This window comes from Musca autumnalis, unplaced genomic scaffold, assembly GCF_047663935.1.
Source record: "Musca autumnalis isolate F117 unplaced genomic scaffold, ASM4766393v1 scaffold_4, whole genome shotgun sequence".
Classification (NCBI taxonomy): domain Eukaryota; kingdom Metazoa; phylum Arthropoda; class Insecta; order Diptera; family Muscidae; genus Musca; species Musca autumnalis.
In genome coordinates, this window is record NW_027411977.1 from 216,514,885 (window position 1) to 216,659,063 (window position 144,179).

The window sequence follows — 144,179 nt, forward strand, 5'->3', positions numbered from 1 at the left end:
TACATTAGGCTCTAGAAATTCATTACATCATAACATTTATTCAAACGACTCGTATGAGAGTCGTTTTACTAACGACCATCAACAGCAGCACCTCAACCACCTCCACAACCATCATCATCAACACCAACGCCACAGTAACAACAACAGCATGTCGGCCTCATCAACATTCCTTTTGGATGATGGCAGTGAAATGGAAATGGATGATGATGGAATTGTTAGTGGACCACAACAACTGCAGCAACAGAAAACCTATTTAGTGCCCCTGGATATACCCACACCACCGCCCCAACCACACATGCCGCACATACGAACAACCGGAACAACAAAACACCCAGCATCACTGTGTCAGTGTGACACAATTGGCAGCAGCAACAATACCGGAGTTCTATGCCATCATCAGCAACATTTTCAGCAGGTAATACAACACGGCGGAGGACTACATTCATCTGCAAGCCTGGAATCACCATTGATGGCCAATGGTTTAAGCCAACATCATCAGCAACAGCACAATGACCATCATGCACACACAAGTGGTCTTCTTAATTATAAATTACATGATCCGCAACAGCTGCATCAATTTGCAACTCCTTCTCCACATCATCATCCTCAGCATCGTCATCACAACCACAACTCAATGGAAAGTAATTTTGGCCAAAAAATCGCTTTACAAAAAAGTCTAACTAAATTGCAGCTGCATCAAAAGCAGCAACAACTACAAAATTTGGTTTATCCTCAGCTATCGCCTTATCACATTGCCTCAAGTGGTGAAGGCAATTCATTTCATCATCATTCGATGGATAATAATTCGCAATTTGGAAAGAAGAAGGTAAGAGGTGGGAGGATGGATGATGATAAGGAGGTAGAGGTGACATATTTTTCTTTTTTCTATAGGAAAAAATTCGCACAACCCCAGGTTGTGATTTTTTTCTATAGAAAAAAATTCGCACAACCAAGGGTTGTGATTTTTTCTTATGGAAAAAAATTCGCACAACCAAGGGTTGTGATTTTTTTCTATAGAAAAAAAATCGCACAACCAAGGGTTGTGATTTTTTTCTATAGAAAAACCAAGGTTGGGCGATTTTTTTTTCTATAGAAAAAAATCCCAACCAAGGTTGGGCGATTTTTTTTCTATAGAAAAAAAATCCCAACCAAGGTTGGGCGAATTTTTTTCTATTGCAAAAAAATCCCAACCAAGGTAGGGCGAATTTTTTTCTTAATAAAAAAATCACAACTGAGGTTGTGTGAATTTTTTTCTATAGAAAAAAATCACAACTGAGGTTGTTTGAATTTTTTTCTATAGAAAAAAATCACAACTGAGGTTGTGTGAATTTTTTTCTATAGAAAAAAATTACTACTGAGGTTGTGCGAATTTTTTTCTATAGAAAAAAATCACAACTGAGGTTGTGCGAATTTTTTTCTATAGAAAAAAATCACAACTGAGGTTTTGCGAATTTTTTTCTGTAGAAAAAAATCCCAACCAAGGTTGGGCGATTTTTTTTCTATAGAAAAAAATCCCAACCAAGGTTGGGCGATTTTTTTTTCTATAGAAAAAAATCCCAACCAAGGTTGGGCGATTTTTTTTTTTCTATAGAAAAAAATCCCAACCAAGGTTGGGCGATTTTTTTTTCTATAGAAAAAAATCCCAACCAAGGTTGGGCGATTTTTTTTCTATAGAAAAAAATCCCAACCAAGGTTGGGCGAATTTTTTTCTATAGCAAAAAAATCCCAACCAAAGTAGGGCGAATTTTTTTCTTAATAAAAAAATCACAACTGAGGTTGTGTGAATTTTTTTCTATAGAAAAAAATCACAACTGAGGTTGTGCGAATTTTTTTCTATAGAAAAAAATCACAACTGAGGTTGTGCGAATTTTTTTCTATAGAAAAAAATCACAACTGAGGTTGTGCGAATTTTTTTCTATAGAAAAAAATCACAACTGAGGTTGTGCGAATTTTTTTCTATAGAAAAAAATCACAACTGAGGTTGTGCGAATTTTTTTCTATAGAAAAAAATCACAACTGAGGTTGTGCGAATTTTTTTCTATAGAAAAAAATCACAACTGAGGTTGTGTGAATTTTTTTCTATAGAAAAAAATCACAACTGAGGTTGTGCGAATTTTTTTCTATAGAAAAAAATCACAACTGAGGTTGTGCGAATTTTTTTCTATAGAAAAAAATCACAACTGAGGTTGTGCGAATTTTTTTCTATAGAAAAAAATCACAACTGAGGTTGTGCGAATTTTTTTCTATAGAAAAAAATCACAACTGAGGTTGTGCGAATTTTTTTCTATAGAAAAAAATCACAACTGAGGTTGTGCGAATTTTTTTCTATAGAAAAAAATCACAACTGAGGTTGTGCGAATTTTTTTCTATAGAAAAAAATCACAACTGAGGTTGTGCGAATTTTTTTCTATAGAAAAAAATCACAACTGAGGTTGTGCGAATTTTTTTCTATAGAAAAAAATCACAACTGAGGTTGTGCGAATTTTTTTCTATAGAAAAAAATCACAACTGAGGTTGTGCGAATTTTTTTCTATAGAAAAAAATCACAACTGAGGTTGTGCGAATTTTTTTCTATAGAAAAAAATCACAACTGAGGTTGTGCGAATTTTTTTCTATAGAAAAAAATCACAACTGAGGTTGTGCGAATTTTTTTCTATAGAAAAAAATCACAACTGAGGTTGTGCGAATTTTTTTCTATAGAAAAAAATCACAACTGAGGTTGTGCGAATTTTTTTCTATAGAAAAAAATCACAACTGAGGTTGTGCGAATTTTTTTCTATAGAAAAAAATCACAACTGAGGTTGTGCGAATTTTTTTCTATAGAAAAAAATCACAACTGAGGTTGTGCGAATTTTTTTCTATAGAAAAAAATCACAACTGAGGTTGTGCGAATTTTTTTCTATAGAAAAAAATCACAACTGAGTTTGTGCGAATTTTTTTCTATAGAAAAAAATCACAACTGAGGTTGTGCGAATTTTTTTCTATAGAAAAAATCACAACTGAGGTTGTGCGAATTTTTTTCTATAGAAAAAAATCACAACTGAGGTTGTGCGAATTTTTTTCTATAGAAAAAAAATCACAACTGAGGTTGTGCGAATTTTTTTCTATAGAAAAAAAATCACAACTGAGGTTGTGCGAATTTTTTTCTATAGAAAAAAATCACAACTGAGGTTGTGCGAATTTTTTTCTATAGAAAAAAATCACAACTGAGGTTGTGCGAATTTTTTTCTATAGAAAAAAATCACAACTGAGGTTGTACAACCGTGGGTTGTACGAATTTTTTTCTATAGAAAAAAATTACAACTGAGGTTGTGCGAATTTTTTTCTATAGAAAAAAAATCATAACTGAGGTTGTGTGATTTTTTTTTTTATAGAAAAAAATCACAACTGAGGTTGTGTGAATTTTTTTCTATAGAAAAAAATCACAACTGAGGTTGTGCGAATTTTTTTCTATAGAAAAAAATCACAACCGAGGTTGTGTGAATTTTTTTCTATAGGAAAAAAATCACAACTGAGGTTGTGTGAATTTTTTTCTATTGGAAAAAATCACAACTGAGGTTGTGTGAATTTTTTTCTATAGAAAAAATCGCAACCGGGGTTGTGCGAATTTTTTTCTATAGAAAAAATCGCAACTGAGGTTGTGTGAATTTTTTTCTATAGAAAAAAAAATCACATCTGAGGTTGTGTGAATTTCTTTCTATAGAAAAAAATCACAACTGAGGTTGTGTGAATTTTTTTCTATAGAAAAAAAATCACAACTGAGGTTGTGTGAATTTTTTTCTATAGAAAAAAAATCACAACTGAGGTTGTGTGCATTTTTTTCTATAGAAAAAAATCACAACTGAGGTTGTGTGAATTTTTTTCTATAGAAAAAAATCACAACTGAGGTTGTGTGAATTTTTTTCTATAGAAAAAAATCACAACTGAGGTTGTGTGAATTTTTTTCTATAGAAAAAAATCACAACTGAGGTTGTGTGAATTTTTTTCTATAGAAAAAAATCACAACTGAGGTTGTGCGAATTTTTTTCTATAGAAAAAAATCACAACTGAGGTTGTGCGAATTTTTTTCTATAGAAAAAAATCACAACTGAGGTTGTGTGAATTTTTTTCTATAGAAAAAAATCACAACTGAGGTTGTGCGCATTTTTTTCTATAGAAAAAAATCACAACTGAGGTTGTGCGAATTTTTTTCTATAGAAAAAAATCACAACTGAGGTTGTGCGAATTTTTTTCTATAGAAAAAAATCACAACTGAGGTTGTGCGAATTTTTTTCTATAGAAAAAAATCACAACTGAGGTTGTGCGAATTTTTTTCTATAGAAAAAAATCACAACTGAGGTTGTGCGAATTTTTTTCTATAGAAAAAAATCACAACTGAGGTTGTGCGAATTTTTTTCTATAGAAAAAAATCACAACTGAGGTTGTGCGAATTTTTTTCTATAGAAAAAAATCACAACTGAGGTTGTGCGAATTTTTTTCTATAGAAAAAAATCACAACTGAGGTTGTGCGAATTTTTTTCTATAGAAAAAAATCACAACTGAGGTTGTGCGAATTTTTTTCTATAGAAAAAAATCACAACTGAGGTTGTGCGAATTTTTTTCTATAGAAAAAAATCACAACTGAGGTTGTGCGAATTTTTTTCTATAGAAAAAAATCACAACTGAGGTTGTGCGAATTTTTTTCTATAGAAAAAAATCACAACTGAGGTTGTGCGAATTTTTTTCTATAGAAAAAAATCACAACTGAGGTTGTGCGAATTTTTTTCTATAGAAAAAAATCACAACTGAGGTTGTGCGAATTTTTTTCTATAGAAAAAAATCACAACTGAGGTTGTGCGAATTTTTTTCTATAGAAAAAAATCACAACTGAGGTTGTGCGAATTTTTTTCTATAGAAAAAAATCACAACTGAGGTTGTGCGAATTTTTTTCTATAGAAAAAAATCACAACTGATGTTGTGCGAATTTTTTTCTATAGAAAAAAATCACAACTGAGGTTGTGCGAATTTTTTTCTATAGAAAAAAATCACAACTGAGGTTGTGCGAATTTTTTTCTATAGAAAAAATCACAACTGAGGTTGTGCGAATTTTTTTCTATAGAAAAAAATCACAACTGAGGTTGTGCGAATTTTTTTCTATAGAAAAAATCACAACTGAGGTTGTGCGAATTTTTTTCTATAGAAAAAAATCACAACTGAGGTTGTGTGAATTTTTTCTATAGAAAAAAATTGGCCCAACCTTGGTTGGCCCAAATTCGCCCAACCTTGGTTTGGATTTTTTTGTATAGAAAAATAAATCGCTCAACCTTGGTTGGGACTTTTTTGCTATAGAAAAAAAATTCGCCCAACCTTGGTTGGGATTTTTTTCCTTTAAAAGACCCCTTGGTCTTCCATAGAAGGAGTTCTACTTATTTTGATTTCGGGATATGGTTGCGTATGATTGATATCGTCACTTATACGCCCTCTCTCTCTCTCTCTCTCAATAATTATTTAATTTATTATGGGATTATAAAAGACTTCCTTCTTTTGTTCTATTATCATTTGTGAGGTGTCCTAAGGAAAACTTTTAATTTGTTTAACTTATTATAAAATGCAGTTGCCTATAACAACAACAACACCAATACCACATAATTGTATTACCTTAATCCCCATAATACCTTTAATGAAAGCGATAATTTTTCATATTTACTAATTAGGCCTGAGGGTGTCAAATGTCATGAATTTTAGGTAGGTGGGTTTGACAATATTAATTTGAATAATTAAATTTGCACATTACATTAGAGATTAAGTGATGATTGGCCAAAACAACATGCAGCTACGGTGGAACCTGTAGCAAATGGATATGTGGTCCGAACAAACATTTTCCCACGCAGCACATGTAGTGATCACCCACGAAATATTGCTTACAAAGGTGATGAATGAAATTTGGTTTTTAGAAATTGCCCTCTTATTGTGGACGTCGCCATGCGGAAGAGCCAACAAACAACCGGTTTCTCTTGTGGGAACCTTTGCTGACCTACCGCAATAATATTGTTTTTCAAAAATGTTTTAAATATTTACTTAAAAATTACTTAACTCCATAAACTGGGTGTTACCACACCTTTCTTTTCTTCCACCCATAACTATATTTAACAAATAAAAGTTACTTCCACCAACGTGCAATTATGTACAACTTAAGTAAATACTGGCCATAAACCCAAAAAGAAAAAAATTAAAACAAAAAGACTCGCAATAAAAAATGTCTTTATTTCTTCAACAGTTGCCTTAAAACGCTTCATTGCATACTAAAAAACAAAGCAAATATTATTTCATTTCTACGAACTGTTTTTTTTTTTTTCTTCTTTCTTCAAGCAAACAATTGTTGCGCAGGCGCAACATAACCACTTATAAAACAAAGAAACAGACAACAATAACAACAACAGGCGACGCATTTGTAGTCACTCTTTTTGGTTGCGGTATCAGCCGCACAAAATCGCCCAAGTCAATTGCAGCAATAAACCAACATTCCCGATTTACGTGCCGGGTATGAATAATGACCACCGGCGCACACAGACACACACGAGTAAGACGAGTAACTACTTGACTTGTCAACTTAAAAATTGTTAAAGAAGACAATGATGATGTTGGCGATGATAATGAAGTTGGTTGGATGACGACTATGTCAACACCAACAAATAAACATCATAATGAGGATGAACATGTTAATGATTGTGGTGTTGATGTTATTGTTGTTGTTGTTGACGATTACGTTGGCAAACCGCAATTGTTGTAAGATTTGTTTTTTTGCCGAAAGTTGAAACCATCACTAGTTTTTTTTTGTTCAATTTGCCCAGTTTTCATTGAAACAAAGTTGTCCATAGTAACTTTTTTTAAGAGAAAAGTTGTCGATTACAACTATTCTCGAGAGAAAAGTTATCGATAACAACTTTTCTAAGGAGAAAAACAATTGATAACAACTTTTCAAAAGAAAAATGTTATCGATGACAGTTTTTCTTTTACGAAAAATTATCGATAATTTTTTTATAATGAATGTTATTGATAACAACTTTTTTATAACAAAATGTTATCGATAAAAATTGTTCTATAACGAAAAGTTGTCGTTAACAATTTTTCTATGAAGAAAAGTTGCCGATAAAATTTTTTCTATGGAAAAAAGTTGTCGATAACAACTTTTTTATAACAAAATGTTATCGATAAAAGTTGTTCTATAACGAAAAGTTATCGTTAACAATTTTTCTATGAAGAAAAGTTGTCGATAAAAATTTTTCTATGAAAAAAAGTTGTCGTTAATAACTTTTTTATAACAAAATGTTATCGATAAAAGTTGTTCTATAACGAAAAGATGTCGTTAACAATTTTTCTATGAAGAAAAGTTGTCGATAAAAATTTTTCTATGAAAAAAAGTTGTCGATAACAACTTTTTTATAACAAAATGTTATCGATAAAAGTTGTTCTATAATGGAAAGTTGTCGTTAACAATTTTTCTATGAACAAAAGTTGTCGATAAAAATTTTTCTATGAAAAAAAGTTGTCGATAACAACTTTTTTTATAACAAAATGTTATCGATAAAAGTTGTTTTATAACGAAAAGTTGTCGTTTACCGGTTTTTTATGAAGAAAAGTTGTCGATAAAAATTTTTCTATGAAAAAACTTGTCGATAACAACTTTTTTATAACAAAATGTAGTCGATAAAAGTTGTTCTATAACGAAAAGTTGTCGCTAACAATTTTTCTATGAAGAAAAGTTGTCTATAAAAATTTTTCTATGAAGAAAAGTTGTCGACAAAAATTTTTCTATGAAAAAAAGTTGTCGATAACAACTTTTTTATAACAAAATGTTATCAATAAAAGTTGTTCTATAACAAAAAGTTGTCGCTAACAACTATTCTATGAAAAAAATTGTTGATAAAAATTGTTCTATGCAAAAAAGTTGTCGATAACAACTTTTTTAACAAAATGTTATCGATAAAAGTTGGTCTATAAGGAAAAGCTACCGTTAACAATTTTTCTATGAAGAAAAGTTGTCGATACAATTTTTTTTATGAAAAAAGTTGTCGATAACAACTTTTTTATAAAAAAATGTTATCGATAAAAGTTGTTTCTATAAAGTTGTTATCGACAACTTTTGTTTATGGAAAAATTGTTATCGATAACTTTTCTCCACAAAAATTTTTATCGATAACTCCTTACAGCAGTCATTATCGGCAGCCTTTCAGTTTTTGTCGACAAATTTTCTTTATCGAGAAATCGTTTGCGAAAATTTTTGATGTAGAAAAATGTTTATCGACAGTTTTTCTCTGTAAAAAAGTAGTCGACAACTACATAACCTCTCTTGAAAAAAGAGGGTGCTTCTAGAGAACCTTTCTGAAAGGAAGGGTGCTTCTAGAGAACCTTTCTGAAAGGAAGGGTGCTTCTAGAGAACCTTTCTGAAAGAAAGGGTGCTTCTAGAGAACCTTTCTGAAAGAAAGTGTGCTTCTAAAGAACCTTTCTGAAAGAAAGGGTGCTTTTAGAGAACCTTTCTGAAAGAAAGGGTGCTTCTAGAGAACCTTTCTGAAAGAAAGGGTGCTTCTAGAGAACCTTTCTGAAAGAAAGGGTGCTTCTAGAGAACCTTTCTGAAAGAATGGCTGCTTCTAAAGAACCTTTCTGAAAGAAAGGTTGCTTCTAAAGAACCTTTCTGAAAGAAAGGGTGCTTCTAAAGAACCTTTCTGAAAGAAAGGGTGCTTCTAAAGAACCTTTCTGAAAGAAAGGGTGCTTCCAGAGAACCTTTCTGAAAGAAAGGGTGCTTCCAGAGAACCTTTCTGAAAGAAAGGGTGCTTCCAGAGAACCTTTCTGAAAGAAAGGGTGCTTCCAGAGAACCTTTCTGAAAGAAAGGGTGCTTCCAGAGAACCTTTCTGAAAGAAAGGGTGCTTCTAGAGAACATTTCTGAAAGAAAAACTTTTCTTTCTATATCAAGAAAACTTTCCATTAAGAGAGTTTGTCGATAACAACTTTTTGTAGTGAAAGGGCGCTTCTAGAGAACCCTTTTGAAAGAAAGTGTGCTTCTTGAGATTTTTCTGAAAGAAAGGGTGCTTCTAGAGAACCTTTCTGAAAGAAAGGGTGCTTCTAGAGAACCTTTCTGAAATAAAGGGTGCTTCTAAAGAACCTTTCTAAAAGAAAGGGTGCTTCTAGAGAACCTTTCTAAAAGAAAGGGTGATTCTAGAGAACCTTTCTGAAAGAAAGGGTGCTTCTAGAGAACCTTTCTAAAAGAAAGGGTGCTTCTAGAGAACCTTTCTGAAAGAAAGGGTGCTTCTAGAGAACCTTTCTAAAAGAAAGGGTGCTTCTAGAGAACCTTTCTGAAAGAAAGGGTGCTTCTAGAGAACCTTTCTGAAAGAAAGGGTGCTTCTAGAGAACCTTTCTAAAAGAAAGGGTGCTTCTAGAGAACCTTTCTGAAAGAAAGGGTGCTTCCAGAGAACCTTTCTGAAAGAAAGGGTGCTTCTAGAGAACCTTTCTAAAAGAAAGGGTGCTTCTAGAGAATCTTTCTGAAAGAAAGGGTGCTTCTAGAGAACCTTTCTGAAAGAAAGGGTGCGTCTAGGGAACCTTTCTGAAAGAAAGGGTGCTTCTATGGGAACTTCCTGAAAGAAAGGGTGATTCTAGGGGACCTTCCTGAAAGGCAACCACTTCTGTATTAAGAGAAGTTATCGATAACAAAATTTTCTATAACGAACCTTGTCGATAACAGCCTTTATATAACGAAAAGTTGTCGATAACAACCTTTCTCAAATGAAAAGTTATCGATAACAACATTTCTGGTATGATCAGTTGTCGATAACAAGTTTTCTAGAAATAAAAATGTGGTCAATAACAAATTTTCTATAAAAAAAAATCGAGAACAATTTTTCTATCAAAAAAGTTGTCGATGACTACTGTTCTGTAACAATAAGTGACGATAACAATTTTTTTCTATAAAGATTAGTTTTTAAATTTTTGTTTGCAAACAGTTTTCGATAACAGTTTTTCTATAACAAAATAGTTGTCGATAACAATAGTTCCATACATCGATAACTCATTTGTATTACTAATCGACCACAAATTACTCTTCTTATTGTTTCGTTTGTGTTTTTGTTTATCATAATCGCATTACATTTTCCAACTCTATTGACAAATTCAAATCCATTTGTTATTCTTTTCCTGGCCGGAAACTATGGAAACCATCTGTACAAAACACCATCAAAGAAACAACAACAACAACAACAACAAAAACAACTGCACATGTTTTAAGCCTCATAAATCATTTGCTGTAAATACAACAGCTTATGGAATTTTCCGCAATTTTGACCATATTAAAATCCACTTCTATTCATTGAAACATAAAGCCAAACCAATAACAACAACAACAGCAACGGCAACTCAATAAAGACAAAATACCAATAGCGAGTGCAACGACAACAACAACAACAATGAGGAAAAACAAACCAAAGCCCCAAAACAAACCACAGATGAATTTCTATAATCTCAATTAAACCCTCACTTCACCCAATTCAGCTTTTATGGTCAAAGACAGGCCAAACCGAGCGACCGACCAAATGGCCAACTGATAGCAGCACAGCAGCATAACTCCCGTCACTTTGACCATATCAGGATGAGGCTTACTGTTTGTTTGCGGAGTGCCTTCAAGCTCTTTGTTGTTGTTTTTGTTGCTGTTGCACAAAATAATTACATAAAATTCACAACTTTATCATATCCTCTGGTCTGTTGTCTCTCTGCTATGTTGGGTCAATAAGAGCAGCAGCAACAACAACTGCAACCAAAAATGGCATAAAACCGATTTTTAAGCCCTGTTAAAATGTTTGCTGATATTGGTCAGTTAGTTCGGATCTGGTTTTGTTTTCCCATTCATTTCCATGTGGTCAGGTTGATGAGTGTGTGTGTGTGTGTGCGTGGTTAGGTTGTTGCAATAGTTCCAGCTCACCGCCACCACCACCATCATGAATGCCATATAGGGTTAGGTTTGGTTTGTTAAGTGGTAAAAATTTCATTGCATTTGGCTTTCCGTGCTATGATGTAATTAAAGTGGGAGGTAGGCCCATATTTGGTACACAACTTTTTCCAGCAATGACAAAGTTTTTTGTGACCAAAAATTTCGAAATGTTCATCGATTATGGTTAACGGTAATGCGATCCGATAGCTAAGCAATTAGTCACACTTTCCAATAATGGCTTCGTTTCAAAAAAGAAAGGAGAATTGCGAAAAGGGTTCTACAGAAATGTTTTGTAGCGATCATTTTTCTCCAAGAAAAGTTGTTATCGATTACGTCATAGAAGACAAAAAAAGTTGAATTGATAACTTTTCCCTATAGAAAATTTGTTATCCACAATTTTTTTGTTATCGGTTTAAAAAAGTCGTTATCAACATATTATCGTTATATAAAAATTGTTAAGTGGGGTACACACGATCAGTTTTGACTGTCAGTTTTGCTCAAATAATCGGTTGCTTTCTAGTGTGGCCGTTCATTTTTTTCATTCCTCATGCCACCACAAAATATTTTGTGGTTGCCGGACTGTTTTACATTTATCGATATTTTCGAAAAATCGACAGTCAACACTGATCATGTGTACCCCGCTTTATAGAAAGTCTTCTTTATGGAATCGAAACATATATAAATTGAAAAAATTTCGTTATAGAAAAGCAGATTTGGACAACGTTTTGTTATAGTAAAGTGTTATCGAGAGCTTTTCTTTATAGAAAATTTGATATCGATAACTTTTCTTGACATAAAAATTATAATCGACAACTTTTCTTTCCAGAAAAGTAGATATCGACAACTGTTCTTTGTAGAAATGTTGTTATCGAAAAAATTCTTAACTGTAAGCCAAAGAAAATCTGTTATCGAAAATTTTTCGTTACAGAAAAGTTATTATCGACCTAACTTTTCTATGGAAAAGTTGTTATCGACCAACTTTTTCGATAGAAAAGCTGTTATCGACCAACTTTTCGATGGACTTTTTCCATAGAAATTTTGTCGTCGATCAACTTTTTCCATAGAAAAGGTGTCATCGGCCAACATTTTGAAGAGAAATGTTGTTATCGATCAATTTTTGGCATAAAAAAGTTGTTATCGACCAACTTTTTACACAGAAATGTTATGATCGGCCAACATTTTGAAGAGAAATGTTGATATCGACCAACTTTTTCGATAGCAAAGTTGTTATCGATCAACTTTTTCGATAGAAAAGTTGTTATCGACTAACTTTTTCCATAGAAAAATTGTGATCGGCCAACATTTTTGAGAGAAATTTTGTTATCGATAAATTTTTGGCATAAAAAAGTTGTCATCGACCAACTTTTTCGATAGAAAAGTTGTTATCGACCAACTTTTTCGATAGAAAAGTTGTTATTGACCAACTTTTTCCATAGAAAAGTTGTGATCGGCCACATTTTGAAGAGAAATGTTGTTATCATTCAATTTTTGGCATAAAAAAGTTGTTATCTACCAACTTATTCTATAGAAATGTTGTTATCGGCCAACATTTGCATAGAAATATTGGTTTCGACCAACATTTGCATAGAAATGTGTTTATCGACCAATTTTTCCATAGAAAAGTTGTTATCGACCAACTTTTTCGATAGAAAAGTTGTTATCGACTAACTTTTTCGATAGAAAAATTGTGATCGGCCAACATTTTGAAGAAAAATTTTGTTATCGACCAAATTTTTCGGTAGAAAAGTTGTTATCGACCAACTTTTTCGATAGAAAAGTTGATATCGACCAATTTTTTCGATAAAAAAATTGTTATCAACCAACTTGTTCCATAGAAAAGTTGTGATCGGCCAACATTTTAGTGAGAAATGTTGTTATCGATCAATTTTTGGCATAAAAAATTTGTTATCGACCAACTTTTTCGACAGAAAAGTTGTTATCGACCAACTTTTTGCATAGCAATGTTGTTATCGACCAACTTTTTTCCACAGAAAAGTTGTGATCAGCCAACATTTTGAAGAGAAATGTTGTTATCGACCAACTTTTTCGATAGAAAAGTTGTTATCGACCAACATATTGAAGAGCAATGTTGTTATCGACCAACTTTTTCGATAGAACAGTTGTTATCGACCAACATTTGAAGAGAAATATTGTTATCGATAAATTTTTGTCATAAAAAAGTTGTTATCGAACAACTTTTTCCATAGAAAAGTTGATATCGACCAACTTTTTCAATAGAAATGTTGTTGTCGGCCAACTTTTTTCTATAGAAAAGTTGTTATCGACCAACTTTTTCCATAGGAAAGTTGTTATCGACCAACATTTTGAAGAGAAATGTTGTTATCGACGAACTTTTTCCATAGAAAAGTTGTTATCGGCCAACTTTTTGCATAGAAAAGTTGTTATCGACCAACTTTTTTCAAAGAAAAGTTGTTATCGACCAAAATTTTCTATAAAAAGTTGTTATCCACCAACCTTTTCTATAGAAAACTTGTTATCGAGCAACCTTTTCTGCAAAAAAGTTGTTATCGACGAACCTTTTTTATAGAAAAGTTGTTATCGACCAACTTTTTCATAGAAATGTTGTTATCGACCAAGTTTTGCAATAAAAAATGTATTATCGACCAAATTTTTCTATAGAAAAGTTGTTATCGGCCAACTTTTTCGATAGAAAAGTTGTTATCGACCAAAGTTTTCTATAGAAAAGTGTTTATCGACCAACCTTTTCTTTATAAAAGTTGTTATCGACCAACCTCATCGATATAAAAGTTGTTATCGACGAACGCTCTATAGAAAATGTGTTATCCGTAGCTCTTTCTTATACAAATTATTATCGAAAATTATTCCATAGAAAAAGTCCGTATCTAAAATATTTCTTTATAGAAATGTTGTTATCAATACTATTGTTCTAAGGAGAGCTTTTATCCTTTTAACACTTTTCGTTTGAGGGACCTTGTTATCGACATCTTTTCTTTTTAGTACAAAAAATGCAAAAAATGCTATCGAAGAATTTTTCCTCTGAAATTTTGTGCTCGATACACTTTCTTTATAGGAAAGTTCTTATCGACGATATTTTGGCATTCAATTTTGGATTTGGCATTCAATTTTGGGTCAAGAAATGTGACCCAAATTACTCACTACAGGCATCGGAAGATTATTCTTAATTACAAAAAATATTCTAACATCATAATAATATAAATTTTCCCTTTCCCTCTTCCCCCCTCTCTCTCTTTCTCTTCTCCACAGAGCCTTGTTTCATCGCCACAAAAATTACGAAAAATTCGTATAATCGTTGTGTGCGGTATTATTGTTGCGGCTCTCTTGGCTACTGGTATCTATTTTATTGTAACGGCTGGAGATGACAGCAATTCGGATGGCAATGGCGGTGGTTCTGGTTCGGGCGGTTCAAATGCCATACATTTGGAAGATATTTTACAGGGTAAGCTGTTATCGCGTTCCTTTAATGGCAGTTGGTCGACGGGACAGAATGTCATCTACAAAGAGAATCATGTAAGTTGTTGTCATCATGCTGTGACATTTGTATAAGATTTCAATCAAAATGCTACCATAAAGAATTTTCAAAATTTACAGGCAATTGTGGAGTTGAATGTCAAGACGAAAACGAAAACCACACTGATGATGGATGAAGCTGTAAGTAGAGAAATAAATATTTTGAAGAATTTGGATGTGGAAAACAAAATTGAAGGGGTAAAGGCATGTGAAAATGTGGAAGCATAAAATTTTTAATTTGTTAATTTGAAAATTTTGTGATGTGAATGAGAATTATATCAGTCATTCAAGTATAGAACACTACATTAAAGTAAACAATTTGGCTTGCATGCGAAATCAGCTGCATTTGTAATAGTTTTGTTCCACATAATCACATCTCTACTCGGTAATTTCCCACATTTTTTAACATCTCATTTTTCTCCTCCCTTTCATCTCTCTTTTTTTCGAAAAACAAAAATCTCTTTAGCAACAATATGTTCTCTTTGAGAAATCTGCCGATGGTACACTCCTGCTTTTGGCCAAGAACTATAAAAAGAATTTCCGCCACAGTTATGAAGCCGAATATGATATCTACAACATTAGCTCGGGACAAATTCAACCTTTGCTCATACAAAATCAAGTCCACCCGCTGATTATGGTCCAATGGGGTCCTGTGGGCAATGCCCTTGTCATTAATTTCCAACGCAACTTGTACTATAAACCAACTGCCTTCGCCCAAGAAATTGCCCTTACCGATGATACAAATTTAGCAATTTTGAATGGTATTCCCGATTGGGTATACGAAGAAGAAGTGTTCTCCTCCAACTCTGCAGTGTGGTTTAGTCCCGACGGCAGTCAATTGGCTTTCATACAATTCGATGATAGTCCAACGCCTGTCATTAACTTCCCCATTTATGGTGAAGCTGGTGATTTACGTTTTCAATATCCCTACAATCGTTTGGTGGCCTATCCTAAGGCGGGTTCACCAAATCCTCGGGTGAAATTGTTTACATCGGATTTAGCAAGAGCTGCTGCTGGTAATACAGACCACTTGACTGAAATACCAAGGCCTAGTGCGCTGAATACAGAAAGTGATTATATTATCACAGTAGTTGATTGGCTAAATAGCACGAATGTGCTGTCGGTGTGGATGAATCGTATCCAGAATTCGGCTCATGTGCAGATTTTCAATGGGCTGAGGAGACAAGAGGTAAGTGATGTTATTTGTTACAGAGTATAGATTTATTTGCAAAAAAGTTGTCGAACCAGACTTTTATATGGAAAAAAGTTATCGATAAAACTTATCCATGGAAAAAAGTTATCGATAACGATTTTTCTAAGGAGAAATATTCTCGATAACAAATTTTCTTTGGAAAAAAAAAATTGTCGATAACAACTTTTCTTTGGAGGAAAGTTGTCGATAACAACGTTTCTATGGGGAAATTTTGTTGACGACAACTTTTCTATGGAGAAAAGTTGTCGACAACAACTTTTCTATAGGGATAAGTTGTCGATAACAATTTTTCTATGGAGAAAAGTTGTCGATAACAACAGTTCTATGGAGAAAAGTTGTCGATAACAACTTTTCTATGGAGAAAAATGTCGATAACAACGTTTATATGAGGAAAATTTGTCGACAACAACTTCTCTATGGAGAAAATTTGTCGATAACAACTTTTCTATGGAGAAAAGTTGTCGATAACAACAGTTCTATGGAGAAAAGTTGTCGATAACAACAGTTCTATGGAGAAAAGTTGTCGATAACAACTTTTCTATGGACAAAAGTTGTCGATAACAACATTTCTATGAAGAAAATTTTCGATAACAACTTTTCGATAATAATTTTGCTATGTGGAGAGATTATCGATTACAGCTTTTAGTTTGAAAAAAATGATCGATAACAACTTTTCTATGGAAAAAGTTACCGATAACAACTTTTCTATTGTATAAGTTTTCGATACCTAATTTTTTCGATGGAGATAATTTTATATAAAAAATTGTTATAGACCAATTTTTTCTATAGTAAAGTAGTTATCGAAAAGTTATCGATGTTATCGAAAAACTTTTTGTATAAAAAAGGTGTTATCAAACAAATTTTTCTATAGAAAAGATGTTATCGAACATTGTCTATCTATAAAAAGTTGTTATCGAAAAAAACTTTTTCTATAGAAAATTGTTTATCGAACAAATTTTTCTGTAGAAAAGTTGTTATCGAACAAATTTTTCTGCAGAAAAGTTGTTATCGAACAAATTTTTCTATAGTAAAGTTGTTATCGAAAAACTTTTTCCATAGTAAAGTTGTTATCGACCAACCTTTTCTATAGAAAAGTTGTTATCTACCAACCTTTTCTATAGAAAAGTTGTTATCTACCAACCTTTTCTATAGAAAAGTTGTTATCGACCAACCTTTTCTATAGAAAAGTTGTTATCGACCAACCTTTTCTATAGAAAAGTTGTTATCGACCAACCTTTTCTATAGAAAAGTTGTTAACGACCAACCTTTTCTATAGGAAAGTTGTTATCGACCTACCTTTTCTTTAGAAAAGTTGTTATCGACCACTTTTTTCTATAGAAAAGTTGTTATCGACCAACCGTTTCGATAGAAAAGTTGTTATCGACCAACCGTTTCTATAGAAAAGTTGTTATCGACCAACTTTTTCTATAGAAAAATTGTTATCGACTCTATAGAAAAGTTGTTATCGACCAACCGTTTCTATAGACAAGTTGTTATCGACCAACTTTTTCTATAGAAATGTTGTTATCGACCAACTTTTTCTACAGAAAAGTTGTTATCGAATAACTTTTTTTATAGAAAAGTTGTAATCGAACAACTTTTTCTATAGAAAATTAGTTATCGACCAACTTTTTTTATAGAAAATGTGTTATCGACCAACTTTTTCTATAGAAAAGTTGTTATCGACCAACCTTTTCTATAGAGAAGTTGTTATTGACCAACTTTTTCTATAGAAAAGTTGTTATCGACCAACTTTTTCTATAGAAAAGTTGTTATCGACCAACTTTTTCTATAGAAAAGTTGTTATCGACCAACTTTTTCTATAGAAAAGTTGTTATCGACCAACTTTTTCTATAGAAAAGTTGTTATCGACCAACTTTTTCTATAGAAAAGTTGTTATCGACCAACTTTTTCTATAGAAAAGTTGTTATCGACCAACTTTTTCTATAGAAAAGTTGTTATCGACCAACTTTTTCTATAGAAAAGTTGTTATCGACCAACCTTTTTGATAGAAAAGTTGTTATGGACCAACCTTTTCTATAGAAAAGTTTTTATCGACCAACCTTTTCTATAGAAAAGTTGTTATCGACCAACCTTTTCTATAGAAAAGTTGTTATCGACCAACTTTTTCTATAGAAAAGTTTTTATCGACCAACCTTTTCTATAGAAAAGTTGTTATCGACCAACCTTTTCTATAGAAAAGTTGTTATCGACCAACCTTTTCTATAGAAAAGTTGTTATCGACCAACCTTTTCTATAGAAAAGTTGTTATCGACCAACCTTTTCTATAGAAAAATTGTTATCGACCAACCTTTTCTATAGAAAAGTTGTTATCGACCAACCTTTTCTAAAGAAAAGTTGTTATCGACCAACCTTTTCTATAGAAAAGTTGTTATCGACCAACTTTTTCTATATAAAAGTTTTTATCGACCAACCTTTTCTATAGAAAAGTTGTTATCGACCAACCTTTTCTATAGAAAAGTTGTTATCGACCAACCTTTTCTATAGAAAAGTTGTTATCGACCAACCTTTTCTATAGAAAAGTTGTTATCGACCAACCTTTTCTATAGAAAAGTTGTTATCGACCAACCTTTTCTATAGAAAAGTTGTTATCGACCAACCTTTTCTTTAGAAAAGTTGTTATCGACCAACCTTTTCTTTAGAAAAGTTGTTATCGACCAACTTTTTCTATAGAAAAGTTGATATCGACCAAAACTTTCTATAGAAAATTTGTTATCGACCAACTTTTTCTATAGAAAAGTTGTTACAGACCAACTTTTTCTATAGAAAAGTTGTCATCGACCAACTTTTTCTATAGAAAAGTTGTCATCGACCAACTTTTTCTATAGAAAAGTTGTCATCGACCAACTTTTTCTATAGAAAAGTTGTCATCGACCAACTTTTTCTATAGAAAAGTTGTCATCGACCAACTTTTTCTATAGAAAAGTTGTCATCGACCAACTTTTTCTATAGAAAAGTTGTCATCGACCAACCTTTTCTATAGAAAAGTTGTTATCGACCAACCTTTTCTAAAGAAAAGTTGTTATCGACCAACAGTTTTAATAAAAAAGTTGTTACCGACCAACATTTTCTATAGAAAAATTGTTATCGACCAACCTTTCCTATAAAAAAGTTGTTATCGACAAACCTTTTCTATAGAAAAGTTGTTATCGATCAACTTTTTCTATAGAAAAGTTGTTATCGCGATCAAGTTTTTTTTTATATAAAAATTAATATCGACCAACTTTTTTGATAGAAATTTTGTGACAAACTTTTTGTATAGAAATTTGTTATCGACCAACCTTTTCTATAGAAAATTTATTATCGGCCATGTTTTCTATGAAAAAATGGTAATAGCCCAACTTTTGCTACATGGAAATGTTGTTATCGGTAACTTTTCTATATAGACAATTTGTTACCGAAAACTTCTATTAGAAAACTTGTTATGAAAAACTTTTCGTCATAGAAAAGTTGCTATTGCAACTTTTCGTTTTGAAAAGTGGTTATCGATAACTTGAAAATGTGTTATCGATAACTTTCATTAAGAATTCCAATATTAAGTTTAACATTTTCCTTTCTCTTCATTTCCATCCCCTCTAGATCTTCAGTTTGGAATCGAAAACCGGTTGGGTTGACTTCTTCTCGGCACCCTTCAAGAATCGTGATGGCTCCCGCATTGCTTTGATTTTGCCCCAGACTCAAGATGATGGTGGTGATTATCGCCATTTGTGTTTGCTTTCCACCTCGTCGAGCAACAGTAAACCGGAAGCCATTACCAAGGGTAAATATGTCGTGACCTCCATATTGCATTGGGACAGTGGTAGTGATGTGATATTTTATACCGCCAATACGGAACAAAATCCCGAATATTTACATGTCTATGCTATAAGGGCAGCAACGGGACAAACTGCCAAATGTTTAACCTGTAAATTACATACATCGAATGGTGGGTTGAGAGGAATTTCAAGAATTTCAAGATATTTATAATGGGATATCTTCTTCTTTCTTTTTTAGGTGTGGAACAAACCTATTATAGTGCCGATTTTAATAGCGCTAATCAAGTGGTAATTACCTCAATGGGACCAAGTATACCAATTACCTCTGTCTATGAGTGGAGTTATTCAGGAAGTAAGTTTTTGTTGTTTTTGTGGGTTATTTTATTTAATTTCTCTCTTTCTGTCGCTCTCTCTCTCTCTTAGATCAAGTTTCCCTTAACAAGTTAATGGATTGGGAGCACAATGATAATTTACGCCACAAGTTGGAGGGTGTGGCCATGCCCACAATTGAAATTGAAACGGTGCAAATGTCTAACGGTTTCTCCGCCAAGGTTCTAATGCAGCTACCTCCCAATCTAGATCGTAGTGGTAAAACCAAATACCCCATGTTAGTCGATGTCTATGGTGGTCCCGATTCGTATTCGGTAAGCTTAGCTATCCTTTGTTAACTCCTTGTGATCATCGAAAATTAAATTTTATCTCCCATAGGTTGTGAACAAATGGATCCTGGATTGGGGCACCTATCTCTCCTCAAATCAATCTGTGATTTATGTTAAAATTGATGGACGCGGTTCGGGTCTGAGAGGTGAAAAGTTGCTGCACTCTGTTTACCTTAAATTGGGTACTGTGGAAATTGCCGATCAAATTGAAGTGGCCCAGTAAGCTGTCAACGTGTGTTTCCCATTTTTACAACCACTAATCATCCCCTTTTTCGCTCCCTCTCTTTCAGATATTTACAACAAAAACATCCCTTCATTGATGCTGAACACTCTGGCATTTGGGGTTGGAGTTATGGTGGTTACGCTGCCGCCATGGCCTTAGCCAATGATAAAAATAATGTCTTCCGTTGTGCTGCCTCTATTGCACCCGTTACCGATTGGGCCTATTATGGTATTGCAGGAGATATAAGAAATTTCAAGGCCCCAAATTCTTAATGGTATTTTCATTCTTTCAGATTCCATTTATACCGAACGTTACATGAGCCTGCCCACCCTCAATGAAGTCGGTTATGCCAGCTCTCGCCTCAGCACCAAAGCCGTCAACTTGAAGGGCAAGAAATTCCTCTTGGTCCATGGTACTTTGGATGATAATGTCCATTATCAACAGGCCATGATTCTCGCTAAGAATTTGGAACGACACGATATTCTGTTCAAGCAAATTGTAAGTAATCCGGGGGGGAAGGTATGCAGGGGACCAAGAAGTAAATTAGGAACACCAATGTGGCCCTAAAACATAATTAGGGCCTTCAAAAATTTTTTATCGAGCTACTTTTTCTACAGAAAAGTTGTTACCAAAAAACCACTTTTCCTATAGATAAGTTGTTATCAAACAACTTTTCCTATATAAAAGTTGTTATCGAATAACTTTTCGTATAGAAAAGTTGTTATCGAATAACTTTTCGTATAGAAAAGTTGTTATCGAACAACTTTTCCTATAGAAAAGTTGTTATCGAACAACTTTTCCTATAGAAAAGTTGTTATCGAACAACTTTTCCTATAGAAAAGTTGTTATCGAACAACTTTTCCTATAGAAAAGTTGTTATCGAAAAACCTTTTCTATAGAAAAGTAGATATCGAGCAATCTTTTCTATAGAAAAGTTGTTATCAAACAAACTTTTCTATAAAAAAAAGTTGTTATCGACCAACTTTTCCTGTAGAAAAATTGTTATCGAATAACTTTTCCCATAGAAAAGTTGTTATCGAAAAACTTTTCGTATAGAAAAGTTGTTATCGAAAAACTTTTCCTATAGAAAAGTTGTTATCGAACAACTTTTTCTATAGAAAAGTTGTTATCGAACAACTTTTACTACAGAAAAGTTGTTATCGAACAACATTTTCTACAGAAAAGTTGTTATCGAACAATTTTTACTACAGAAAAGTTGTTATCGAACAACTTTTTGTAAAGAAAAGTTGTTATCGATAAAACTTTTCTATAGAAACGTTGTTACCAAGCATCCTTTTCTAGGCAAAAGTTGTTATCGAAAAACCTTTTCTATAGAAAAGTAGATATCGAGCAATCTTTTCTATAGAAAAGTTGTCATCAAACAACCTTTTCTATAAAAAAGTTGTTATCGACCAATTTTTCCTGTAGAAAAATTGTTATCGAATAACTTTTCCCATAGAAAAGTTGTTATCGAAAAACTTCTTCGATAGAAAAGTTGTTATCGAACAACTTGTCCTATAGAAAGGTTGTTATCGAACAACTTTTACTACAGAAAAGTTGTTATCGAACAACATTTACTACAAAAAAGTTGTTATCGAACAACTTTTACTACAGATAAGTTGTTATCGAACAACTTTTACTACAGATAAGTTGTTATCGAACAACTTTTACTACAGAAAAGTTGTTATCGAACAACTTTTACTACAGAAAAGTTGTTATCGAACATCCTTTTCTATAGAAAAGTTGTTATCAAACAAACTTTTCTATAAAAAAGTTGTTATCGACCAACTTATTTTATAAAAAAGTTGTTATCGATTAAACTTTTCTACAGAAAGTTGTTATGGACTAGACTTTTCTATAGAAAACGCTGATATCGACCAATATTTTATATAGAAAAGTTGGTATCGAGCAACCTTTTCTAGAGAAAAGTTGTTATCGATAACTTTTTTAAAGCAAAGTTGTTATCGGTGAATCTTTTATATAGAAAAAATTTTATCGAACAACTTTTTCAATAAAAAAGTTGTTACGAACAGTTTTTCTATAGAAAAGTTGTTATCGAACAGTTTTCCTATAGAAAAGTTGTTATCGAACAACCTTTGGTAGGGGTTATCGTAAAACCTTTTCTATAGAAATGTTGTTATCAAACAACTTTTTCTATAGTAAAATTGTTATCGAAATTTTTTTCTCTAAAAAAAATTTTATCGACAATTTGTCTCTATAGAAAAGTTATTGTCGACAACTTTTCTCTATAAAAAAGTTGTTATCGACAATTTTTCTCTATAGAAAAGTTATTGTCGACAACTTTTCTCTATAAAAAAGTTGTTATCGACAACTTTTCTCTATAGAAAAGTTATTATCGCCAACTTTCTCTATTGAAACGTTGTTATCGACAACTTTTCTCTATAGAAAAGTTGTTATCGACAACTTTTCTCTACAGAAAATTTGTTATCGACCAACATTTTCAACAGAAAATTGTTATCGACCAACATTTTCTATCGAAAGCTTGTTGTAGACTAGCCATTTCTATCGAAAACTTGTTATCGATCAACGTTCTGATAATATTTGGTTATAGGAATGTTGTTATCGACATATTTATCTTATAGAAAATTAGTTATCGATTAATTGTCCTTATAGAAAAGTTGTAATCGCTCTCTTTTGTTAGAAAGTTTGTCATCGATATTTTTGGTTATACAAAACTTGTTATCGATAATATTTCGTTATAGAAAAGTTGTAATAGATTACTTTTCGTTAGAGAAATGTCGTTATATGAAAGTTATTATCGATAAATTTTCGTTATTGGAATGTTGTCATCGAAGACTTTTCGTTACAGAAAAGTTATTATCGATATATTTTCCTTATAGAAAAATTGTTATCAATAACTTTTCGTCATAGAAAATTTATTATCGAAATATTTTCCTTATAAAAAAGGTGTTATCGATAACTTTTCGTAATAGAAAAGTTATTATCGAAATATTTTCCTTAAGGAAAAGTTGTTATCGATATCTTTCCGTTATACAAAAATTATTATCGACATATGTTCCTTTTAGAAAAGTTGTTATCGATAACTTGTCGCCATAGAAAAGTTATAATCCACATTTTTTCCTTACGGAAATGTTGTTATCGATAACGTTTCGTCATAGAAAAGTTATTATCCAAATATTTCTTTATAGAAAAGTTGTTATCGATAACTTTTCTATAGAAATGCTGATATCGAAAACTCTTTTCCATAGAAAAGGTGTTATCGACAACTTTTTTCTGTAGACAAATTGTTATCGACCAACATTTTCAACAGAAAATTGTTATCGACCAATATTTTCTATTGAAAACTAGTTGTAGACTAGCCATTTCTATCGAAAACTTGTTATCGATCAACGTTCTGATAACTTTTGGTTATAGGAATGTTGTTATCAACATATTTATCTTATAGAAAATTAGTTATCCATAAATTGTCTTTATAGAAAAGTTGTTATCGCTCTCGTTTGTTATACAAAGTTTGTCATCGATATTTTTGGTTATACAAAACTTGTTATCGATAATATTTCGATATAGAAAAGTTGTTAATAATAACTTTTCGTTATAGAAAAGTTGTAATCGATTACTTTTCGTTATAGTAAAGTTGTTATCGATAAATTTTCGTTATATGAAAGTTGTTATCGATAAATTTTCTTTATTGGAATGTTATCATCGAAGACTTTTCTTTACAGAAAAGTTATTATCGATATATTTTCCTTATGGAAAAGTTGTTATCGATAACTTTTCGTCATAGAAAATTTATTATCGAAATATTTTCCTAATAGAAAAGTTGTTATCGATAACTTGTCGTCATAGAAAAGTTATAATCCATATTTTATTCTTATGGAAAAGTTGTTATCGATAACTCTTTGTCACACAAATGTTATTATCCAAATATTTTCCTTAAGGAAAAGTTGTTATCGATATCATTTCGTTATAGAAAAATTATTATCGACATATGTTCCTAATAGAAAAGTCGTTATCGATAACTTGTCATCACAGAAAAGTTATAATCCACATTTTTTCCTTATGGGAAAATCTATTATAGAAATATTTTCCTTATGGAAAAGTTGTTATCGAAAAACTTTTCTTAATAGAAAAATTATAACCACATTTTTCCTTATGGAAAAGTTCTTATCGATATCTTTTCGTTATAGAAAAATTATAATCCACATTTTTTCCTTATGGAAAAGTTGTTATCGATAACTTTTCGTCATAGAAAAGTTATTATCGAAAAGTTAGTTATCGATATCATTTCGTTGTAGAAAAAGTATTATCGACATATGCTCCTTATAGAAAAGTTGTTATCGATAACATGTCATCATAGAAAAGTTATAATCCACATTTTTTCCTTATGGAGAAGTTGTTATCGAAAGCTTTTCGTCATAGAAAAGTTATTATCGAAATATTTTCCTTATGGAAAAGTTGTTATCGATAACTTTTCTTAATGGAAAAATTATAATCCACATTTTTACCTTATGGGAAAGTTGTTGTCGATAACTTTTCGTCATAGAAAAATTATAATCCACATTTTTTCCTTATGGGAAAGTTGTTATCGAAAACTTTTCATCAGAAATGTTATTATTGAATTATTTTCGTTATAGAAAAGCTGATATCGATAACTTTTCGTCAGAGAGACGTTGTTATCGAAATATTTTCGTTATAGAAAAGTTGTTATCGATAACTTTTTGTTATAGAAAAGTTGTTATAGATTAGTTTTCTTAATAGTAAAATTGTAATCCACATTTTTTCCTTATGGAAAAGTTGTTATTGATAACTTTTCGTCATAGAAAAGATTTAATCCCCATTTTTTTCCTTATGGAAAAGTTGTTATCGATAACTTTTCATCAGAAATGTTATTATCGAATTATTTTCGTTATAGAAAAGTTGATATCGATAACATTTCGTCAGAGAAACGTTGTTATCGAAATATTTTCGTTATAGAAAAGTTATTATCGATAACTTTTTGTTATAGAAAATTTGTTATCGATAACTTTTTGTTATAGGAAAATTGTTATCGGTAATTTTTAGTTGTAGAAAAATTGTCTTCCATCATTTTTCGTTATAGGAAAGTTGTCATCGTTAACTCTCCTTGTAAATTTAATTTTTCCTTACAGAAAAGTTATCGAAACTTGAAGTTATTGAAAATTTTATTAACCCATAATTGCTTGTTTTCTTTCCTTATTGACTTTTATTAATTTGATTTCTCTCTCTCTTTTTCTTTCTCTTTGACTCTCTCTTTTCAGAGTTATCCCGATGAAGATCATGCTTTAGCCGGTGTTAGACCTCATTTATATCATTCATTGGATCGTTTCTTTGGCGAATGTTTTGCCCAAAAACGTATGGTCTATAGAAAATAGACGTCCTCCCTCCCTCCTTCTTCCACTCTGGATACAAAGTGATCCAAAAAAGAAACCGATAATTTGCCATTTCTTATTTAAAAAACCAAACAAAAAAATCTATCAAAAAGAGGAGTTAACATTAAATGAATCGAAATTTAACAAACAACAGAAGAAAAAAAAACACAGCTAACAACAACAAAAACATATTGTACTTATACATACAATATATTTAAAAAAGTATATAATTTATTTATTATATAGCATTTAAAAGAAAATTAAACAAAAAAAAACTAAATTTAAAGTGAAAATAATTCCACGCGGTGTGGTAGGGTTTTCTAGGAGAGCCAATGCATTTACTTTGAAATTTTTTTCCTGAATTTCTTGTTTGGCAATGTCTTTGTGATATGATTGAGGTTCAATTCGGTTGTTAGCATCAAATTGCCAATAAGTAAAACGGAGAGACATAGAAAACATAGAAAACCTTAAAGGAAAAGCCAGGTACTTTTACCTTGTCCAAATTTTTTGAAAATATTTTCAATTTTTTGGAATTTTTTTCAACATTTTCAATCATTTCATCTCCCCCTATAGTCTGTATTGTGAATGTAATTTGTGTGGGCCTATATTTTCTCAATTCCTTTCAATTCTCTATTTTCTTAAGATTTCTCGCTATCTTCTTTGTCTCCATAGTTGGTCACAACATGATTCAGTCATCATATCAATTCCCCCCAATAGACTTTTTTTCGAATGCCTCTATTCTATTCAATATTTCCCCCAATTCTTCGCAATTTAGAGATCTTTCTTTTCTTAAAATTTCTTCAGATTTCCTATTTGTCCATATTCATCCATGGCACGTTTCAGTCATCACTTTTTTATAAACGTCTTTTTCTCTCTCTCTAATTTTATTAAAATTTTGAGCCTAACGTTTCTTTTACAGGTTTTGTTCTTAACGGCAATGTAAAAAAGCCTGTACTTTATTAAAATTATTTTTTTTTAATATTAATTAAAATTTAATTATTTTTTCCTGTTAAATTTGTTATTGTTATTTTTGCAAATTTTTTGTTAATATTTTTTCGGTTTTTTGTTTTAAAAAATCGCCTAAAAACTAATTTTCTTTATTTTAATTGAAATCACTGCGAAATGTTAGCCCACCATTTAGTTTAGCCTAAAAGTATGCTGTGGTTTTTAACAACGTAAGGCATTTGATGGATGATGTTTCATTCTTTTATTCTTTTTATTTCCTCTTTTCTCTGATTTTATTAAAAAAAATTTAGCCTAACGTTTCTTTTCCAGGTCTATTATGGGTAGGAGATTCTTCTAGACTCTCTCTGTCTCGCTCTCTGAGATCTCAACGAGGGGAAAAAAGTTTTACTTTACTAATAGCCAAATATTTTTGCAATTTAAAGTTTTTACGTCCAATTTTTGTATATCTTCTCTCTCCCTTTGCTCTTTTCTCTCCTGGACCACCAGTTTAGTAACCCAAGAGAAATAAAATAAAATCAAGCAATCCCAATTTAAAAGAAGAAATAAAACGCGCATAAAACCAAGCATTTGTAGTTTGTAGAAAAATTAGTATTTTTTTTTATAAAATAAAAACCGAAACTTGTTAAAAATAATATGCCAACAACAACAACAGAACCACAATGCTTATGTCAAACAATAAAAAATATAGATGAAAACAAACTCCTCAAAAATAGTTGGGTGCCTATATGAAAAATTCAAAAAAATAGTTCTAAATTTATAAGAAAGAAAAAATCCCCATAAAAACGGTCTACAACAATAAGAAAATAACAATAATTAGCAATAACAAAAAAAAAACAAGCGAAATCAAAATATGGAACAAAAGAAAAAATAAAGTCAAAATTTTATAAAGGAAACCAAGACACTGTGGTTACATCTTGGGAAACAAAGTCCCCTATATATGGAACTTAAACAAATAGGAGACTTTGAAGGCAGGTACTCCGGCTGTAAAATATCCTTGGAGTTACATCCAGAGGTCTTCTATAGTTACACCTTTAAAATATTACCATGTATTAGAGTATCTCAAAATTTTCGCCCCTGTGTACCACAGTGCAGATAAACAAAAATAAATCAAAACATATGCTCTGTTCCAAAACCTGCAAGAAGCTACTAATTTGTACAATTTTTTCTTTATGTTATCGAAAAGGTAGAAAAAATTAGTAGATTCTTGCAGGTTCTGGAACAGACCAACAATTTTCTTTATTTTATTTCTCCCCCACCCCTCCTTTTTGGTAAACTTTAATAGAAATAATACAAATTAGTAACAGATCCCCATTTCAAATTCCTTTTAGAATATTACAAAATGAAACATACACACACATTTATTTACATATAAACGATATACATAAAATAAATATTTTTAGTAGGCAAAAACAAAGAAAAAAACAAACAGCATTGAAAACTTAATATTATAGTAAATTAAATAAAGAAATTTAAAATCCTAGTAAATATATAATAAAAACGAACACGAGAACCCCTTAAACAAATAATTGTTAAAATCCCAAAATTAAAAAAAATGGCCCAGAAGTGTTTCTGAAAACAAAACCAAGCAAATATTTGTAGAAACAAAAAAAAATATTGAAAAAATTATTAGACTGTTTCACAATGTCCAGAAGGAAATGAAAATGCAAACAACCAAACTTAATTTTATGCTAATATTAATTAAAATTTAATTACTTAATTATTGTTTCCTGTTCAATTTTTTATTGTTATTGTTTTTGCAACTTTTTGCTATATTGTTTTTTTTTTTGTTCCAATAATAATAATAATAATAATAATAATAATTAATAATAATAATAAAAATAATAATAATAATAATAATAAAATAATAATAATTAATAATAATAATAATAATAATAATAATAATAATAATAATTAATAATAATTAATAATAATAATAAAAATAATAATAATAAAATAATAATTAATAATAATAATAATAATAATAATAATAATAATAATTAATAATAATAATAATATAATAATTAATAATAATAATAATAATAATAATAATAATAATAATAATAATAATAATAATAATAATAATAATAATAATAATAATAATAATAATAATAATAATAATAAAATAATAATTAATAACTAATAATAATAATAAAATAATAATTAATAATAATAATAATAATAATAATAAAAATAATAATTAATAATAATAATAATAATAATAATAATAATAATAATAATAATAATAATAATAATAATAATAATAATAATAATAATAATAATAATAATAATAATAATTAATAATAATAATAATAATAATAATTAATAATAATAATAATTAATAATAATAATTATAATAATAATAATAATAATAATAAAATAATAATAATATTAATTAATAGTAATGATGATAATAATAATAATAATAATTCTAATAATAATTCGCTTAAAAACATTTTTTTTCTTTATATTAACAAAATGATAGCCCCATTTCTTTAGTTTAACCTAAAAGTATGCTTTGTTTTTGGTTGTTGTTTTCATTGTTTTCCATTTCTTCTTTACGGCAATGTGAAATAGTCGGTATTTCTTTTCATTTTAAATATTTGTTAAAATTATTTTTTGTTAATATTAGTTGAAACTTAATTATTTAATTATTGTTCCCTGTTAAATTAGTTATTGTTATCTTTTGCCAAATTTTTGTTAATTTTTCTTATTTATTTTGTTCTAAAAATTCGCCAAAAACACAATTTCTTTATTTTAATTGTAATCACTGCGAAATGCTGACCCCCATTAAGTTTAGCCTAAAAGTATGCTGTGTTTTTTTACAACGTAAGGCATATGATCGTTGATTCCTTCTGCAATTATTTCTTTATTATAATAAATATATATTTAATTATGAAATATTAATTAATTATAATAAATAATATTTTATAATTAATAATAATTTATAAATATTAATTATTATAATTATAATATTAATTATAATTAACATTTTTTATTTTCTTTTTGCCTTTAAAATTTTGTAAATAATATTTATCAATTCTATATATGTTTTTGCATTATTTATATCATTGTAAATTACAACAACAACAATTGTGTATTTGTTTAGACAATTTACAAAACAAAACAAAAAAATTAACTAAAACATTGTTATGCCGTTCTTTTCCTATTTAAATTTTAAGTAAAATTAAATTGTAAAAAATAATAAATTGAAAATAATTAAAGAATTTATTAAATAAAAAAACGTAATAAATAACCAAAATGTTTACTTACTTACTTAGCTGGCCCATTACAGAACATTTGTTCCCGAACTAAGAAAAGATCTCCAATTATCTTTGTTTTTCGCTTCGCTTTCTGGAATACATTTCTTCATCCACTTGTATGCTCCATCGAAGCTTAGGCCTGCCGATTCTGCGTGCACCGCCATGTGGCATGTATTCATACGCCTTTTTAGCTCATTCTTCTGATATGGCCTAGCCAACGAAATCGTTGCATCTCGATACGTTTAACTATATTCATGTCTTTGTATAGCTGATATAGCTCGTGGTTCATACGACGTCGATATTCACCGTCAACGCAAATCGACCCGTAGATCTTTCGAAGAATTTTCCTCTCAAACACACCAAGCACTGCAATGTCTGCTTGTGCAAGTACCCATGCTTCGGAGCCATACATTAGCACGGGTAGTATCTGCGTTTTGTATAGTGTTATTTTTGTTTGACGAGATGTGGCTTTGTTTTTAAATTGCTTACTTAAACCATAGTAGCATCTGTTGGCCAATACAATTCTTCTTCTTATTTCACAACTGACGTTGTTTGTTGTGTTTATGGCAGTGCCGAGGTAGACGAAGTCTTTAACTACCTCAAAATTATAGGTACCAACTTCCACAGTTGGTCCGAGCTCTATGGACGCTTTGCGCGTCGACACCATCAATTTGGTATTTTCGCCTTTTTTCCGCCAGACCCACTTTCGCAGATTCTGCTTCGACCTTCCTAAAGGTATCAGTTACTTCCTTTACTGATCGTCCCATTATGTCTATGTCATCAGCATAAGCAAGTAACATGTGGCTATTGGTGCCATTTCTTTTGACATTTGCATCTCGTATTACCTTTTCCAGCAAAATGTTGAATAGGTCACACGAAAGGCTGTCTCCTTGTCTGAAACCTCTTTTGGTACAAAATTCTTCGGAGAGGTTATTTCCAATTTTAACTGAGGACCTAGTATCAATTAAAGTCATCTTACAAAGCCGGATGAGCTTTGCGGGGATACCAAATTCAGACATTGCATGGAATACCTTTGATCGGAGGGGACTGTCGAATGCTGCTTTATAATCGACAAAAAGGTGGTAGGTGTCGATCTGCATCTCTTGGGTCTTCTCCAGGATTTGCCGCAGGGTAAATATCTGGTCAATGGTGGACTTGCCAGGTCTAAAGCCACATTGGTATGGTCCAATTTAGTCGTTCGCATAATATCCCTGACGCTATCTTATAGGCAATAGGGAGAAGACTTATGCCCCTATAGTTGGAGCATACAGCCTTATCTCCTTTCTTGTGGACGGGACACAGGATGCTCAGGTTCCAATCGTCGGGTAAGCGTTCTTTCTGCCAGATGGTGCTAACTAGCCGATGCATACACCTTATCAGCGCGTCGCCTCCGGTTTTAAACAGCTCGGCTGGTAAACCATCGGCTCCTGCTGCTTTATTATTCTCCAGCCGGTTGATTGCTGTTTTTACCTCATCTTGGCCGGGCGGTATACATTCTATACCATCTTCTGGGATTGGATCTGTGGTATCATCGTCTTCGCTACTATTGGATACCAGCAGATTGGAGAAATGTTTCTTCCATATCCTGAGCACGCTATCTGTATCTGTTACCAGATTACCTTGCTAGTCTCTACAGGTGGATGTGGCTGTTGCAAAGCCATCTGTTTGATGTTTCACTCTTTGGTAGAATTTTCGGACTTCATTCTGGCTCCTGTACATCTCGATTTTTTCACACTCCCGCTTTTCCATTTCTCTTTTTTTTCTTGCGGAATAGACGTTTCTCTCCTTTCTTCCCGATATCTCTCTCGTGCGCTACGCGTTGCTACTGATTGCAAAGTAGCTCTATATGCCGCATTTTTCTCTTCGGTAGCAGCACGACACTCCTGGTCATACCATGTATACCTTTGTGGAGGTCTCTGGTATCCAAGTATGGATTTTGCGGCTGTTTGCATGGAGTGGGCAATATGTTGCCATTGTGCTGTTATGTTATCGGGACAAGTAGTGCTCTCATTAAGCAATTGGGCTAGTTGAGTGGAATATGCTGTGGCTATCTGTTGTGTTTGCAGCCTATCGATGTCCAACTTCCGCGTTGTGTCTGTTCGTCCTTTATTTGCAACGTTTAGGCGGGTGCGTACCTTTGCTGCAACAAGGTAGTGGTCCGAATCAATGTTTGCGCCTCGGAACGATCGTACATCCAACACGCTCGATGAATGTCTTCCATCTATCACAACATGATCAATTTGATTACTTGTTCTTTGATCTGGGGACAGCCAGGTGCCCTTATGAATATCGAGATGATTAAATCTGGTACTGCTAACTACCATGTTTTTGCAGCTGCAAAGTCTATCAGCCTCATAACATTGTCAGATGTTTCACTGTGGAGACTGAAATTCCCGACTGTTGCGCCAAAGATATTCTCCTTTCCAATTTTGGCATTAAAATCGCCTAGAATAATTTTAATGTCATGGGCATGGCAACGGTCATATGTTTCTTCTAAGCGCTCGTAAAATATATCTTTGGTCTGTTCGTCTTTTTCTTCAGTGGGAGCATGACCGCAAATAAAGCCGATGTTGAAGAATTTAGCTTTTATTCGAATTGCAGCAAGTCTTTCATTCACTGGGGTGAAGCTGGATACCAGATGTTTTAGTCTCCGACTAACTAAAAAACTCATGCTTTACGTCATGGCAGCTATAATACAAGCTTTGTTCCTTTACTTTTTTAATGGTAAGGATGGTAAAAGAGAAAAGTGTCAAAATTGCTCTCTCATAAACATTTTTACCAGAAAAGTAAAGGAACGGAAAAATGGTAGATCTGGCAGCAATGTAAAAAAGAAACATAAAAAAATCAATTTTCGTCTTTTATTTCACAGTTTTTAATTTAGTTTTGTCAGAGTTCGACTTTTTCTTCTGGTTTTCGTCCATTTTCTTTTTCATTGTGAAATAATCGTCAAACAAAAGTCGAAAATCAGTTCTGCCATTTTTAACTCTCTCTCTCTCTCTCCACTCTCACTCTCTTAAAAATTGCTTCCAGTTTTGCCACTTTTCGGGGTTAAGGAACGCTTTACAGGTTAAAAATGGTAACAAATGATAAAAATGGCAACCTCAGGTAAGTAAAGGAACACATCTACAGTGCGTCACCTTTAGGTGTTGTTGTGAAGGTGAGAACACAGTCAGCTCTTAGCTTAATTTTTAGCTTATTTCTTCAATAGTCCGCTTATTTCTTGGTATCACACATCAAAGCTATAAACATAATTATTTCAATATATCAAATAAAATTCAATTTTTAATATGAACTGTTCGTAAATAATTATTACCGATCATAAAAATTACAGTTAAATTATATTTTTCAGATTGAACACGTGTTTATATCAAATTGAATGTCGAAACGAAATGTCAAAAATGAAGCCAGGCGAAGAATCCAAAAGTTCAACAATTTTCAACTTTGTGACCTGAAGCCTCGCTTCGTTGTGGCCTTTCCTATTGAAAACAGTAGAATTTCACTTTTGCGCTTTGAAGTGAGGCCGAAAAAATAAACAACAAAAATCCACTGTGTTCTCAGCTTGACGCCTTTCCCAATCCATCGTATTTCCTGTATGGCAGTAATATCGGCCTTGTACTTTTCAAGTACGTCTGCCAATGCGAAGACTGCACCTTCTCTACCTTCTCTATAAAGAGTGCGAAGATTCCAGGTGCAGATTCCCAGATCATGGTCCTTAAACGTCGTCAACTTTAGAGGGGTTCGTTTCTCTTTTCTTTCGTTTTTTTCATAGTAGGCTGTTTTTTTCTAGGGGAGGGAAATAAAAGACTATAATCACAACAAACATATACCGTACAACTTAGAGGTAGTTTACACTATCTATCAATGTCATATGACACGAAATTTTATTACATTTTTGCTGGTGTGGACGCACAAAGTAAATGGCGTAAGGAAAATCCCCAATATTGCACATATTAGCGACTATATAATGATGGAAAATTGCATGTCATATGACATTTACATATAGTGTAAACTACCCCTTACATTGGGTTATGTTCGATTATCCTCGATTTAAGGATACAGACTAGGAGACCCTTGGGGGAGTTGTAATAAGGACAGCAAGGCTTAACTTCGGTCAAAAATTCACAACATGAACAACACTTAAGCAAAAGTGTTCTCAGTTAGGTACCCAAAGAAGTTTCTCGACATAATTTTTCTTCTCGCGAAGTTCATGCCATAAAGCTCAAACTATAAATACCAGATAACTTAACGTTGAGTTGCCATGAAAAATAATTGAAACATGTACTATTTTTTTTCTATATTTCAAATAATTGTTTATTTTATTGTTAATATTATTATACACATTGTATGTTTGTTTTGTTTATTATTATTATTGAATATATACATAAATACTTCTTTATATAATACATGTTCTTTTATTATTTTTTATTATTAAATTTATATAAATTATATTTTTAAAATATTTTGAAAAGTCTTATTTAATGGGGGAAACGTTTTAAAAGTCATGTTATTCTGTTATGGTTTTTTATTATTCTAGTTACTAATACTTATATATTAATTAATACAGTATGAATTTCAAAAATACAAATAAATTATTTATAATAATTTTTATTTATTTTTTTTTCAATAGAATCCTTTGAAAACTATTAAAAAATCCCAATGAAAATTGCAGACAACGTTTTAAGAATAGTTAACATTTATAAAATATTGAATTATTTGCACAAAAAAGTGTTTGAGATTTCAATGGAAACTTAAAAAACGCATGATCTCCGTAAGAGAGAAAAATTGTTATCACACAAAAGTTTTTCAAAAAGTTCGGGAACGCAAAAATGAAAAAAAAAACGTCATAAAAGCTGGAACAAATGTCAAAGTCGGCATACCAGCCAATCTGACGCCGGCATCCATGTTACTATTTTTTACTCGCTCAAATTTGTCGAGTAATAAGTTTTTAAAGAGCGCGTCATTCGGCGCCATTTTTTTTTAAAGAGAAGTGAACATTTTACACCTTTTTTGTGTATGGGAACGGGTTTTCGGGTAAAATGTGTAAAAGTCGTAAAAATTGTAAAAACTTTTTAGTTCTGGAACAAAGCTATAATTATACTAAACAGAACTACGAGTAGTGGGATTCTCTAACGCATTTTTGGCTACCGACAAAAGTCGGTAAAATTAAAACACAAAATTATGAATGAAAAGTGTGAATAAAAGTTGGCAACACTGTTGCTATCGGTAGGACTTATCTACAACTTAATTTTGGTTGCTAACTTACCGACGAATTTCGTTAATTACCAAAATTATAAGCATTGCAATTTTACCGATTTTTGTCGGTAACCAAAAAATGCGTTAGAGAATCCCACTACAGGCCTGAAACATTCTCTACATCGCCTGACAATATAACCCGAGGAGAATCAACAATGCAGGAATGTACTGGCGCCGGTTTCTGTAGCGTTAGTCCACCCATAATGAAACTCTGGTGTGTGAGAACCTGTGGCCCTGTTGCCGCACTACGGTGGCCTAAACTGACTAACGTTCAAATTCTCCTCTATTCTTCCTTTTCAGTTCTATCCATTTCCTTCTTCCTCCCCCTACTATCTTCCTGTTTCCCTTTTCTTCTTCCCTGTTTTCAAAATGGTCACCGGTTGAAATACCTGTCTGCAGCTGTACAATATAAAAATATTTTAATTTAGAAAATCAAACAAAGTGGAAATAAATTCGCATATAACCTTGCCGCCTTCTTATCAGACAAGATCTCACTATCCTTTATAACATTGTTAAAGACTTCCCGTGACTGCACCTTTTCTTTCATACCTTCTTCATATCCAACTATGACTGAAAGTGAGAGTTCACCGAGAATTTTCATACGGTATGTATAACCTCCCCATATCTTCATCTCAGCCAGGATAAATGCTGATCGAAATCCTAATAGATGAGTTTGTCAAGCCATCGACGTATTACCACATCGACACACATAATAGGTCTGTCTGGTTACTTTCCCAGCAAGAACTTTCTCGGAGAGTAAGGAGTTTTTATTCTCTTTTGCAAGAAAAATGTAAAAAGTAAACAGACACCTTTGGTCTGTACCATAGCACAATTACCCAGGTAGTGGTATTGTAAAATTTTGAATATGTTATGTCAAAAATTTCTTTATCTTGTTGAGGAAATTACAACAAAAATATTTTTTTATAAAGGGATTTGACACTTCATATTCGAACAGCTGGTGTGATACCACTACCTGGGTAATTGTGCCATGGTACAGACCAGACTGTACGATAACTTTCCCAGCAACAATTACTCAGCAAGTTCCAGCAACTTCTCTCAGTGAATTTTGCTCTCTCATTTGACTTATAGTGCGGTTACACTACAGTTTTTTGCCGGGTTAAACCACTTTGAGAGGATTTATTTGACGTTTGCGCTATGGAATTGACATTTTAAATCTAAACCCACTGGGTTAATCCGGTTAAGTGTAACCGGGATAATATTTAAAGCAAAAATTCCATCCACGAAGCTTTAAAATTTAAAAAAGTGAAATTCTGAAATTTTCTTGTTCAAAAATGTTAGCATTTCATGCTGTTTACATTTAACAGCTGATTAAAAGTCAGCTGGCAGTACTTACAACTTTTAAGGGACAAATTTTCCCAGCAAAAATTTGCAAGTTCTCAGTCACTAAACTCTCCAAAAAATATCTCCCAACTCGCTACCTTTTGCTGAATAATTATGTTATCGAACAGCATTCAGTTTGAATTTGTACAAATTTTTTGGTTATCGTACAGACCTCTTCCCTGCAAAAACTTGCAAGCAATCAGCTGATTTGCCCAAAACAGAAAAAATTAGTCGGCCATTAAAGGAACCAAACAAGCAACAATTTTGTATTTTATTAAAAATAAAAAGAAAATGACCCGAAAAAATAAATTTTCAATTTTGCAACTTGTCTCCAAAAAAAAAAAAAAATAGCTATTGGCTTATTTTCACAATAAAATTGTTTTCAATTTGTACAAACCAGTGTTCGAAAATAAACACTATGGTATCGTACCGTACCGTTCTGTGCCGTACCAAGGTGGATAGGTACACTACGATAGTGTACCACTCCGGAACACAAACACAAAAAATATTTTAGTGATACTGTACCGGAACACAACGATAATCGTAGTGTACCGCATGACGGAGCACTAAAAATCGTAGTGCTCCGACTGCGGAGGACTAAAAATCGTAGTGTTCCGACTGCGGTACCCAACGTTTTTAGTGTACCAAAATGTGGTACACTACGTTTATCGTTGTGCTCCGGAACAGTATCACTAAAATATTTTTTAGTGTTTATGTTCCGGAACACTAACGCTAAAAATATTTTAGTGATACTGTACTCGGAGCGGTACACTATGTTAGTGTACTGTTTATTTTCGAACTCTGGTACAAAAACATAAATCACCGAATATTTAAAAACAGCTGATTTGTTGTTTACAGGAAGAAGAAGAGTTGCAAGTGCTTGCTAGAAGAAATTTGTCCGGCAAGAATTTGCAAACTCTCATTAAAAGAACTGTCAAAATGTCTTTTCTCGAATTGCTCTCTTTTGCTGGAATTTTGTGATAACAGACGACTTCCAGCAACAGTAGGAGCAAATTTGTTAAAAATTTTAGGGTAACCAGACAAACCTAATAACAGATGAAAATCTGTTCGATCCATGGTGGAATAAGAAGGTGTTACATCAAATCATACCAAACGTCAAAATTGTTCACAATAACGCATTGCTGTGAATTGCTTGTTTACCCTTTGTATGTGATTTTATTCACTATAATGCATTTTGACAACTAGTGTGATAATCAGCTGTTTTTCCCGTTGTACCTGTATTATTGTACCATGGTTCGAGCATAACCTTACTTTTGAAAAAAAAATAAATTTTTATTACATAAATAAATTTGACGACCCACAAAGCGATAAGGCGAAGGCAAGTGGTCAATAAAATTAATAAAATAGAAATTAGAAAAGCAAAGCAATAGATGAAGGAGGATTGCTAATCTGATCTTAGTTCCGCTTATGGGACAAGTATTCTGTACCCACTCAAATAATTTTTACCAGAAGAGATAATATTTAGTTTATTCCAGTCTATACAGTCGGACACTCAGCCCAAACTAGTTAGCCCTGACTATTTAGTTGGCTGTCAAATACATTATTGTGACATAAAATACAAAGGAAATCACATCACTATAATGAACAATCTATTATAGCTCTGTTCCTTTACGTGCCTGAGGTTACCATTTCTTACCATTTTTAACCTGCAAAGTGTTCCTTTACTTTAAAAAGCATACAATTTATATAAGACCAGTTCACCACTTTTACCATTTTTTGCCTCTGTTACCATTTTTAAAAGTAAAGGAACAGACCATTTGTTTGTTGTCAAATGTTGTTAAAGTATAGTACACATTGACAAGCAAAACTGACAGTCATCGAGGTCTATTTCGTGAATAACAAAGCCTATCTGAAAATTGTCTTTTGTAATCACTAAATAATACCGTATATATTGTATTTCAAACGTTTTTAGCTAAATAAAAGTTGTTATTTGCCGGAAAATTGTCCTAAAAGTACGTTGACTGTCAGTTTTGAATGATAGTGTGTACTTCCCTTAACAGAAATCTGAATGGCCGACCTTCTGTAGGCCTTGGTTTATTCTATTTTTGTATTCAGTGAGCTGTTTCTGCAAATATCTTCATTTCATTGCACTTTAACCTCACTTATGCTTGGTTTACATTTACGAAATCCACTCGATTTCAACTGTCAATTCCTTTGCGTATACGTCAAATGAAAACTCATTTGAAATCAATTGGATTTCATATGACGTTTAAGCAATGGAATTGACAGTTGAAACCGAGTGGATTTCGTAAATGTAAACTAACTATTAATTTCATCATAACCTCCATCATCTGTAGCACAAAACTTTACACTAACCCCATTATAAGTCTTCTTTTGTTATAGTTTGAATTTACCGAACAGATTTATAGCGTTCCGGTTAACTTAAAAGCTCTGTTCCAGAACTAAAAAGTTTTTACAATTTTTACCACTTTTACACATTTTGCGTTCCCGTACACAAAATTTATATGAAAATCGTTTACGACCACTTTGTAAAGTACGGGAACAGGCCAAAAGTTGAAAGTGATGATTGAATTTCAAAGAGAAGCTTCTTGGCATTAATTTTCAATGTAAAAATTATATTTTTAATGTCTCCAAATTAGTTTATTTTGCGTTTTCAAATCCATGAGATAGTAAAAGAACACTTGTAATAATGGCCCTAAGTCGTAAAAATGTAATTTATTGGAAAGTTTGTAGGCATTCCTTTAATTACAATTCAAATAGGACATTTTCTTAATATAATGAAAATAGGATAACTAAATACTCCTCTATTCTTAAGTTGTTATGCCACGTTTACCTTTGAGGATATGTTATAGATTTGAACCACGGTGCGTGCACCTGGACCAACTTTAAATGGAAGAAGTTTACACGTGGACATTTTTTGCTGATTCTGAAACAACAATGTTCATAGATGAGAAAAATTAAAAAAAGAAACAAAAAATCGCGGTCAAAGTTCGAATTTTTAAATTTTTTTTTCACGATTTTGCTTGGAAACCGCAAGTCCTATCGAAATAGGATTAGAGAAAACATTGCAGCTGCAATCTCTACAAGATTGACCTTTATGATATTTTCGTAGAAGTTCAAATTGGGACAATGCATTGTAAAACACGTATAGGAGGACCAAATCTTGTGACATTTTAAAGTTGTCTTAATGTTTCGTTATAACCACACTTTTGAGGTTATGTTATAGTTTTGATGAATTAATTTAAAGTGTAACTTTAATAACATTACATGAGTGTACATTGCCTTAATTGGTGAAAATTTAGTAGTTGGATTTGCATATTAGACCACTAATTGTTTGCTTTTTCCGTCATAACCTCACTTTTGACAACAATAAATTCTATGGAAATTGGTGTAAAAAACATAATCTATATAAAATATTGTTACGAATGTAACTGATAGGTTTAAGTTAATTTAGTTTAATTTCCGTTAATTTAAAAATTTGAATTGTAACGTAAAGTTTGTATTACGCAGTTACTTTATTTAAGCAACAACAACTACCATGTAGAACTCTCTTCATCATTCTAGTCGTTACATTACCTTTTGTTAATGTTCTTTTGTTTGTTTTGCCATAATAATGTAATTATCGTTTAGTTCCTACTTCTTGTATTTCGTGTAGTTGTTTGTTGTTGTTACGTCATTACTGTGCTTGTCTACTTGTATGTATGTGAGTATGGTTGTTCGCTTAGTGCGAATGTGAGTCTGTGTGTTCGCTGTACAGATTCGAGAGGTTGCCATATGTTCTAGATATTTCTAGACCAAGGAGATTTTGGGTATAAATAGAGTTACGAATGGCAACATTGAGTAGTAGTTGTGTTTTAAGCGTTGAACTGAACAGATCGGTTAAAGAAGTGCTGCGTGCTAACTAGAGACAAGCTGCGTGCTTAGTAATTAAAGTCGGTTACGAAGAAGTGTAATAAAGTAAATAAAGCATTGTAGAAACGTAATCTAAAACGAACCCTGTTTTATTTGGTACAAATCGTACTGGGGAATAAAACAACGTCTACACGGAGATTAGTTAAATCTAATTCCGTAACAATATGTTTCTGATTATGTTCTAAGTCGCTTTTGACAAATAACCTCATTACATGGCATTATAACCTCATCTTTTTTGGGACATTTAACCTCAAAATGTGTACCGAAAGTCTGCCTTAGGTATAAAATGAATAGGAAGAACAAATCTTACGATATTTTTAAGTTTTCGTAATTACTTTTAAGGTTATGTTATAGTTTTGATTTTATTTTTAAAAATATTTATTATAATTATAAATTATAATAAAGAAAATTATAAAAGCACTAGCAATAAAAGCTATCGGCTATCGTATAGGAGGACCAAATCTTCTGATATTTCAAAGCTTTCTTAATTTTTGGTTATAACCACACTTTTGAGGTTATGTTATAGATTTGATAAATTAATTTAAAGAGTAACTTTAATAACATTACATGAACGTACATTGTTTTAGAAAGGCAATTTCTGAATATTGTGTATTTGTTTTTGCACACCATTCCACTAGTTGTCTTGATTTTTTGTCATAACCTCACTTTTGAGGAATTTACTACTTTCATGGAAATTGACCTAAAACATTATCTGTAAATATATAAATATTTGTGTTTCAAAAATCATTTTTATAAAATTTAATGCATCATTTTAATGCATTATAACTCACTTTTTTTGCAGTATAACCCCAACTTATTTAGGGAAAAAGTTTTCATGGGATTTCCAACACATTTTAAAGACATGTTTTGGTTTTTAAATCAAATAGAAGAATCAATTAATCTGAAATGTTTAAGTTTTCTTCACTTTTTCGTCATAAACTTACTTTTGAGGTTCAGGGCAATAATGATGCGGAATTTATTCCATTTCCCCAATTTCACAATTTTTTATTTCCAAATTTATGTCCAAAAAGGGAATATTTTTGTAGATACGGCGAAAATATTCCATAATTAAATAATTCTAGCAGTTTTTAACATGTTCAAATATTGATTTTTAAAATAACTTCACTTTTTAAAATTATTTTCCGTGCGGAAAATTCCGAGGGAATTATTCATGATTGCCTTGGTTATGTAATGAATATTAAAATTTCATTTGAAAAATTTAAATATTTTATTTTGAGCCGTGTAATATGTGCTTAGTTGATTTTTCTGGAAAAAGAATCTTTATTCATGATGTTTTATGAGTCAACACAACTCACTTTTTTGGAGGTTATGTTATTGCTTTTGATAAAATAACCTCAAAACGTATCTTCTGGGGACGAGGAATTACTAAGTTATGGAGAAAATACGTTTCAAAGGGACTATTTTGTGTGTGGTAATACATATATTTGTTTCATAAAACGAATCATTATAGAGAATTATTTATTTATTATTCGTTATAGAGAAGTTCTACTGTAAAGGCCAAAAGTCAATCAGATCTTCACTTTCCGAAATCAAATTATGGAGGAAAACGTTGGCGAACCATTGCATACAGTTTCTGCTATTCCTTTAGAATTTGACATTTGGAAACCACAGAAAATTTTCGAAGAACTGATTCTGTTTTGGCCATTTCTTCTATCTATTGGTTTTAACCTCACTTTTTTCACATTTCTCACAAAACATTGAAATACCATTAAAATTCCATATACAATTTTCTCTTAGTTCTCTGAATATTTTATTACAATTTCATTATACAAAGTTTGTCAATTCATCTCTAAAAGTTTCAAAATAATAATCTTAATATTCTTATATATAGTAAGTATATACAGTGAGTGTCAAAAATATTCGGTTTTCAATTTTACCAATAATAACACCTCAGTATTTTAGAATCCCATACCCAATATTCATAAAACCAAATACTTAAAAAAATGTTGGTCCTGTGGCAATTAAAAAATGTATGTAACATGGTTCCATGGCAACCCTATAAGCGAGAATAACAAAGAAAATGTTGTTAACCCTGTTTTCTATGCGTCACAAATATTCGGTTTTTGTAACTTTTGTTAAATTTTTGGCAATAAACCGGTCAATATCGAACTTTTTCTGCAATATCAGTATAAATTTCAATAATTGCGAACAGAGTCTTTGTTCCTGTGTGCAAAAATATCATATTTCATAGCAAATTATCAAAATTTAGGGCTAAGGAAAAACGCTATCCTAGAAAACAGAAAACTGTTTATATTTTATTATAAAAACGGCAGAAATAAAGGGAGTTTTTGCTTATTTTTGAATATTTAGTCGAATATAGCTTAAATAATTTGCAAAAGTCACGAAAACACAGAAATAATCGATTTTGTGAAACACATAAGCCAGCCAAACCAAGGTCTGGGAGGGAAAGTAGAGGAATCTCCTGAAAAATTACGGCTAAACCGCCCTTAATTTTTTTGAAATTAGTCACCGAGCCCTAAATGACTTTCAGAAGATAGAAAATATGTACTTACTTTCCAAAAAAATCGTAAGGATAAGGCCGTTCATGGCCTTGTAACAGATCACACACCATCGGCTTACTTACATAACCAATAATCTTGTAAAAATTTCGCCTTGATGTGCCTTCAAAACTTCATGTACATCAGAAACTTGGTGAAAAGGAGTTAGTTTTGAATGTCTAAGCAGGAAAATCAGTACACCACCAAGTTTCCGGCCTTTCTGTGTACTCCAACAAAAAAAGTACGAAGGAGCTTCTAGGAGGCATATGTTTATCAATGACTTATGATGTGTTACAAGGCCATGAAAGGCTTTATCCTTACGATTTTTTGGAAAGTAAGTGCATATTTTCTATCTTTTGAAAGTCATTTAGGGCTCGTTGACTAATTGCAAGAAAATTAAGGGTGGTTTAGCCGTAATTTTTCAGGAGATTCCTCTACCTTCCCTCCCAGTCCTTGGTTTGGCTGGCTTATGTGCTTCACGACATCGATTATTTCTGTATTTTTGTAACTTTTGCACATTATTTCAACTATATTCGACTAATTATTCAAAAATAAGCAAAAATTCCCTTTATTTCTGCCGTTTTTATAATAAAATACAAACAGTTTTCTCTTTTCTAGGATAGCGTTTTTCCTTAGCCCTAAATTTTGATAATTTGCTATGAAATATGATATTTTTGCACACAGGAACAAAGACTCTGTTCGCAGTTATTGAAATTTATACTAATATTGCAGAAAAAGTTCGATATTGACCGGTTTTTTGCCAAAATATTTAACAAAAGTTACAAAAACCGAATATTTTTGACGCATACAAAACAGGGTTAACAACGTTTTCTTTGTTATTCTCGCTTATAGGGTTGCCATGGATCCATGTTAGATACATTTTTTAATTGTCATAGGACCAACATTTTTTTAAGTATTTGGTTTTTTGAATATTGAGTATGGGCTGCTAATATACTGAGTTATTATTATTAGTGAAATTTAAAACCGAATATTTTTGACACTCACTGTATATGTATGTATTATTTAAATCGTGTTTCTTATATGTACTTGTAAACTATGACTTATATTCTAAATTACATAATAAATTGTATTTCTTTTTGAAAAAGAAATAAAAATGAAAAAAAAAATGATTGCAACTTGTTTTCTTTCGGGTAAAAAAATAAAATCTTCTTCATCTTAACCTCAAAATTTGTTCTCTCTTTCTTGCTATAGCTTAATAATTTACATGTAAAAAACGAAACGAATTCGTCGGCATAGATCTCAGATCCAATTGCCTCCTTTCTATTGCAAATACACCTCTTCCACTTCACCCTCATCATCGAGACATTCCCCGCCTTGGGTTTGCAATTGTACGGTGTGTAACTGTTGGATATGATGGGTTTCCACAACCTCTTCAACATCTTCGGCATCCTCAACAGACATTGCGGCCTCTACAACTTGATCTACATTACTGGTACTATATTCCAGCAGGTCTTCATCGTCCATATCGGCTGATGTGGCCTGAGTTTGGGTTTGTATGCTCATTAGATGGGGATGATGCTGATGATGTTCGGTTGTTTGATATTGTTGATGATGCTCGCCTCCACCGCCATGATGTATGATGACCTGATGTTGTTGTTGTGACTGTTGTTGATATTGTTGGGGATGATGTTCCTCTATCTCTTCGACTTCTTGTAGTTCATGATGTTGCAACTCATCGGCGCTGTGGTGAGTGGTTGTGGTAAAAACCAAGGGGGGAGGTGATACAGGTGTTGCTGTGGTTGTTGTCCGTGTGGCGGTGTGATGTGTTGTGGCAATATGTTGTTGTTGTTGCTGATTATGTTGTTGCTGTTGATGTTGTCGTATAATATGATCTGCGGCATTTTGCTGTTGTTGCTGAGATTTATTAGATCTCTTTAGGGTGACGGTGACCTCAGAGCCTAGGCCAGCCAATGAAACGGGTGTAGATGCTGTGGATGTGCGAACGGTGGTGGTGTTGGCGTTGGGATTATTGTTACTACCATGAGCAGCATGCTGAGACCGGGTTTGTATGACACGCCGTGTGGTGGTTGTGGTGTTCGAGGGGCCACCACTTGTTGAAGTTTGAATAATACCAGCAGTGCCATGATGCTGTTGTGGCTGATGATGATTGTTGCCACTACTCGTAGTTGTGACATGGGTAGTGGTGGTGTTATTATTACCCCCCGAATTGGGGGATATGTAATTTATGAGCAAAACCCTTTCTCCTGCTGCATTGGTGGTGGCATGACCCCTCAACATGCGCCTGGTGGCCCTTGTCAAAGGTTGTGTTGTGGTAATTTGTACATTACCCTGGGCTCCACTGACCATTTGGGCCAGCTCAGCGGCACTTACATTCAATACCTCTCCACCACTAATGACCGTTGCATTGCCACCACCTCCGCCTCCTCCTCCACCACCGCCATTTGTTGTTTGTTGTCCCGTTTCGTGTGCTGATGTCGTTGCGGCAACAACAGCTGATGTTGTTGCTGTGGATGCCGCTGCCTGGTTTGTGCCTGCCGTTACGACCTCGACTCCGTTATCCGTTGTTGCGGCAGCAGCATGTTGATTTGCCGCTGCTGTACCACCGTCGGAGCCGCAGATCATATCGTTGGATCATCATTACGTATTATTACTGCCTTTTAAAATGAAAACCTTCTTTACCAAAATGTTCTTATTGTTGCCCTGATTAGTTTGAGGAAAAATTGTTTGTTGGGTATTTTGAGATTAGTCAATTTGTTGGTGGTGATGAATGGAGATGATGTTGTGATAATGGCAGTGATATTTTGTTGGTCATCCAATAGTTGTTGTTTGGTTAGAATATTGGAAACAAACACATTTGGTTATTTTGGCATTTTAAGATGTTTGTGATGATGATGTTGATTGATGATGTAAAGAGAGTAAAAAATAGAAGAAAAGAGAACAATCGATTAGTATTTATGATTTTCTGGGGAGGTTATTAAAACATTTTATGCAGTTTTTTTAGTGTGATGAGGGTTGCAAAAATTGCTCCGATGAGGTATTAACAAGTTACTGAACCCAAGAAGAAATTTTTATGTTATGAAGGAATATAACCTCACTTTGAATAACAAATTGATTATACAAACAGCTGGCAGAAAAATCTGAAATTTTTACCACCGGAAGAACTTCTCGTCGTATTTACAAAAATATAAAGTTCTTCGGGGGGAAGTAAATACTTCCCGAGAAATGGGCCTTTGAAGTTCCGGAAATTTCCATGTTTATAACTTCGTCATTTTTGAACGGGTAATGACAATATGGGTGCCATTGTAAAGCTTGCGGAATACACTATCATATGCAATACAATGTGTCTCCAAATAGCCGGCTCTCGGTCGGGGATTTCAGACTTTCTCCTATGGACAGGTGCAAGTCTCGGGCACGGGAAACAAATTTTCTTTTAAATTGTTTTCTTTTTCAAGTAGCCGGTTTTCGTTCGGTTTTTAAGACCTTCTCCTATGGACGGGAGCAAATCTCGGGCACGGGAACAAATTTTTCTTTTAAATTGTAATTTTTTTTCCAAGTAAACAAGGAAATTTTCCAAACTTCAGAGGTCTATATCTCGGGAAGTATGGACTTCCCCCCGAAAAGCTTTATATGTTTGTAATTAGGACGAAAAGATCTACCTGTGGTAAAAATTACAGATTTTTCTGCCAGCTGTTCGTATAATCAATTTATGCCAAATTATCAAAAGAAGACAAAAAAAACAAAAACATGATAATGAGACACTCGAGTCACATAGAAGTAAGAATGAAATTCGAAAATGTTACCAGAGTACAACAACAAAGTGCAGGTTATGGTACCGATAAGATCTCTTGCAAATATCATCTGAAGGGAATATGGTAGCTAATACAGATTGTTTGGTAAGAATCTGATGTCAGTCCGACTACAAGAGCAAGTGTAAACTAAAGAACAAAATTTTACTTCATGAAGAAACCTAACCTCACTTTGAACCAAAATTACTACAAAATTATTTTGCTTTGGCCAATGCTAACCCTAAACCAAGAATAGTGAGGAAAAGGAAGAAAGTTAAGAAGCAGGATTCAAACGCAAGCAATGTGTTATCTATATTCTGTGATTGTGCGACAGAGTCCAACAACGACAAGCGTGACTGTATGACTGTAACAAGAAGATTAGATGGCAAGTAAAAAGAAGCACAATCTGAAACGTCTATCCGTGAGGATTTTGTTGCTGAGCAAAAATGACTGGTGCAGCCATTTCGACTAAGCATCAAACCTATTCTTCTATGTGTCATGCTGCTACAATAACAACAACCAAAAAAGTGGAAGGAGGTATAAAAATCTGCGAAGCGAAATTGTTTTAAAAAAAATACGCACATAATAACCGGAGCCTCCTATAGAATAACAAACCAACGCAAGGGATTTTTTAAGGAAAGAGATGCAACGTTGGGACTTTCCAACGCAGGGGTCTGCTATAGAATAGAATACCATCATAACCATCTTAGTTTTCCTAGGGGTCTTGAATAGCATAGAAGACCATCTTAACCATCTTAGTTTTCCTAGGGGTCTTGAATAGAAGTCCAAAGTAGGGGTATTTTATATAACTGGAGGTCACCGTATATGTCTTCTATAGCATCGAAGACCACCGTAGGGGTTTTATATAGCATCAAAAACCTCCGCATGAGTCCTCCATAACAACACAGACCACCGTAGGGATCTTTTATAGCACCGAAGACCAACGGAGGGGTTTTTAGAGCATCAAAGACCACCACAGGGCTATTCTATAGCATCGATGACTACCGTAGGGGTCTTCTATCGAATTCAAGATCACAGTAGGGATCTTCTATTGAATTGAAGACCTGTGTAGGGTCTTCTATAGCATCGAAGGCTATCGTATCGTGTATTCTATAGCATGGAAGACCACCGTTGGGATCTTTTATAGCATCGAAGACCAACGGAATGGTTTTTTAAAGCATCAAAGACCACCACAGGGCTCTTCTATAGCATCGATGACCACGGTAGGGGTCTTCTATGGAATTCAAGATCACAGCAGAGGTCTTCTATTGAATTGAAGACTTGTGTATGGTCTTCTATAGCATCGAAGGCTATCGTGGGGTCTTCTATAGCATGGAATACCACCGTTGGGGTCCTCTATAGCATCCAACACCACTTTAGAGGTTTCTATAGCAACGAAGACCACCGTAGCACCGTAGTCTTCTATAGCATCAAAGGCCAATGTTGGCGTCCTCTATAACATCGAAGGCTACCGTGCGCTTCTTCAATCCCACGTCAGCAGGTTCTTTGAACCGGATTGACCCAAAATTAAAAGCGTTTCGGTCAGCGCCTGCCAACATCAAACCTATGTTGCTAAAATAACAAGCGTACGATTCTTCTATACCATCGAAGGGGTAGGTGGGAATCTTCCAAAGAATCGAAGATCATCGTACGGGTCTTCTATAGCATCGAATATCACCATATGGTATTCTATCGAATTGAAGATCACCGTAGGGGTCTTTTATCGAATTGAAGATCATAGTAAGGTTCTTTTATTGACTTGAAGACCACCGTAGAGGTCTTCTGTAGCATCGAAGGCTACCGTAGGGGTCTTCTATAGCATCGATGACCACCGTAGGGGTATTTTATAGCATCGAAGACTACCGTTGTTGTCTTCTATCGCATCGAGGACCATCGCAGGGGTCTTCTATTGCATCGAGGACCACCGTATGGGTCGTCTATAGTTTCGAAGACTACAGTAGGGCCCTAATATAGCTTCGAAGACCAACGTTGGGGTGTTCTACAGCATCGAAGACCACTAAAGTCTTCAATGCCACGGCAGCGGGTTCTTCGTACCGGATTGACACTAAACCAAACGCGGCCAGCGGCTGACAACCCAGCAAACCAATGCTGCTGCAACAACAACCGTAGGATTCTTCTAAAGTATCGAAGACCATCGTAGGGACTTTCGAAGACCATATTAAGGGTCTTCTATAGCATTGAAGACCACCGTGGTTGCCTTTCATAGCATCGAAGACCATCGTAGGGACTTTCGAAGACCATATAAAGTTTCTTCTATAGCATTGAAGACCACCGTGGGTGCCTTTCATAGCATCGAAGCATACCGTAGTGGTCTTCTATAGGATGGAAGACATCGTTAGGGGGTTTCTATGGAATAGAAAACCTCGTTACGGGGCTTCTATGGAATAGAAAGCTTTGTTATGGGGCTTCTATGGAATACAAGACCTTGTTCAGCGGCTTCCATACAATGAAATATTTCGTTAGGAGACTACTATGGAATGGAAGACTTCGTTAGGAGGCTTCTATGGAATAGAAGACCTCGTTAGGGGGCTTCTATGAAATAGAAGACTTTGTTAGAAGACCCCGTTACGAGGCTTCCATGGAATAGACGACCTCGTTAGGGCGCTTCTATGGAATAGAAAACCTTGTTAGCGACTTCCATACAATGAAATATTTCGTTAGGGGACTTCTATGGAATGGAAGACTTCGTTAGGGGACTTTTATGGAACGGAAGACTTCGTTAGGGGGCTTCTATGGAATACAATACCTCGTTAGGGGGCTTGTATGGAATAAAGAATTCGTTAAGAGACTTCTGAGGAATGGAGGACTTTGTTATGGGTTTTCTATGGAATAGAAGACCTCGTTAGGCGGCTTCAGTGGAATAGTAGACTTCGAAAGGGGGCTTCTATGGAATAGAAGACCTCGTCAGTGGCTATGGAATAGAAGACCTTGTAAGGCGGCTTCCATACAATCAAATATTTCGTTAGGGGACTTCTATGGAATAGAAGACCTCGTTAGGGGGCTTCTATGGAATAGAAGACCTCGTTAGGGGGCTTCTATGGAATAGAAGACCTCGTTAGGGAGCTTCTATGGAATAGAAGACCTCGTTAGGGGGCTTCTATGGAATAGTAGAATTCGTTAGGGGGCTTCTGTGGAATAGAAGACCTCGTTTGGGGGCTTCTATGGAATAGAAGACCTCGTTAGGGGGCTCCTATGGAATAGTAGACCTCGTAAGGAGGCATGTATGGAATAGAAAACCTCGTTAGAGGGCTTCTATGGAATAAAAGGCCTTGTTATGGGGCTTCTATGGAATAGAAGACCTTGGTAGAGGGTCTTCTATGGAATAGAAGACCTTGGTAGAGGGGCTTCTATGGAATAGAAGACCTCATTAGGGGGTTTTATGGAATAGAAGTCCTCATTAAGGGGTTTCTATGGAATAGAAGACCTCATTAAGGGGTTTCTATGGAATAGAAGACCTCATTAAGAGGTTTCTATGGAATAGAAGACCTCATTAGGAGGTTTCTATGGAATAGAAGACCTCATTAGGAGGTTTCTATGGAATAGAAGACCACGTTAGGGGACTTCTATGGAATGGAAGACCTCGTTAGGGGGCTTCTATGGAATAGAAAACCTCGTTAGGGGGCTTCTATGGAACAGAAGACCTCGGTAGGGGGCTTCAAAAGAATAGAAGACCTCATTAGGGGGCTTCTATGGAATAGAAGACCTCGGTAGAGGGGCTTCTATGGAATAAAATACCTCGGTATTTAGCTTGGAGGCAATGGAATAGAAGACCTCATTAAGGGGTTTCTATGGAATAGAAGACCTCGTTAGGGGGCTTTTATGGAATAGAAGACCTCGCTAGGGGGCTTCTATGGAATAGAAGACCTCGCTAGGGGGCTTCTATGGAATAGAAGGCCTCGCTAGGGGGCTTCTATGGAATAGAAGACCTCGCTAGGGGGCTTCTATGGAATAGAAGACCTCGTTAGGGCGCTTTATGATTAAGCGGCTTCCATATGGAATAGAAGACCTCATTAGGGGGTTAAGCGGCTTCCATACAATGAAATATTTCGTTAGGAGACTTCTATGGAATGGAAGACTTGGTTAGGAGGCTTCTATGGAATAGAAGACCTCGTTAGGGGGCTCCTATGGAATAGAAGACCTCGTTAGGGGGCTTCTATGGAATGAAATATTTCGTTAGGGGACTTCTATGCAAAATAAGACCTCGTTAGGGGGCTCCCATGGAATAGAAGACCTCGTTAGGGGCTTCTATGAAATAGAAGACCTTGTTAGGGGGCTTCTATGGAATACAAGACCTTGTTAAGCAGCTTCCATACAATGATATATTTCGTTAGGGGACTTCCATGGAATGGTAGACTTCGTTAGGAGGCTTCTATAGAATAGAAGACCTCGTTAGGGGGCTCCTATGGTATAAAAGACCTCGTTAGGGGGCTTCTATGGAATAGAAGACCTCGTTAGGGGGCTCCAATGAAATAGAAGACCTTGTTAGGGAGCTTCTATGCAAAAGAAGACCTCGTTAGGGGGCTTCTATGGAATAGAACCCCTTGTTATGGGGCTTCTATGGAATACAAGACCTTGTTAAGCGGCTTCCATACAATGAAATATTTCATTAGGGGACTTCTATGGAATGTAAGACTTCGTTAGGAGGCTTCTATGAAATAGAAGACCCCGTTAGGAGGCTTCCATGGAATAGAAGACCTCGTTAGGGCGCTTCTATGGAATAGAAGACCTTGTTAGGGGGCTTCCATACAATGAAATATTTCGTTAGGAGACTTCTATGAAATAGAAGACCTTGTTAGGGGGCTTCTATGCAATAGAAAACCTCGTTAGGGGTCTTCTATGGAATAGTAGACTTTGTTAGGGGACCTCGTTATGGGGCTTCTATGGAATAGAAGACCTCGTTAGGGGGCTTCTATGGAATAGAAGACCTCGTTAGGGGGCTTCTATGGAATAGAAGACCTCGTTAGGGGGCTTCTATGGAATAGAAGACCTCGTTAGGGGGCTTCTATGGAACAGTAGACCTCGTTAGGGGGCTTCCATGAAATAGAAGACCTCGTTAGGGCGCTTCTATGGAATAGAAGACCTCGTTAGGAGACTTCTATGAAATAGAAGATCTTATTAGGGGGCTTCCATACAATGAAATATTTCGTTAGGGGACTTCTATGGAGTGGAAGAGTTCGTTAGGAGGCTTCTATGGAATAGAAGACCTCGTTAGGGGGCTTCTATGAAATAGAAGATCTTGTTAGGGGCTTCTATGGAATACAAGACCTTGTTAGGCGGCTTCCATACAATGAAAAATTTCGTTTGGATGATTCTGTGGAATAGAAGACCTCGTTAGGGGGCTCCTATGGAATAGAAGACCTCGTTAGGGGGCTTCTATGGATAAGTAGACCTCGTTAGGGGCTTCTATGGAATAGAAGACCTCCTCCATGGAATAGAAGACCTCGTTTGGGGGCTTCTATTGAATTGAAGGCCTCGTTAGGGGGCTTCTATGGAATAGAAGGCCTCGTTAGGGGGACAAAGGGTACTTATGTAGACCCTTTCTGAAAGAAAGGGTGCCTCTATAGACCCTCTGAATAGAAGAGCATCTTAGGTGAATTCCCTTTCGCTCGTCTATAACGGGGGTTATTCTGAACATAAATGCCCCATGAGTTTTCTCACTCTCTCCCTGAAGCTAAAACGGCTGAAAGACAAAAGTCACGGGGAATTTTCGTTCAAAATAATATCGAAATATTTCCTTCGGTTCGTCTACAAAGACTGCCTTTCTCTCGTTTATAAAGACTCCATTTCCATCGTTTACAAAGATTCCCTTACGCTTGTCTCTATAAAGGCTCCCTTTCTCAGGTCTATAAAAACTCCCTTTCGCTGGTCTGTAATGACTCCTTTCCGCTCGTCCATAAGGATTTCCTTTCGCTCGCCTATAAAGTCTTCCTTCGTCTCGTTTATAAAAACTACCTTTCGTTCGTCTATAAAGACTCCCTTACGCTCGTTTATAAAAACTCCCTTCCACTCTTCTATAAAGACTCCCTTACGCCCGTCTATAAAGACTCCCTTTGGCCCGTCAATAAAGATTCCTTTTCAAACGCCTATAAGAACTTTTCGTTAGCCTATAAAGGCAGGTTTTTGCACGTCTGTACCGGCTCCTTGTTGGTCGTCTATAAGGATTCCCTTTCGGCCGTCTACAAAGACTCCGTTTAGTACTGAAAGACACTAATTTGATTTTATATTTAAAACACCTACCATAACCTCAATTCTTGAAGTGAGGTTATGTGAAGAACACTAAAGTAGATAAAAATTATAATATATTACTATATGCCTGTTCCGGAACTTGGAAGAAGCTACTATTTTTTTACTACAATAACAATTTTTCCTTTATGTTATCGAAAAAAACAATAAAAAATAGTATATTCTTGCAGTTCTGGCACAGACCAAATGATTCCATTAAAAATTGAGTAAATTTTTACAGAAATAAAGAGAGGAAAAAAAACAAAAGACAACAGAAAATTTTGTAATTTTTTATCTATTTTATATATTTTTTGTTTTTGCAAAATTCATCTAACAAAAAGTTTTTTTCTTTCATAGAGAAAAGACAAGAAGAAGAAAAAAAAGATAATTAAAAGTAAAATATATTTAACATAAGGATAACTTAAAACCAGTTTTAAAGCAATTTACATACAAATAGAGGGGTTTCTAGGGGGTAGCAGAGTAAAGTATAAAGGAGTTAAGGCCTCAGTGTGGGGTATGGGGTGTCGTGGGCTTTTGACTGGGTAGGGGAAAGAAGCTTTAAGCTCTACATGATAAACAAGCCGTTTTTCCAAAACAAAAATAACATAAAAATAAGAAATACAATACCAAAAATTGTAAATAATTTCAAATACAAAGGTTTGCTACTATTATTAGGGGGTTGGGGGTGGTGGTAAGGAGAACAAGATAAGGAAAATAAGCACTTAAAAATTAATTTGATTACAAACAAAAATTGTTTTAATAAAATTATGCTACAGAAAAGCTTAAAAATAAATTTCCAAATTTCATTTCTTAAATTTGTAATTCTTTAAGTCAAACCAAAAGAAAGTTTTTAACATAAAATTCTGGGGGATGTATGGTGGGGGATATTAAAGATAAATTGTTAGTATAAAACTTAGTTTAGAATTTATACTACCAATAAACAGAACAAACCATAACAAAAAAGGGCTATATTAATGGTCTTCAAGGGGGCGGGGGAGGAAAGTTGGGAGTTTTTTGCTATATTAACATTGCACAATGGGATAGTAGTTGTTTTTTGTTTACTTATTTCTAATTTCTAAAATCTAAATGAAAGAAAAATAAGTAAATAAAGCCAAGAAATAGAAACTTCCTCCCCCTTGCCCTTCCCACCGCGTTGCAAATTGTCTTAGAGGAGTTAAATATGTATGTAGGTGTTTAATTTGTAATTATGTCTGTGTGTTTGTTGTTGTTGTTGTTTTAGTATTTGTCATCTCATACTCTTGTGCTTCCCTTCATCATCATCACCATCACATCACAATGTTGGATGTGTTTGGTATTCAGTCATATTCACCTGATTAATATTGCCCAAAATTTGATGACCTGAGGGCAATGTCTGAACCTGGGCAATGGATAGCGATGTTGTACCATCGGTATTTTCAGTTTGTGTTACAATTTGTTGAGCCTGTTGTTGATTCTGTTGCTGTTGTTGCTGCTGCTGCTGTTGGGCTTGCTGTTGTTGTTGTTGCTGACCTGCAGTTGTCGTGGTGGTGGTTGTCGATATATTACCCGATTGATCGATAATATGATGTTGTTGTATTTGTTGAGTCTGTTGAACTTGAACTTGTTGCACCTGTTGTTGGGTTTGTTGTTGCTGGTTCTGCTGTTGTTGATTCTGTTGTTGCTGCTGCTGTTGTCCATTATTATTGCCCGTTGTTGTTGTGGTCACTGTCATTGTTTGTTGTCCTTGATTTTGTGCATCGGGATCCTTCTTCACTTGCACCGTTTGTAGAGTGTGTAGCGACTGTACCGATTGTACCTGCGGCACAGTACTAACCGCCGATGTCGTGGTCACTGTGGATGTACCCGAAGCATTCGATGAACCGGGTGGCACAGCCATTGCGGTTTTCTTGCCGGGAGCTAAAAAGGGGAAAAAGAAGAAAAATGTCAGTGAATGCCAACATAAGTTGAGGATGGAGTCAACGCTAGGAACCGGATACGATGGAACAACAGAAGATCAACATAGGGGTCGGTCAAGCCGGGGACTAACGGAGAGGATTTCTAGGGAATAGAAGACGTTCTACAGAATAGAAGACCACCGTAGGGGTCTGATATGGCATCGAAGTCTGCAGTATGGGTCTTATATGGCATCGAAGACCACCGTAGAGGTCTTTTATAGCATCGAAGACCACCGTAGAGACCTTGAATGACATCGGACACCAGAATAGGGGTTTTCAGTGGCATCGAAGATCACTGCAGGGGTCTTTTATGGCATCGAAGACTACTGTAGTGGTCTTCAGTAGCATCTTCGATGTTATAAAAAAGCCCAAGGTGATAGATGACCTCTACGATGGTCTTCGATGCTATAGAAGACCTCTACGGTGGTCTTCGATGCTATAGATGACCTCTACGATGGTCTTCGATGCTATAGATAGAAGACCTCTACAGTGGTCTTCGATGCTATAGATGACCTCTACGATGGTCTTCGATATTATAGAAGGCCTCTACGATGGTCTTCGATATTATAGAAGACCTGTACGGTGGTCTTCAATGCTATAGATGACCTCTACGATGGTCTTCGATATTATGGAAGACATCTAAGGTGGTCTTCGATGCTATATATGACCTCTACGATGGTCTTCGATGCTATATATGACCTCTACGGTGGTCTTCGATTCTATATATGACCTCTACGATGGTCTTCGATGCTATAGAAGACCTCTACGGTGGTCTTCGATGCTATAGATGACCTCTACGGTGGTCTTCGATATTATAGAAGACCTCTACGGTGGTCTTCGATATTATAGAAGACCTCTTCGATGGTCTTCGATGCTATAGAAGACCTCTACGATGGTCTTCGATATTATAGAAGACCTGTACGGTGGTCCTCAATGCTACAGATGACCTCTACGATGGTCTTCGATATTATGGAAGATCTCTAAGGTGGTCTTCGATGCTACAGATGAGCTCTACAATGTCTTCGATGCTATAGAAGACCTCTACGATGGTCTTCGATATTATAGAAGACCTCTACGGTGGTCTTCGATGCTATAGATGACCTCTACGGTAGTCTTCGATGCTATAGATGACCTCTACGATAGTCTTCGATGCTATAGAAGACCTCTACGGTGGTCTTCGATATTATAGAAGACCTCTACGGTGGTCTTCGATGCTAAAGATGACCTCTACGGTGGTCTTCGATGCTATAGATGACCTCTACGAAGGTCTTCGATGCTATAGATGACCTCTACGGTGGTCTTCGATGCTATAGAAGACCTCTACGGTGGTCTTCGATGCTATAGATGACCTCTACGGTGGTCTTCGATATTATGGAAGACCTCTAAGGTGGTCTTCGATGCTATGGAAGACCTCTACGGTGGTCTTCGAAGCTATAAAAGACCCCCACGGTGATCTTCGATGCTATAGAAGACCTCTACGGTGGTCTTCGATGCTATAGATGACCTCTACGGTGGTCTTCGATATTATAGAAGACCTCTACGGTGGTCTTCGATATTATTGAAGACCTCTTCGATGGTCTTCGATGCTATAGAAGACCTCTACGATGGTCTTCGATATTATAGAAGACCTCTACGATGGTCTTCGATGCTATAGAAGACCTCTACGATGGTCTTCGATGCTATAGATGACCTCTACGATGGTCTTCGATATTATAGAAGACCTCTACGATAGTCTTCGATGCTATAGACGACCTCTACGATGGTCTTCGATGCTATAGATGACCTCTATGATGGTCTTCGATATTATACAAGACCTCTACAGTAGTCTTCGATGCTATAGAAGACCTCTACGATGGTCTTCGATGTTATAGAAGACCTCTACGATGGTCTTCGATGCTATAGAAGACCTCTACGATGGTCTTCGATGCTATAGATGACCTCTATGATGGTCTTCGATATTATACAAGACCTCTACAGTAGTCTTCGATGCTATAGAAGACCTCTACGATGGTCTTCGATGTTATAGAAGACCTCTACGATGGTCTTCGATGCTATAGAAGACCTCTACGATGGTCTTCGATGCTATAGATGACCTCTACGATGGTCTTCGATGCTATAGATGACCTCTACGATGGTCTTCGATATTATAGAAGACCTCTACGGTAGTCTTCGATGCTATAGACGACCTCTACGATGGTCTTCGATGCTATAGATGACCTCTACGATGCTCTTCGATGCTATAGATGACCTCTACGATGGTCTTCGATGCTATAGGTGACCTCTACGATGGTCTTCGATATTATAGAAGACCTCTACGGTGGTCTTCGATGCTATAGATGACCTCTCCGATGGTCTTCGATATAATAGAAGACCTCTACGGTGGTCTTCGATGCTATACATGACATCTACGATGGTCTTCGATGCTATGGAAGACCTCTACGGTGGTCTTCGAAGCTATAAAAGACCCCCACGGTGGTCTTCGATGCTATAGATGAGCTCTACGATGGTATTCGTTGCTATAGATGAGCTCTACGATGGTCTTCGATGCTATAGAAGACCTCTACGGTAGTCTTCGATGCTATAGATGAGCTCTACGATGGTATTCGTTGCTATAGATGAGCTCTACGATGGTCTTCGATGCTATAGAAGACCTCTACGATGGTCTTCGATATTATAGAAGACCTCTACGGTGCTCTTCGATGCTATAGATGACCTCTACGGTGGTCTTCGAAGCTATAAATGACCCCACGGTGGCCTTAGTGCGCTTCTATAGAATGATAGACCACCGTAGGGGTCTTCTATAGCATCGAAGACCATCATAGAGGTCTTTTATAGCATCGAAGACCACCGTAGATGTCTTGAATGACATCGGACATCAGAATAGGGGTTTTCAATGGCATCGAAGTTTGCTGCAGGGGTCTTTTATGGCATCGAAGACTACTGTAGTGGTCTTCAGTAGCATCTTCGATGTTATAAAAACCACTACGGTGGTCTTCGGTGCTCTATATAGATGACCTCTACGATGGTCTTCGATGCTATAGAAGACCTCTACGGTGGTCTTCAAAGCTATAGAAGACCTTTACGGTGGTCTTCGAAGCTATAAAAGACACCCACGGTGGCCTTAGAGCGCTTCTATAGAATGAAAGACCACCGTATGGGGTCTTCTGAAAGACAAAACTCACGGGGAATTTTCGTTCAGAATAATACCGAAAGATTTCCTTCGGTTCGTCTACAAAGACTGACTTTCGCTCGTTTATAAATACTCCATTTCCCTCGTTTATAGAGATTCCCTTACACTTGTCTATAAAAACTCTCTTTCGCTGGTCTATAAAAACTCCCTTTCGCTGGTCTATAATGACTCCCTTCCGCTGGTATATAAAGATTCCCTTACCCTGGTCTATAAAAACTCCCTTTCGCTCGTCTATAAAAACTCCCTTCTGTGCTCATCTATGGACTGCCTTTCGCTCGCCTATAAATACTCGCTTCCAATCGTCTTTGGACTTCTTTAAAGGATCTCTTTTTCTCGTCTATAATGACTTCTTTTTGTCGTCTATAAAGTCCTTGGTTTATAAAGTCGTCTTTAACGACTCCCTTTTGTTCCTTTTAAAAGTAGGGTTATGTCCGAATGCAAAATGTCCCTTTTTTTTCTTCTTTCACAAAACTACAAATTCATCGCGGAAGTTTATCAGCAACACAGCGCACGCACCACGTTAGGAGAAATGGTTATTGGAATGGAATGTATGTTGATTAGGGAATGTGTGAGTGTGTGTGTTCGATATGAAATGAGGTTAGAATTACAAAATTTGTTTACAATATTTATAATTAATATTTTTTTTAATATTTTTGTTTTGTGTGGTGTATTCAATTAATTAACAAATAGTTCTTTAACAAAAACAAAACAACAAAACAAAAACCAAACTTTATCGTGATGAATTTGTAGTTTAGAGAAGTAGAAAATAAACAACAAAACAGAATAGGGGAAACAAAGTTGGACTTTAAATTCGTTACAAAAGCTCTAGGGAGGCCACTTGGTGGTTTCTGGGTCTGGGAGAAATTTGAACAGTTTTTTTTTTTTGTTTCAAATAAAATATCTGAAATATCTAACTACAGAAAAAAAAATTGAGTTATTACAAAATGATATTCTCAGAACTATAGTTACAAAAAATAATACCAAGAAAAAAAAGAAACAACAAATACAAACTCATAACAAATAAGGTTTGGTTTTTCCTTCATTAATAATGGTTCACTTTATTTATAAAGATTTGTTTTTGTTTCACTTTCACGTTTGTTGTTGTGTTAGCGCTATTTGTATGTAGTAGTATTAAGTGTATTATTAAGTATTTCTAAAGTTATAATTATAAATTATTTTTTTTATATATAGAAATATAAAAATATGTATAAAAACTAATAAATTTAAAATGTAATTTATGAATAATAAATATAAAAAAAATAATTTTTTTATTTGTGTGTTTTTTTAAGAAATTAAATGGGTATTTCTCTCTCTCTCTTTACAATATATAAAACAAAATTATTTAAATAATTTTGATTTTTTTATTTTGTTGTTTTATATTCTCTTTTATAATAAAATTAAAAAAATACATGAGATTATAAATATTTATAGGGTTTATTTTTACAATAATATGTCTGAAAAAGTTGTAGAATGAAGGGTTTCCAGGGTGTTTTTGTGAAGAGTTTTGAGGCTCCATACTGAATCTTTTAGTTGCCTCAAGGAAACCAGTAATAAATGTTTTGCTGTCTGTCAATCTGGATTCAGTTTCTTCTTATAATCTAATAAATTAGCCGGATGCATTGATCCTTTTTTATATTCTCTATTGGTCTACAAAGAGGCTACCCTTTAGTTAACTACAAAGACTGATTTCCTATTGTTTATAAAAATTCAGTTCTGTACAATTATCCAAGTCAGCTCATATCTTAAAACTCACGTCTGTTTATCTTTTAGTAATCAATCAATATAAAGTTTGGAACTTAAAAAACATTTTTGGAAAGTGAGGTTATGGAAAAAAATTATTATGAAACGTCCTGAAAATAGTATGAGTACAAACCCACTGTAATGAGCGATCATTTAAAACACAAAATATTTGTTTCGAACATTTTTTTAAACATTTTCGTAAAGTGAGGTTATGTCTGAAGAAACATTTTTAGGGACATTCCTTCATTTAAGTACCACTGTAGTAGAAAAAATATGGCAGTGATGGGTTAAATTTTATGTATGAAGATGCTATTCTACTCTGCAATTAGTTTATGACAATTTTCCAAGAGTTAGGTTATGTCCAAAATAAATGTTTCAAGTTTAAAGGTAAGGTAAGGCCTCTCAGGAATACAGAAAAACTTATTGAGATTTATTACAATTTTGAAGAACTGAAATCTATACTCTTATATACATTATGGATGGAAAAAAAACATTTTCGAAAAGTGAGGTTATGAATGGAAAATATTGTGGTGTGGTTTCAATGCCAATGAAAACTACCTTAATGAGAGGTTGTTTGAGAAAATTTAATATTTTTGGGAACGACTTTACTACTACTATATATGCTATGCCCTGTAATTTTTTTAAAGTTTTTGGAAAAGCTGCATTTTTATTGGTCAAAATATTCTACAAAAATATTCAGCACAATATTTCACTATAGGTCTCTGAATACAACGACACTCAAAACGTAGTCTACAAGTCTGGAGGGAAGGCCAATAATGTTGGCATTCCGAATATTGAGATAGGTATGTATATTTGGTAGCTTCTCAAAAAAGTTTTAAAACACCATTAAAACGATATTTTGGCTGGTCACAATGTTCTACAAAAATCTTCGTTAGAGAATTCTAAGGGGGTCCCTAAAAATTACCAAACTCAAAACCGAACCTAAATGCCCGATAATAATGAAATCGTAAAGCGTATTTTTTCTAAGTAGTGTTTTTAGAATACCTTTTGATAAACCTTTAAAACACCACTTAAACGAAGTTTTTGAGAGTCACAATGTTCTAGAAAAATGTTCTTCAGAGAATTCTAAGGGGGGTCCCCGAAGGTTGCTAAACTCAAAACCGAACCTAAATGCCCGATAATAATGAAATCGTAAAGCGTATTTTCTATAAGTAGTTTTTAAGGAAACCTTTCGATAAACCTTAAAAACACCACTTAAACGGAGTTTTTGAGAGTCACAATGTTCTACAAAAATGTTCGTTAGAGTATTCTATGGGGGTACCTAAAGATTACCAAACTCAAAACCGAACCAAAATGCCCGATAAGAATGAAATCGTAAAGCGTATTTTCTGTAAGTAGTTTTTAAGAAAACCTTTCGATAAACCTTAAAACACCACTTAAACGGAGTATTTGAGAGTCACAATGTTCTACAAAAATGTTCTTCAGAGAATTTTAAGGGGGGTCCCTGAAGATTACCAAGCTCAAAACCGAATATAAATGTCCGATAATAATGAAATCCTAAAGCGTATTTTTTATAAGTAGTTTTTTGGAATACACTTTGATAAACCTTAAAAACTCCACCTTAACGGAGTTTTTGAGAGTCACAAAGTTCTACAAAAATGTTATTCAGAGAATTCTAAGGGGGGTCCCTAAAGATTACCAAACTCAAAACCGAACCAAAATGCCCGATAACAATGAAATCCTAAAGCGTATTTTTTATAAGTAGTTTTTTTGGAATACCTTTTGATAAACCTTAAAAACTCCACTTAAACGGAGTTTTTGAGAGTCACAATGTTCTACAAAAATGTTCGTTAGAGTATTCTATGGGGGGTACCTAAAGATTACCAAACTGAAAACCGAACCAAAATGCCCGATAAGAATGAAATCGTAAAGCGTATTATTTATAAGTAGTTTTTTAGAATACCATTTGATAAACCTTAAAAACACCACTTAAACGGAGTTTTTGAGAGTCACAATGTTCTACAAAAATGTTCGTTAGAGTATTCTATGGGGGGTACCTAAAGATTACCAAACTCAAAACCGAACCAAAATGCCCGATAATAATGAAATCGTAAAGCGTATTTTCTATAAGTAGTTTTTAAGGAAACCTTTCGATAAACCTTAAAAATGCCACTTAAACGGAGTTTTTGAGAGTCACAATGTTCTACAAAAATGTTCGTTAGAGAATTCTAAGGGGGGTCCCTAAAGATTAGCAAACTCAAAACCGAACCTAAATGTCCGATAATAATGAAACCGTAAAGCGTATTTTCTATAAGTAGTTTTTAAGGAAACCTTTTGATAAACCTTAGAAACACCACTTAAACGGAGTTTTTGAGAGTCACAATGTTCTACAAAAATGTTCTCCAGAGAATTCTAAGGGGGGTCCATAAAGATTACCAAACTCAAAACCGAACTAAAATGCCCGATAAGAATGAAATCGTAAAGCGTATTTTCTATAAGTAGTTTTTAAGGAAACCTTTCGATAAACCTTAAAAACGCCACTTAAACGGAGTTTTTGAGAGTCACAATGTTCTACAAAAATGTTCGTTAGAGAATTCTATGGGGGGTCCCTAAAGATTACCAAACTCAAAACCGAACCAAATTGCCCGATAAGAATGAAATCGTAAGGCGTATTTTCTAAAAGTAGTTTTTAAGGAAACCTTTTGATAAACCTTAAAAACACCACTTAAAAGGAGTTTTTGAGAGTCACAATGTTCTAGAAAAATGTTCTTCAGAGAATTCTAAGGGGGGTTCCCGATGGTTGCTAAACTCAAAACCGTACCTAAATACCTGAAAATGATAGCAACGTAAGGAATATTTTTTCTCAAGCCAAAGACATGTTTAAACGCTTTTGAAACAACTTTTAGGCCTCTAAAACACACTAATAGCATTTCAGAACCTTCTACGATATTTTCGTAAAATTCTACCATGGCTCTCCGAATACACCAAAGCTTAAAATGGAACAGAAACGTTCAACACTCTGGTAAAATTAGAACACTGTATTGTTTTATTGCTTTTTCAAAGGGCTTAAAACATGGCTAAAACGGTTTACTATCGTATTTGGTATATTCTACAAAAATGCTCCCCATGGTATTCTACTAGGAGTCTCAGAATATACCAATGCTTAAAACTGAACACAAATGTCAAAAAGTTGAAGGAGTTTTAAAAGAAACTAAAGGCGCATTTTTGTTATGTTTTGAAAGAGCCTAAAACATGGCTAAAACGGAAAAATAACGTTTCAGAATATTTTACAAAAATGTTCGCCATTGTATTCTAGAGGGGGTCTCCAAATATACCAAATCTCAAAACTAAACTTGAATGTCAAAAAAGTGGCAAAAGTACAAGAGTGGCAAAAACGGCATTAAAGCAGCATTTTTTGACGATCTTTGAAAAGGCCTTAAAATATGGCTAAAACGGGCTGATAGCTTTTTCGCACATTCTACAAATACGTTCTCCATAAAATTCTACTAGGGCCCACTGAATATATCAATGCTCAAAACCAAACATAAATACACCAAGAAAGTGGCTAAAATACAAGAAACACTAAACAACGTATGGGTGTATTTTTGGACGATTTTTGAAAGTCTTAAAACGGGCCAATAGCCTTTTGACATATTCTACAATAATGTTTGCCATAAAATTCTACGAGTTGTCTCTGAGTACAGTAAAGACCAAAACTGAACATAAATATCAAAAAGAGAGTTAAAGTACAGTGGTTCTCAAACTGCTTGAAATAGTATTTTAGTTCGATTTTTTGAAAAGTCTTAAAAACATGCCTTAAGCGTGGTAATATCGTTTCACTATATTCTACAAAAATATTCTCCACAAAGTTCTATTAGGGGTCCTAGGATATATCAAGACTCGAATCTTGATTATAATGCCAAAAATGTTTATGAAATGTAGGAGATACAAAACACGCATAATAAGTTATTTTTGAAGAATTTCCAAAAAGCTTAAAAATACGCCTAAGACCGATTTATAGCTCTTTGATATATATTATAAAAATGTTCTCCACAAAATTTTACTAGTGACCTCTGAAGAAACCAGAGCACAAACACCAACATAAATGTCAAAAATGTAATGAAAACTTAATGAGACACTTAAGCTTTTGTAGGAATTTTTTTGGAGGCTTTAAAAAAAAGACTCAAAACTCGCCTAAAATGTTGTCATGGAGATTTTGTATATTCTACAAAAACACTCGTCACAAGATTCTACTGGTGGTCTGTGAATATGCAAAAACCGAAAGCTTAGTTTTTGTGCCCGAAAAAGTAGAAAACCTAACCTTAGTTGGCAACGAAAAAGGCTCGAAACTTGTCTAAAAAGCTGTCATTGAGATTTTGTATATTCTACAAAAACATTCGTCACAAGATTCTATTGTGGGTCTGTGAATACACAAAAACTGAAAACTTGGATTTTATGCCTGAAAAAGATGAAAACTTAATCTAACATGGGTTGGAAAATTTTAAGGGGCCTTTTAATATATGTTTAAAAGGGAAATGGGGGACGACAACTGATTAGTCAATGCTAGAGCAATTTAAATTGTAAACTGTCAAAAACAATTAAAAAAATTACACTAAAACTATCAACAATTTTAAATATTAGTTCATCTTTTGTAGAGTAGAAGAACCATTTCTAATGGCGACTATTAACGGTTAAACTTTTGTGGCTCCGCCTTAGGTAATTCTACCATAGAAAAGATGCTCGAAACTCGAAAATTTACTATGCATCTCCAGAGAACCATCATGAGGAGATTCTTCAAAGAGACATAATAATATTTTACAATCGTTTTAAAACTGCTATTCCATTTGAAACCCCTGCTTTCTACAACTTTTTTTCTTTTATCAGAAAAACTTAAAAATAATTTTTTGCTGTTGAAAAATTTTACAAATAAAATTAGTTAAAATTTAATTTATATTTAAGAATAATTTTATATATACAAAAAAAAAATAAAAATAAGATATAAAAATAAGAAAAAAATTATAAAGAAAAAACTTAAAGGAATTGCTTTGAAGCGCTTCGTTTTTGTTAAGAGATTTGTTGTCAAACTTTTGTTTGGCATTGTTAAAAGAAGAAGAAGAAAAGCAGACGGAAAAGACGGCAAAAAAAACATAAATTGCAACTAGAGATGCAATGGAAGAAGTTAAGAAAAAGTAACAAATGATGTTATCAAAGGAATGCATGATAATGAAGTTGATAACGAACAAAAAAGATTGATGATGACGTTGAGCAGGTGATAAACTAAAAATTAAACAAAGATTTTCTGTGTGTGTGTGGGTGGGTGCGTGTGTACTCGGCGGTATTTAGGATTATTGCTGCTGTTGTTGATGCTGTTGCTGCTGCTGTTGTTGTTGCTGTTGCTGCTGCTGTTGTTGCTGCTGCTGTTGCTGCTGATAAACTTCTTCGCTTACTATGTGTATAACATTTTGCATTTGACCTTGATTTCCTGCATTAGTCACCACCTGTTGAGCTGTTGCCGTACCCACTATACAACCACCAGCGGTTGTGGTTATTGTTGTTGTTGTACCATTATTACCAGCTCCTGGCTCTTGTTTAAGTACCGGCAATTGTGTTATTGTATTACCCACAATTATCGGTGTACCACCACTTGTTACCGCTGTTGTTGTTGTATTCATGGGTATCGCATTACTCACAGCTGTGACTAAAGCATTCACGCCGCCGTTATTTCCACCACCTACTACTGTTGTCTGGGTATTATCTAATATAACACTAGTATCGCCACTGGTCATTGTCGTTGAACCTAACATTGTTGAATTGTTACCATTAAGGCCTTCACTAGATCCATCTAGATCGGCACCGGTGCCGCTTCCATTACCACCACCTGACTTACTTTTCTTTTCCTTTTTAACACCGGGTTTGGCAAAATGTCTGAGTTCCAAGTGACGACGCAAGTTACGTGATTGACGTATAACGGCATAACAGATGGGACAGGTGGCCGGTTGTTCAGATTGTGATCGGGAACGAGGTTCTGAAAAGAGTGTGAGAGAGAGGTAGGGAAGATGATTATAAAAAATGTTCAGAAAGGTCGCTAAAGGTCCACGCTAAACTTGGATAATGTATCTACGTTATCAAAATAACGTGGATAATGTATCTACGTTATCCAAATAAGGTGGATAATTTATCTATGTTATCCAAATAGATTTGAAATGTTAATGTATCTATTTTATCCTGTAACGTAGATACTGTATCTACGTCATCCACATAACGTGGATAATGTATATAGGTTATCTAAGTAAGATGGATAATGTATCTACGTTATCCAAGTAACGTGGATAATGTATCTACGTTATCCAAATAAAGCGGAAATTGTATCTATATAATAATAATGTATCTATATTATCCAGTAACGTAGATAATGTATCTACGTCATCCACATAACGTGGATAATGTATCTAGGTTATCTAAATAACGTGGATAATGTATCTACGTTATCCAAGTAACGTGGATAATGTATCTACGTTATCCAAATAACGTGGATAATTTATCTACGTTATCCAAATAACGTGGATAATGTATCTACGGTATCCAAATAAGGTGGATAATTTATCTATGTTATCCAAATAGATTTGAAATGTATCTACGTCATCCAACTAACGTGGTTAATGTATCTACGTAATCTAAATAACGTGGATAATTTATCTATATTATTCAATAACGTAGATAATGTATCTACGTCATCCACATAAAGTGGATAATGTATCTAGGTTATATAAATAACGTGTATAATGTATCTACGTTATCCAAGTAACGTGGATAATGTATCTACGTTATCCAAATAACGTGGACAATGTATCTACGTTATCCAAATAAGGTGGATAATTTATCTGTGTTATCCAAATAGATTTGAAATGTATCTACGTCATCCAACTAACGTGGATAATGTATCTATTTTATCCTGTAACGTAGATACTGTATCTACGTCATCCACATAACGTGGATAATGTATATAGGTTATCTAAGTAAGATGGATAATGTATCTACGTTATCCAAGTAACGTGGATAATGTATCTACGTTATCCAAATAAAGCGGAAATTGTATCTACGTTATCCAAATAAAGTGAATAATGTATCTATTATCCACATAACGTGGATACTGTATTTACGTAATCCAAATAACGTGGATAATGTATCTACGTTATCCAAATAACTTGAATGATGTATCTGTGTTTACGAAATAACTTAGATAATGTAGCTACGCTATCCAAATAGCTTGGAATATATCTATGATATCCAAATAACGTGGATAATGTACCAACGTTATCGAAATAACGTGGATAATGTATCTACGTTGTCCATATCACGTGGATAATGTATCGTACGTTATCCAAATAACGTGGATAATTTATCAACGTTATCCAAATAACGTAGATAATGTATATACGTTATCCAAATAACATAGATAATGTATCTACGCTATCAATATATCGTGGATAATGTGTTAACGTTATCCAAATAGCTTGGATATACCAAATAGTTTAGATAAAGAATCAAATCATCCAAATAACTTGGATAATGTATCTACGTTATCCAAATAACGTGGATAATGCATGTACGTCATCCAAATAAGGTGGATAGTATACCGACTTTATCCAAACATCGTGGATAATGTATCTACATCATCCAAATAGCTTGGAGATATACCTACGTTATCCAAACAACGTGGATAATGTATCTACGTTATACAAATAACGTGGATAATGTATCTACGTTCTCCAGGTATTGTGGATAATGTATCTTGGTTATCAAAATAACGTGGATAATGTATCTACGTTAACCAAATAACGTGTATAATGTATCTACGTCATCCAAATGACGTATGTACGTTGTCTAAATAACATGGCTAATGTACCTAAGTTATCCAAATATCGTGGATAATGTATATACAATGTCGAAATAGCTTGGAAATGTATCTACGTCATCCAAATAACGTGGATAGTATATTGACGTTATCCAAACATCGTGGATAATGTATCTTCATCATCCAAATAGCTTTGGGATATACCCACGTTATCCAAACAACGTGGATAATGTATATATCTTATCCAAATAACGTGGATAATGTATCTACGTTCTCCAGATATTGTGGATAATGTATCTATGTTATGAAAACAACGTGGATAATGTATCTACATTATCCAAATAACATGAATAAGATATCTAAGTTATCCAAATATCGTAGATAATGTATTTACGTTATCCAAACAACGTAGTTAATATTTTTAGACGGTCTAAATGAAGCGTTTTGGGATTACTTACTCTCTCCACTCAAATTCTTAGTACGTTTGCCAGTTTTGCCGGGTGTTGAAATGCTAATTTCACCACTTGTATTCGGATCCATAACAATTGTCTCAACCTTGGTAACTTCACTCTTGATAATCGGTGTTGAGGTGATCATTGTGCCATCGTTACCATTTTCGATTTGTTGTTGCTGCTGTTGTTGTTGCTGTTGGACCTGTTGCTGCTGTTGTTGTGTTGTCTGGACCGTAGTGGTTGTGTGAGATGTTGTCGGGGTACTAATGATTGTTTCCATGCCTTCAACTTTAGTGATTTTTGGAGCAGTGGCTATACAACAAAAAGAGAACATTTTTAAATTTCTTCAAGTGGAAGAGATTCTATTATTGTGACCTACGTGACTTTTTATTCGTTCTGGGTTTACGTTTACGAGCCGGTAAGTATTGTTGAATAACATCCTTGGTAGCATCTGTGGTCACAATGGTTTGCTGTTGTCCGCCTTGAGTCGTCTGTGTGGTCGTTTGCAAAATTTGTCCAGCCTGGTGTATGTCGTCAACAACTTGTGCATGTACCGTTTGTTGGGGTGCAGTGGCAATGGTGGCAATCAATTGTTCTTGTTCCTAGAGAGAAGAGATGGGGGGGGGATTATTAGTATGAGAAAGATTTGAAAGGAAAAGTATTTTAATCTTACATGGTGATGTTGGGGTATCATGTGCTGCAATTGTATCGAATGCGTATAGTCGTCTTTGGTCACAGTTTGTGGCGCCAGTCCTTGTATATTCAAACATTGTGCTGCCTGCAACAGTGATGGTAATTGGGCATGATCGACACTAACCTCACCACGATAGACAAATTCCAGCAATGCCTCCAAATCGTTGGCATTGACACCGGCCAACATGACTACCGGATGCTTGCAGGGGGTGTTCTAAAAGAAAGAAAGAAAATGGTTAAAATATTATTTTGGTTGAGGAAAAAGTGGTTTAAAGTACAAAAAAGTTAAGAAAATAATTTCCGAGGGCCATATGTTGGAACTATGGAAACTCCGCCAATATAAATCGATACCGCTGTGCTCAGCACAGAAAAAGACTACCTACGGCAAAAATTTCCAACCAATCCAAGGGGAATCCCTAAACGAAACTTAAGTCATTATTTGTTCCCAAAGTGAAGTGTCTTGTTGAAGAATTTCCCGCCAAAATTTGTGTATATCGTTGTTTTCAGCATAGAAAGGGCTAGCAATGGTAAAAAAAATCTCAAATCAATCCAGGAGGTGTCCCCAAAAAAAAACTAAAATTGTTTTTGTGTCATGTTGAAGAATTTCCCGCCAAAATTTGTGTATATCGTTGTGTTCAGCATAGGAAGGGCTATCAATGGTAAAAATCTCAAATCAATCCAAGAGGTGGCCCTAAAACAAACTTAAATTGTTTTGGTTGCCAAAGTACAAGTGTCATGTTAAAGAATTTCCCGCCAAAAATTTTTGTAAACAAAAGCAATTCACACACACACGTACTCAGAGAGATACTACCGGCATTTTTGTCCCATATTTTGTATCAAATTTTATAAAAACTCAGAGCCACCGTCTGTCACATAGTATCTTTTTTTGGTGGCACAATGAGGAGAGTATATCTCCAACGTGAGTATGTTGAGATATGTTGACACTGATTTAATGTAAATGTAAATTCCCAATAGCAATTAAATAAATAAAAAAACGAGAGCAATGGGCCAGAAAATAAAGAAGAGATCATATCCACGCACACAGAGGCGACGGCGGCATGCACACACATGACACGGCCGTCGATTTAACAAAAATCCCCAAAGGCATAAATGCAACAAAAGCACACCTGCAGAGAAATGACCCCCCACCCCTCTTCTCTTTGGTCATTAAATATTGAAAGGTACTCACTGACAACAGCAGCAACAACAACACGAATCCCATGCAGCACCAGTACCGTTAACTACTCTACTCTCCACACCAAAAATAAAACAACTATAAATCTGAGATAATTAAATATTTTGGTTTGCTTTATTGCTCTGAGTTTTCTATGGAAGAAGAATGAGAACTTGACAATAACGAAACTAAGCCATTATAAAAAAGGAGAAAAGAAAAACAGTGAGATTTTGGTGTTTGATGATGAAAGGGGGTGGGAGATTATTGTGTGAATTGAGTGGAGCAAGATGCTCCTTCCTAAAAACAAAAAAAAAAAATTAACCTCCATCAACTCAGAGTGCCGCCATTGAATTTTTATTTTTAATATTGGCATGTCGGAGAAGGAAAAGTTGGTAGAAGAACAAACTCACACATAGTTTAAGTTACTCCCACCCGACGACTAGAACCGTCACGACAATGACCAGTCAAGAGTACCACCATGAAATCTAGAGAAGAGCTGTAGAAATCTAGTTTTTCTGTGGAGAAGAGGAAAACCCAGAGACAGAAGAAGAAGAAAAATAAAACCTCCATAACCCATAGAAGAGTGAAAGACAAAAAGCAAGAGGTGAAAAAAAACGAAACATAAAGAAAAACAATAGGGAAAAATGCAATGTTTACACACATTGGAATCCAAAGCAACTACTAAGCTGTGGCAGCAACAACATCACTCTTTTTTCTTTCCTGGGGGTTAATAAACTCTGAGCGGAAGTAAACAACACAACAAAGTTTCTCCTTGTGAAATTTTATTGTGAGTTTCTGGTTTGAAAGCGTGTGCTGTGTTGTGCTTTGAAGCCAACAACAGTATGCATTAACGCAACGTCAGAGCAACAACAACGGCAGGCAGTGTCAAAAATACTAATGAGAATTGGAAAGTGATGCGCTCGCTGTGTTTGGGGCAGACAAACCAAAACATGCATTTCTCAACAACAATAACCATTCATTCATGTTTGGTCGTAGAGTAAGGCAGTTAAATGAAGGTGGGTAATGTAATAAGGTGGGTAAACATTTTTAAATTGAAGAAATGTAAAAGGCAGTGGAAGAAGAAGACCTGTGAAAATATCCATAAAAGAATGAAACTAAATGAAGGTCTATTGCAGGTAAAAAAATTAAAAATTGCTGGCAGAAATGTTAAATTGAAGAATTGTAAAGGGAAGTAGAATGCAAAGAAGACCAGTGCAAGGCAATGTTTAGAAGAACTGAAAGATCCCCAGAAGATTTTCACCTAAAGAGGCCCTAAAACAGGACTGCTGTGATAGATTGTTATAAGACGAATAGGTATTCTGGAGATAGAAATGTCTACCAATGCCCGTTTTAGATAACATGGAACTAAATCTACCCTATTGATGGTAAAAATGTTAAATTCTCAACAACAATAACCATTCATTGATGTTTGGTCGTAGAGTAAGGCAGTTAAATAAAGGTGGGTAATGTAATAAGGTGGGTAAACATTTTTAAATTGAAGAAATGTAAAAGGCAGTGGAAGAAGAAGACCACCTGTGAAAATAGCCATAGAAGAATGAAACTAAATGAAGATCTATTGCAGGTAAAAAATTAAAAATTGTTGACAGAAATGTTGAATTGAAGAATTTTAAAGGGAAGTAGAATGCGAAGAAGATCAGTGCAATGTAATGTTTAGAAGACCCAGAAGATTTTTCACCTAGAGAAGCCGAAAAAAAACAGGACTGCTGTGATAGATTGTTATAAGACGAATTCTGGAGATAGAAATGTCTTCCAATGCCCGTTTTAGATAACATGGAACTAAATCTAGGCCTATTGATGGTAAACATTTTAAAATGTTGGGAAAAATTCAAGAAATGTGTTCGACATTAAAATGCGAAGGCCAGTGGAAGGCAATGTTTATCTACAGATAAAAAATTTTCCAAAGTCCGTTTTAGATGAGATGGGCACAAATAAGTTCTTTGCATAGAACGATTTCATCTAAAGAACCCCGGGTAAACAATTTAAATTGAAGAAATGATAAAAATCAAAAGAGATGAATCAATCCAAATAAAGTCAAGAATGAAGAAGAAGGTTGAAGTTTGGCAATGCCCCTAAGGACAAATAAGTAGCAATAGTGGCATGACTGAAGGCCCCGCGAAGGATTAACCTTTCTTTACTTCAACTCCCTCTTCAAAGAGAAGAATCCCCCCACAGTCGAGGGTGCTGAAGGCAAAAGAGATGAATCAATCCAAATAAAGTCAAGAAAGAAGAAAGTTGAAGTTTGCCAAAGTCTGTTTAAAATAGAATGGGTCTAAAGCTGAAAACACATCCAACGTTTGGGTAAAGTTTTGTGTCGTTTTTGGCCGTTTTTACACTGTTGGGCATGATGCCGAAAAATTCAAATTCATTTGAAATATATACCGGCAAACAGATAAACGCTAGGCTTTAGTGTCGCCCTGTTGTTGTCGTTTTTTCTCAACGCCCAACACAAAACTGTGACGCCGGAGGTCGGTCCTCGTTTCCGGCTCACAATATGATATTTTCTAATTGTATGTAAAGTGTTATTACATTTATAAGTGAATTATACATCGATAATTGAATTCAAAAAAGAATACTTTGCGTTTATGTTGCCTGGGTAGGTTCTGGGTGTCATCGATGAAATTGAAAAACAACATGCCGTTGTCCTAGCAGCGACACTAAGATTAATGTCGATCGCCTCAACATCTGCATTGGAGTCAACAACATCCAACCAAACGTGCATGGACTCCTGGGTACGTCGGACTTGTAAACAAGCCAGACTCGTAAACAAGTAGCAACAACTAACGTGCCTCGACTCCTGGGTACGTAGGACTTGTAAACAAGTAGCAACAACTAACATGCTTGGACTTCTGGGTACGTCGGACTTGTAAACAAGCCAGACTCGTAAACAAGTAGCAACAACTAACGTGCTTGGACTCCTGGGTACGTCGGACTAGGAAAACAAGTAGCAACAACTCGTGTGCTTTGACTTTGGGGAACGACGGACTCGTAAACAAGTTGGACATGTAAACAAGTAGGACTTGTAAACAAGAAACAACAACTCGTACGGTAGGCCTTAGGATGTTATGTTACAGCTGGCGTCTGATGGCCCTATAAAAAGGGAGTGACGAGCCTATAGGAAGGATTAGTACGTGCGAAATCGTGTGAAGCAGTAGCAACGTGAAGTCAAAGAAAATCCAGGTGAGTAGAGTGGAAATTAAATTGTGCGGACTGAGTGTGAACGGCGTACAAGGCGAGTTTCCTTAGGCCGCCTTCTGAGGACCTTCCGAGCACTGGTGAGTTGTCATAAGCCACCATACAAGAAAAACCGAAGCCCTAAACCACGACAAAGGAGGCAAGTTTTCCTAAAGCCACCTTCCTAGCACAGCCCGAGGACCGGTGAGTTGTGAGTAGCCAACGTCGCGAGGAAGTCCAGAGTACCACTGCACAAAGGACGGAGGTGAGTTTCCCACGCCATCGACATCCACAACTGTGATCGTGAGTTGTCGTAAGCCACATCACAGGAGAACGGAGACCCGAAACCCCTAGTAAAACCGCGACGGAACTCAACTAGCTGAGGACGAGGTCTATTTCTTAAAACAACTGAAAATAAAACAAGTTGACAATAAACCAAGTTAATCTACCTGGTAACCCTTACTCTCTTTATTCCTGTCATTGAAATAAACAAATTTCTGTTGACGAATCCTGGCCACCGCAGACTAACCGCAGCCAACGGAGCCGAAGGTGTCGTTACAAAACTTTACTCAAACGTTGGATGTGTTTTCAGCTTAAATCTGCACCTATTGCACACTTTGACCAGTCATAGCCAAACCCTTCTAACGGATCCCTCAATATAATTTAATAAAATATATCACTTTCCACTTTAACAATTCCCATATGTTCTAGTGACAAGGATACCACGGATACTCAGTTTCAAAATAATATTCTGATAACATTCTACAAACGCATTTCAAAAAGTCAACCAAATTATTTATCTCTCTCCCCTTTAGGTTCAACAACTTGTTCATGGTTTTTGTAATACAGTAATGAAAAAAACCGGCACGCTTTTAAATTAAATTACATAAAAATACAAGCCGGTAGTAGCCAAAACAGCTTGTTTGTTTGTGGCCCGGCTCCTCCGCCTCCCAAGAAGAAATTAACAAACATCTAAAGTGAGAGTTTTTGTTTGTTTTGCCACGTAGTGCTCACAAACAATTATTCCACTCTTTATTTATTTTATTGTAAGATATTGTTAACGAAAAGCTGGATAACTTTAAAGTGCCCATAGTGAGTAGTGAGATTGCAAAACAAAAAAAAAACAATGTTTGGCGGCATTTGTCTGTCATTGGCAATAAAGTGAAAGTTAAACATTTTTGTAGATGAATTGTTATTGAGGCATAACAACTTGAGCATTACTTTAAGGTGAGAGCAGAGAAAAAGTTCAGGGTGCTGTTGCTGCTGGCTGGTCGGCCTCAATTGTTTTAATGTGGCATATGGAAAAAGATGATTTCTTGCTCAAAAGACACCTAAGAACCTGAGACACATTTAATTCATGTGCAGAGTAGTATGTATGATTTGTTGTCAGAGTGAATTTTTGTTGAGCAAAGTCCTCTACTTGGAGATATGAAATGAAACTAGCTACCAATCCTCTCGAGAAGTGTAGGGTAAATGAATGACTCTTTTTTCTTCCTTTCCTGCAAACCAATAAACGGAGATGAGGTTAAAGGGGGTATTTGAGAAGAGTGTGTATGTAGAGAAGAGTGTTGCCGCTACGCACTCAGTACTTAACCTCATCTCTTCTGGCATTTGTTATGAACTCGAATGAATTTTAAAGAGTTTAACAACAGCACATTTAAATTTTCGTGCAAATAATTGTTCGTAAACATAATACGGCTGCTGGCGCCGAGCGCTATTTGTGCTGCATTCTTTAAAGAGTCAAAGTATAGTCATTGACAATCTCTCCCCTTCATTAAAAATAACACCACCAACACCATTTCAACATTGTTATTATCTTCATCCTAGCCGCCATCAGCTATGAAAACAAATTCTCTGCTTACAATTTGTTCTTATTTGAGATACCACATCACCTATGAGAGTGGTTGAATTTGGATTGGAGGAACTTCTCTGTTTACATTTTTAATTATGATAAACAAAAGAAATGCATCTAAATGGAAAGAAATTGCATTGAAATTTATGAGGGAGAGATTTTAAAAACAATCTTTGAAACTAGTATGGACAATAAACACCAAAGCCATTCTGCAGGCAAGTTAGACCTTTTGAGAGGTTCTAAAAGCACATCTAAGGGTATTCTATAGACAAAAGGTCTTCTAAAGGCGCAGAAGAAGGTCTATATAGAAACAAAAACGCTGTAAAATTCACCTTAGGGTGCAAGTTTTGTAGACAGTTTTGTAGACATTCCAGAACCCTTCTGTTAGCAGAAAATCAGTCTGTTGCTTAATTTACGCATAGAATACTCCCCAGAAGTCTTTTATAAAAATGAGGGGCCATTTTCAAGCACAGAAAGCTTCCATGGTCACATACAACTTTATAGAAAACCTTTTTAGGCACAGAAGAACTTCTGAAAAGCCTCTATTGAAAATTCAAGGCTTTTCTGCCGGTCAAAAAATATGTTAGGAGCCCACAAGTAAGAAAAAAAAGGTCTTCTACAGAACTGACTTAAATAGGAGACCTTCTTAAGGTCCTCTCAATCGAAATTCAATGACTCTTCTGCTGACCGAAATTCGCTTTACGTAGCGAAGATCACCTGTGGGGACATTGAATGCCTCATTAGGCTCAGTAGACCTTCTAAATGTCCTCTATTGAAAATCCAAAGCTTTCCTACCGGTCGAAAAATACGTTAGGAGCCCCCATGTAAGAACAAAAAATCTACTACAAAACTGACTTAAATAGGAGACCTTCTAAATATATATAATATATTAGGAGACCCCTATTATGAACAAAAGATCTTCTGCAGGCATGAAAGCTATATAATCCTTTATAGTAACTGATTTCAGTATGAAACCTTCTAAACGTCCTCTATTAAAAATCCAAGGCTCTTCTGCAGCTGAAAAATATGTTGGGAGGTCTCTATAGGCAATGAAGATAACTAAAGAGGGGTTCTATAAAAACAAGAGGTCTTCTACAGACATGGAATGCTTCTACACAGATTTATATAGGAGACCTTCTGAAAGACTTCTATAGAATATTCAATGCTTCTATGTTGTCAAAAAATAAATAAATGTCAGGAGGCCACTGTCCGCAATGAAAGTCACCTGAACCTCTACCATAGAAAAAAAGATCTTCTACAAGCCAAGAAGTCTTCTATATACAAACAAGAGGTCGTAGTAGGTCTTCAATTGGAATAGAGGACCTTCTAACGGACATCTATAGACATTCAAGGGTATTATATTAGCAGAGAAAATGGTAGGAAATCCATATAGGCACAACAGGCCATCTAAAGTTGGGTTCTAAAGATGGTATATGAAAATTAAAGGACTTCTTCAGGCTTAGAGCGGTTCTATAGACACAAAAGAAGGTGTAAATATTTGAGTAAGCTACCTTCTAAAGATTGTCTATGGGTATTCCGAGGATCTTCTGTTACCAGAAACTTGATAGAAGCTCCCTGTAGGCACCTAAAGGCTTTCTATAAGCACAAAAAGTTGTAAAGTAACTTATAGTAGCGAAAAAACTTCTGTAGCGACAAACGATATTGTAAAAGTCATCTATAGGCTCAGAACATGTTGTAAAAGTCATCTATAGGCTCAGAACATGTTGTAAAAGTCTTCTTCTGACATTCCATGCTTTTTTCTGAAAGTCGCCTAAAAGTCTTCTATAAAAACGAAAGATATTTTACAAGTCCAGAGGGCTTCCATATACACACGATGACGTAAAACGTCATCGATTGGAAGAAATGACCTTCTAAAGGTTTCCTATGGGCATTCAATGACCTTATGTTGGCATAGAAAATGGCAGGAATCCCTTATAGACATTGTAAACTATATAAAATCTTTTATAAACAGTAGAGGCCTTTTGCATGCTCAGAAGTCATTTATTTAAGCAAGATACAGATCGTTTATAGATGTTCCGAGGATATTATGTTGCTAGAAAAATTTTAGAACTGTCATATAGGCACCTAAAGGCCTTCTTCTTGTACTCTATGGCGACATAAGACACTGTAAAATTCATCTAAAGGCTCGGAAGATATTGTAAAGGTCTTCTTTAGACATTCCAATTTTCTTCTGTTGGCAGAAACACATGTTAGTTACTTTTATCTTGTTTTCTGTAATAAGGAAGCAAGATAAAGGTCTTCTAAAACGGCAAAAGTCTTCAAAGGGCTTAGAAACTGGTATATTGGAATAGAAGACTTTTTAAAGACCTTCTAGGCATTCCAAGGGCTTTCCTTTGGCAGAAAAATGCACAAGGTTCCGCACGAAGCATATAAAAAGTAAAAATAACATTTTTATCCATCTACATACATTCGGCCTTCTCTACAACAAACTTCCCTGTAACGAATACGTCCCTATAACGAAGTTGTTTTTAAAGCAGAAGTGCAAATTCTCACACAAATTAGTCTCTCTATAACGAATTTTCTATATAACGTTGCAAATCGTCCGTCCTATTTTCGAAATATTCTTAGAGGACACTTGATCAATATTCCCATATGGTCTAGTGACGAGGATAACTCGCTTACAAACTCAAAGCTATGACTTCCATTTTAATTTACATTTCCTTCAATCTCTAAAAATTTCCAGAATGTAAAAAACAACTTTGAAATTAAAAAAAAAAAAAACCTTGCAAAAAATCTACCAGCTCTAAGCATAAACAAGACAATTTTTTGAAACTTATTGATGGTTGTGGGGCACAAACAACACTGCTGAATATAATTTTTTTGGTGTCTTGTGATGCCATATCGACTTATTCATGAGAATCGCAGCAGAGCTTAATATCGTGGGATGACTAAAATTGTTCAGACAACAATTACATATGTGTGTGTGGGTGTTTTAAATTTAAGCACACAAAACACGAGCCTGTGGAGCAGAGGCAAAGAACAATTTATATAAATTTTTGTTCGTATATATCTCGCATGCTCACATCGACACCATGATGGTAGCACAATTTCCCCTCAATTTACAATTTGAGAAAGAAAGAGACAAAGAGACGTTGATAGAGTCCATTGTTATTGTCTCTGCTACCGCCGACAAGTTACTGCAGAGTGTAACGTCATCGCAAGAGCTTAGAGTATACAGAAAATAATTCTCACTTGTATGTATTATTTCACAACAGACGACATGCACTAATACTTTCATATGATGGCCTTCGCTGTTATATAGTTATGTCTCACTCTTTGGTTTCTTGTTATTTCTCACTCTATCTCTTTTTTTGTGGAATTGCGCATTTGTGTGTGTATTTGCGTGGAAGCAAACCAAAAAGCTCTCATTCTATCACATGAGTTGTTAAGGTTAAAAGTTATAACTCTCCCTCCCCTGACTCTCCACTGCTCCTCATCTGTGGTTAGAAATTGCTGGGTATACTCTTGAAGCGTTTTGAAATTTGCCCTCATAATGAGTTTCTTTCATATTCAAAATTGTAAATTTTCTGTCAAATTGGCGATTGTACGGTTTTCGCTTTAAAAGCAATGTTTAGTTGAACAGTGGATTTTAGCGCCAATGGAGGAAGATAGCCACATCTACGCATAGATGCAGTTTAAGACCTTGTCTAGAAAATAATTTTTTACCGCCATTATTCCTTATGTTGTATTTCACAACAGAGTGATTCTGGTCGGAAAATTTTTTGAAAAAATTTATCCACACAAACCAAAAAATCATTTAGGGGGGAAGAGCAAAGAAGACCTCCACAAAAGGCCATCTACAGACATTCTGTAGGCAGACAAATATAGGGGCTTCATATAAGCATAGAACACAAAAAATATTTTCTATATAAAAAAAATATCTAAAGAACAATAAGCTTCTATAGAAACATGTTTGGTTGCTTAGTATGGAGAATCTTCTGTTAGAAAAACCTACACTAAGGTCAATACAGATAGCCAAAAAACTTCTGCAATCACAGAAAACATCTTTATACCCATAAGACGTTGTAGTAAGTTTTCGATTGGAATAAAAAGACTCTATAAACGTCTTAGAATAAGGTAATTTTTGCCATATGTTATATTTATGTATGCCTACGTGATTATTTGATATCTGAAGTCTATGACGAAGCTCCTACGTTAAAATTTTTAACACAAGTCACTGATATTCAATAATCTTTGTGGTATTTTTTATGATATTGCTCTCGTAGTTTTAAAATATTTGCTTTAAAAGCTAAACGTTATTTTGGTAGTAATTATTCTAAATTATTCGCCTACGATTCAAACCACAGGTAGCATTTCCGAGTTTTTTTTTAATTTTTGGTGACATTTTCCCATATGGTTTAGCGACTAGGATGATTACTTAATTCTGATCCTATATTGTTGTCTTCGACAAAGCTCTTGGTGTGTTCAATTTTTCTTTAACAACGATTTTAGTCCCGGTCCACACTACAGTGAATGGATTGAAAAAATTCATGAATTTATGCGTCTCTAGATCGAGTTCCATAGTAGAGTAACATCATGAAATTTATTTTTTGTTAGGGCAAATAATTATTTCCGGTCATCAAGCTTAACTCTGAACGAGAAAATTAATAAAAAAATCATGAAATTTATTTAGTGGGGAACTCGATCTAAGAAAGCAAAATTTCATGAAATTGTTTAATGAAATCTCTCTGGTGTGCATCAGGACTTAGTGGAAAGTTCCAATATATTGTAATGACTACGATGATTGCTTGATTCTGTGCCTCTATTCATCTTTGGCAAAGTTTTTATGATTAAAATGATACCACAGATTAATAATCTCAGAGTTTTTGTTAATTTTGTCTGACATTTCCCATATGTTTTAGTGACTAGGATGACTACTCTTGATTCTGGGTCTCTATACGACTTTGGCAAGGCTCTTTGTGTTTTCAAGTTTTCTTTAAAAGATCTGATTTTATTGGAAATTTTTCCATATGTTCTAGTGACATGGGCATGATTACTTGATTCTGAGTACCTTTTCGTCTTTGGCGAAGCTCCCACGGTTAAACCAAAGGTTAGCAATCTCGGAGTTTCGGAGTTGATTCTTAATTATATGACAAAATATTTGGATTCAAATCAAAACTGTTATGATAATTTCACTCCATCATTTCAGCTTTGTTTTGGTGACACTTTTTCCCATATGTTCTAGTGACTAGGACGGCTACTTGATTATTTGAGTAATTATATGGCAAGGTATTTGGATTCAAATTAAAACTTGATTATTTGAGTAATTATATGGCAAGATATTTGGATTCAAATTAAAACTTATGATAATTTCACTCCATCATTTCAGCCTTGTTTTGGTGACACTTTTTCCCATATGTTCTAGTGACTAGGATAGCTACATGATTATTTGTGTAACATTCTGAAACAACAAACACATTTGTCGGCCATTGCAGATTATTTTTTGAAAATTTATATCGAACATTTCCAGGATAGAATATTTGGCATTTTCATTCCCATATGTTCTAGTGACAAAGATATCTTCTTGATTCTCGTTTTAATTGGAAGCAGTAGCACATTGAGTACTTCTTACGGAGTGCTTTACGTAGATACGATGTTTTGCTCAAGGGATTCCTCTACGCCAAAGTTTGTGTGTGAATTATGGATGTATCCAAGGTTAACATTATTGAAGGTAACTTCCGCGTAAAGAAAGACTGCTAACGTGTCTATTATTTATAAGATGCGAAGAAGCCATTGGGCCTGTTAATATTACAACATGAAATATAATTTTTTTGAAAAATATATATGTTTTTAATTTTTTTTTATATATTATAAAAAAGTAATATTTTTAAATATTTGTTTGATTTGTTTAAATACACAAAAAAATTCTTTACTATTAAAAAAATATTTAACATTAAAAAAAAAATAATAAATAAAAATGTTTAAAACAATAAGAACTCTAAGTATTTTTAATAAATATTTAATAAAAAAATATTTCAAAAATAACTAAAAAAATATTTTTAAAAATATAATATGTATTTTCTTATATGTTTCTTGAAATAATATTTAACTAACATTTTCTTAATATTATTTTTTTAATAAATATTTGTTTGAAAATAAATTATTTTTTTAAATAAATGTCTATCTTAAAAAAATAATTATTTTTCAGAGAAAGGTAAATATTTATTTTTAAAAAGGCGTTTATTTTTAAATAAATATTTATTTATATTATAAATCAAATATTAAAAATATACTTTGAAAAAATATTTACATTTTCTAATAATTTTTCTTTAATATTTTTTTTAAAAAAATATAGTTATATTTGTGTATTATTTGTATAGGTTTTTTTGAAATAATATTTAATGTTTTTTTTAATAAATATATTTTGAAATTATTATGTTATTAAAAAAATGATTGTTTTTTCATTCAAAAAATACTTTTTTCCTTTTTTGAAAAATGTATATTTTGTTTTCAAAAAATATTTAAGTATATAAATGTTTGTGTTTTAAAAATATTTAAAACATAATAAACAATATTTCTTAATATTTAATAATAACTATTTAATTTTTATTTTAATTTTGTAATTAAATTTTATTTAATTTAATTAAGTTTAATACTCTACCAGCTGGCGGAAAAATCTGAATTATCTACCACAGGTAGATCTTACGTCCTGATTGCAAAAATATAAAGTTTGTTGGGGGGAAGTTCATACCTTCCCGAGATAAGGGCCTATGAAGTTCCGAAAATTCCATTGTTCAAGTAAGAAAAAAATTAAATAAAAAAAATTTGTTCCAGTGCCATAAATTGGCTCCTGTCCATAGGAGAAAGTCTTAAATACCCTGCCGAAGGCCCTACTTAGACAAAAACTTACAATTAAAAAAAAAAAATCAGATTTTTTCCGCCAGCTGGTAGAATATTGAATTTGTTTCCTTTTTTAAAAACATTTATATTTTAAATAAATATTTATTTAAAAAAATATTGATTATTTATTATTTTTTTTAATGTATATTTTCTAACAAAGTTGGTCTGTCCCATAACTGCAAGAATCTACTAATTTTTTCGATAGACTCTTGCAGATTCTGGAACAGACATAGTAATTAATTTTTTTAAACACTTTTGTTTTTTAATAAAAAAATTTAATTAAAATTTTTATATGCATATTTTTGCATTTTTTAAATGGTTTTTTTTTTATTATTATTTTTTAGTAAATAGGTATTTGCCGTATTGTTTTAATATTTAAGCAATTTTTATTTTTTAATAAAAAAAAAATAAATTTTTTCATAATAAATAGGTATTATAAAAGGATAATAAAGGAATATATAAAAAAATATATATTGCAAGGGACATCTCTTTTAATTCATTCACATTCTTCTGAAAATCAAAAATTGGCGGGAAAATTTTTTTCTTGAAAAAAAAAACTTAAATCCAATTGGAATGTACTCTTCTCGTTTCTTTTGGATCAAAACAAACCAAGAAAATCTCCCATGAATACTATATCTCAACATCTCCATAACTACTGCTCTATACTCCCAAAATAACAAATAAATAGAAAAGAAGGAACGAATTTTTAATCTCTCATCTCTGTAATCGAATTCTCCAAATGGTCGGTGAAAAACAAAACAATTCTTTCGAGTCTGAGAAAAAAAATTAAAATTCTCAGAGAAAAATTGAGATGAATGAACCCACTGTGCGCTGTTTGTCGTTTTTCTTATTAATGGATATGGGATGGCGGCGCGGCATCATGAGCACACAACAGAGAACAATAACAACAACGGAAAAATACAACGAATAAATAAAAACGATGAGTTGGCAACAAAAAACAGAGTACAGCCAGGCAACGAAAAAATATTGGTATCTCTGAGTGTGAGTTCGTGTGACACGAATTGAATCAGCCATCACAATCTCCGAGTACCAATGTGTGTGTGTGTGTATGTGCGAGAAAGTATGACATTCGTACGGTCGTACGTGGGTTTGAAATTGTTTTTGTATCAGCCAGCAGACGTCGTTTATGTACAAAACACAAGAGGTGAGGTTGTTGGAAATTTCAACAGAGCATGAGCAATAAATATTGTGGCTCGATGGCAGCAGAGCTCAAGTATGTGGTATATAAAAATGAGGTTATGTCAATGAGTAGAAGAGGGGTAATATAATTGGTTCTCTCACTCTGACATATGGTGTTTTTGTTTGAACGTTTTCACACGATAAGGTTTGCCTGCTCAAAAATGCGTTGTCCGTTTTGGTTCTCATTCGTAAATTGTGTCAGTGTTGAAACAAAATGTGGAAGTAAGTGAACGAAAACGTACATAAAGTACTTTTTTGATAAATTCGTTCAAGAAATATTTTTTATTTAATTTGTATTATACAAACATTACTTCAAGAACATGTTATGATTTTTTAATTAATTTCTTTTATAGTTTTCGTAATTGAGATTATTTTAAATGTTTTGAAAGAAAAATGTTCGAACAGAATTCTTTGTATAAAAGGGGACGAAAAAATGCATCAAGAAAAATTACCTAATGTAAATCTGATCATGGTATAAGTAATAACTGTTTCCTCAGATATTTTTATAAAATTAAGAAAGAATGTGTGTTTGCGAAATGTGTAAGAAAAAAAATGTAAACAAATACTCATTTTTGTGTTAAATGCTGTAAGAAGTGACAATACACACATAAACCTTTTTGGTACATTTATGTAAAACCGTACTTCTTTTTGTTCAAAAAGTACGCTTGTATAAAATGACTTCAAAAACGCAACACTAGATGTGAAAATTACGAATGAGAGTCAAAACGGAAACCACGTTTTTGAGCAGTCAAACCTTATCGTCTGAAAACGTTCTTTGTAATCATGAGATAAATGTGTTTTCCTCTCCACCTCTCTCTGTCTCTCACTCTTGCTCTTTGTGGCACTTTTGTGATCATTAAAAAAATACTGTGTAATGTTTTTGTGAAGGGAGGAAGAAGAAGAAATAACAAAACAGGCAGAAACAGGGTATAGAAAAAACCCGTACAAAATACACAACACATAAATAAATGTGAATAGAAAGTGGGAAACCAACAGCAACAACAATTTCATGTTGGCAAAGTTTTTAGTATAGAGAAAAAATTAATGGAAAATTTTAGAATGTGAAATGTTTTTTTTTTTTTTCTTTAAAAGGGAACTAACAAATCGGGAAATAAGGCTGGGAATTGTATTAAATTTGTTTGGACTCTGTAAAGCGGAAATTTGTTGAGAGTTATCTCTAATGGGAGTACCGGAGTATCTTTGTCAAGAATTGTGACCAGAGACCACCACTTAGTCTCTGATTGAACCTAACGAAAAATCCATCCAAGTAGCTTCAGTCGATTGTTTGAATGGATGCTCTTCATCATGTTCATGTTCTCGTCAGAACATAACACTCTTTTTTAAAGGGGGAGACGACACACATTATTTTAGTATGTAGTTGGGTTCAAGTCTCTGGCTGTGTGGCCAAACGAGAACAATGCTCCTCTTACCTACCTACCATGGATGGTTAACTGAGGTCAGTATTTTTGCATTTTTCAACAGAAGAGTGTTTGGGTTTTTGACAAATGTTCGTTCGTTGTTGTTCTCTACAATGTTCAATAATGGGGGTCTTTTATAAAAACTTCCCTCTCTCCTCTTGTTCCATATCTGCCAACATGCAATCTCTCCTCTACTCTAAAAAGAAAACACAGATATCAAGCTCAGAGTCCAAAAAACGGCCTCTTCTATAGTGAGTGAGTGCCTCCGCCTCAGAGTATTGTGTTTCTGTCTGTCATCTATGGCCCCATGTTGTAAGTTTTCGTTTTTTTTTTTCTTCTACTTTATGGGGAGACATTTCCTCATTTGCCTCAATTGACAATTGAAATCTTTTAAAGAAATCTCTAAAAATCTTACTTGGTAGAGGAGAAAATTACCCAACCAACAACAAAACAAGCACAGCAGCACCAGTCAGAGTTTAACTTGTTTAAGCAGCACAAAATCAAACAGGCAGGTATTGTTTTGCGTGACACCATGCACACACACACAGCCAAGCAACAACAAAAATAACAGCGATAACAACTAAAAATGAGGCAATGTTTTCATTATATCTGGAAATAATAATAGAGCAACAATAAATGGTCAAACTCTTTATGGTCTCGCGGTACCAAAATTACCTTACACTCTGGAATACTCCAAACAGTTTCTTATTGGGGAGATACTACTATCAAAAGAAATCTGTAACAACCTGTGTGTTCTCATCGTCATCTCTATTGAAAGGGATTTCTTTGGGGGATTTACACAACAAAACCATGCATGCCATGCAGTGTTATGTGGGAGAAGAGATTTAAATTGTCTCCCCATCAACAGATGACCGTCCACCACCCCATTTGCCACCTCCTTTATAGAGATAGAGTTGAGCTGCGAGTAATACCATTGATTTGTTTTGGTTTTTTCTGGAGAAGACTAATTTAAAGATTTTTTAATGAATGACAGACAATTTGTACCGCCGCATTCTTTACATGTGCTGGCGGCGGCAAACACACTTTTCTCTGTTTGGGTTTTTTTCATTTCGTCAACCCAACCACATTTTTCTACTCAGAGCATAACAAAAACACCAACAAAGTAAAACCAACTATGGCTAAATGATTAGTGGGAGATTGAGATACCTTCTGCTTCTTCTTGTTCTTCTCAGCCTATATCTCCAATGACAACAAATAAATACCTCTTCTATAGGGAAATGAAATTCTTTATCTCCTCTCTGTTTACAAACAACAAAATAAAAGCGCGCCTTTTTTGTGGTGGAGAAATAGAAATCTAATTAGAATTGTTTTAAATGTCAATGGAAATTAAAGAAAAATATTGTTTTAATAAATAAAAACCTACCTATTAACAGGCAGTTGAAATTGTGAAAATGAGGTAGAAGAAGAAATCAAATAAAAATAAAGCCCTTTGGCAACACATTTAATAGGAAAGCAAAGGAAAATAAATGGTGTTGTGCAGCATCTTTTGCAAAGTCACAAAATCAACTAAAGCTGGACTCTAAATTGAGGAGTAGTAGGAGTAAAAATGGGTAAACTAATCACTACCAAGTTAAAATAAAAAATAATAACTTCGAATTTAGATTTAAAACAATGATGCAGAGTTTTACGAAGTCAATTGAAATGAATGAACATCAGTAGTTTAAATTTTACATGATAGCGGGAAAATAGGCTTCAAAATGTTGAAAGAAAGTAATCACCACCAAGTCAAAATGAAATTAATATCTTCTAATTTAGTTTTAGTGCAACATGGGACATTGATAGCCACATTGCCTTGATCAACTGTAAAAATATGAGTAGGAAGTATGGACTGGCAACTTTGTGAACTGGACCCCAAAAGTGTCGTTGGTATAAAGAAATATCCAAGCCCGAGCCCAAATCTTAACTTGTTCCATCCCATTTAAGCAGAAGGGCTTATTAAGAAGCTGCTGGAGGTGCGTGCCTAAAATAGTTTCAATTTCACAAAATCATTGAAAAGTTATTTTTAAAGGTATGTAAGAGTAAAGCGAATACTAACACATAACTTAAATACTTTTAAATGCAATTTAGGATAAATTGGCAGAACAAAGATGCAATTGATATGTATAAATGTGAGGTTATACTTCTTTCACACATTCAAAAAATAAACTAAACATCAACTGTGAAAATAGGATAGAAAAAAGGCACTGGACACAAAAAATTTACTACTTGTAATATGGTAAAAATGTGACCGATTTTTATATTAGAGAAAGTTCTGGCTCTTTAACGAGGTTCTTCATTATGAAAGGGTATGCCGCCCCTATGAAAGTTGACCTTTTTTGAAGGACCCCCAAAAGACCGACATCTTAGCGCAAATTTGTAGACATTTATGGGTGCGATAAACGAAAGTGTAAACCTAGTTATACCGTAGAACCTAGATAATTCGTAATTTAAGGGACCGACAGCTTATACGAATTATCGAGGTACTGTACCACAGAGAAATAACTACAACACCTTCCGTAGGAAAAAAACCGACATTTATTACATTTATTTCATAGTGCTAAAACAACAACAATCAAACAAAAAGGTAGATACAAATTAAGAGCAAATTATGATAAAAATTATACAATTTTTTTTATCTTACAGTCCGGACTTTACTAGTATTCTGAATAGCTGTAAAATTTTGAAAATAATACAAATGACCTGTATGTATATGAGGACAAAGTTTAGATGGTTGTGGGATCCTAATATTTCCACAGAAAAATCCAACAAGTCCGTAGAAATAAAATCCTTCATTTATTACAAATGTCCTCCTATTTGAGCCATTGCCCGGGTCATACATGAGCTTGCCAATAATCAAATTACAACTTTCAAATAAAAAAATATTCTCAACGTCCCAAAATTGATAAAGGTAAGCAAAAGGCGTAAATTATTTTTACAAAGGCGTAAATTATTTAAAAAAAATATTTTCAACGTCTTAAAATTGGCAATATTTTATTATTATATTTTAAAATATTTTCAATATTTTTTTTTAAAATTTAAATAACAAATATGTTTTTATAATATTTAAAACATTTTCAATATTTTTAAAATTATTTTCAATTTTTTATAAAATATTTTCAGTAGGATTGGGGTTTTTTATTTGAGATGACGACTTCTAATTTGCTTTTCAAAATAGTCAGGCTTAATCCATCCCACAATTTTTGTTTTAGTATTTTTTTAAACAACTTTTATTTATTTGTGGGAAAAAATTGGCTATAAAATTGAAAAAGGTAAGCAAAAGGCATAAATTATTTTTACAAAGGCGTAAATTATTTTAACAAAATATTTTCAACGTCTTAAAATTGGCAATATTTTATTATCATATTTTAAAATATTTTCAATATTTTTTTTTTTTTTTTTTAAATTTAAATAACAAATATGTTTTTATAATATTTAAAACATTTTCAATATTTTCAAAATTATTTTCAATATTTTATAAAATATTTTCAGCAGGATTTTCGTTTTTATTTGGGATGACGATTTCTTGCTTTTCAAAATAGTCAGGCTTAATCCCGTAATTGTTGTTTTAGTATTTTTTTAAACATCTTTTATTTATTAGTGGGAAAAATTGGCTATATTTACTAAGGGTGAGGATCTGTGGCGAAATCCGAAACTATAGTCTCCCTGCCTTACCCCTTGGTAAACATTGAGAATTTTCCCACTAATGAATTTAAGTTGTTTTAATAAAATACTAATACAACGACCATGGGATCACGCCTGAATATTTTGAAAAGCAAAATAAAATATTTTCAATATTTTCTAATATCAAAAAAAAATATTTTAAACATTTTTTTAGAAAAATTTTAAACCTCTTTTAAAAAAAATTAATATTTTTCAAATTAAAAAACATTTAAAAAAATTTTAACGTTTTTTAAATTTAAAAATTTTAAATTTTTTAAATTTAAATTTTTTTTAAAAATATTTAAAATATTTTTTTTTTAAATACCTATATATCTATTTTTTTCTTTCTAAGTATTTTCAGCATTTTTTAAAATATTTTCGATATTTTTTTTTAATATTTTCAATATTTTTTAAAATATTTTCAAAATATTAAAACATTTAAATTTTTTAATGTTTTTAATACTTTTAGAATATTTAAAATTTTTTTAAAAATATTTAAAATACCTATTTTTTAAATATCTATATATCTATTTTTTTTTCTTTCTAAATATTTTCAGTATTTTTTAAAATATTTTCAATATTTTTTAAAATATTTTCAATATTTTTTATAATATTTTCACTATTTTTAAAAATATTTTCAAAATATTAAAACATTTAAAATTTTTTTCAATGTTTTTAGAATACTTTAATTTTTTTCAAAAAATATTTAAAATATTTTTTTAAATACCTATATATCTATTTTTTTTTTTTTCTAAATATTTTCAGCATTTTTAAAATATTTTCAATATTTTTTAAAATATTTTCAATATTTTTTAAAATATTTTCAATATTTTTTAAAATATTTTCAAAATATTGAAACATTTAAAATTTTTAATGTTTTAATATTTTTAAAATATTTTAATTTTTTTTTTAAATATTTAAAATATTTTTTAAATACCTACCTATATATCTATTTTTTTCTTTCTAAATATTTTCAGCATTTTTTAAAATATTTTCAATATTTTTTAAAATATTTTCAATATTTTTTAAAATATTTTCAATATTTTTTAAAATATTTTCAAAATATTAAAACATTTAAAATTTTTTAATGTTTTTAGAATACTTTAAATTTTTTTTTAAAAAATATTTAAAATATTTTTTTAAATACCTATATTATCTATTTTTTTCCTTCTAAATATTTTCAGCACTTTTTAAAATATTTTCAATATTTTTTAAAATATTTTCAAAATATTAAAACATTTAAAATTTTTAATGTTTTTAACATTTTTAGAATATTTTAATTTTTTTTTAAAATATTTTTTAAATATCTATATATCTATTTTTTTTTTCTTTCCAAATATTTTCAGTATTTTTTAAGTATTTTCAATATTTTTTAAGATATTTTCACTATTTTTAAAAATATTTTCACTATTTCTAAAAATATTTTCTATATTTTTAAAATTATAAATAAAAATATTTTTTTAAAATACTTAAAATAAACATTTTTAATGTTTTTAAAAATATCTCCTGCATTTTTTATATATATTTAAATTTTTTAAATTTTTTTATATATATTTAAAAATATAAAAAATAAAAAAAATGTGTAAATTTTTTTAAATATTTTCCATTTTTTAATATTTTCAATATTTAAAAAAAAAACCTATTCAAGCTACCATACAAACTCGTGGATTTTTTATAAATATTTTCGAGTAAATATTTTCAAGCTTCTCAACAGAGGCGTAGGGCTTTTAAAAAATATTTTCAAGCCTCCAAAACAGGGCGTGGTGTATTTAAAAAATATTTGCAAGCCTCCCTAAGATGGCGTGGGGTATTCCAAAAATATTTTCAGGCCTCCCTACAAAGGGGTTGGTTGGGTTTTTTAAAATATGTTCGAGACTTTCTACAAAGGGATAGTTTTTAAAATATTTTCGGAGAACCTTTTCTTCATCACAGCGAGCTGTAGTAAATTTTTAAAGACCAACCTCAAGGTAGAGGGAAAAATTCAAAACATGCCAGCTTCACCTGCTCAAGAGGAATCCATTTCATGTGACGATTTATTGTTTATCAGATTTTCACGACGATTTAGCGATTTCCGACCATCCGTCCGTATGTTAAAATCAGGATACAGCTCGCTATATTTAAGAAAAAGTCAGTCATATAATTTGCACAGAAGTTTATATTACTCCTAGGATGATTTGCATTCAAAGTGGGCTATATCGGTCCACGTAGCTTTCGATATTAGAAATTTTTAAAGCTTTAGCATCCGAAATAGATGGAATTTGGTATTCAGTCTATGTTCCGGTTGTCGATACAGGTGCAAAGTTAACTTTCTGGGCACCACTAGGATTGTTTTTCAAAGGACTATATCGAGATGTATGTACTCGCATCATATATAGCATGTTTATCAAGACAAAAAAGACCACAATAGGACCCATAGAAGATCCCCCAAGAAGTCCTGTTGTCTATAGAAGATTTCTAGAAGTCATCTTTCGTCAATGAAAGGTCTCAAGAAGTCTTATGTTGTTTATTGAAGATTTAAATATGTAAGTCTTTTGTTATCTATAGAAGACCTCAAGAATAGAAGACCTAATTAGGTATCCTGCTACATATAGAAGACCTCAAGAGGTCTTCTTTTGCCCATAGAAAACCTCAGGAGATGTTCATCTGTCTCAAGAAGTTTTCTGTTATCTATAGAAGACCTGAAGAGGTGTTCTGTAGCCTATAGACGATCTCTAGAGGTGTTCTGTTGCATCAAGAAGACCTTCGGAGGTCTTCTGTTGCATAAAGAAGGCTTTAAGAGGTTATTGTTTTTCTTTGAAAGGCCTGAAAAATACTTCTGTTTTCTATGGAAAACCTCAATGGGTCTTCTGCTGTCTAAGCAAGACCTAAAGAGGTCTTCTGTTGTCTACAGAAGACTTTCAGAGTTATTGTGTTACGTCTAGCAGACCTCAAAAAATCGTCTGTTACCTACAGAAGACTTTCAGAGTTATTGTGTTACGTCTAGCAGGCCTCAAAAAATCTTCTGTTACCTACAGAAGACCTCAATAAGTCATCTATTGTCTCTAGAAGACCCCAAAAAGTCCTCTGTTGTCTGCAGAAAACCTAAAGTGGCCTCCGTTTCTGTTATTCATAGAAGACCTGAAGAGGTCTTATTGTCAATAGAAGACCTCTAGAAGTCCATATCTTGAAAAAGTAATCAGGACAAGATGCCTGGTAATTGTATTGCTGGCTGAAGCTCCTAAAATGTTCTTAAGCCTCTTGTTTCTCATGAACGGAACAAGGAACCTGTGTAGCTTAGGGCCACATGTTTGATCGGTTTGTTGTGGTTATTACACATTTCCCGAGATATGAAATTTCACATTTTTGGAAATGTTTAATTTTACCACAATTATGTTCAGATCATCCATAGGTCGGGAAGTATGGACTTCCGCAACGAAAACTATATATCCTTGTGATCACCACTGCATTAACTGTGGCAAAAAATAGCAGGGCTTAAATGACGAAATGTCAAGACCCATATCCCGGGAAGTATGGACTTCCCCCCGGAAAATTATATATCGTTGTATTCAGGATGCCAAGAGCTATCTATGGTAAAAATTTCAGCCCGGTCCGAGAGGTGCCGCTAAACAACCTAATGGTGTGAAGTACGAAATTTCCGAAATGTCAAGACCCATATCTCGGTAAGTATGGACTTCCCCCGGAAAATTATATATCGTTGGAATCAGGGTCCCAAGGGCTACCTATGGTAAAAATTTCGGACCGATCCGAGAGGTGCCCCTAAACGACACTTGTTCCAAATATCAGTCCTATTTTAGAAGTGATCTCAAACGACATTTAAGCCTGAATGAAATTCTGTCTGTGATTCCGAGGTTCCCCTAAGACCGAGTTATCAATAAAACTATTTGCATAACTAAAATAATAACAAAATTAAATAATTTTCTTAAATTTAACAAAAATATTGCTTTTCCAAAACTTACCTTCAACAAATCCAGTAGAAACGGTGATGCAGCACATAAAACAATTTTATGTGCTGGAAAACTGCGTCCACCCGCTGCCAACGTGCAATCGACCAAATCGCCGTGACATCGTAACAGCTGAATGGCCGATACCAATGAGGTGCCATAGTCACCCCATGTCAGGGAATATAATGAATTCATGGGCAATGCCATCATGGAGTCCACCGATTCACCAACAGCACAAACGTCCTCCAAGGGCTGTTGCTGTTGCTGAATTGGGTGGTAATAGTGGGTAATGGTGGCGGTGAATTTAAATTACCCGAAAAACACAAAATTTTTATGCGGCACGTTTGGGCGCACGGCGTTGCGTTTGTTTTTGGAGTTGTTTAAAGTTTTTTGTTGTTATTTTCTGTTTGTTGTGGGGAATCGTATCCTCGTTTGGGTGTTTTTTTGGTAAACCATGCACCGCGGAAAATTTAAGAAAAACGTCCTCGGTTTAAGTGTGATTTATTTTGTTTAGTTTTGCACTACACTTTGTTGTTTTTTCTTGTTGCACTTGTCTCTTTTGTTTGTTTTATTTTTGTTTCATTCACTTTTAAAACATCATCATTTTGTTTTACTTTATTTTTCTACTCTTCTTGGGTTAAAAACTTTGCTCCGTCTCCCAATGAGACCAACCATAAATGTCGGTGATTTTTTGTGGAACTGTGAAACTGTAAATAATCATTTAATATTTCATGATAAGAAAAAGAAGAAGCAGCAGTACCACGAAATGAGGGGAAATTGCCTTGTTTGCTCTTGCTTTGTCTCTCTCACTCACGTTATTTTGGGGGAGCCCCAACTCAACTGTTATGTACCACTCTCATATAATCAATAAGAAAGAGCAGGAGAGAGACAGAGAGCATAACCTTTTCAGAGTGTACTGTATATGTGATGTGTGTGGTGTTGTTGTGTGGGGGGGAGTTGGGGAGCCCACCAGGCAACCCAACAACCGTGTATTTACACTTGTGGCTAAAATACAAACATGAAAAAACAAAACTGTTCAAGTTTTTTTGTTTCTAGAAGTATTGCGCACAACTGACGTACATATTAATAAAAAAAACTGGTAAAGGCGCGCTGCCGTTTGGAATAAAAATTAACAATATGTAGGGACTTTGACTGGCTGGCTTTGGATTTCTTGGAACGAGAAGCAAATATGCCACGATAAAGAATTTTGTTAAAAGAACACTTTGAAAACTGTTTGTTGCTTTTTTTTCGTATTTCCCTTCCACCCCAAGTGGAAATTTTGATTGGTTTATGCTCTTGAGGTTTTTAGAAATATTTTCCCGCTTTTTTCACGGTTTTGTTGATAATCAGATTTTTGTGTTTGGAGCCGCCAGAAATCAGTTCAAATTTTATTCTCATGAGCACAAAATCTTTCTTTCTTTTTAGAAAACGACGCACACACACAACACAAATGCACCACATACTCTTCTTTTTTGCTTCTTCTTTGGGGATTGAACAATGATGACTATCAGAAGCACACAAAAATTTTTATCTCACTACTCTGGGAGCAACGAATTTCTGTTTACGATTTTTGCGCTCACCAACTTCTCGCCAACGATGAAATATTTCTACTAAAAATGAGTTTTTCAAAAAATCCCTGAAAAGTCAGGCGACGAACAACGGATACAATAAAAACTCACACACTCTCAGATATTCGTCGCGGGAGCAGAGCACAGCACATAAGAGGCAGAGAGAAGAAAGGAAAACAAAAACACATACAACACAACAACAACGTAAACATAAGAAACAACAACAAATTGCGTCTCTCGCTGAATTCTGTTTTATTTATAGGGGTCGTTCGTCGTGTTTTGTGTGGATGGCTTTCCCATAAGAAGCCAATGTAAACAGTAATGCCATTTTGGTGATTTTTTCGGTGTTAATAACGGCAGTACAAACATTAATGTTATTTTCGTGATGAAAAATCGCCACTTTGTCTTTTTGGGCTTAAGTCTCGTTTAGAGGCACCTCTCGGATCGGGCTGAAATCTGAAGCAAAAGTCGCAATAGCAAAGAAAAGTACTCACCACGAGCTTTAAAATGATACCCATATTTCCCAAGTAAAAATAGTAAAATGTCAAGACCCATATCTCGGGAAGTATGTACTTCCCCCGGAAGAGATATATATCGTTGTGATCAGGGTCCCAAGGACTACCTATGGTGCAAATTTCAGCCCGATCCGAGAGGTGTCCACAAATAAAGTAATGGTGTTAAAGTAGGACTTTCCCGAAATGTCAAGACCCATATCTCGGGAATTATGGATTTCTCCCTGGAAAGATATATATAGTTGTGATCAGGCTCCCAAAGACTACCTATGGTGAAAATTTCAGCCCGATCCGAGAGGTGTCCATAAATAAAGTAATGGTGTTAAAGTAGGACTTTCCCGAAATGTCAAGACCCATATCTCGGGAATTATGGACTTCCCCCTAGAAAGATATATATAGTCGTGATCAGGGTCCCAAGGACTACCTATGGTAAAAATTTCAGCCCGATCGGAGAGGTGCCCCTAAACGAGACTTGTTCCGTCTTTTTGTTAGAATTTGAAGAAAAAAGAGAAACTTTGCATTATTTTGCATTTGGTCCAAAATTTGCCTTTCGCAATATTTTGTATCGGTCCACTCCTTCCGGTACCTCGCCCACAAAAGTTCGAAAATTTTCGGAAAATTTGTGCGCACGATAACTCTTGAAGGGAGTAACCGATTTGGTCCATACATTGCACATCGTGAAATTTCTACCAGACTTACATAAAGTTCCAATATGGGCTCAATCGGTCCATTCCTTCGGGTACCCCCCACACAAAATTTAGGAAAAGTTCAGTTTAGGAGCTGCTCTCGAATCGCTTTGATTTTTGCTGTAAATACTTTACGATGGTACAAGTTTGATCCGGGGCGAGTCCATACTTCCTGAGAAAGTAGCCTGAAAGGTGCAAACAGCCCCTGTGACACTGTGTGTTGGGGTTGGAGCGCAAGTTAACTCTTAAACGGATTTGCCGACTCGGTCCAAAATTTAGCCTTCGTAATATTTTGTTTAAACTTAGTTTAAGTTTGAAGATAAACCATATCAGTCCACTCCTTCCGGTACCTCCCCCACAAAAATTCCAAAATGTTCGAAAAAATGTGGACACGATAACTCTTGAAGGGAGTGACCGATTTGATTCATTCTTTATACATCCTAATATATTTACCAGATATAGATCAGGTTTGAATATGGACTATATTTGTCCACTCCTTGGGGTACTTCCCACACAGAATTTCGGATATGTTCACTTTAAGACCTTCTCTGGAATCACTTTGATTTTTGATGAAGCTACTTAAATTTGCTGCCTGACATACTGGTCCAAAATTTATACGATGACCCACTGAAATGACTAGTAGGCGCCATATCTATCGAAAATATATGACTCCCTAAATAAGATCCACTTCCATAATGTACTATGTCGGTCCATTCCTTCGAGTACCTCCTCCGCAACACTTTTTAACTTTAATCCTAATCATAATTTTTGTCGGCAAGTTTAAATGACCAAAAAGGGCCACAAAATTCTGAAAAGACCCCTGACATAGGCTGAGTGTATATCTCTGTCGGCAAAGCCGACGGATACTTTTTTACTTGTTACTATGTTTTTATCATAGTAAAAAAATTGTAGCTTCTTGCAGGTTCTGGAACAGCAAATATTTCTAAAAACTATTTTCAAAGAAAACTGCAAAAAAATTTGTTCTATGCCCTGATTTTTACCTCTATCAGGGCAACGCCGTTAAAGACTAGTAATAATATAGGGCAAACCGGCTAATACAGGATTTTCCATATATCATCCTACATCTATAGACCCTTACCGAAGGAAAAGGTGTTCTGTAGATCATTTCCGAAGGAAAAAGTTGCATCTATAGACCCTTTCTGAAGGAAAATGTGAATCTTTACACACTTTCCGAAGGAAAAGATGGATCTATAGACGCTTTTCAAAGGAAAGGTGCTCCTATATACGTTTTCCGAAGGAAAAGGTGCTTCTATAGACACCTTCTGTACGAATACGAAGAATAAGATGCATCTATAGACCCTTCTCGAAGGAAAATATACTTCTACAGGCTTTTCCGAAGGAATTGGTACTTCTATAGACCCTTCCCGAAACGAAAGTATTTTTATAAACCCTTTCTGCTACTCTAGACCCTTTTCTAAAAGAAATTGTAGTCCTGAGACTATGCTTGTATAGACCATTTGCGAAGGAAAACGTGATTCTATAGGCCATTTCCGAAGAAAATGTGCTTTTACAGACCCTTCCCGAAAAGTGCTTCCATAAACCCTGTTCTCTAAAGAAATCGTACTTCTGAAAGCATGACTGCTTCTATAGACACTTTCTGAAAGCAAGGCTGCTTTTACAGACATTTTCTGAAAGCAAAGTTGCTTCTATTGACCCTTTCTGTAAGAAGGCGTGCTTCTATAGTTCCTTTATGAAAAAATGAATGCCTCTATTGTTGCCCATTTCTGAATGAAAGGGCGCGTCTATAGTTCCTTTCTGAAAGAAAGGTATCCTCTGTAGTCCCTTTCTGAAAGAAATGCATCTTCTGTAGCCCCTTTCTGAAAGAAAGTTTGCTTCTACAGTCCTTTTCTGAAATAAAGGTTGCTTCTATAGTCCCTTTCTGAATGGAGGGGTGCTTCTATAGTCCCTTTCTGAAATAAAAGTTGCTTCTATAGTCTCTTTCTGAAAGAAAGAGTGCTTCTATAGTCCCTTTCTGAAAGAAATGGCGGTTCCCTATTCCCTTTCTGAAAGAAAGGGTGCTTCTATAGCCCCTTTCTGAAAGAATTGGCACTTCCTTAGTCCCTTTCTGAAAGAAATGGCGCTTCCTTAGCCCCTATCTGAAAGAAAGGGTGCTTCTATAGTCCCTTTCTGAAAGAAAGGGTGCTTCTGTAGTGCCTTTCTGAAAGAAAGGGTGCTTCTGTAGTCCCTTTCTGAAACAAAGTGTGCTGCTTTAGTTCATTTCTGAAAGAAAGGGTGCTTCCATAGTCCCTTTCTGAAAGTGTGCTTCCATAGTCCCTTTCTGAAAGAAAGTGTGCTTCTATAGTCCCTTTCTAAAAGAAAGGGTGCTTCTGTAGTCCCTTTCTAAAACAAAGAGTGCTTCTATAGTCCCTTTCTGAAAGAAAGGGTGCTTCTGTAGTCCCTTTCTGAAACAAAGTGTGCTGCTTTAGTTCATTTCTGAAAGAAAGGGTGCTTCCATAGTCCCTTTCTGAAAGAAAGTGTGCTTCCATAGTCCCTTTCTGAAAGAAAGTGTGCTTCTATAGTCGCTTTCTGAAAGAAAGAGTGCTTCTATAGCCCCTTTCTGAAAGATAGGGCGCTTCTATAGTCCCTTTCTGAAACAAAGGGTACTTCTATAGTTCCATTCTGAAAGAAGAAGTGCTTGTATAGTCCCTTGCTGAAAGAAAGGTGCTTCTATAGTCCCTATCTGAAAGAAAGGGTGTTTCTATAGTCCCTTTCTGAAAGAAAGGGTGCTTTTGTAGTCTCTTTCTGAAAGAAAGGGTGCTTCTGTAGTCCCTTTCTAAAAAAAGGGCGCTTCTATAGTCCCTTTCTGAAAGAAAGGGCGCTTCTATAGTCCCTTTCTGAAAGAAATGGTGCTCTATAGTCCTTTTCTGAAATAAAGGGTGCTTCTATAGACCATTTCTGAATGAAGGGGTGCTTCTATAGTCCCTTTCTGAATGAAGGGGTGCTTCTATAGTCCCTTTCTTAATAAAGGGGTGCTTCTATAGTCCCTTTCTGAATAAAGGGTTGCTTCTATAGTCCCTTTCTGAATGAAGGGGTGCTTCTATAGTCCCTTTCTGAATGAAGGGGTGCTTCTATAGTCCCTTTCTGAATGAAGGGGTGCTTCTATAGTCCCTTTCTGAATGAAGGGGTGCTTCTATAGTCCCTTTCTGAATAAAGGGGTGCTTCTATAGTCCCTTTCTGAATGAAGGGGTGCTTCTATAGTCCCTTTCTGAATGAAGGGGTGCTTCTATAGTCCCTTTCTGAATGAAGGGGTGCTTCTATAGTCCCTTTCTGAATGAAGGGGTGCTTCTATAGTCCCTTTCTGAATGAAGGGGTGCTTCTATAGTCCCTTTCTGAATGAAGGGGTGCTTCTATAGTCCCTTTCTGAATGAAGGGGTGCTTCTATAGTCCCTTTCTGAATGAAGGGGTGCTTCTATAGTCCCTTTCTGAATGAAGGGGTGCTTCTATAGTCCCTTTCTGAATGAAGGGGTGCTTCTATAGTCCCTTTCTGAATTAAGGGGTGCTTCTATAGTCCCTTTCTGAATGAAGGGGTGCTTCTATAGTCCATTTCTGAATGAAGGGGTGCTTATATAGGGGGTGCTTCTATAGTCCTTTTCTGAAATAAAGGGTGCTTCTATAGACCATTTCTGAATGAAGGGGTGCTTCTATAGTCCCTTTCTGAATGAAGGGGTGCTTATATAGGGGAAGCTTCTATAGTCCCTTTCTGAATGAAGGGGTGCTTATATAGGAGGTGCTTCAATAGTCCCATTCTGAAAGAAAGGGGGCTTCCATAGTCCCATTCTGATAGAAAGGGTACCTCTATGTCCTTTTCTGAAAGAAATGGTACCTCTATGTCCTTTTCTGAAAGAAAGGGTACCTCTATGTCCTTTTCTGAAACAAGGCGTGCCTTTGTATTCATTCGCTGAAACAATGTTTATTTCTGCAAGAAAGGATGTTTCTATTGCTTATTTCCGCGCAGGGTGCTTCTGTTGTCCTGTGTCTATTGAAAGGGTGTTTTTATTGACTTGTTTTGAAAAAAGGGATGCTTCTATTGACCTGTGATGCAAGATAGGGTGCTTCTATTTACCCGGTCTGCAAGAAAGGGCGCTGAAGAAGGGGTTTTTATAAACCCTATCCAGTGAAAAAGTTCAAAAATGTTTGGTATTAGTATGGTTTGCCTTCTTGTGGTTTATTATGTTGTTGTATAGTTCGGCTATAGGCTTTTCTAGTAAAAGACTTGATGTTTTTAGTTTTCAAGTTTTATTTATTTCCGATATTTCGACTGGAATCTCCAGTCATCCTCAGGGAACTACAATAAATTACATTTTACCAACAATTTTCTGGATATGTGAACATTAAAAACTTACTTAAAGGAAGTAGTCGTTGTTTTCAGTACAAAATACTTTCTTTAACTAAAGTTTAGCAGATCTATACTTATTAACTACATGTCTGTAACTTTGAGCGCAATTGTCAGTGTCTGTTTTATAATTTAATCGTTTGTTTGTAGGTGTGTTGATTATATGCAACATCTCAAGAGTGAACCGTTTGTGGTAATTATTCTCTTGAGCTAAAACTTTGATGTTGTCGAAATCAGGGACGTGTCCTGTGAGGGTGCAGTGTGCTGCTAACGCTGTTTTTTGTTCCAAAGGTTTATTTCGAGCTTTGTGATCTGATTTATGTGATGATGTCCTGGTCTTTAACTTGGTTTTTGTAGTGCCAACATATACCTTTTGGCATATGTTGGACTTGTCACCTTTGCAATTAATGCGATAAACTACGTTAGATCTATCTTAGTAGTTTATCGCATTAATTGCAAAGGTGACAAGTCCAACATATGCCAAAAGGTATATGTTGGCACTACAAAAACCAAGTTAAAGACCAGGACATCATCACATAAATCAGATCACAAAGCTCGAAATAAACCTTTGGAACAAAAAACAGCGTTAGCAGCACACTGCACCCTCACAGGACACGTCCCTGATTTCGACAACATCAAAGTTTTAGCTCAAGAGAATAATTACCACAAACGGTTCACTCTTGAGATGTTGCATATAATCAACACACCTACAAACAAACGATTAAATTATAAAACAGACACTGACAATTGCGCTCAAAGTTACAGACATGTAGTTAATAAGTATAGATCTGCTAAACTTTAGTTAAAGAAAGTATTTTGTACTGAAAACAACGACTACTTCCTTTAAGTAAGTTTTTAATGTTCACATATCCAGAAAATTGTTGGTAAAATGTAATTTATTGTAGTTCCCTGAGGATGACTGGAGATTCCAGTCGAAATATCGGAAATAAATAAAACTTGAAAACTAAAAACATCAAGTCTTTTACTAGAAAAGCCTATAGCCGAACTATACAACAACATAATAAGTTCAAAAATTTAAAATGAGTTCAAAAAATTTAGCTTAATTCCCTGTTCCAAATTGCGTTCGTGGTGTTTTAGCATTTTTTTTTATATAAAAGTGTAAAACACTTAAAAAATATTCCCACTTTTCAAAAATATCTCATTTTATTATTTGGGCGATTTTTAAATTTTTGCGTTTTTTTCACCTGCAAAAATTGTCATCACTGACAAAAATGCCATTCACTGTGTAGGCAAAAGTGTGTTGTGTTGTTTGTCTTTATTTTGTTGTTGTTTTTATTATTTCAAATGGGAGCAAGATGGCTGACGTGCTCTTCTCGCATATACCACACTCACACACATACATATACACACCACGGACAAAACGAGCGACGACCAAGCATTGTCGTCATTTATGGCAGTCACACAACTCAGCAAAACCAACAGCAGCGCACCAACAACAACAACCAAATCCCAGAAAAGAGGTACAGTCATTCAATTGTATGAATTTGTGAGTTCGTATCTCCACGAGTGTTGTGTGTTTCGTGAGCAAAATGATGGTGGTGGTGGCCTCGTGTTTTTTTTTTCGAAAAGAGAATATGCAACAAACAACGGCAAGTAAATGAATGATTTGGGAACTAAAAATGAATGTTGATTTAAATAGGTAGCTAGCTAACTTGCTGAGCCACGTTTTTATGGTTTACAAAAACAACAACGACTTAAAGAACTGTTTGACATTTTAGGGGAGAGGAGAGTAGAAACCAAGGGAGATATTTTCGTTAAAAAAATTATTCTCAAAAATTCCAATTTCATTGCAAGAAAGCAAAACATGATTAAAATTTTGTTTACCTACCTTTTTACAGATGATGTCCCCCGCCGGCGGACGGTGTCCTCTCTGTTATGATTTTCTTGTGTAAGAATCTCTTGTTCTCCATTCCTGGGAGAGGGAGGAGAACTTGTCCAAACACCAGCAAATTGAATTGGCAATTTGGAGAAGAAAATTGTCATAAAAATTTGTGTTTTTGGTTTGTGAATTGAGATTATGTTTTTGTCATCTTCCACCGTTTACTATCATTAGAAGGAGAGGTGGGTCACCCTAGATGAGAGATGTACCGTTAATAGAGTTTATTATTGTTATTAGGCGGCGAGAGGTGATGGTGGTGTCCACCGGGAGAGTGTGAGAGGTTATAGCTATTTGGATTCTTTTTAGTGGCAGAAATCAAACTTCAAAGTATGAAAACTGTAGCCACTCATTCAGAAAGTCAGAATGTGTTGATTTGTGTTCCCGGCAGTTTAGTATTGCAATTTGCAACAGCCGTAGCAGTTGTATTCGACAATTGGATCTCGTGAAGAACAGCGGAAACAATAAGAATTGACGCAATGGACTGCCGATAATCTGGATCTTGAATTAAAGAAATAATTTTTCGGCGGAAAAAATGTCCACGAAGTGAATGAAGTCTGCTAAGGGCAACCAACCTTTACCTAATATTTGCACTGAAAATAGAACCTCAATAGGTTTTAAATTGTTGTGATTAGCATAAGAAGAACTACGTGCGCTAACAATTCCAAACAGATCTGAGGGTTCCCCAAACAATATAACATTACCGAAATTGTATTTCAAACCGCGAGTGAAGTCACCTTCTAACAAGTAAAAGTTTAAAGCAGGAAGACGTCCTAGTCACTAGATCATATGGGAAAAATTATACGTAATTTAGATCTTAAATTAAAAAAATGTGGAACATGTAAATAATGAAGCCCGTTCAAGGATTTTTTTGAAACTACTGTCTGCCCAAGAGGTCCCCATTACAACGGGATATGATTATTTTTCATCTTTCATTGAGGAATTGTCTATAGAAAAGACGCTTTCTAGCAGAAAGGGTCTACAGAGCACAATTTCCATCAGAAAAGTTCTATAGAACCACCCTTTCTGGCAGAAAGGGGTCTACAGAAGCACCCTTTCTAGCAGGAGGCTCTACATAATCATTATTTCTTTCTGAAAAGGTCTATGGAAGCACCCTTTTAGAAAGGGACTATTGAAGCACAACTTATTTCAGAAAGGGGCTATATAAACACCATTTCGTTCAGAAACGGACTATAGAAGCGCCATTTCTTTCTGAAAAGCTCTATGGAAGCACCCTTTTAGAAAGGGACTATTGAAGCACCCTCTCTATCAGAAAGAGACTATAGCGCAATGATGAACACGAATGGAGCATTTGTATGACGAATCGTATGAAAACGTAAATGCGGGTGCTCATCTTGTGCATCAATGCTATAGAGTCAACCTTTCTTTCAGAATGGGACTATAGAAGCACCTTTTCTTTTAAGAAAGGGACTATAGATGCACAATTTCTTTCAAAAAGGGACTTTAGAAGCACAATTTATTTGAGAAAGGGAATACAAAAGCACCGTTTCTTTCAGAAAGGGATCTACAGAAGCTTCCTTTCTAGCAGAAAGGGCTATAGAAGCACCATTTCTCTCAGAAAGGGACTATAGAAGCACCCTCTCTTTCAGAAAGGGACTATAGAATCACCCTTTCTTTCAGAAAGGGGCTGTAGAAGCAGCCTTTCTTTCAGAAAAGGACTATAGATGCAAACTTTCTTTCAGAATAGTATTACAGAAGCACCCTTTATTTTAGAAAGGGTATATAGAAGCACCTTTTCTTTTAGGAAAGGCCTTTAGAAGCGCCATTTCTTTTAGGGAGCGCATTTAAAAGCGCCCGTTCTTTTAGAGAGTGCCTTTAGAAATACCTTTTCTTTTGGAGAGGTCCTCTTGAAGCACCATTTCTTTCAGTAACGCTCTATATAAGCACCCTATCTTTTGGAGATGGCCTTAAGAGGCACCCTTTCTTTCAGTAACGCTATATATAAGCACCCTATCTTTCAGTAAGGCACTATAGAAACATCCTATCTTTCGGTAAGGTACTATAGAGGCACCCTTTTCATTCAGAAAGGGTCTATAGCATCTCGCTTTCTTTCAGAGTGGGTCCATAGAAGGCTGCTTTCTTTCCTGTTATGAATGTCAGTTTTTTGTCTTCGTAGAGTATTTCACGAAATATAGACTTGTAAAGTCCCTCGAAAAACTGGAAATGCATTCAGAAAATGAATTCCACAAATTTCATGAATACCTTTTAGAATGAATATGGACACATCAGCAAGGACTCTACAGAGATTACTCCGCCATCTGCTTGAAGAAGGTTTAAAACAACATGTATAGAAGAAGATATAAGTCCCGGGCCACACTAGAGAAATTTCAGTGAAATTTTGACATGAAACTTTGCATTTTTGAGAAAAACACGTGATTTGAAGAAACTAGTGTTCACGGTTTCATGTGTTCTGTAATTTCGCTTTGTTGCAATATTCGTATGAAATAAACAGACTGTTTTATTTTATATCATCTTTTAGTTTCATGTCAAAATTTCAGTGAAATTACTCTTACCGCTTTAGTTCCGGTCCACACTAGCGTGAATTTCATTAAAAAGTTTAAATATATTAGGCGTTCTTATAGTGCGGTTACACTACAGTTTTTTGCCGGGTTAACCCACTTTATGAGGATTTATTGCTTAATCTGGTCAAATCTGACCAGATTTGCCATACAAAAATTAAATCCTCTCACGACTGGGTTTATTTTAAATCCGGCACAAATCCACCAAAAATACTGTGTTGTATTCGGTATTTGTGCAAAAAAATCCAACTCTACTCAAAAAGTACCAAAAGTTGCAACTGTTTTTGCAACAGAGTTTGTCGTGTTTTACATGTTTACGATTGGTCGCATGAGATTTTATGGAGTTAACAAATCTAAAGTTATTTGAAAATCATAAAATTATTTATTTTTTTACATTAGACACTTTTTTAACAAAAAGTACGCTTGATACCATGATACAAAAATGTATCCCTGTGTGTAAAATATACCAATATGAGCAAAGAGGGGACGATATCTCATGCGAGAAATTGTAAAAGTGTTAAACACGACTTTATTAGTTATTTTGTATGTATACGTAAACAAACATCAGCTGACAGTTTATATCCTCGAAAAGCTAAGTGTAACCAGCAAAGATTAACCCACTGGATCTATTAAACCCAGTGGGTTAACCTTCAATAGTGTAACCGGGGTATTAGATCCAGTTTCACACTACAGCAATTTCATGGTTTTACTCTACTCTGAAACTCGATCTAGAAATGCATAATTTCATGAAACTTTTTATTGAAATTCGCGCTAGTATGGACCGAGACAAATACGTACTAGAAACGCATAATTTCATGAAATTTTTTCGATGAAATCACTCTATTGTGGACCTGGACTTAAAGCCCCAAACATATCCAGCGTTTGAGTAAAGTTTTGTATCATTTCAGGCAGATGGCTGAATTTCGAAACGTCAGTTGCTTTGTATTCTTGCATGAAACTAGGAATGAAATTGCAGTAGTGGGGAACTCGATCTAAGAACCCCTAGTTTCATGCACCAATACAAAGCAGCTGACGTTTCGGTAGTCAGCCATGAATAAAGAACAATTGAAACTTGTCAGCACTTTGTCTTTTATTAATTTACTCAAACGTTGGATGTGCTTTCAGCTTTTGGTCTGTTCCTTTACTTCTGAAAATGGTAAAACCGGCAAACCATGGTAGAATAAGAAAAGGTAGCAGCAATACACAGCTGACTGAACTGGGTTGTAACGTTAGTGTCAAATTTCATATGACATTTTATACATTTATTTCTATTTCGATGTACATTAGGGACATATATTTTTTGAGAAAAAAATATATCATTCGGAAAAAAACCATTTCCCAGAAAGACTTCTTCATATCAATGATATGTAACCTCCTCCAAGTTCGAACGATAAACCGCGCAGTAAATCCCCGCTTGTAGAGGCGATACAACGTTTGTTAATATGTGAGGTATTTTGTTAAAATTTAACAAAAATAAAGCCCTAATAAACATGTGCTTCTTTGATTTCTAAAACAAAACATTGAAACAGCTTCTCCTTTTTCTATGACCCCAAACTTTTCTGCAAGAATTCTACTTTCTGTGAGAATTTATGCATTTAGTGGAATGATGTGGAAACATAAAAATTGAAAATGTAACGAATTTTCATTCATGTTTTCCAAAATATTCAACCAAATTTGAAAAATTATTAGTTTTTTAAATTCCAATAATTTATAGACATTTCCTTGTTTTGTTTACAAATACAACTGGCAAGTAACGTTACAAACAAAAACAAATTCCTTTGTGGTTGTTGTTCGAGTTGTATTTGTTGTAGTATTAACTTTACCTTATATTTGTTCTACCATGACGCGCAACGGTAGATGAATAAAAGAGAAAGTGCTGCCAAGTTTCAATTTGCCCTTACTCTTCTATCAGAATGACACAAATGGTCCGTTCCTTTACTCTCATGTTACACGCTAAAACTTTCATACGAAACTTTCCCATTATTTTGGCGTTCATAGATCGAGTTCCATACAAAAGTAATTTTATGAAATTACTGTAATGTAATTCTTGCCTTTTGCTAGAACAAAATATTTATTAACTTGTATTTTTTGGCATTTTATTTTGAGTTGCGTTTTCAGCATACTCAATTCGAACATACTCGGTGAGAGCATTCCGTCGTCTATCTTTTCATTAGTCTATGCCTGGACTGGTTGCATCCATAAAAATTAGGAGAGAGGTGAGTGGACTAAACAAATGCAGCGTGTCGTGTATTCCTAATCCAGATGCCGGGCATGTGTTGGGTATCGTTGCATAAATTCGCACCCAATACGAATTGAGGCAGCTGCATCGCCCGCTAAAACCACTCGTATTTACCTTGATAGTTGACATTCTTCTGTTGCAATGGATGCGTGGTGATGGTCTCCGAATCCAGCGTACACAATGTACCATTGTACACCCTGCGCCACTGCACCAGTGGGAATGCTACATGATAGGCTCTTTGATATAGAGGTTCTAGTGAATATCTCTCCTAATATGCCTGGGCGGGGAGAGCCTAGATCGTGATGCTCAAGGCTATAACACCCAAGCAGCCGCAAAGCTAACCACAGATCGACCTATTGCTTTGTAAGAGGCCAACAAGGTTTCTTTGTTCTGCCGACCAGCGATTTGAGAACCTTTTTCCTGCTTCTGACCTGTGGCATGCTTGGACGACTTAAACATGCTATCGAATTTTAAACCCAATATCTGGGAGTTAGTGGTCGAAATCAGGACGCCACCGACCTATGTATATGTTTAGGTGTTGCAGTAGCGACATAGAAACCTACGCTGCCGGAATTTCAGAAACATAGAGGTTCCGTCAAATGTCAATTTTCTTCCGAATTCTTATTTCAGAACTCCACAAAGGACTGGCGTTGATTATCCAACGTTGATTATATGTCCTTGAACAGCTTGAGGCCCTTAATAGGTCAAGAGCCACCATAACTGTTCGGTCGTATAGTCTGTTCTGGTCCAGTCCTCTTCTCTTATACATATGTGGATATGGAATGCGAACGGGTTATTACGACCAAACTCGGCGATATGAAAAAAATAACGTACATTTTTTTAAACATGCATTCTCTTTAATATTTAATTTTCGAATCATGTATCCGCATTTATACTCTAACCCAACTTCTTTCAGAGTGTCCATGTCATGAAATTCCTCAGTTTCCTATTCAATCTGACAGGGGTTTTCATCATAAATTTTCTCTCGAAATTCAACAACTAAATCGTTTTTTTTTTTGGTAGGTGCTGCTAGGTATTTGAGTTGTCGTTATCCATGCTGTATCATCACTTTTTGTATTTCCTTATCATTCAGCAATTCCGTATGTCTAGCTAAATAAAAGAGATAAGTTAGATTGTGTAGACTACGTTTTTCTACATACATACCAAGGATATATTTTCTCATTATGTACATAACCAATCAGTTTTTTGCACACGCGAGATCTTCTCTTTTTTAATTATAACGGCTATTGTTTTAAAACTTAAATACGATTAATTTTTTTTTTCGTTTTGAAAATGAAATGAACGTTTTGGAATGTATGTATTTCGGTTTTTACTTTTTGAAGTTTGTCATAACTGAACATTAAAAACAAAACATATCAAAATGGGCTTGACAGAAGTCGGTCACCAAAGGGAAAAAAATTGTAATCAGCTGTGAGCTCTGCCATACCTTTCTTATTATACCATGGATCTGACATGAAATGAAAGATATATAAATGTATGACCCCAGCCACGCGATAAAATAAATACAATGAAATAATGCGTCCATGGTTTAATAAGAAAGGTTAGCCAAAGCTTCATGCCAATTTAAATTTTTTCATTCGAGTATTCCTAAAACTTCAAAACAATATAAACAAACTGTGTATGTGTGTGTGGTGTTTGAATAATGTGCCAAACAATTTTACAAACAATAGAATTCAATGATTTTGAATATTGTTTTTAGACCATTTGTATGGAAGAAATTCGTCAGATTTGCATTGAAACAATCATTTTATCATATTCATACTTAACACTTCATTCATTTTTCGCGTTTTTTATAAAATGCTCAAAAAATGCATTGTAAACAAACCCACTTGTTGCTTAATTTTGAAGTTTTAGGAATTCAGGAAAAACAAGGGTTCTATAGATTTTTTTCATTTAAATCTACCTCTTTACTTATACCATGAATGCGTCCATAGATTGCTAGACATTTTGGGAATTGTTGTAGTGGGGAACTCGATCTAAGAACGCCTATAAAATGAGAAAGTTTTTAGTGCAAGTTTAACCGACTATATTTCCGTTAAACTATTATCAGCTTAAACGCATTTTACACTTATGCCTGGTTTACATTTACGAAATCCACTCGATTTCAACTGTCAATTCCATTGGTTAAACGTCAAATGAAATCCAATGGATTTCGGATGAGTTTTCATTTAACGTATACGCAAAGGAATTGACAGTTGAAATCGAACGGATTTCGTAAATGTAAACCATGCACTACACATAAAATCGGTGTTTTGGGAGTTTACGTCATTTATTTGACAGATATTGTATGAAATTAACAACTTAAATGATGCATGTTATATAAAATGTGTTAAATTTCAAATGCGTTTTACGCTTATGTTGCGGAATAACACCATTATAGGTAATAAATATTTTATTTTTTTTTTTTTTTTAATTGTCTTATAAATTAAATTGCTATAAATATAATAACAACAAGCTTAATGAAAAATAAATCACATGTTTAGTTATCCATATTGTGGTTCCACCTTAATATTTATGTCGTGTGGTTCCAACTTGATATTCATGGCTAGTGGTTCCATCTTAATATTAATGTCTTGTGACTCTTGCTTTATTACCATGTTAAGTGGCTCGTCCTTTATACTGATGTCAAGTGGTTCCTGCTCAATATACATGTCTTTTAGGTCCATCTTAGTATCCATTTCTTGTGGCTCCCGCTTAACATTATTGCCTAATTGTTCCCTCTCAGCATACATATATTTCGGGTCCATCTTAGTACCCATTTCTTGTGGCTCCTCCTTAATATTCATGTCAAGTAGTTCCATCTCAGTATAGAATTCTTGTGACTCCTCCTTAATATTAATGTCGAGTGGTTCCTGCTCTATATACATGTCTTTTGGGTCCATCATAATACCCATTTCTTGCGGATCCTCATCTTTACCTCCATTTTTCGTTGCAGAATTGTTGAGTTTTACTCGTATACGGCGAACGGTTTCATGCGACACCTTTATGCCATAATCACTTTCCATCTGTCGGGACAATTCCCTTATACTGATCTCTGGTTTTATAATGAGAATTTCTACTATTTTATCTTCAATTCCATTGAGTATCTTTGGTCTGCCTGTTGACTTGTTCAGTTCGAGCCGTTGTTCTTTTTCAGCACGGTATATTATATTGTAAACCGTACGTTTTCTAAGCGATAACATACTGGCAATTTCTTTTACCGATTTTCCTGTTTGGTGATGGGAATAAACCATCTGGGCAATTTCATTTGATGTGCGTTTCTTTATCATCGTATTGTATTTGTTTGTTTTCTTTGTTTCTCTTTCCTTGCATTGAATGAATGCGCGAAACGTCAAACCAAGTTGTTTTCGAGACGACAATTATTCTATCACTGACGTTGTCGTTATTTAACCACTCGCAGCACCAAAGATACTGACACTTCGTGGAGAGAAGCAACGACGAAACCTTTTTCAGTGTGCAAAGATTTTATTGACACCTTTATCAATGTGTTTACCGTGGTTATTTTATGGATATTATGGCAATGTTTATATGCGGGTTTGTGTGTTGGTACTCAAATTTATAGCAGGCATTGCTAGGTGGTATAAGACGGGACATTCGGTGCAGTAATGCCGACCCTTGCAATACCATATGCTATGGCATTCACACACAAATATTCATAACGTTGCTGAATACCAGGTTGTCGCATAGAAAACTTGCTGATTATCTAGTTTTCGTATAGAAAACTTGCTGAATAGCTAGTTTTCGTATAGAAAACTTGCTGAATAGCTAGTTTTCGTATATAAAACTTGCTGAATAGCTAGTTTTCGTATAGAAAACTTGCTGAATAGCTAGTTTTCGTATAGAAAACTTGCTGAATAGCTAGTTTTCGTATAGAAAACTTGCTGAATAGCTAGTTTTCGTATAGAAAACTTGCTGAATAGCTAGTTTTCGTATAGAAAACTTGCTGAATAGCTAGTTTTCGTATAGAAAACTTGCTGAATAGCTAGTTTTCGTATAGAAAACTTGCTGAATAGCTAGTTTTCGTATAGAAAACTTGCTGAATAGCTAGTTTTCGTATAGAAAACTTGCTGAATAGCTAGTTATCGTATAGAAAACTTGCTGAATAGCTAGTTATCGTATAGAAAACTTGCTGAATAGCTAGTTATCGTATAGAAAACTTGCTGAATAGCTAGTTTTCGTATAGAAAGCTTTGCTGAATAGCTAGTTTTTTTAGCATCCCAATAGAACTTTCTCAGAGAGTAAGGGGTTTTTATTCTCTTTTGTTAGAAAATTGTAAAAAGAAAACATATACCTTCCCAGCAAAAACCAGCAAGCAATCAGCTGACTTGCCAAAACAGAACAATTTGTCCGCCAATACAATACAACAATAAAGGAAGCAAACACGTTGTATTTTATTGAAAATAAAAAAGAAAATGTAACAAAAAAGTATTTTCCCACTTTACAAATTTGTTCTCCTTAATTAGACTATTGCTCTGTTCCAGAACCTGCAAGAAGCTACTATGTTTTACTACGATAACATTTTTTCCTTTATGTTATCGAAATAAATAGTAAAAAATAGTAGATTCTTGCAGTACTGGAACAGACCATATGTTATTTCCACAATAAAATTAGCCCTGTTCCTTTACGTTCAAGAATCTTCAAGTTTTACAACTTTTTACTCGAAAAGCGTTCCTTTACTTCAGACACAATACAATTCATATGGGAGCAGTTTTCAACTTTTACTACTTTTGCCGGTTTTACCATTTTCAGAAGTAAAGGAACAGACCAATTGTTTTTAATGTTTACAAACATAAAGCCTTTACCTAATTAACTGCGTGTTGCGTGTGCGTTCAAAAATACAAAAACAAAATACATGTATTTGTTTTTGTTTTCAATTTGAAATACATGTATTTTGTTTTTGTATTTTTGAACGCACACGCAACACGCAGTTAATTAGGTAAAGGCTTAAATCAACAAAAAACTAAAAGCAAGTGATTGACTGTTTTCAGAAAGAAGAAGCATTGCTAGCGTTTGCTAGAAGAAATTTTTCCAGCAAGAATTTACAGACTCTCAGTGAAAGAACTGTCAAAATGTCGCTCTCTTTTGCTGGTTTTTCGTAACAGACGACTTCCAGCAACAATTGGTACAAGTTGTTAAAAATTTTAGGATAACCAGACAGACCTATAGTTGACTCCGTCTTCCGAAAGTCGACTAAGAATAATCGATTATCCGGTTTTCGCAGAGTCAATAGTCGACTACGACTTTTGGAAATTTTAGGTGAATAATCGATTAACCGAAATCGATTTTACACATCCCTAATTCAAAACCGAACAAACTTTCCGTTGTATATCGCACATAAAAGAGAAAATCCCAGACTTTTTTAAACCAACAAAAATGCCACCAAAACAGCGAGAAAGCAGTGGAACAATTGAAATAATTGGAAATCGTTACGTTTGGAAAATAAAACGTGAATGTACCATTGCTGAGTCTCCAGAAATTATAGCACACACTAATGGTATTACATCGACATGGAGAATCAAACTACTTTGGGAGTCCGGTACAATGTATGTAGCCTTGGATTCTGTGAACGTAATAAATCGTCTGCGATTCCAAGTTATAATATCTTATAAAAATCATGCCTCCCTTGATGTGCGCATCTCATCAACATTATGCGAAAAGTTTATCAATGCCGGTATATCTGATATTGTGGGATGTGATTCAATGGAATTTTCACTTGAGTTTAAGATAACAAATAAAATCAAGCGACCAATCGAATTCCATAAGCCCTGTAAAAAAATGAAATTGCAAACCGATTCCAATATAAGCATTGATTTTGGCAAACTATTGGCCAGTGCAGAATATAGCGATATAACAGTGGTCGCACGCGGAGGAATCGAATTGAAAGCCCATAAACTTATATTAAGGACACGTAGTACGGTGTTTGATGCCATGTTAAGCAATGATTTCCTAGAGAATCAAACAAATCGTATAACCATTGATGATATCGATGCTGATGTGCTGAAGGAAATGTTAAAATATATTTACACAGGTGAAGATGATAATATACCCAAGGAAATGGCTTCGGAACTCTTAATGGTGGCTGATAAATATGCCTTGATGGATCTACAACAAAGATGTGAATATATTTTAATAGATTCAATGAAAATAGATACAGTTATCGACACTTTTCTATTGGCCGATCGTACTTCCAATAAACGCCTAAAGGAAAGAGCTAAAAACTTTATTAAAGCTAACCTTTGGAATGTAAGGCAAACAGCAAATTGGAAAATACTTAAAAGGATAGAACCTAATTTTTGTCTTGAAGTTTTGGATAAATCTAATAAGAATTGTGACCATACTTATGCACTCAATTGACTGTATCTGAATATAAGGTTAACATTCAATTTGAATATATAGTTTAAACTAGGTATTTTCTTGTTTTCTTTTTGGTACTTTTGTTTATAAAATTGATGTGTAGATACCAAGAATGTTTCGTATCGCGTAATGAATTTCAAAATAAATGGTAAATTTAGACAAATTAATACCCCCTTCCTTATGTCATGTTCAGAAATGTGTTTCATTGAAATAAAGGTTTTACACCCCACATAGGTATGTTAGGACAATTCCGATTCACACTTTTCGGAGTTCTCCTAATTTATGATGTAACGGCGGAAAGGCAAAAGTCACGGTCAATTTCTAACCATGTCCGTCCGCACAACAAGTCTCAAAAGGAATAGTAATATTTCTTCCAATCATTTGTATACGCTCCACCATAGGATGGGGGTATATTAAGTTTGTCACTACGTTTGTAACTACTCGAAATAATCATTGTAGACCCCACAAAGTCTACACGCTTGATCAGCCTGCAATTCTACATCGATATAGCCATGTCCGTCCGTCTGTGGAAATCACTCTAGCGTCCGAACGGATTGACGTAGGTTGATGAAATTTTGGGAAAATATGTTATATTTACGTAGGACTTTTGGTATTGAAAGCGGGCTATGTAAGTCCACGCTTTCGTATAACCCCCATACAAAATGACGCGTCGTCGTTTTAAGGAATTTTTAAGATATTTGGCCCATTTTACCACCGAATTGGTTGTAATTTGGTACTTTGTGTCTCCAGAGGCCAAAAAATATTCCTACCAAAGTTGGGTTATATAGGTCCACGTTTTGGTATAGCCCCCATACAAGGCCCCATATAAAGTACGCGTCATTTTAATATATTTTGAATGTATTAGACCCATTTGACCACAGAATTGGTTGTAATTTGGTATTTTGTGTCTTCAGAGGCCAGAAAACATTCCTACCAAAGTTGGGTTATATAGGTCCACGTTTTGGTATAGCCCCCACATAAGGCCCCTTATAAAGTACGCGTCATTTTAATATATTTTGAATGTATTAGACCCATTTGACCAACGAATCGGTTGTAACTTTGTATTTTGTGTTTCCAGAGGCAAAGAAACACTTCTACCATAAAATGTTTATATAGGTCCACGTGTTGATATAGCTCCCATAATACTATATCTCCCGATTTTCGATATTTTGAACGTTTTAGCCTCATTATCACACCGAGATGGCTGAAATTTGGTATTTAGTCTTCTTTAGGCGTATAAAACTTTCCACCAGAAATTTGTAGGTATAGGTCCACGCCATGATATAGTCTCCATAGAACGGTACCTTCCGAATTTCGGTATTTTGAAGGTTGTGGCCACATTAATCCACCGAAATGGCTGACATTTGTGGTGGAGGGTATAAAAAGTTCGGCCCGACCGAACTTAACGCTTTTCTTACTTGTTTTAGTTCGAAAATGGGCTATAGCTTCGAGTACTCTAGGAACCTACACGTCAACCCCTCTCCCGATGTCTTCAAGAGTTTTGCGCTTTTCTCTACATCAACCACCACTGCTCGGATCTTTTTGAAATTTTGGGTAGTCGGTAGTCCCTGTTAATCATGTTAACGAGTCAAATCAGATCAGTTTTTGGATGGTGAAGTCATCTCAGTTCCTATTGGACAGCATATTATGGCAGACTTTTTCGAAACGTCAGTTGCTTTGTAGTCATGTATGAAACTAGGGGTTCTTAGATCGAGTTCCCCACTACTGCAATTTCATAAAATTACTCTAGTATGGAACTCGATCTTAGAACCCCTAGTTACATGCACGAATATAAAGCAATTGACGTTTCGGAAGTCCGCCAATATCTGCCCAGCATATAGAATATGCCTCCACAATATCTGTTAATATTTTCAGCTACCAAATTACAAAGATTTCTTATGAAAGACAATAAGGTCTTCTTACTTATGCTTCTTGCGGGTTATCCCAAGGGCTTCATATAGAAGATTGGATTTGTTTTTGTAGAGGTCCTAATAATGTGAGTATAGAAATCAAATAAGTCTTGTTAATAAAATAATGTGTATTTATATGAAGTCTTCTTATGTAGGCCCGGAAGGTCTTCATATAGAAGATCATAAGGAGTTCTTATAGGCCACTGTCTTCTTGTTGAAGAAATTGTACAAAAAAACAGTAATTTTATTTTTAAAGGCAACAAAAACAAACGTTTATTCAAAAATTCAATTCACTGAGATAAAAAAAACATTCTTGGGATCAATTTCATAGAAGTGAATGCAATAAAAAAAGACAGATTATTAAATTATAGTTCAGTGTACAAATTCAGTATCCAAAATTCACCACAGCAAATTTTCACAAATAGATTTATTAAGAACTTCTAAGCACAATTTCTCGTCAATCCGTTGAACACGTTTCCAGCTTTCTGTTTCAACGACTTCTCTGATGTTTTTAATAAGGTATGATAAAGCCTTTTTTCTTAAACGTTCATGAGAAACACGTTCAGCCAATAAGAATATATCAGCAACCGAATCAATATAAATGGATTGTGTTAAAATTGTTTCACACATTGATTGTAAACCCACCAGGGCATATTTCTTGGCGGCCATAAAAAGATCGGGTATCATTTTCTCAGGTACTTCCTTTCCCGTGTATATATAGTTTAACATTTCCCCCAATACATCAGCTTCTATATCATCGATTACAATACGATTGGATGTAAGCTCCATAACGAATCTTTGCATCAAAAACTTCACTACGGGCACTTAGAATAACTTTGTGGGCTTTGTATTCAGTGCTTCCTTTTCCAACAAGTATTATATCACTATAGTTTTCGCTAGCTAAAGCCTTGGCAAGATCGTTTGTTACATTCGATAGTACTCTGTGGTTGGGCTCACAAACATTTATCTTAATGAAAATGTGCATACGTTTACAACCACAACCTTTCATCGTACCGATAGTAATGTAGTCCTTGGCTTGTTTCATTGAAACAGTTTCTGTGGATTCTGTGCCTCTGCAATATGTAGTTACCTCGAAAAACTTCGTTTCAGCGTCAGTAGATGCCGAAATCAACATCACCGATATCTTACAAACATCCCAATCTATTCGCATTTTCCATTTAGATGTGGTAATTCCGTTGACAGCCTTAAAGAGTGGAGATTCAGTGTTGTCAAAGCCCTCCTCACGCATACGCGTACACCATATATATGCATTATTACTCAAATTCGATATAATTCCGGACATTTTCCTCGAAAATAAATAATTTAAATTGACTTATTCCCGCTAAACAATGCAAATCAAGGCAAGATCAATCAACAATACGCCGTCGTGATGCAAATAAAATGAATTCGTTATTTTTCGTATCACACAAGTTGGTAGTTAGTGCGTAACGTGACTATAGGAGACGTAGCAGTCATGGCACAATTACAAAGGTAGATGCACCGGCGGTTTTGCTAAAAAATGGTCTGTTCTGTCAAGTTTACACTTGCGCTCCAAAATCCACTGGATTTCACGAAATCCTGAAATACACCCCGATGTTTACATTTATTTTTTTGTTGATTTCAAACATATCACAATGATCAAGGTAGATGCATATGCGCAGCTGATCGCACACGAAATTTCAAAACAAGTTGTTGTAAATTGAATTAATCATCAAAAATATACGACAATATAGAACTTTACAACTTTATTTGGAAACTTATCGTAAAATTATCTATATATCGTATTAATTGTGTATAGTACTAACAAATGAAAAAATAAAAAAATGATTTTATTGTTGGGACATCGTTATAATAAATTTTGATAGGTAAAAGTTGTGCTCAGAACCTGCACAATATTAGTACTTGCAGTAGTTTTCCCGTTTAGTGCTAAAAATGCGTTCCCGTACTCCGAAATCTAGCAAGACTTGCACTTATCTTTAAACAAAAATAGCGCCGAATAACACCCGCTTCTCCTGTTTTCGCCATACAATTTTGGCCTAGTAGAAACTAGCAGCAAGCATGTTCATTGGCATCTAATATGATAGCTGATACGTTGATTTTGACGTTTATGATGGAGTTTTTGCAATTTCCGTCATTTTTTCGTTCCCGTATTTTTTAAGAAATTTGTATTGGGAAGCAATTTTTGACAATTCGCTCTTTTTCTAACATTACCATTAAAAAAGTACGGGAACACAATGAAAAATAGCATTGTAACAAAGTAATTTAATATTTTTTTTCACATTGTTTACAAATTTCGACACTAAAATTTTTTGTTGCAGCAATTGACCATCTACCTTGTTTATTATGATACGTGAAAAGTGTTGCAACTTTTGGTACTTTTTTAGGCAAAAGCAGGGTTGTATATCATGTGTACTGTGATTTCGATGTTGATTTCGCTGAAATCACGAAATGAGATGATTTCATTTTTGTATGCGAAATCATGAAAAATTTTGCTTGATTCCGCGCGAAATCACGAAACGCCTTCGAAATCACGAAACGACGTCAAATGTAAACTATGCATTCCTTTACTTCTGAAAATGGTAAAACCGGCATTGAAATAATTTCATGAAAACAAGGGTCCCTAGGTCGAGTTTCACAGTAGAGTGATATCATAAAGTTGATGTAGTGGGGAACTCGATTTATAAATACCTAAAAGTTTCAATGAAACCACTCTAGTGTAACCTTCGACAAAGTGCGATTCTGCAACTCATTTTTTTGAGTTACCGACAAAAATCGGTAACATTAAAACGCAAAATTATGAATGAAAATTTCAAATAAAAGTTGACAACACTGTTGATATCGGTAGAACCCAGCAAAAAATTTTGGAAGTTGTGCAATTGGTCCCGGGCCACACTACAGTAATTTCACTGAAATTTTGACACGGAATTATGCGTCTTTAGATCGAGTTCCATAGTAGAGTAAAATCATAAAAATGCTGTAGTGGGAAATTCGAGCTAAGAACGCCTAATTTCATGAAATTTTTTAATGAAATTCATACTGGTGTGGACCGGGACTTGGAGTTATGATTTCACAACATCTTTCGATGTAGTCCAGCAGAGTTATGAAAAATGCACTCCGTAACATACATTTTATAAGCAGTTGCTGCAGAGATCCCTACAGAAAAAACAGTTGGTTGATCCCTACACATTTCTTCAAAAGACAAACAAGAGTGTATACATTTCGGAGAGTTTGTTATAAAATAAAGAAATAAAAACTGAAGTTGCGAACATTTTTGCTGTAATTCACGAGACGGAAATTGTTAATGGAGTGAAGTGCAGTTGGAGTCCATGTCGAAAGCTTAACTAGTGATGGGAAGTCAACATATAAAACCTTTTGTATGATGAAGCAAAATCAAATGCGCTTCGATTAAATGGAGAACGGAGAAAGTAAACTCAAATGTGATTGAATTTAATGGAAACTTTTTTAATTTGTGTTTAATAATGTTCTTAGTGTTATTGTTTTACACAAATAATAAATGCATTTTATTTATTCTGGGATATTTCCCAATAGCTTGCATTTTTACTGCATCTTTGGATTGATTAAAAACACAATCCGAAGTGCATTTAAATTCAATCCAAAATACTACATAAAAAGTTGTGATTTGGATCGAAAACGGAGTGCATCCTAGCTGTGTGCTGTGGAAGCAAAATGGAGTGCATCCTAGCTGCGCGCTCTCTTGTAAAATTCATAAGTGAATTCATAGGAAAATATGTACTCCAACGGCAATTGTACTGTACACTTGTAGTGTTTCAACTGCATCCGCGGATGCAAACTTTTTGCTGGGAACTTTTCGACTACTTTTTATTGGTCGCTAATTTACCGAATAATATCGTTAATTACCGAAATTATAAGCATTTTAACCGACATTTGTCGGTAACTAAAAATGATTTGGAGAATCGCACTACTGCTCTCATTAAATGGTGTGTTCCTTTACTTTTGAAAATCGTAAAACCGGCAAAAGTTGTAAACTGCTCCCATATAAATTGTATGGTGTCTAAAGTAAAGGAACGCTTTTCGAGTAAAAAGTGGTAAAACTTGAAGATTCTTGAACGTAAAGGAACAGAGCTTAAATTGTATGCTTACATCAAGTAAAGGAACGCTTTTCGAGTAAAAAGTGGTAAAACTTGAAGATGCTTGAACGTAAAGGAACAGAACAATTAAAGCGAAAATTTATAAGTCAGTAGTCACACGCGCAAATTTTTCAATAAAGTAAATTAAGTTCATGGGAAAAAATTAATTAATTAGCTTTGATAAGCAGAACGATAAAATAATCATTTATTTATTTGATTTATTTTTATTTATTTATTTAACAATAATGCCCTGTCTCGACCTAAAGGCCTGCGTACATAAGCTGCTCTGCCTGATTGCCTTGCTTTCCTGCTTCATTTTTGACATAATAAAAATAAAAGAATAAAGAAGGCCGAGGAAATTTCGAACTGGGTTGCCCTTTTCTTTTTTATTATTTTATCAGAAGTAAGCAAGGTAAGCAGGCAAGGCAGCTTATGTACGCAGGCCTTAAAGGCCAGAACAGAATCAATCGTCGCTTGCTTCCCAAATGCCAAATTATAAAGGAATACCAGAGCAGGCGGATTTGCAAAGAGGCTCTGACATTCCTTTATAATTTGACATTTAAGGAAGCAAGCGACGATTGATTCTGTTCTGGCCTTAAAGGCCTCGTAACTCATTTTTGCTGTTATCGATAATTGTCGGTAAAAATAAAATGCTTATAATTTCGATAATTAACGAAATTTTTCGGTAAGTTAACGATGAATAAAAAGTAGTCGCTAGCCTCTACCGACACAAACAGTGATGCCAACTTTTCTTTATGTTTTTAGTCATAATTTTGCGATTTAATTTTACCGATTTTTGTCGGTAACGGCAAAAATGAGTTACAGAATCCCACTACAGAAATGTCACAAAATTTTAGTCAAACGTTGGATGTGTTTAGGGCTTCATTTATTCTAAATAACGCACGAAAACACCATACTATTATAAGCAACCATGTTTTATTGCCATAAACTACCGTAAAATGCGTTCAAAAGTTATGGCATATTACAACCATTCGCGAGTTACAATACCCCATACCTCAGTTTCAACATATGTAAATTTTCTACAAAAAGGCCGATATATCAAAAATATAAAAATGTAAAAAATACACTCATAAGTAGATCCCAAAAATGTCTAAATCTTTAAAGAAAAAACCAAAATAAACAATTAAAACACAAAAAAAGAAGAAACTGAGAACACAGTAATACGGCATATTCACCGAAACGACCAGAGGCGTGGTCAGTATTTTTAATGTCGCACACGTATTTTAATGTCGCAAATGCAAATATATGCAGCTGGAACCAAATTTTTTGTAAACTTGACACTATATCGAACATTCCTCAAAAAATTTGGAGAGTGGCGAAGGAATGCGAAGTTAGTAAAACTCTACTTAAATTTTTAGTACTTGGAAAAAAATCCACAAAAAAGTATTATAAAAATGTGATTTCCAGCACATACGAATAATGTGTACAAATTTTTATGTAATAGTACGTTTATATATAACCGGATTTAATAAACCCACTGGGTTTTAAATGTCAATTCCATTACACAAAACGTCAAACAAATCCTCATAAAGAAGGTTAACCCTGCAAAAGTCTATAATATAAACATGGTCTAAAAGTAATTAGAAAACCTTGTACTAAAACTTCCATTTCGAAAAAAATAATTTTATCCTTTCAATTTTGAGTTACTTGCCTTGTAAGAAGTCACAAACTTTCTGATGTTTCAATCGTTTTTTTTTTTTTTTTGAAAAAAAAGCACACTTTTATTAGGGCTTTATTCTTTTCAAGTTTAACAAAATACCACACATATTAACAAATATTGTACCGCCTCTATAAGCGGTGTTTTAATGTGCGGCATGTCGTTCGGACCTGGAGGAGGTTACATGTCAATGATATGAAGGAGTCTTTATGGGAAATAGTTTTTTTCTGATGAATAAATTTGTTCTTTAAAAAATATATATCCCTAATATACATCAAACATAGAAATAAATTCTAAGGTGTAGTGAAGCGTACATATCTTATATGTATAAATTAAAGCCTCTCCTGCATTACTGTCAACCTCGCCGACTAGTGGTGGACCCTGTCTTTAGCAGAGTAGGCTCTGACGACCGACCATTGGCGGTATAACCATAACACCTGTTTCTAAGAGGAAATGTTTAGGAACAACAGCAAAAGTATGGCATGTTCGGAGGCCAGAACTTGCAAGCAAATGTAAAACCAAAGATAGCAGCCCTATCACCGAACTAGGTATCGTTGGTCTAATCTACCATCGATTACTGAAATTTCACTGATTCGAGTATTTACAAAGAGAAAAAATGATCGGAATTATTTGATGACGAATAAACGCTACGTTAAACGGATACGATTTGCACAATGGAATGTGAGGACGCTTTATCAAACTGGAAAATTCGCCGAATTATCAAGAGAATGTGACAGATTAAATATTAGTGTTTGCGGTCTGAGCGAAGTAAGATGGAACTCCAGCGGAGAAGTCCGGAACAATAAAGGTGATGTACTGTTATATTCTGGTATGTCGAACCAGGATGATCCACATATTAGAGGTGTAGGCATATTCTTAAAAAAAGCAGCGTACAAGGCACTTATAAATTGGAAAGGTATCTCCGAAAGAATTATTACAGCCACCTTAAGAACAAAATGCAATAATATAACAGTAATTCAGTGCTATGGCCCTACGGAGGAGAGTGATCTCACTGAGAAAGAGTGTTTTTACAGTCAGTTGAGCAGTGTACTGACAAATATACCTAAGAAAAACATAATATTACTACTTGGGGATTTTAACGCCCAAATAGGCTCAAACATTGATGGTTTTGAACATGTAATTGGGGCTCATGCGCTAGGAAATCGCAACATAAACGGGGAATTGCTGTTAGAGTTGTGTATGAACTTTGACCTAAAGATTGGTGGTTCGTTATTCCCCCATAAGCAGAAACATAAAACAACATGGAAAGCACCTAGTGGAAATTACGAAAATCAAATAGACCACATATGTATCTCAAAGAGATGGTGCAACATATTATGCGATGTTCGTAACAAAAGAAGCGCAGAAATTGGTAGCGACCATTACCTACTTTTAGCGGAGATAAAACTAAAATTATTTTATAAACATAATAATCAATCACCTCAGGTGAGAAAATTTGATATTGAAAAACTAAAAATGAGCCAAACGAAAAGTATATTTTCAAACAAAGTGAGAGAAATAAACATAAATACCAATGAAACACTGGAAGAAAAATGGAAGCGGTTTAAAGACAAGATGACAGATATATGCAAGGAAGTCTTAGGATTCAAGAAACGGCAACAAGATGCGGAGTGGATGACCAATCTCTCCTGGGATCTTATCGACAAAAGGAAGAACCTAAAGCTTAAATTGCTCAATGAACAGGAAGAGACCAGCATAGAAGAATACAAAGCAACATATAAACAATTGAGTAAGGAAATAAAGAAACAGATAAAACGAGACAAACGACATTACTACAATACAATGGGTAGTGAGGCCCAAAATGTAGCAAACAGTGGACACACTAAAGAGCTATACAATGTCATTAGAAAGCTAAGTGGAAAAGCTACTTCTCAGACTAATCGTACTCCGGTAGAAGACGAAACGGGATGTCTTGTTACAGCAAAAGACGACCAAATAAAAATTTGGAAAAGGCATTTCGAAAAAACCTTGAATATTAGTCAACATCATCAGGAACAATTTCACATATATAGATCCCATCCATCAAACCCGCAAATTAATATTGAAAATCCTACGCGAAATGAAATTAAAGAAGCTATTGATAGCCTAAAAAATGGAAAAGCTCCCGGAAATGACGGTATACCATCAGAATGTTATAAGGCATGCAGCACAATAATGGCGGATACATTATTTCCTCTATTCAAACAAATATGGGTGGAAGAAAGTATCCCTATGGACTGGAAAGAGTCAATAATAGTAAAACTCCATAAAAAGGGTCCTAAGACTAAATGTGGTAACTGGAGAGGCATATCGTTGCTACCATCAATATTACAGATATTCAACAAAATAATATTGAACAGAATAGCAGATCCCTTGGAAAAAATTCTACGAAAAAACCAAGCAGGATTCAGAGCTGGTAACTCATGCATAGATCATATATGCACAACCAGGATTATAATTGAGCAATCGATTGAATACAATGCAAGTTTGTATCTGGCCTTCGTTGATTACGAGAAAGCATTCGATGCCATTAATAGAAGCTATATCTGGGAAGCACTCTCATCAAAAGGAATACCCAAGAAAATTGTGAATATCATAGAAAAAAGCTACGAGGGAACAACGTCTAGAGTCACCAGTGGAGTACGTCAAGGCTGTACACTATCACCTTTACTCTTTATAACAGTTCTTGACACAATATTCGAAAACCTAGATTCCGCCCCAACTGGTATTAATTGGAGAATGTTTGACAAACTTGGTGATTTGGAATATGCAGACGACGCCGTATTACTGACAACAACATTTTCGGATATGCAGACCAAGTTAAATGCACTATCTGAGGAGTCTCTCAAAATCGGGCTTAGGATAAACTGCGGAAAAACAAAGACGATGAGAGTCAACGCAAACAATAATACCCCGTTTAAAATCTATGACAAAGAAATTGAAAATGTAGACCGATTCGAATACCTCGGTAGCATTTTATCTATATCGGGAGGAACAATTGAAGACGTTGAAAGCCGCATACGAAAAGCGCAAGGTACTTTTGCGTCTCTTGCTAATATCTGGTCTTCGGAAACGATAGATCTAAAAACAAAAATAGACATTTTCAATGCGTGTGTAAAATCTACACTATTATATGGCTCCGAAACTTGGCTCGTCACCAGCAGCATCACTAACAAATTGCAGGTTTTTATAAACAGATGCCTCCGTAGACTTTTGAAAATATGGTGGCCGCAAACCATATCTAATGAGCGACTGTGGATAGTTACAAGGCAGCATGGAATAGGATCCGATATGACCAGAAGAAAATACGGTTGGCTTGGTCATACTTTAAGGAAAAGCGAGGACGAAATTTCCCACTCGGCACTTAGATGGAATCCACAAGGACGTCGCAATAGAGGCAGACCAAGAACTACATGGAGAAGAACAATCATGTCAGAAACTAATCAAACTCTTGATCAATTACAGTATTTAGCGAACGATAGAAACACATGGCGAAACTTTGTAAATAGACTAAGTTTGTAATATGTAAATCATTTATAAACATGTCATAATAAATAAATAAATAAATAGAAATAAATATATAAACTGTCGTATGGAATTTGACACTAATACCCCGGATACACTATTGAAGGTTAACCCACTGGGTTTAATAGATTCAGTGGGTTAATCTTTGCTGGTTACACTTAGCTTTTCGAGGATATAAACTGTCAGCTGATGTTTGTTTACGTATACATACAAAATAACTAATAAAGTCGTGTTTTACACTTTTACAATTTCTCGTATGAGATATCGTCCCCTCTTTCCTTACATTGGTATATTTTACACACAGGTATACATTTTTGTATCATGGTATCAAGCGTACTTTTTGTTAAAAAAGTGTCTAATGTAAAAAATAAATAATTTTATGATTTTCAAATAACTTTAGATTTATTAACTCCATAAAATCTCATGCGACCAATCGTAAACGTGTAAAACACGACAAACTCTGTTGCAAAAACAGTTGCAACTTTTGGTACTTTTTGAGTAGAGTTGGATTTTTTTGCACAAATACCGAATACAACACTGTATTTTTGGTGGATTTGTGCAGGATTTAAAATAAACCCAGTCATGAGAGGATTTAATTTTTGTATGGCAAATCTGGTCAGATTCGACCAGATTAACAATAAATCCTCATGAAGTGGGTTAACCCGGCAAAAAACTGTAGTGTAACCGTGCTATAACATTTTACCCATTTCAGTCAGCTGGGTATTGCTGCTACCTTTTCTTGTTCTGCCATGGTCCAATCACATGAGGAGAACTTTTTAAACAGTGCAAACAACATATTAAGCGGATGTCTTTACTAATCTAGAGGAAAGAAACATGTTCAAAGTAGATTTTTTGATCCGTGTTTTTTTTATCGAAATATCAAATATTTTGTTAAAAAATACACTAAATATAAGGCATATAAATGCAAATTTATCTGTACTATTGTGGTGTCCCTGTCCTTTAATTAACGTTTTAAATATGATTGGCAGCGCGGAGATTCGGAGTTAGCTGACAAGACGTCAGCTGTTCTCTTTATGTCCGGCTAAAATGAAAAATGGGTGCTCAGCCCTTTTGAATTTGACCACCAACGAGGCTGGGAAGAAAAGCCTGCACCACCCTCACCTAAGAAAAATGGAAAGATCCTGGAAAGTTTTAAATGACATTTATTAAAATCACAAGTTCGGTTTATTTTCTTGAATCAAAGTTGTGTTGTTTATATTTTTGAACAATTATTAAATGATATTAATTTGTGGTCACAACGTGGGAGCGACGTAATTGCACCTCAAATCCGTGAGGTGCCCTGGTATGATCCGCGTGACTCTACGGACGGACGGACGTACTAAATACTACCATTTTACCTCATAACTAAAAAAAAGACAAGAAACATACGTGCTTTCAATTTTGTTTGTTTTACTTGAATTTTGCTGGTATACATAATCACCTGGGTTATTGTCCGGGTAGAGCTTAAGGAGTTGCGCGCAGGTCCATAGGTTGAGCTAATTGATCGTCCTGGGTAATCCCTGGAATAAAAGAGAAAATTCATTGAAGTTGAAGTCTCGTTTTCGTCTGTTATACTACAACTATTTACCGATACTGACTTCATACTTATACGTACGGACGGACATGCCGTCAAGTTGTGTTTGAAATCGCCGTTGCACTTGAATGACCTCTAGCAAAATACTTAATTGAGAAACAACATACTTTAACATGGAGCCCTAAAGCAGAACAAGGGTAATGCTTGGTTTACATTTACGAAATCCACTCGATTTCAACTGTCAATTCCATAGGTTAAACGTCAAATGAAATCCAGATGAGATTTCATTTGACGTTTGAGCTATGGAATTGACAGTTGAAATCGAGTGGATTTCGTAAATGTAAACTTAGCATAAGAAAACGTAAACGTAGAGCAGGTGGGGGAAGTTCGGGGTATTCCAAGAAGTTAGGAGGATGGGAATATCATGGTCGGGTGGGAGTCCTCTGGCACCCTAAACATTTCGGTGGTGCCCACTAAAGCGACATTAGAGATACCTTTGATTGAGATTTTTTTTTTTTTTTGTACGTCATTGCCTTTTTGACAGCTTATTTTTTTTTTTTTGTTTATCCATCTGACAATAGTTTTCTTAGTTTTTTGTCCTTTCTGCTGGAAGCTAGTTCGATGGCAAGAACTGCGGCCCCATAGGCTGAGCTAATGCCGAGCAACATAACATCATGCCAGATTCGTCAGAGAACTAGCTCCCTCTCCTAGCAGCAGAGTGTACGGGAATAGGACACTATATCCGTGTTTAAATTTCAAGCTTTTTTCCTAAAAACATATCAAAATTCATTACATCGAAAATATGACCGTTTTCAAAACGAGAAAAATAAACGTTTATCTTTTCGATCAATTTTTTCATAGAACAAAATGGAATATGAAGCTGGGTACACATTGTCAGTTTTGAATAGCAGCTTTGCGGTTCCTTGCTAGTGTGGCCGTTCATTTTTGTCATTCATCATGCAACTACGAAATATTTTGTGGTTGCTGGACGGTTGGACAGTTATCGATAATTGCAAAAAATCGTCATTCAAAACTGACAATGTGTCGTTTGAATGATATCGAAACAATTCGATGTCGGAAAATGTACATGCATCACACCTACAGTCTCAACTCTAACAAATTAGAGTATCGAAATAAACTAATTATGACAGGCCTCTCTCTTTTTAATTTTTAAAATAGAAAATTTGACAAAAACATTCGAAATCGCTTATAACGTCATATCGGTTATAACGACGAAATCCAAAAGTCCCAAACCTATGGGGCCCTTTATAGACCACACAAAACAAATATCGCTTATAACGACATATCGGTTATAGCGACCAATTCCGTCCGTCCCTTGACCGACGTTATAAGCTATTTCGACTGTATAAAAAAAATAGAAACCCTGAATGAAAAGAGTATAATTTAATATTAAATAGATATGTGAAGGTTAAGGAGTAGTTTACACTTGGTATGATCCAGTACTGCACATTTCTACACATTTTTAATATTTTTTTCGATAACATAAAGGAAAAATCGGTTATCGGAGTAAAAATGTGTAGAAATGTTTAGCACAAATTGGTCTGTTCCAGTACTGCACTCCTTATATTTTCGCTAATATGTGCAATATTGGAGATTTTCCTTACGCCATTTACTCTGTGCGTCCACACCAGCAAAAATGTAATAAAATTACGTCTTCCCATTGCCTGCGTGGGTAGATATGGAATGTTTTTATTTCGTGTCATATGACATTGATATATAGTGTAAACTACCTGTAAGGAATTATTTTTTAAATTAATATCAACTAATCAGTCTGTTCCAGAACTGCAAGAATCTACTAATTTTTACTATTTTTTCCGATAACATAAAGGAAAAAATGTTATCGTAGTAAAAAATAGTAGCTTCTTGCAGGTTCTGGAACAGAGCAAAAGTCACATGTGTTTTGGCTGAATCTTCCTTTAAAATCAACAAACAAAAAGTATGAAAATATGAACTATGTTGGTATGAATTATGTACCATGTCGTATGAACGGGTTATGCGAAATCCACTCGATTTCAACTGTCAATTCCATAGTCCCGGTCCACACTAGAGTAATTTCAATGAAATAATTTCATGAAATTATTCGTTCTTAGATCGAGTTTCATACTAAATTATGTTTTTGAATTTGCTGCTGTGGGGAACTGGATCTATGAACGACTAATTTCATGAAATTATTTCATTGAAATCACTCTAGTGTGGACCGGGACATAGCTCAAACGTCAAATGAAATCTCATCTGGATTTCATTTGACGTTTAACCTATGGATTTGACAGTTGAAATCGAGTGAATTTCGTAAATGTAAACCAAGCATTGATTCGTGTACGTTATTGTGAGAGCGAACAACGTAATTAAAGCACTGGTTTGAACCATGGTAGAATAAGAAAAGGTATCAGCAATACACAGCTGACTGAACTGGGTTGTAACATTAGTGTCAAATTTCATATGACATTTTATACATTTATTTCTATTTCGATGTACATTAGGGACATATATTTTTTGAGAAAAAAATATATCATTCGGAAAAAAACCATTTCCCTGAAAGACTTCTTCATATCAATGATATGTAACCTCCTCCAAGTTGGAACGATAAGTCGCGCAGTAAATCACCGCTTGTAGAGGCGATACAAAGTTGGTTAATATGTGAGGTATTTTGTTAAAATTTAAAAAAAGTAAAGCCCTAATAAACATGTTCTTCTTTGATTTCTAAAACAAAACATTGAAACAGCTTCTTCTTTTTCTATGAATTTACAGCGACCCCAAACTTTTCTGCAAGAATTCTACTTTCTGCGAGAATTTATGCATTTAGTGGAATGATGTGGAAACATAAAAAATGAAAATGTAACGAATTTTCATTCATGTTTTCCAAAATATTCAACCAAATGTGAAAAATTATTAGTTTTTTTTAAATTCCAATAATTTATAGACATTTCCTTGTTTTGTTTACAAATACAACTGGCAGTAACGTTACAAAAAATAAAAAAACAAATTGCTTTGTGGTTGTTGTTCGAGTTGTATTTGTTGTAGTATTAACTTTACTTTATATTTGTTCTACCATGAGTTTGAACAGCACTAGTGACCTAAGTCGGATACAAATTTGTTCAAATTATTGAGTAAACGAACAGACCTATTATTGTGAATAGCTGTTCTAGTTGGGAGAATAAAAATATCGATGTTATCGATTGGACAAACGTCTAATTTGGTCTGTTCCTTTACTTCTGAAAATGGTAAAACCGGCAAAGGTAGTAAAAGTTGAAAACTGCTCCCATATGAATTGTGTTGGGTCTGAAGTAAGGGAACGCTTTTCGAGTAAAAAGTAGTAAAACTTGAAGATTCTTGAACGTAAAGGAACAGAGCTATTATTGAGTAAACGAACAGAGTTCAAGATCGTTTGTTACATTCGATAGTAATCTGTGGTTGGGTTCACAGACATTTATCTTAATGAAAATGTGCATACGTTTACAACCACAACCTTTCATCGTAGCGATAGTAATGTAGTCCTTGGCTTGTTTCATTGAAACAGTTTCTGTGGATTCTGTACCTCTGCAATATGTAGTTACCTCGAAAAACTTCTTTTCAGCGTCAGTAGATGCCGAAATCAACATCACCGATATCTTACAAACATCCCAATCTATTCGCATTTTCCATTTAGATGTGGTAATTCCGTTGAAAGCCTTAAAGAGTGGAGATTCAGTGTTGTCAAAGCCCTCCTCACGCATACGCGTACACCATATATACGCATCTTCCGGACATCTTCCTTGAAAATAAATAATTTAAATTGACTTATTCCCGCTAAACAATGCAAATCAAGTCAATCAATATGCCGTCGTGATGCAAATAAAATTAATTCGTTATTTTTCGTATCACACAAGGTGGTAGTTAGTGCGTAACGTGACTGTATGCAACGTAGCAGTCATGGCACAATTACCCAGGTAGATGCATCGGCGTGTTTCCCAGCAAACCAATCGTACCGACATCGTAACGACTAACGTAAATTGACTTATACCCGCTAAACAATGCAAGTCAAGGCCAGATCAATCAACAATACGCCGTCGTGATGCAAATAAAATTAATTCGTTATTTTTCATATCACACAAGGTGGTAGTTAGTGCGTAACGTGACTTTAGGAAACGTAGCAGTCATGGCACAATTACCAAGGTAGATGCATCGGCGTTTTTGCTCAAAAAAATGGTCTGTTCCTTTACTTCTGAAAATGGTAAAACCGGCAAAAGTTGCAAAGGTTGTAAACTGCTCTCATTTAAATTGTATGCATAGTCCCAATTTACATTAGGCGAGTTTACTTGCGGCAATTGTCAGTTTGATGGAGAGAGAGGTGAGGTATATGGTAACCCTTTGCCTCTCAACACCCTCTCTCACCCACAAACTGACAATTGCCGCAAGTAAACTCGCCTAATGTAAATTGGGACTTACATCAAATAAAGGAACGCTTTTCGAGTAAAAAAGTGCATGGTAGAACAAGAAAAGGTAACAGCAATACCCAGCTGACTGAACTGGGGTGTAATGTTAGTCCCGGGCCACACTAAGAGTAATTTCACTGAAATTTTGACATGAAAGTAAAAGAAAATGTAAAATAAAACGGTCTGTTTGTTTCATACGAATATTGCAACAAAGCAAAATTGCAGAACACATAAAACCGTGTACACTAGTTTCTTGAAACTTTGCATTTTTTGGGAAAAATGCATTGATAATGATTCTGTTGCTGATATATTCTTATTGTTGCCCATGAACGTTTAAGAAAAAAGGCTTTAATCATATCGTATTAAAAACATCAAAGAAGATCTATTTGTAAAAATTTGGAGACGTTGAATTTTGAAAACCGAATATTTATGTATCTAACCTTTTTTAATGCAATCACTTCTATGAAATTAATTCTATGAATGCTTTTTTATCTCAGTGAATTGTATTTTCGAATAAATGTGTTTTTGTTGCCTTTAGAAACAAAATTGGTGATTTTTTTGTACAATTTCTTCAATAAGATGACATTGTGGTCGCCTATAAGAACCCCTCATTATCTTCAATGCGAAGGACTTCCGGTCTTTCATAATAATACTTCATATACATGGATGGTGAAGTCATCTGGATTCCTATTGGACAGCATTTTATGGCCGACTTCCGAAACTTCAGTTGCTTTGTAGTCATGCATGAAACTAGGGGTTCTTAGATCGAGTTCCATACAAGAGTAATTTTATGAAATTGCTGTCCAATAAGAATCGAAATGACTTCACCATCCAAAAACTGTTATAATTTGACTTGGAAATTGATATATTTTTTCCCTGTCTTAAAGTACTCGTTAGATTGCACCCCAATTTATTCCAACGTCGATCTAGATAAATGATTGAAATGAATATTACAAGTCTCTTGGAGACTTATCGTGCGCACGGACATGGTTAGATCAAATCTAAATTGTCAAAGGTGGGGTAAGAAGCCTTTATTTCAACGAAATACATTTGTGATTGTGACAAAGTGCATAAATTCTCGGCAGCCATAAGGAAGAGGCTATAATACTATTTATTTTGAAACTCAGTACGCGATACGCAATATTCAATGTATCTACAATATCATTTATATAAACAAAAAGAAAAAAATGCTTAAAATATAACTTAAACTATATTCAGATTGCATGTGCATAGCTTATATTCAGGAATCACTTGAGTCATCGAGTAGGTCTTTCAAATTCAATAAGGTCGGCACTAAACTATCTAAATTATAACGATTCTTAACTGCTTCACCCAAAACTTCAAGATACAAATTGGGTTCTGTCCTTTGAAGTAATTTCCACTCTTCTGTTTCCATGACATCTTCAGTATTGGCTGTGATAAATTTAATAGCATTTTCCTTTAAACGCTTATTGGAAGTGTAATCGGCCATTGTAAGAACATCAAAAATTGTGTCTATTTCGTGGGAATCTATTAAAATATTTTCACAAATTTCTTTTAGATCCATCAAGGCATATTTATCAGAAACAATTAAGAGTTCCGAAGTCATTTCTTTGGGTATATTGTCATCACCAGTGTAGATATATTTTAATGCTTCCTTCAGCACATCAGCATCGGCATCATCTATGATTATACGATTTGTTTGAGTCTCAAGGCAATTATAGTTGAACATGGCAGCAAACACCTCACTATGTGTCCGCAATATACGTTTATGGACTTTCAATTCAACTCCTCCGCGTGCAACAAGTGTTATATCGCTTCTTTCTTCACTGCCCAAAAGTTCGCCAAAATCACTTATATTTGATATTTTTGGGTCCGCTTTCCTACTCTTACAACGCTCATGGAATTTGATTTCCCTTGGTTGCTTGATTTCATTTTCTAACTTGAACTCAAGTGAAAATTCCACAGAATCATATTCCAAAATTTTACTGCAACCGACATATTTAGCAATTTTACATTCTCCTGATGAAATGTACACATCAATGGAGGAAAGATCTTTATACGTTATTATGACGTGGAATAGCAGACGATTTTTTGTGCTCACGGACCGCAAGGTTAAATAAATTCCACGCTCTTCCCAATTTATTAACATTCGCCAGGTCGAAGTTATACTACCACCATCAGTCTGTGCTATAATATCAACTTCGGGATAATCAGCAGCTGGACGTTCGCGTTTTATTTTCCAAACATAACGATTTGCAATCATTTTAATTGTCCCACTGTTTTCTAGCCTCCTTTTTGGATACATTTTTTTTTGGTTTAAAAAATCTGAGAATTGCTCTTTATTGCGCCGCACAACGGACAAGTTTGTACAAAATTTTTTTTTTTTTTTTTTTTTTTGTGCTTAAAGTGGCCTTGTTCCTTTCGGCTTCTTGGTCGCGGCGGTATTTCCACAACAATTTGTTAAAAGGTATTTACACCTTGTTGTTTCTTATTTATTTTTTAAGTTACAAAAGTTTTTTAGGTTATTATTTTAAAGCCCGTGGGCGTAGAATCTAATTTGCGTCTATGCGTCTTTTCTTTGAGCCGTCCGAAGACGAACTGTTGTACAAAATTTGGTTTTGAATGAAATAACAGAGCGGGCAAAATCGATATCATCGATATTTTTATATTCTCCCCACAGCTAGAACAGCTGTTCACGATATGTCCCAATTTACATTAGGCGAGTTTACTTGCGGCAATTGTCAGTTTGTGGGTGAGAGAGGGTGCTGATAGGCAAAGGGTTACCATATGCCTCACCTCTCTCTCCTACAAAATGACAATTGCCGCAAGTAAACTCGCCCAATGTAAATTAGGACTATGACAGCCATACCTATAGAGCTGGCAAACCAACGATATTCCCAACATTATAGATATTTTCGATATATTGTTTTAAAATATCGATTGCTATCGATATTATCGTTAAGCTGTCATCACCATTAATTTGGAAATGAAAATGGCGGAAATGTCAATGATTTTCTTGAAATTTTGCACAAGTAGTTCACAGAAATGTGAGGCAGAATAAACAATTGCTTTTATTTTATAAAAAAGTACATTTTACTTTCCGAAAAATGTGTATGTGTGGCTACGGGCTTACTTTCTCACACACACATAACCGAAAAGTAGCGAAATTTCTATTTATTTCAATGAATTTCAGGTTAGAGGTTGTTATTCCGATAATATCGATAGGTAAAACTATCTATCAATATTGAATTTTTAAATAACAATCGATATTATCGATAGTGCCATCGATTTTTTGCCAGCTCTATTGGATGGTCAGACTAGCAAGGTTTCATGGGAGAACTACCAGGTAGTGGTATCACACCAGCTGATCGAATATGAAAAGTCAAATCCCTTTATAAAAATATTAGTTTTGTTGTAATTTCCCCAACAACATAAAGAAAGTTTTGACATAACATATTTAAAATTTTACGATGCCACAACCTGGGTAATTATGCCATGCAAGGTTTCTCATGGTACAAATACACAGGTAGCCGCATCGGCAATTGTTGGCAACATAAGATGTCAAAATTTGACATAAATTCAATGCAATTGACACATTATGTTACCATCAGCTGGCATGATAATGCTACCTGTATTATTGTACCATGAGGTTTCTTGATACCAATTCCCAACAATAAGTTTGCATGTAGTCTTTTGGATTGAATTTAAAGGCACTCTTCGGATTGTGTTTTTAATCAATCCAAAGATGCAATAAATATGCAAGGCATTGCGAAATATCCCAGAATAAATAAAATGCATTTATTATTTGTGTAAAACAAGAATACAAAGAACTTTATTATATAAACACAAATTAAAAAAAGTTTCCATTAAATTCAATCACATTTGAGTTTACTTTCTCCGTTCTCCAATTATTCCAAGCGCATCTGCTTTTGCTTCATCATCCTAATGGTTTTTTATGTTGCCTTCCCATCACTAGTTCAGCTTTCGACATGGACTCCAAATGCACTCCACTCCATTAAAAATTTCCGTCTCGTGAATTGCTGCAAAAATGTTCGCAACTTAAGCTGAGTACACATTGCCAGTTTTAAATGACAGCCTCGTTGGTGCTTGCTAGTGTGGCCGTTCATTTTTGTCATTCATCATGCAACCACAAAATGTTTTGTGGTTGCTGGACGGTTGGACAGTTATCGATAACTGCGAAATATCGACATTCAAAACTGACAATTGCTCTGTTCCAGAACCTGCAAGAAGCTACTATTTTTTACTACGATAACAATTTTTCCTTTGTGTTATCGGAAAAAATAGTAAAAATTAGTAGATTCTTGCAGTTCTGGAACAGACCAAATGTGTACTGCTCTTTACGTTTTTATATCTTTATTTTATATCAAATTCTTAGAAATGTATACACTCTCTCTTATTTTTAGAATAAATGATTTCGCCAGCGGCGGGTAGGGATCAACCAACTGTTTTTTTTTTTTTGTAGGGATCTCTAAAGCAACTGCTTATAAATTTTATCCAACGAAGTGCATTTTTCATAACACCGTGTGGACTGCATTGAAGGATGTAGTGAAATCAGAACTCCACATGCACAACTTAAAAAATTTTTTGCTGGGATGTGTTTACTATTAATTTTAACAGATTTGCTCTGTTCCAGAAACTGCAAGAAGCTACTATTTTTTACTACGATAAAATTTTTTCCTTTATGTTATCGGAAAAAATAGTAAAAATTTGTAGATTCTTGCACTGAAACAGACCAAAACTCAATTTTCTTTCCCATTAATAGTAATGCCAAGTTTACACTTGCGCTCCAAAATGCACTGGATTTCACGAAATCCTGAAATACACCCCGGTGTTTACACTTATTTTTTGTTGATTTCAAACATATCACAATGATCAAGGTAGATGAATATGCGTAGCTGATCTTATTGTAAATTGTATTAGTCATCAAAAATTTAGGACAATATAAAACTTTACAACTTTATTTCGAAAATTATCTATATATCGTATTATTTGTGTATGGTTCCAACAAATAGAAAAATAAAAAATGATTTTATCGTTGAGGCATCATAATAAATTTTGATCGATAACAGCTGTGTTCATCTCCTGATTATCCTGTTCATTACAATTTTGGCCTAGTAGAAACTAGCAGCAAACATGATCATGATATGATAGCTGATACGTTGATTATGACATTTATGCTGGAGTTTTTGCAATTTCCGTCATTTTTCCGTTCCCGGAATTTTTAATAAATTTTTGACAATTCGCTCTTTTTTCTAACATTACCATTAAAAAAGTACGGGAACACAATGAAAAATAGCATTTAAGAAAAGTAATTTAATATTTTATTCACATTGTTTACAAATTTTGATACTAAAATTTTTTGTTGCAGCAATTGACCATCTACCTTGTTTATTGTGATACGTGAAAAGTGTTGCAACTTTTGGTACTTTTTTAGGCAAACACAGGGTTGTGTATCATGTGTACTGTGATTTCGATGTTGATTTCGCTGAAATCACGAAATGAGATGATTTATATTTTTGTATGGGAAATCATGATAAATTTTGCATGATTCCGCGCGAAATCACGAAACGCCTTCGAAATCACGAAACGATGCCGAATGTAAACCAGACATAAGTTTCCATTTACGAAATCCACTCGATTTCAACTGTCAATTCCATTGATTAAACGTCAAATGAAATCCAATGGATTTTGGATGAGTTTTCATTTGACGTATACGCAAAGGAATTGACAGTTTAAATCGAGTGGATTTCGTAAATGTAAACTAATGGTCTGTTCCAGAAATGCAGGAATCGCATTTTCATAAAATTACTTTAGTATGGTACTCGATCTGTGAACGCCAAAATAATGGGAAAATTTCGCCGCAAATTTTGCGCGTGTGACTACTGAGTATGTGGATGGTCAGACTAGCTAGGTTTCTTGAAACCAATTAGGCCCATACCCCCGTTTACACATGCAAGTGACAGTTCGAAAATACCAATACACTCACACATATTCACTGCCACACCAACTAACAACCTCACTGCCGACAAAATTTCCTTGTCACTGTCCGTAGTTATAAATAAAACACGTCTGAATTATTCTCGAACTCCGAAAAAGTAAAGTTTATTATATTTTCATATTTGATATAAACATGACGTTATTGTCTATGCTACCGATACTACAGATACTCCTGTTTTATTTTTTTTATATTTTTTTCCAAATTTAATGTAAACAAATTATCCTGATTACATTCGGTAATCCTGTAATCGTATTGGCTTTTGACATCTGCGTTTGACTGGCAATAGGCGCCCCTGTTGAGGCGATCCCAAGTCCCCGATCGAAGGAGATTGATTGCCTGTGGTTCGGGCACAAGGCTTTGATTGACTTCCTTCGTTCTCAAGTCGATCGAACGATGATTCATTTATACTGCCGTCAATTGAAATTCGTTTTAGGTGTGCAACGTTTCGTCGCTTCCTTTTTCCATTTTCCGTCGATTCAACCAAAGCTTCAGAACCACTCCTTTTCAATACTTTGTGTATGTTTGGCTCGAATGGTGGGTCCAAGGCACATTGAATAAGGTAGCCGATTCACGCCAGCTGATTGAACCTGAAATGTCAAAAAAGTTGTTGTAAACAACATACAACAACAATTCTTCATACTAAAACATAACAAATGTTGAAATTTAAAGTTTACAAGAAGAGGTTTTTTGTTGTTGGCATTTGTCGAATCGGCTACCTTATTCAATGTGCCTTGGGTGGGTCTAACTTATTCGTCACAACCTGCCGTTTTAATATCACCAAGTCCCCTTCTTTTATATCGATATATTTAGCATTTCTCTTGGAATCTGCATATACCTTTCCTTTTTCTTTTTGTTCTTTGTCACGATCATGTAGTTCTTCGTCTATTTCCAATGGCTGTGTAATAGTTGGAAGCTTATCTCTTATCTTCCGATTGAACATCAACTCGGCTGGCGACTTCAACGTTGTTGAGTGTGGTGTTGATCGATACATATTTTAACAATTCCGCTTTCCAGTTGCTTTTCGTTGCTTGACTTATTTTCAGTACCTTCAATAGTGACCGATTTTGCCGCTCAACCTCACCATTTTGCTGGGGCCGGTATGGGATCGTGTTTATCAATTTAATGTTTGGTTTACATTCGGCGTCTTTTCGTGATTTCGAAGGCGTTTCGTGATTTCGCGCGGAATCAAGCAAAAATTATCATGATTTCGCATACAAAAATGAAATCATCTCATTTCGTGATTTCAGCGAAATCAACATCGAAATCGCAGTACACATGATATACAACCCTGTTATTGCCTGAAAAAGTACCAAAAGTTGCAACACTTTTCACGTATCACAATAAACAAGGTAGATGGTCAATTGATGCAACAAAAAATTTTAGTATCAAAATTTGTAAACAATGTGAAAAAAATATTAAATTACTTTGTCACAATGCTATTTTTCAGTGTGTTATTGTACTTTTTTTAATGGTAATGTTAGAAAAAAAGAGCGAATTGTCAAAAATTGATTCCCCATACAAATTTTTTAAAAAAAAAAATTATTGGACGAAAAAATTACGGAAATTGCAAAAACTGCAGCAAATCAACGTATCAGCTATCGTATTTAGATGATAATGAACATGTTGCTAGTTTCTACTATGCCAAAATTGTACGGTAAAAAACAGGAGAATAGGGTGTTATTCGGCGCTGTTTTTGTTTAAAGAGAAGTGCAAGTCTTGCTAAACTTCGAAGTACGGGAACGCATTTTTAGCACTAAACGGAAAAACTGCTGCAAGTTCTGAACACAACTTTTATCTAACAAAATTTATTATTATGATGTCTCAACGATAAAATCATTTTTTATTTTTTCATTTGTTATTACTATACACAATTAATACGATATATAGATAATTTTACGATAATTTTCGAAATATAGTTGTAAAGTTCTATATTGTCGTATATTTTTGATGACTAATTAAATTTACAACAACTTGTTTTGAAAATTCATGTTCGATCAGCTGCGCATATGCATCTACCTTGATCATTGTGATATGTTTGAAATCAACAAAAAAATAAGTGTAAACACCGGGATGTATTTCAGGATTTCATGAAATCCAGTGGATTTTAGAGCGCAAGTGTAAACTTGGCATAATGTTGTTTATTTCGCAGTAATTTCGAAATTCAGCGCCAAACTGTGGTAAATTATCTGCCTTAATGGATACTGGAAATCCTAATCGCGCAAAAATGATTTCTCATCGATTTGTGGTTTCCATTGTATCGATCTTTGTCATTATCTCCACCTCCATGAAACGACTGTTGTAATCAACGATGACAAATAGGTGGTGACCCGATGGTAATGGTCCACAAAAATCTACCGCTAGGTGCTGCCACGGCTCTGATGGTAATTCGGTTCTGCGTATTGGTTCTGGAGTAGACGGAAAACTAACCAAGATACAACCTTGACACTTTTTTACCATTGCCTCAACATTTTGATCGATTCTAGGCCACCATACTTTTGCTCGCAGACGTCTTTTCATTACCGTCATACCTGAATGTCCTTCATGGGCCAAATCTAGTACACGACTCCGCAAGTCCGATGGAATGACAATACGTGTGCCTCTTAATAGTATACGATCTGCAAAACTAATCAGAATTGAGTTTTGCAGATCGTATACAACTTTGTATGATTCAGCAGCACCAACCCATTCTTGATTCGTAATTGCATTTCTTACTGCTTGAATTTCATGGTCGTTATCAGACGCGTGTGATATTTCCTGAAGCTTTATCGCCTTTGGAGTTACATGCGATAGCAGCCAATTGACATAATAATCTGAGTCTTCTCACCGTTTTCCAGTAATTCCAATGTTTGCCGTTGAACCAACGGCCAGTCGTGATAGTGGATCGGCTATATTTGACTTACCAGGCCGGTAGATCACTTTGTATCGGTATGACTGTAATCTCAATACCCATCGTTCGATACGTGCACATGGCTTTGATCTCGGCGCGAAGATTGGCTCCAGTGGTTTGTGGTCGGTGACTAGTTCAAATAGCTTCCCATAAACGTAGTGATGGAATCTTTCTACTGCCTATACCAGAGCAAGGGCTTCCTTCTCTGTTTGTGCGTACCTCTTCTCGGTAGCGGATAGACTGCGACTAGCGTATGATATTATACGTGGAACTGATTCGTTAAATTGTTTAAGAACAGCACCTAGTCTCACTGGACTGGCATCTGCAATAATTTGGGTACGATCTTTGGTACTGTAATACCTAAGTGTTTTTCCGTTCACATATACTGTTTTAACTCATTAAAGTACAGTACACACTGTCAGTTTTGAATGACGATTTTTTGCAATTATCGATAACTGTCCAACCGTCCAGCAACCACGAAACATTTTGTGGTTGCATGATGAATGACAAAAATGAACGGCCACACTAGCAAGCAACAACAAAGCTGTCATTCAAAACTGACAATGTGTACCCAGCTTTAAAGCTTTTGTATGAACTGAATTCCATTCAAATTGGGTATCTTTGTGGGTTAACTTGCGCAGAGGATCGGTAATTGTAGCTAAATTTGGTATGAATTTTCCCACAAAATCAAAGGTTCTCGGAAACGTTTGATGGCATCCACTTTATCAAATGTAGGTGTGATCCCGTTTGGCGACAATCGATGCCCAAGAAACTCAAGCTCTGAAACTCCAATGACACATTTGTTTATGTTGAGTATCACATTAAATTTTCGAAGACGATCAAAAACTTTCTTCAAACGTCTATCATGTTCAATTTTCGTCTCCGCGCAAACAACAATATCATCGATAAAATTAAGACACCCATCACAACCATTTAATACATGTTCCATAATTTTTTGAACGATTTCTGGAGCACATGTAATGCCAAACATCAGCCTAGTATAACGATAGAGTCCACGCTTAGTTATAAAGGTCTTGATTTCTCTTGAGTCAGGAGCAATTTCGACCTGGTGGAAGGCCTGCATAATGTCCAATTTCGTCTATCGTCTATCGTTGGTAACGGGTGATTTTCTCTATTGACCGCCTCATTTGCTGACGCATATCAACACATAGACGTATATCATCTCGTTTTGGCACCACGACAACCGGAGCAACCCATTTCGAGGGGCCATTCACCTTTTCAATAATGCCTTGCCGTAACATTTCTTGTATCTTTTTGTCGACAGCTTCCTCGAGTGGAGCAGGGATACGCCGATACGGTTGTACTATGGTTTTTACATTTTCTTTTATCGGTATGTGAACTACGATACCGGCGATTTTGCCAAGTTGATGATCATCAGTTTTCCCAGTAACTTGGTTGATGTTATTTCCTATTTTTAATACTTGCAAGCACATAGCCGTATCGCGCCCTAATAAAAGTTTCCCTTTTTCATCAAAGACATAAAAATCTGCTATAGTGCTTCTACCATCTATCTGAACCATCGCTTTGAAAACTCCCATAAGCTTCAACAGTTTTCCACCATATACCGTGAATGTCTTATCAGTTTGTTTCTGGCGACTGATTACATTTACATTTTTGCTTTTCAAATCCATCCAATTTTCTCGATCCACCACATTGTATTTTGATCCCGAGTCAATGATAGCCGTGGTCTCAACACCACCAATTTGACATCGTATTTCGTTTGAATTGTCGGGTGTACTAATGCAAAATACATCATCATCCGCATTATCATCATAATTATCCATAGAAGAAACCATCTGCACCCCTTCCGTTTTGTGCGTTACCTGTCCTTCTGTTTAATGACTTATAGCGTGAATGGTTTTCATCGTAATGCTCAATTATCTTGCGCTTCCGAATGTTCGTTGTCATACATTTCCGAGCAAAATGATTTTTTCCACCACACTTCGAAAATTCTTTACCCTTCGCTGGACAGCGATTGTCATTAGCCTTATGACCCTTTATTCCACACCGATAACATTCGAATCGATTGTTTTGGTTACTTCGCAATTGTCGTTTACGCATATCCTGACTGTCAATTTTGCACACATCTACATTATTGTTGTTCGGCGAATTACTGTGACCGTAAACTGACTTGGATGTTACAAACGACTTCTGCTGTTCCGATACTGCTTCTATAATCTTTTCCATTTTCAAAATTTCATCCAAACTGTCATCACCACGTTCAAGAATCTTACGCCGAAGCAGATCAGATGTACATGCCTCGGTGATTTGGTCCTTAATGTTGCTCTCAATTTGATTTCCAAAATTACATCTTTCGGCCTGTGTACGAAGACGCATTGCAAACAGCTCAATTCTCTCGTTTGGTTCTTGTTTCATTTTTCGGAAGATGTGTCGTTCATATGTTGCATTTCGTTTCGGTGCAAATAAATTCTGTAATTTCATTACCGCATCATCATTGCTCTGTTTCAGAACCTGCAAGAAACTACTATTTTTTACTACGATAACATTTTTTCCTTTATGTTATCGGAAAAAATAGTAAAAATTAGTAGATTCTTGCAGTTCTGGAACAGATCACATATTTGTTTAAATGAGGCATAATGTAACAACCAACTGTACTTTTCGTCACTATCTGTTATTCGATTTGCAGTTGCAAAAAGCTCAAATCCACGCAACCAACTACTCCATTTAATTGCGCAGTTACCATCATCTATTTCAAACTGAAATTCCAACTGTCCACGTGTGAATTGTGTTCGAACCCATATCTTAATTTAATTTAATTTCCTGTGACATCTTCTTGAATGGTCACATCTTCATTTCACTTCCCAAGTTCCGGGTTGCTTATACACATTACATCTTGACTTGAATAAATGATTCTACTTTTTTTATTTATTTGATCCTGATTCTCCTCAATCTGATTTTCTTCTCGTCGCCAATGTAATAGTCCGTAGTTATAAATAAAACACGTCTGAATTATTCTCGAACTCCGTAAAAAGTAAAGTTTATTATATGTTCATATTTGATATAAACAGGACGTTATTGTCTATGCTACCGATACTACGGTAACTAGGCGTTTACAACAGACAGTTTGTCTTCGAATACAACTCTGATTTACTAACACATACATACATTTGTCGTTTGTCTTCCAGCTGTCCATCATTTTTTCACAGACAGTAAGGAAGACAAATTTTTGGAATTTTTGTAAAAATAAGTGAGATAATAATTGAAATGTGTTGAAAACAAAAATTTTTTCTCAATTTTTTCTATTTTAAAAATTAGAGAGAGAACCTGCTGAAATAACTTTTTGGTATACAGACTTTCCGGCAGGCATTTGATTTTTGTTTCTAGATTTGTACGCGAATTTGAAACGATGGACAAGAAATGCAACTGCAATGAAAGAGATGACAAAATTTGCTATGATTTGAATGTATACTAGTCGTTAAACTGTTTACTTTTCATTCATATTTTGCAGTTTTTCTAAAAAGGTTTGGGTTTTTAATAAATTTTTAAATTTTATTTTTTTTCTTGTCATAATTAATTTATTTCGATAAATTCTCTCATTTGCTAGCGATGGGACATATTTTATCGTCGTTCTGAGACTAAGTCCCAATTTACATTAGGCGAGTTTACTTGCGGCAATTGTCAGTTTGTGGGTGAGAGAGGGTGTTGAGAGGCAAAGGGTTACCATATACCTCACCTCTCTCTCCATCAAACTAACAATTGCCGCAAGTAAACTCGCCTAATGTAAATTGGGACTAATTTAAATTGAATAATGTACAAAAATCGTTGTTCGTTCTTAACATTTTGTATGGGAAATGAAGTAATTATAGCTGTGTTCCTTTACTTACCTGAGGTTACCATTTTAACCATTTGTTACCATTTTTAACCTGCAAAGCGTTCCTTAACCCCAAAAAGTGGCAAAACTGGAAGCCATTTTTAAGAGAGTGAGAGGGGAGAGAGAACGAAAATGGCTTTCTCTTCTACCATAGGCTACCAGCAAAATTTCTGCAGGTAGAAAATGGCAGAACTGATTTTTCGACTTTTGTTTGACGATTATTTTAAAAAATGGACGAAAAACTGAAGAAAAAGTCGAACACTGACAACACTAAATTAAAAACTGTGAAATAAAAGACGAAAATTGATTTTTTATGTTTTTTTGTGGCATTGCTGCCAGAACTACCATTTTTCCGTTCCTTTACTTTTCTGGTAAAAATGTTCATGAGAGAGCAATTTTGACATTTTTCTCTTTTACCACTCTTACCATTAAAAAGGTAAAGGAACAAAGCTTTAACTAAACTCGGCAACACTTTATTCAAATATCAATACTAGATGTCGCTATGAAATATTTTCGAAAAATACAACCTTGCGTTTTCAGACATTTCACCACTAGATGTCAGCACAGAAAACACAACTCTGTTACTTAAATAGCTATGTTCACTAAATCTATACCCACCATGGCACAATTACCAGGTAGATGCATCAGCAAACAACTACAACAAAAACGAGTTCAGTACTGTGAAATGTCAAAAATGTTTTCCAAAAATAAAGCAATTCACAAATTTTTTCAACAAAATTTTGTTAGGCAGTTATTAATAAACACATTATAACAAAAATCCGTCAAAAATTCACAGATTTTCTTTTAAATTTTTGTTTTTTAATTTTGTGTGTTTCAATTACAACAACTTTTTTGACAGCTCACAGTACATCAGCTGGGCTGATGCGGGTACCTGTATGATTGTGCCATGATACCCACACAACACATCTCATGTTTTTCGATGCTTATACTTCGCATATACACTTTTCACCAATGCTTTGTATATATACAACGTTCCAACCACCGTTCAATGGAAGTGTGTGTCTTCTGTTTGTGATGGCACGTAGCTGGACATTGATCGCTAGACCGTTATTAGTGTTTGCAGATCTGCTCAGTGGACATCCGTCACACTATTGTTCCTCCCAACATAAATTTGCCTGACAGATGTTTGGTGCTGAAGTTCTAGTGCCGGTCTTCTGTTGCATCGACGCCGGGTCGAAACGCACAGTTATGCATTGTCCGTCGGGTGTTTCTGGTGATGATGGTGGTGTCATGCCACCATTCGACCCAAAGCTCCTCGGCGGTATACAATTGCTGTGAGACCAGCATCGAATTTCCCAGTCTGTCGTTTTCAAAATTTCTTAGTTAAGTAACTTGGTAGCTTATAGTACGTTTATATATAACAGGATTTAACAAACCCACTGGGTTTTAAATGCCAATTCCATTACATATACGTCAAACAAATCCTCATAATGAAGGTTAACCCTGCAAAAGGCTATAATATAAACATGGCCTTAGCTTCGGATTTTCGTAAATTTACAGTTCAGAACACTTCCATACCAGTGGCATTGCCGAGCAAAATATGCCCATTAATTTTGCTTTTTGTTCCTTTTAAATTTATTTATTGTAAATAGTGAGTGGTGGGTATTTTGTAACCGTTGAAAGAACTACAATTTTTTAGTTTATGGAAATTAAAAAATATTAAAATTAAATAAAATATTGTTTGCTAAATACAAAATGTTTCAAAATAATGTTAATAATTTCATTGTTGGTTGTTTGCATGGTAGGTAGAGAGGTACATACATGGTTATTTTTTGTACGTTCTATCGGACTTTTAGTCATATTTTTATAAATCAAGATATATTTGGTTCTGATTCAGCCTTCTTCAGCCCATTAATTTTGTCCATCAATCTGACAACTGTCGCAAGGAAAATTGCCTAATGTAGATATGGACTAATTATTAATCATTATTAAACTCAAATATTGCGGACGCCAAGGTATATTTATAGAAGGAAGTTGCTTGAATTAT

The 144,179-nt window shown here is 34.5% G+C and overlaps 3 protein-coding genes and 1 long non-coding RNA gene across 18 annotated transcripts in view; 2 read left to right on the plus strand and 2 right to left on the minus strand.

The window, feature by feature from the left end:
- Positions 1–27,542, plus strand: part of ome (dipeptidyl peptidase 4 omega) — a 561,457-nt gene extending 533,915 nt beyond the window's left edge. For 4 of the 9 annotated variants that reach the window (XM_073986477.1, XM_073986478.1, XM_073986479.1 and 1 more), the window contains 10 exons: positions 14,201–14,464; positions 14,528–14,605; positions 14,931–15,653; positions 19,278–19,623; positions 19,692–19,805; positions 19,877–20,097; positions 20,162–20,331; positions 20,403–20,563; positions 20,628–20,833; positions 25,594–27,542. In XM_073986477.1, coding sequence (XP_073842578.1) covers positions 14,201–14,464; positions 14,528–14,605; positions 14,931–15,653; positions 19,278–19,623; positions 19,692–19,805; positions 19,877–20,097; positions 20,162–20,331; positions 20,403–20,563; positions 20,628–20,833; positions 25,594–25,707 — 2,397 coding nt within the window. In that variant the 3' untranslated portion in view covers positions 25,708–27,542. Of the gene's footprint in view, positions 827–14,200; positions 14,465–14,527; positions 14,606–14,930; positions 15,654–19,277; positions 19,624–19,691; positions 19,806–19,876; positions 20,098–20,161; positions 20,332–20,402; positions 20,564–20,627; positions 20,834–25,593 lie in introns of all 9 variants that reach the window. The other 5 variants (XM_073986480.1, XM_073986481.1, XM_073986483.1 and 2 more) reach the window with 3 other exon arrangements.
- Positions 27,543–44,136: 16,594 nt separating this feature from the next.
- Positions 44,137–110,576, minus strand: Trl (Trithorax-like). Of its 7 annotated transcripts, XM_073986572.1 has the most exons (9): positions 110,488–110,576; positions 93,651–93,929; positions 92,086–92,777; positions 68,753–68,986; positions 68,459–68,681; positions 68,086–68,391; positions 65,660–65,797; positions 54,278–54,843; positions 44,137–45,619 (listed from the first exon to the last, which is right to left on the minus strand). In XM_073986572.1, exons 3-9 carry the CDS (start codon positions 92,278–92,280, stop codon positions 45,557–45,559), a joined length of 1,725 nt encoding a protein of 574 aa, XP_073842673.1. In that variant the 5' UTR covers positions 92,281–92,777; positions 93,651–93,929; positions 110,488–110,576; the 3' UTR covers positions 44,137–45,556. The 7 variants fall into 7 exon arrangements, with proteins under 7 accessions (XP_073842673.1, XP_073842672.1, XP_073842674.1 ...); XM_073986571.1 differs by lacking the exon at positions 110,488–110,576 and having other exon boundaries at positions 93,534–93,689; XM_073986573.1 differs by lacking the exon at positions 110,488–110,576 and having other exon boundaries at positions 93,607–93,678.
- LOC141403725 (uncharacterized) lies at positions 78,325–80,746 on the plus strand. Its single transcript, XR_012412884.1, has 3 exons — positions 78,325–79,088; positions 80,161–80,240; positions 80,341–80,746. It is a non-coding gene; the product is annotated as an uncharacterized lncRNA (long non-coding RNA).
- Positions 110,577–114,550: 3,974 nt separating the features above from the next.
- Positions 114,551–114,940, minus strand: LOC141403235 (speckle-type POZ protein-like). The gene has a single exon (XM_073985421.1). The coding sequence runs from the start codon at positions 114,938–114,940 to the stop codon at positions 114,551–114,553; it is 390 nt and encodes a 129-aa protein (XP_073841522.1).
- Between the last annotated feature and the right edge of the window lie 29,239 nt (positions 114,941–144,179).

What these genes read in the sequence shown, in the direction of transcription:
- Trl (XM_073986572.1), bottom strand. Translation starts at nt 92,280, where the DNA reads ATGATGGCATTGCCCATGAATTCATTATATTCCCTGACATGGGGTGAC. An exon ending in TAAGAATTTGAGTGGAGAGA is followed by an intron (nt 65,798 to 68,085) that starts GTAAGTAATCCC and finishes CACTCTTTTCAG; the next exon opens with AACCTCGTTCCCGATCACAA. An exon ending in TTTTGGGCAATATTAATCAG is followed by an intron (nt 45,620 to 54,277) that starts GTGAATATGACT and finishes CAAACTAATCAG; the next exon opens with GGCAACAATAAGAACATTTT.
- LOC141403235 (XM_073985421.1), bottom strand. Translation starts at nt 114,940, where the DNA reads ATGGAGCTTACATCCAATCGTATTGTAATCGATGATATAGAAGCTGAT.